Source organism: Gambusia affinis, linkage group LG04 (genome assembly GCF_019740435.1).
Source record: "Gambusia affinis linkage group LG04, SWU_Gaff_1.0, whole genome shotgun sequence".
NCBI classification, from domain to species: Eukaryota; Metazoa; Chordata; class Actinopteri; order Cyprinodontiformes; family Poeciliidae; genus Gambusia; species Gambusia affinis.
In genome coordinates this window covers 15242866-15366702 of record NC_057871.1, presented here as the reverse complement: position 1 = coordinate 15366702, position 123837 = coordinate 15242866, and the positions used below count along the sequence as shown (strand labels likewise).

General features: G+C 38.3%; 8 protein-coding genes across 8 annotated transcripts; 4 read left to right on the top strand and 4 right to left on the bottom strand.

Annotated features, from left to right (window-relative positions):
• The first annotated feature begins 11088 nt into the window (after positions 1-11088).
• cdkn2a/b (cyclin-dependent kinase inhibitor 2A/B (p15, inhibits CDK4)) lies at positions 11089-13752 on the top strand. The gene is made up of 2 exons (XM_044115166.1): positions 11089-11507; positions 12878-13752. The coding sequence occupies exons 1-2, from the start codon at positions 11385-11387 to the stop codon at positions 13127-13129; spliced, it is 375 nt and encodes a 124-aa protein (XP_043971101.1). The 5' UTR covers positions 11089-11384; the 3' UTR covers positions 13130-13752.
• An 879-nt stretch (positions 13753-14631) lies between these two features.
• On the bottom strand, positions 14632-31424 carry LOC122829936 (methylthioadenosine phosphorylase). Its single transcript, XM_044114866.1, has 8 exons — positions 31298-31424; positions 29053-29139; positions 28891-28949; positions 28634-28801; positions 22364-22466; positions 21143-21382; positions 17047-17169; positions 14632-15485 (listed from the first exon to the last, which is right to left on the bottom strand). The coding sequence occupies exons 1-8, from the start codon at positions 31319-31321 to the stop codon at positions 15447-15449; spliced, it is 843 nt and encodes a 280-aa protein (XP_043970801.1). The 5' UTR covers positions 31322-31424; the 3' UTR covers positions 14632-15446.
• Positions 31425-32181: 757 nt separating this feature from the next.
• On the bottom strand, positions 32182-37137 carry toporsa (topoisomerase I binding, arginine/serine-rich a). The gene is made up of 2 exons (XM_044114082.1): positions 36944-37137; positions 32182-35518 (listed from the first exon to the last, which is right to left on the bottom strand). The coding sequence occupies exons 1-2, from the start codon at positions 36968-36970 to the stop codon at positions 33128-33130; spliced, it is 2418 nt and encodes an 805-aa protein (XP_043970017.1). The 5' UTR covers positions 36971-37137; the 3' UTR covers positions 32182-33127.
• Positions 37138-38552: 1415 nt separating this feature from the next.
• LOC122829491 lies at positions 38553-41578 on the top strand. The gene is made up of 3 exons (XM_044114083.1): positions 38553-39609; positions 39904-40220; positions 40590-41578. The coding sequence occupies exons 1-3, from the start codon at positions 38564-38566 to the stop codon at positions 40943-40945; spliced, it is 1719 nt and encodes a 572-aa protein (XP_043970018.1). The 5' UTR covers positions 38553-38563; the 3' UTR covers positions 40946-41578.
• A 1233-nt stretch (positions 41579-42811) lies between these two features.
• ndufb6 (NADH:ubiquinone oxidoreductase subunit B) lies at positions 42812-45692 on the bottom strand. Its single transcript, XM_044113990.1, has 4 exons — positions 45427-45692; positions 44094-44186; positions 43135-43179; positions 42812-42982 (listed from the first exon to the last, which is right to left on the bottom strand). The coding sequence occupies exons 1-4, from the start codon at positions 45604-45606 to the stop codon at positions 42917-42919; spliced, it is 384 nt and encodes a 127-aa protein (XP_043969925.1). The 5' UTR covers positions 45607-45692; the 3' UTR covers positions 42812-42916.
• Positions 45693-46782: 1090 nt separating this feature from the next.
• LOC122830423 (PRELI domain-containing protein 1, mitochondrial-like) lies at positions 46783-55172 on the top strand. Its single transcript, XM_044115764.1, has 6 exons — positions 46783-46938; positions 47832-48038; positions 49254-49479; positions 49618-49731; positions 50896-50974; positions 54473-55172. The coding sequence occupies exons 2-6, from the start codon at positions 47947-47949 to the stop codon at positions 54580-54582; spliced, it is 621 nt and encodes a 206-aa protein (XP_043971699.1). The 5' UTR covers positions 46783-46938; positions 47832-47946; the 3' UTR covers positions 54583-55172.
• A 3282-nt stretch (positions 55173-58454) lies between these two features.
• Positions 58455-87926, bottom strand: mxd4 (MAX dimerization protein 4). Its single transcript, XM_044115763.1, has 6 exons — positions 87680-87926; positions 87148-87247; positions 79986-80015; positions 64011-64125; positions 61861-62023; positions 58455-60478 (listed from the first exon to the last, which is right to left on the bottom strand). Exons 1-6 carry the CDS (start codon positions 87741-87743, stop codon positions 60288-60290), a joined length of 663 nt encoding a protein of 220 aa, XP_043971698.1. The 5' UTR covers positions 87744-87926; the 3' UTR covers positions 58455-60287.
• A 19820-nt stretch (positions 87927-107746) lies between these two features.
• LOC122829920 (WW domain binding protein 1-like) lies at positions 107747-120421 on the top strand. The gene is made up of 6 exons (XM_044114843.1): positions 107747-108493; positions 112751-112795; positions 113089-113127; positions 114401-114548; positions 115820-115981; positions 117652-120421. The coding sequence occupies exons 1-6, from the start codon at positions 108443-108445 to the stop codon at positions 118653-118655; spliced, it is 1449 nt and encodes a 482-aa protein (XP_043970778.1). The 5' UTR covers positions 107747-108442; the 3' UTR covers positions 118656-120421.
• The last annotated feature ends 3416 nt before the right edge of the window (positions 120422-123837 follow it).

Here is a 123837-nt window from a genome sequence, read left to right as displayed (position 1 = left end):
TCATTGAACCTTCACCTTTTGAGTATGCTGCTTAGAGAGACACGTTTCACTTTTCATTTAGCGAAAAAGAAATTAGAATATCATCAAAAACCTTAAAAAAAACCTTAAATAATTTCTTTTGAAAAGAGGACTCATTTCCCAAATGAATCAGTATGTACTGGATCTTTAAGCTCTACCTCTAACTTCTTTCACGCCTTCTGAGTGGGCTTTGTTTCACAATGTTCTCTTACCTCTTAGACTACTAGGCTAAAGCAAAAACACTTTGACTACATTGTTTCGTTTGCAATAAATTCATAAAATATATGAGTTTTGGTGAGAGTTGGTGAAATTTTAAGTCATTCAAACATACCTTTGTCTGTAAAATGTAGTCTAATCTATCAGTACTTAGTGCTTATTTAAAAACTCAACTAGCTGGTGCATATTTCTCAAGATACTGAAAACACAAACAGGACAAGACTAGAAGAATAGATTTTTTTTTTTAACGGTTGACTTTCTTTGTGTCCTTTTTGTTTAACGTTACGTAACATTTACAGATGGTAAATGTTACTTTTAACATGTTCAGAAGAGCAACTGAAATTTTTGCTTGCAAAGTAGAATCCATCATTGACTGATTTCTTTATGCAGACTGAATACGCACAGAGATAAAAGGAAACTTTAGTTACTTCACCTTTCCAGTTGACAAAAAATCAAAGTCACCATCTTGTCAAAAATGCAGATGGCTAAATAACGGCTCCTTATGCATTCTAAAACTGCTAAATGTTCTACAAATACCAAAAAAAAAAAAAAAGACACTGGGAATTGACAAAAATATTTTAAACATATTTCAATTAACAGAAGTTAGACCAATTTCTAAACTGTCTAAATTCTACTTTTGTCCCTGCTGCTTTTAATGTGATTTTTTTTCTATATGAAATGCCATTGCTGTACGTAATGAAACATTACCAAACAATACTTTTTCATATATAAGCCCAAAGGCCTTTCAGCAACCCACACAGCTGTGGAGCCGGATATTACCAGCTTTTTCAGGAACTCGTTGAGGAGAGGAGCTGATCTTGTGTGACAGCTTTCAAAATTAACCTCAGAGTAAAACGTCTGAACCAAAAAAAATACTGACTGTAAAATCCAGAAGTTAAGTGCAAACACTGATTTGCAAATGTATTTGATGTACTTGTTAAATTGTCTGGGTCTCCAACACTCTCATGTCTGTCCTGTTTTTAACCTCGGTGAAGCCATTTGTGTTACAACATGCTGCATGAGACGTGCTCTAGTAATAATGTTTGATCGTCCTCAGAACCAAATTACAATAGAAGATGTAGATGATGTTTTGTACAACACTGTGTCATGTACCTATTGTGGTGATAATAGCAAAGAGTTGAGTCATTATTTTTCTCTTTTTTACCCCAGTGCAGTCTCTTGCACTTCCTGCGCAGCACCATGACAATCCTATATCTACACAATTGCTCCAAAGCACAAGTGCAAACTAGCATACAATGTAAATAAAGGAGTGAGACTAACTATGGTTAAAGACAAACAGAAATGTAAAATACTTGTTAAAAATAGTTTATACTGCTGCACAATGTTACATCAGGTATATTGACCAGTGCTCATGGATTTCCCCAAAGCCACTTGTTTCGCTTTTTGTTAGCATATCTTATCATATTGATGGTAATCGCCGTCATTATAAGGAGCCATGATGTCAACCCTCCCTGTTAATTATTAGCGAGCTGAAATGCCTTCTTTATTGCAGGGAGCGTCCTGGAGAAACACATAAAGATACATTTACTTTAATGCTTTTCATACATCTTTACCAGTGGAGCAATAATTGTGGCTGGCCATGCAAAACTTCCTATTTTATACAGTTTATCCCACAGTGACACTCAATTGTATGTGGGTATTAGCTGGAACTCAGACACACATGTGACTGGCACACCAACAATGTGTCAGCGTCTCACAATTGCCTCATCTTCTTCAGCCAGATCCACACCCAAGTACTTAAACTCTGTGGCTGTGGTTGAGTGCGACTCAACTGATTTGTGCTGCTGTGTTTTTGAAGCTGTGATGAAATAAACTCGCCATGTCTTATTTGCTCATACACAGCCTAAACTTGTGAATTAGAGGCATTGAGTTTCTGATCACACACACACAACAGTCACAGCTTTCTTACTCAAAGTAAGAATGAATGTGGTTCAGAGTGGAGGAGCTAACTAAAATGCCAAACCTGTTGAACGACTGACTCAGCATTTCTAGTCATCATTTTAAACATGCCTGGTAGTTCTCAGATGAACAAAGAGAAAAAACTGCAGTGAGGAAGATTGTTTTACATCTGACCACACATGATAATCTCTTCACAGTTTATTATACATTTTGAATTGACAAAACTATAACAATTAAGCTAACCTGTAACCCACTGTGCATCGTTTATTGTAGAAACACTAAAACGGTCGAAACAACTAAGAGTCAGTCATGTCTCTTTTGTCTTCTGGCTAAACATTGAAGACATTTCAATTTAAACACGACTTGATGTTAAGTTGTGAACCTGCATCTGTGATAGGTGTTCATTTCTGGTACTTGGAAACCTAAACACACTTTTAATGTGTCGCCTCCCAGTTTGATGACAATTCTGAACATACAGCCAGAGCTACTAATGGATTAAATCAAAATACTTTAAAAAACAAAAACAACAAGAAGAAAAAAACAATCAAAGTGAATTAGGTATCTGTGGCTTGACTGAAAAAAATACTTTAGGTGCTCCACAACTGACCTTAGCTTTATGCTGCTTTGCAAAAATAATGGGCCAAACAATTTAAATCTGTACACGCATCAAACTGTGTCAAACATATTTGCAGCAATAAATAGTGTGAAAATTGATGTTCTTTTTAATCCACAGAGGGCTGAATGTACAGTAAATGCACACCAAAATTTGGGGAATTTTTAGATGTTATTAAAAATCTTGAAATCTATATATAATTTTCTTTTTGTAACATAAAAAGACAAGGATAATTTATGTATTTATCACATAAAATCCCATATAAGGTCATCAAAGTCATGCTATGGTTGCAACATAATAAACTGTCAAAGTTCAGGGGGTATTAATACTTTTTGTAAGCCATTGTTACATTGATTTATATCTGTGTGAAAAATCACACAGCGATGCTAATTGTCATGAGTGGATAAATAGATGAGTTCCACTCTGGTTAAAAAGTAGCCTGAAGACAAAAATACCCAAGATGCACTTCTGACTTCAAAGCAAATTCTGTATGCTGGGAAACAAAGATTTTATCAGCCAGACAGTGCACTACATTATGTTTGCCCAAGTCCAGCAGGTCTGTGATAATGAACACTGCAAATAGCAGAGGGAGCTCGGAATCAGTCAGTCCTCTCAAAGACAGCTATAACAATGATGACCATTGAAATATTGTTCAGCTAAAGCATGAAATGTGCAATTTTTCATAACTCTGAAAGCAGTTTTAGCATTTCATCAGTTGTCTGTGAAACACTGGAAAGATGTGACAGCTTTAAAACAACATGAGAGGTTTGTCGGGCTGAGTTTCCACTTAACACAGTACAGTGAAACGTCACACACTCTGTAGAAGTGCTTAGTGGCTATGAGAGCTTATCAGTAGATGCAATAAAAAATGTGAACCCAGGCAGTGTGTAAAAAAAAAAAAAAAAAAAAAAAACCAAAGCACATTTTCTGCACCTCCTCTCTGGATTCAGTCTTTCAGTGCTGTTCTTTTGAAAGAAGAGAATACCAGAACATCACAGATTGGGAACAATGGTTGGGAGGGAGCATAGTACTTACTCCATGAGCAGAGTTTAATATCCTACCCTTTTCTTTTGTTTATTCACTCACATAACCAGGGCTGGTACCACTTCTTTCTTGGTGTGTCTCCTTCTCCTGTTAAAGCTACTGCTTGTTCTTAATGTAGATGCTGTCGTTTCTCTTTTGATTTCCTAACCTTGTAGCCAATGCGAGGAAGACTCATCTCCTTTTGGTCCCCTTTGCTCTCTTAAATCCCTTTTCTTTTTCGCAGGTCATTGTTTTTTTCCTGACTGCCAACTCCCCTTGGTGACTCAAGTCACCAGGTCCTCATCAGTAGGTGTTTACTTGGGTGAAGTAAAAGTTAAATTAAAAGTACACGTAATACCTCAAGATTCAAAAATACAGTTAAGAACGCATAATTATTTTTTTCCTGAATTCACTAGTTTTCTCTCCTTTATGGAAAAGCTTGAGAAAAAAAAATCAGCTGAATTTGGCTGATATTTGATTTACTTGTGAGTTTGGTGGAGTCAAACATTTAGAAAAACAACAAAAGAGGGTATCCTGGATGTGACTTAATCCACTGGTACTTAGAAACAGGCATTTCCATTTTCAGCTGCTGGGTTGTGCAGCAGTGTTAGTGCAGAGTTTTTATTGTGTAGGAATCAAATTTCTAATGTATGTTGTTGTTTTTTTAGATAAATAAAACAACTACAGTAAGTGACTGTAAGCATTTTCAGGAGGATCACTGTAAAGCTGAAAAATGCAGACCAGACACTGAGGAAACTTCATCAAACCAACAGATTGCAGTGATGCTCGGGTCACTACTGACTACATTTCTCCAACCCAACTATTAAATTTAGCAATGAACAATGTACTTTCCGGATCAACCATTTTTATGACCAAAAGAACGTTCCCACATGGCGATGTCACAATGTCAAACCCTTCAAAGAAAACCCTTCTTTTATTGTTTGAGAGACGGATTGCTTTATTTTTCAACGCGACAGAACTAATTGAAACGATGGTGCTAGAAATCACGTCTGCAACGCTAACAGTAGCTCTTCTTTTCTCACAAACACATCCGTACACAAACGGAGGGGACTTCCAGGCCAACACACCTCCACCCACGCACTCAGCCTCAGAGGCTGGACTTCGAGACAAAATCACATTCCATGCACGTCTGCTCACATTTACACAGTCTGAGAATTACGTCTATTGACACAATCTACTGATGTGCACTGTCTCACATGAAATATGCCATATATAACATGCTGTTACTCTGATACAACCTCAATAGGGCGATTAATGCAACAGTACATATGTCAACATGCTGCTGATGAACTGCATTATTAGTCATCAACACTAATGACTGATGACTATAATTTTTCAGATGCCACAAAAGTGAGTTTCTTCAACCTTTGGCTGCTATTATGCTTTCAGTTTGTAATTAATTCATGTCCTTAAAAATTTTAATTTTGTAGGAAATATGAAATGTTTCTTATTAAGTAAGTATCTAACTGAGTTCCAATTTATTGAAAAGCTACAAAAAAATCAGTTAAAGTGTCAAACCCCACTTATCCATGGAAACTGAATTGTTTTAGACTCTAACAGTCGGCGCAGAAGAAAAGCAGAACATTCTTCTGAAGCCCGTCAACATCACTCACTTATCAGTAGAACAGAATTAAACTAATTACAGTAAATGTTTTAAAAATTACAAGGTATTTTGGCCTACGATTTTTATCGTGCAAATATTAGAAGACGGCATCTGGCCATTAAAGTAAAAATACAACGGGACAACAATGAAGCCTCTGAAACAGAATCTTCAAAGTTTCAAAGTCATAACCAAACAAACAAGTGAGGCAATGACCCACTAGTCTAAATGTTTAGACCAATCATTTAGACCGATTATTTGAATTCATTGCAGCAACATTGCCAAGTAAGGAAGAGTTTTAACTAATGGCCACTATTACAAAAGAAAGGCAAAAAGAGCTATGGCACACTACTAGTTATTTCTTGATCGCTCACACTGGAAAAAGCAAAGTTTTAATGTTTTTTCTCTGTTAATATATTTGTTTATTTATTTATTAGGATATTAGTTTTCACCGAAGTGGTTCCTAATTAAACATGTTTACTGCGAGTTATTTCATAGCTGCAGAACAATCTTATATAAATCTTAAGTAATGCAGCTTTAAGACATGTCCTGTATGAAAAATGTAGTCACGTGCATTGTGTGTTCTTACCTATTAAAAACAAATCATTTTCAGACCTCGAAGGTTCTGGAAGCATCTTCTGTGTAAGCTGATATTTAGTTATTTCCACATATTTTTTTTAGCTCAGTTTAGCAGATAATTTACTGGATTGTTTTTTGTTTGTTTTTTGTAACTTTATTTTTTCCTGTGAAAGTGAAATGTTTCTTTGCGGTGTGTTCATGGGATCATTGTCTTTCTTAAAAATCCAGCCATGTTTCATCATCAGGTTCCTTTCAAGAACATTTTTTTCAATGAATCCTTCCTTCACTTATTTGTATTTTGCTGCTACCATATACAGAAAACAAACCCACATTCTGGTTCTCCCAATACTAAATATCACTGTTGTATGGTGACATTCGCCAAAACACTTTGTCCATTGACTGTCTAAGAGTTTAATTTTGCTCTCATCTGACCAGACTGCTTTCCCATTAGTATTTTATTGGCTTGTCCAGATCCTCATCTGTAATCTCGATTTCAATCCGCAAGGCTCAGGCTTTTCCTTCTGCAGTGGAGACTTGTGCAGTGAGTGTGCAGTTTGCAAAACCGGCTAATTCAAGGTCTTTCTGAAACTCTCTCTGAGAGATCCTTGGTCCTTGGACAAGAATTCTGATTATTTTTTATGCCAATGTCAGAAATCTTGTGAGAATCACAAGAATGTGGCTTTGGTGTTATTTTCACTTCCTAATTCTTGTCCCATCTCTTGAACACTCAACAAAAATTCAAAGATCTTGAGCTTTTTCATTTTACCCATAAATATATGCTTATTTGAGATGCCTGGGTAATGAAAAACCTTGTAATAATTTTACTCTAACAGTGGCAGGATTACTCTCTAGTAGTAGTAGTAGATTTCTGATTATGAGTAGCAGTAAATTTCTAAACAGAAAACATTCTTCAAAAACTTAGATGTTTTAAAAATTTAATTATGCATTTTGCTTAATCTGTAATGTTTCACATTTTGAAAATGGTCTCAATTAAAAAAATGTTTTAATACATAATTATATATTTTTATTTCACCATAATTAAGTTCAATGACCTGACATGTTTGCATAACAGGAGGACAAATTGTAAGAACAACTTCTAGTTTTTATTTGACAGAAAATGAGGAACATCTCAACTACCCACACATGAGCTGAGTAATCAGAAATGCTGCCTTCATATGTCTTTAACAACATTTAACAAGAAATTCTGAGAATGAAATAAAAAAGGGGAACTATAAGACAATATGGAAGAAAATCCAACTCCCAAATGCATCACACTTCCTAAATATTGCAAAAATCCAAATTACATTTCACAAAGCATTCTGGGACACAGACCTTGCTTTTTGAATTTTAGTTCAGATCAAATATAGTATTTAAGTATTTTTTGTAGGTTTTCTCTGGCTTAAGTGACAGGAAAGTGGGTTATGATAGAGGGGGAAGATACGCTGTAACAATCAGCAGGCCAATATTCAGATCTATGAGATCAACGATGAGGAATAAAATCTCTGTATATCGGTCGCTGCTCTACCACCACGCCCAAATTGACGTATGGAAGTGGTGATGTCATGTTCTGCGATTGTTTTCTTGCAGGATGGATTAGTGCACTTGAATAGGTGGCACTTGGATTAAAGAACATGATGAAAGTACTGAAACCTTGAGACATCAACCAGGTTTTATGATTATTTGATCTTTTACATTATGACTTTTTTAGACAAATCCAGTCACATTTCATAGTTAGTTTTTTTGTGTGTGTTTTTTTAAATATGTAAACTGTAAGAACTAAAAAATATCGGATTCATTTTTTTTGTTTGTTTGATTTAATGTTTTTCGTCAAAGTAATCTTTTCCAAATGGGTATAAGCAAACATGACATTTATTTGCACTATAATTACTGACAGTCTAACTTTGTATGTTATAGTCATTGAGCCAAACTGGCCCAATGACTCATGATACAGGTCACCAGTTAGTGTATACAAATGCAGAAAACCTTTCCTGTCCTGTACTGTTCACTTGGTCCCAGGGATCTCTCCTTTGGCTGCTGCTCAGAAATGAGTTGGCAACCGCTTTAGTGTTGGAAAGCAAAAGGAAAATGCCCACAACTCCTTTTACCAACATATGTAAAGCAAGTCTCTGCATGCTGCTCAGACGGTAATCAACCCAAAACAGAGGGCTGCAGTGTGTTTCTTCATGCACATAGAGCTGTGTGTCTGAGTCACTATTGATTCAGGGAGGATCTGTCTGGTGTCATCTCTTTAAATGGCTTTTTAGGTTTTGTAAGTTTTAATTTGTGAAAACATTAGAAAAAGGGATTTAATCACTACGCACCCTAATTAACTTAAAACCCAGTCTCAAACATAAAGGTAACTTCTTTATGTTGTTTAAATGCTGTTAAAATCTTATTCTCTTTATTTAATTCCAAAAAAACAATCAGGAATATTGAGCTACTTTGTTGGAGAATCCACTGTGTTCCAGCATGATCTTCAATCTCTTTACCACATCAGATATTTTGTGCATGTCTGCAGTCGTGATTCACGTTCAGATTATGTCTTCCAAAAGAGATGCACAATAACAAAGGAGATCTTCTTCAGGAAATCTGATCTGATCTGTTTCTGTCACCACATTCAGCAGACAACCCTGAGAAAGCTGCATGAAAGGTTAACTGGTCCATGGTTGTGCAGGGCCACAAGCAGAATTTTATTTTGGGGCCAAACAAATTGTTCAAGGAGCAGTTGTCTTATGTAGCAATTTTGCACTAATGGTCAAATTATGTTTCTGTATGTACATTAATCAATAACATACAGTCAGTGAATGTAAGCTAAAGTATCACAAGAACATGGGACACGGTTTTTTGTAAGGTTAGTCAGGTTTCTTCAGTTATGTTTAAGGTTATGCGCCGAAGCAATCAGAAAGATCAACAGAAAACAGACGTGGTGATGATACTGTCACAAAAAGTACAGAAATGTTATTACTAACAATTGTGTGACATGTGGAAATCATTATAATAGAATCTGTATAACAACAAGAAGTAAATTAGAAGTAGTTCAAAATTCATCACATCATCCCCTGATCTAAAAGTATTCAAAAACAATTGAGAGAGAAAAAAAATTCCTGACATCTATATTGCAGGAAATGGTTACACTTCATACAAACAGATGAATCGCAGTGAGAGACATTACCCACAAATAAAGAAACAGTTTAACCACACATGGATGCGTGTGATACTCTAACCGTCCAAGGACTGATCAACGAGGTTATAAAAGAACCTAAATGAACAGCTAAGCAGTGCAGGCCTAAATTGTCTCCGTTATGATCAGTGTTTATGATTCACTAATACAAAAAGGGACTCACCAAAACCTCCAAATGGTCAAAGTAAATGCCAAAATCAGCTCAAATGCCTTTCTCACATTTGCCAAAAACATCTTAATGATACCAGAGACGTTTATTCATCACATATGCAGTCAAACATAAAGATGGTATTGTGATGGTGTGGAGCTACTTCAGTAATGTGGGACCTGTTTTACATAACTGCTGGAAACCGTAAATACTGCTTAGTAGCAAAAAAAAAAGCCTGAAGAAGAATGTCTGGCTTTGTGACCTGAAATTCAAGCCCACACGAGTTAAACACAAACAGGACAATGATCCAAAGTAAAACAAACAAGTCAGTAAGAAGGTTCTGTTGTGACTCAGTCAAACTCAGGGCGTAAACCTGATACAGAAGTTATTTAGCAGATGTTTGTGCTCAAAAATGTTGCAATGTGGCACAAACAAAACAACCCTGGTCAGTGGCAACAATGAAATTATCTGCAAATATTTTTGCAGATTATTTCAATCTCTTGAGGGCTCAAGAGATTGAAATAATCTGCAAAAATATTTGCTGATTATTTCACCATCGTCATTGTTGCCACTGACGATGGTGCTACCAGCAAAAATAGTTTAAAAAATAAATCTTGAATTTTCTTGAGTTATTTTTGTCTGATAAAAAATATAGCTTGATGGTCTGCAGTATTTAAAAAGGGCATAAAAGCAACCAGGGAGTAAATCTGCAAGGGGAGCAAATACTTCTCCAAAGCACTTTAAGTCCAATAGAAAAGTTGGAAGAGATGGAAAATTTAAATGGTAACAAATCTAATCAGTAACAACTCAGCAAATCTTTCTGATAAGGTAATGTTTTGCAGTATAACACTTTGACTAAAATTAATATGAATCAGTGCACATGCACATGAAAGCAGGCCGTGTTTATATATAATATTCTAATTCTAAGTTTATCAAGAGAAAAGAATATTTCATTTGTAAATTAGATTGGAGATTATAATAAATTGGCTACGGAATTCTAAAAATGTGCATTCTAACTTTTCTTCCACAACATGTCACCATACTGTGGTCAGTGATACCATAACAATCTACTGTATGTTAATGCAATCGCATTAAACCATAACAATTAAGTGGATGCTTTAGTCAGCACAAAATCTTACAAAAAACAACAATAAACCCATTTATGATTTTTTTTTCAACTTTGATAAAGATTTTCTGCATAAATATTATGCTTATAACACCACCAATATGTCGGAATGGACTTGGAATGTACCCTGGTAATGTATGATTACCATTGTGATTTGAAAGCTTGCGAAGCTTTAAAGCTACAGTTTAAAATAGTCCTCTACCTACTTAGTTTTTATTTTAAGAGAACGTGGGGATGTTAGTCCTTAGTGTGCATTCTTGTGCACTGAAACTTGCTTTCATTTCAACTATCTCTTGCCTTGTAGATCTCAATTTAACGAGTTCGGCTTATCACTTTTTCCTTTCTTAATTTTAATGATTTGGGGATTTTTTGTGATTAGTTTTTACCTGTACTTTTGTTTTAGTCTGTTGTTTATGTATTAATGTAGATTTGAAGAATTTTCTTCTTCATTATTAAGATTTATTTTTATTCTTATTCAACTCTACTTCTATTTTTGTGACTTTATTTTATTCTTCAGGCGACAACTACAACAGGTTTAAAATCTAACCATATAGGTGCAGGAATGAGTTTCGTATTCATGCGCATGCGCGTTACCGCAACAGCCCAGCAGAAGATGATGACGCCACCCAGCAGATGACGACGCTACCCATTCATTAAATATAAGACAAGCCCGGACAAACACCGTCCGACAGCCGGTGGACGAGCGCAGTTTGTTTTGACCGAACCCAGAGGTTCTTGGGGCGGAGTAAAGAAAAAGCAAACCGAAGATAGAGACGATCTTGGATTAAATCCTAGAACAGCTCGTTTTAAAAGCTGTGAGTAGTATATCGGCGCCAATAGAAAGAGCTCGGACGAGTTTGTGAGCTTGTTGTTCCTCAAATAAGCATCGCCGTCAGCGTACCTGTCAGAGGAGGACAGTGACGGATATTGTCGCTGACAATGACCTTGGGGGATGAACTGACGACAGCCGCAGCGAAGGGACGCACTGCAGAGGTGGAGGCTCTGCTGCATCAAGGGGCTCCTGTTAACGGGGTGAATAGTTTTGGACGAAGAGCAATACAGGTCAGTGCCTCCCTGAAGCATCTGCGAGAAAAAAAAAACAAAAACAAAAACAAAAAAAAACAAAACAAAAAACAAGCAGTGATGGCTATTTTATATGCGTCTACTGCATCTCGTATACTTTTAGCTGTTTCAGTCTGGTTTCTATTTACACCTCAAAAGCAGACGGGGTAATAACTGGCAGATAAGGCAGCGACAACGCTATTATCTACTTCAAAGTGGGCGGTTATTCAGGGGCGGTTATACGAATAAAACTGTACATATATAATTGGGCTTGATAATGTCAGCGGCGTTCTGAGCTGAAACGAACCCGCAGGAAACCTTTGACTTCATCATAACCTTTACCTTTTTAAAAGCTGCGACGGGCATTGGTTTCACTCTTAACATTGTGGTTGGACTGTAAAAAAGGGAGTATTTACCAGCCCCGTCAAGACAATCAATCAACCAATCAATGAATTGAATAGATATCTTATGGTTTTTATAATATGCATGCTGACTGCAAATAATTTCTAATATATCCAAGTCATATAAGACCCAGTCTAATATTAAGCGTCTTAGTAGACTCTGACAAAGACAGTACTTCATCCTGTTTGGCAAGTTTTAAACAGTTTAAAGTTCTAACTCCCTGAGTTTTGTACTATAGTGTTGACTGTCAAATTATTGTTAAGTGCTACACTGCCAACTAACTGTGGTAAAATAGTTGTTATAATATCAAACAACTGTTTTGATATTATACAGACGAGGTGAAACAGCATGTAACCTAGAAAACACGGTCGGTGCAAGATAACTCAGTTCCTAGTGCTTTTATGTAGAAAATGTGTTTTTCAAGCAAATTAAAGAGTACCAATAAATGGAAAAAAAAATTAAGAGCAATAGCTAATTTCGTGTGAGTATTCCATTTCTGTCATTTAAAGGGTTTTTTTTTTTGTTTGTTTGTTTGCTTTTTAGCGTTTTGGGCGCACTGTACCATTTTGGCAGATATGTGGCAAATTAAATTGTCCAGTGTATAATTGTTGAGAACATGGCGGTTTTCTTTCCACCATGGTTTTCGGTTTTGGACCGGTTTGGAATAGAAAAATGTTTGCACCGTATCACAAGTTATTGGTCAGTCGGTAGACTGACAGGCGCAAGTCCAACCGTAGGTCTCTCTTTTTGTTTGTGTATAAGCGAGAAATAAATGAAAACTAATAAAAGGGGGTTTATTTCGTTAGATAAATAAATGTACAGATCATTCTATTTTCCAGCACGTGTCTATTAAGCATTAAATAATTCGTGAGGGACCGGTTTTTGTGTTTAAGCATTTTATTCAATGTTATAGGCCTTTGTATCAAATAATACATTAATTAAAAACGCCTGGTTCGGTTTTCCTGAAGGTGATGATGATGGGCAGCTCGGAGGTGGCTCGGCTCTTACTGTCGCGCGGAGCGGATCCAAACGTTGCGGACAGAAGCACCGGGGCGACCCCGCTGCACGACGCGGCCCGAACGGGCTTCCTGGACACGGTGCAGCTTCTGGTGAAAGCCGGGGCCGACCCGCAGGCCCGGGACAAGGACAATTGTCTCCCGATTGATTTGGCCAGAGAGAACGGCCACACGGATGTTGTTGCTGTCCTGGAGGTTCTATAACTGTGTGCCTGTCTTCATACGAAACATTATTTAATTCACTTGGTTCTGATTGAGAACCGCGAATAAGGCCCGAAAGGGCCCTAATTTATATTTATTTGTTTGTTATTTAACGAGATGCTTATAATGTAGTGGGGTACAACAGGACTTTCAATGGTCTACTTTTAGAAATCGGCTTAGGATAAGAAATTTTATTAAATAACGTTTTGGAAATGTTCATGCAATGTATTTTTTATTTTTTTTTTTTTACTGTTCTTCTGAAATTTGAATATTTTGCTTAAACCTTTGTTTAATGACGGACAGTTGTTTAATGAAGAATTTCTTTCAAAGCTAATTTAGAAGCCACAACTTGTTGCACATATTTGTTTTATGCACTATTATGAAACTGATACACTGAGATATTATCTCTTTGTATAAGTGTTTGCACTTTAATTTAAAAAAAAAGTTATGGGGATAGCCTATGAGTTTGAAACACTGAAGCATGCTTCAGGTTGTCATAAAGGCAAATTATTGTCTTTACACCCAAATAAAATAAAGAAATAACTTAAGGATATTCATTACACTGAGGAGTTTTGAACATTGTAGCGCAATTAAAACATTTGGACCATATGGACTATGCCTCCTAATTATTTTTAAAACTACTTTTGTACTTGCAGGTGAATAACAGCTGAAATGTTTCCTCTGTGGACTAGAGCTAAGCCAAAAAAGTGGCTAGAGATTTGCATTTTCCATTTTGCCTTCAATATGCAGGTCAAATAAAATTGTTTCGTCCCCTTATTCAGCAAATGCAGAAAATATCAGCTGCCATCGTTTTCAGTCTAAATCGACCAGCAATGTGATTTGATGGACATTTTTAAACCACAGACTTATACTCGGCTGGATAAACGACGACAATCTCGCAATTTCTTAATTTCCAGTCATATTTAAAACGGCTGCCCGAACCAGCAGCATGTTTCCATTTTATGCGTTGTAGATGACAGGAACAAAATAGGCGAAATCAGAATCGGCAGGTCAGAATTAAGAGAAAGTCAGAAATCCGAATTGGCCTGGAAAAATCTAATCAGCGCAGTTGTGCTCATGATCATGTCTATCTGCAGTGTGATGACCTTATGTTTAAAACATGCTGAGTTATTTTGTATTTTGATCGTATTTACGTATATACCAGAATGAAACAATAGACTGGGTATCCTAATTGTGAATACAAAGGAAAATGAAAAGAAAATCTTATGAGATATCTTTCTTAAAAATACAAAAAGTGACTAAATTACATTTGCAGTTTTTCGATTTAAAGACAAATTATTAGTCTGATTTATTTATAGTTCTAAAATTAAATCACTCACCATTCATCTAAGTTTTACAGCACTAATCCGTTTTAGTTTAGCTCATATGCCGAAAGAGAAATGAATGGAAAATCCTGATTTACAGCATCAACTGGATCAAAGTAATGAAGTCTACTAAAAATCATTCAAATTTTCCTTTTTCTTAAGAAACTGAGCAAAGACCTCAAAGTTTTGATTTATACTTTATTCAGATATTTGCTCATGCATGATGAATTTATAGTTCAGCCTAAAAAAAAGGAGGAAATTAAGTGACTCAGGCAGACTGTGCAGCATGTAGTGCAATGAAAATTCAAGGCCAAAGATCACAAAGATAGAAAATAAATGATGCGGTTTACATCTACTGAAATATATGGTATAAACACACAAGTTCAATAAATGATTACAAATCTCTACATGAAAGGTTTGAGCCTGGTTACAAATATGGGTGCAAATTTTGCTGCCAATTATACGCAAAGTAAGAGCTGAGGAGAAGAGTAAAGATCATAAAATGTCATTTCTCGAAGCAGAAAAACATTCCAAATATTAAGAATTATGTGGGCATTTAGAATACTGTGGTAAGGACTTTGATAAGTATACGCTAGTCTTGCAGCTCATCCTTTGATCTATAGGAACTGAAACTAAGACGGACAGTTGAAAGTCAAGACATATAGAAAGTTTAAAGGTTTATAAAATACTAAAAATATAAGTCTGCAACATATCAAGTATAATTTCAAGACTTTTCAAATGGAGTTACCAAAAGGTGAAGAGAAGTGATCTGTGAATCAGTTTGAAGAAATGCTTCGGGACGCACATTGAAATTGAGATTCCAGCTAAACAAACAGAGGTGCATTATTCCTGTGAGGCACTTTTTTCTTGTGATTCATCGATAATGAATCCACAGACAGAGTCAGGGTCCGCCGTCTGTGCCGGGATACGTGCACGTGGTGTCTGGTATTTTTTTTGTTTTTTCCTCTTTTCTGCTTCATGCCTTCTACGCCCACTCAGTGCTTTGGTAGCATTACTGAAGACTGCGCCATAGACTGTAAGAAAAAGAAGAAGAAAGTGGTTATCCTTTCATTTCACACACGTTATTCTAGATTTGTCGATGTGGAAGATGTTGAGTGATAGCTCGGGAGCGTCGGAGTTCTTTCGTAAGTAGAAATGCGATGAATGAGGAAAATACTTTCGCGTTGAACATAATGGATTTCTAACGTCTCTCACTAGATTAATTTCTGGTGCTGTTAGAAATGATCATCTTATCTGACAAACAGTTTCTTAGTAGGTGTAGAAGACAATAAAATAGAAATGCAACATGTCCAACAATCATGACGTGGATGCTGCAGTTACACAAGACTAAAACACCTGCAACATGGAGTTCAATCCTCTAAAAATCTGTTCCAGGCACTGGTTGAAAAAGTTGAATGGAAAAGTAAAAGTATATGCAGGTGGCAAAAACTATAGGCTAACTAAAATGAGGTCAAGTGCCTCAAATTGGTAACAAGAAAGATGGGAAGAAAATGCAAAAATATCATCGGAATCAATCAAAGCATAACCGGAATGACAATCATCCTTCTGAGAATAAGCTCTGTGGTGACCAAAGCTCTAGTTACTTGTGAGCACTGTAACAATTAGAGGACGGCTATGTCTACTGTAGCCACAATAAAGAATGTTTCACATTAAAGCGTTGGGCGCTGGGTCACACACTATGAAATGTGAGTCAGTTTAACTTGATGCTGGTTTATGCAAAAGAGGGAATGTCCCAGGATAGATTGCTTCAGCAGGACGGGGAACCCAAACGCATCAGAAAGCGAGCAGCACCATGGTTCCAAGCAGCAGCCGAATTTTTAGCCCCCCCAGAATAACAGGTTCTAATCGGGAAGCTGACTAGGGCCACTGAAAACGTTGATATTACTTTTAGCAAGAGGAAGAAAAAAAAAATATTTGTGACATATTAAAGATGACACTTAACCTAAATTCAAAGTTCTTTAGTGACTCACATAACTACATAGTGAGGCCATTTTCAGTTTAATACAGGAATTGTTTCCTCACTTTCTGTAGAGTAGTAACATATTTGATGACTTTGTTCCTTGACGTTTTGAATACAGCATGCGGTTTTCTCGGTGCATTTGCATGTATGGAAATAAAGGTTATTGGAGGAATTTAAAAATTTTCCCACCTTCTATAAACATCCTGTTATTTTAAATGCAACTGTAATATGTTAAAGTAAAAAAAAAAGACAAAAATATATGTTGCCATTTAAATTCTATCCATGTTTTGAATTACTCTTTTAGAAAACTTGCTCAAAATGCATGTAAAGAATGTTTCCATTGTTGTCTTTTAAGATACACCTTTTTGTTGCTATACTTTAATTACTTCTACAAAATGTAACTAACGTATAACATCATAAAGTCTTTCTTTATTTTAAGCTGAAACAAAGGTCGGTCTTACAGACAGAGATTTAAGGGGATTGTGCACTGACATCTTTGGTGGTTTGGTTGGTTAAAACAAACAGCAGCAGCGGGAGACAATTTTAAGAATGACTTTATAAATCAAAAGCAGACGCTGTCACCAGATGTTAATAAAATTTTGCTGGAATCTTACTTTTAAGTTCTTGGTGGTTTGAGTCCAGTCCATCTGGCTGATCTGCGGTATTGCAGTCAGCAGGATGCTGCTGGCTTTGTTTGCGTTCTCCTTCATCGTCTTCAGGACATTGTCAACACAGACCTGAAAAACAGGAAGAACGGCAGCAGCGTTACAGCAATGACAATTTCTCTTCCTCTAAATGTCACCGATCTTCTGCATTCCAAACAAAAAGATCAATGTTTTTTGTTTTTTTTTACTTTTGGTTTATGGGTTACTTGTTTGAATGCCTGAGTCATAACTCCAAATAAGGTCCAGAGGAAGTGCTGAGTCCGTTCTCCATTTTATTTTTCTCTCCAGTCTCAATTTTAAAGAAAAGGTAAAAGAATAGTCTAATCATTAAAATTTCAGCAAAAAAAAAAAAAAAAAAATTTGTAAATCATTTTGTTATTTACTTACCTAAATGAGCCTTAGTAATCTGAGGTTATATAACCAGAAAATATAATAAAACTTTAGCAAAAAAAAAAAAAATTTAACATCATCAAATATATATATATATATATATATATATATATATATATATATATATATATATATATATATATATATATATATATATATATATATATATATATATATATTTATATATATATATATAATTAGGTCTTATAAATATGAATATATAAACTTTGCATCTTAAGCTCAGTTTAACTTAGGTCTGGATTTTGATTGTGCCATTTTAACACATTCTAGGACTCATTTTGAACTAAACCATCCCCACTGGAGGCTGCATCTTTAGAGTCACTGTCCTTTGGTTCCATCCACCTTCTGTTCAACTCTGACCAGCTTCCCTGTTCCTACTGAAGAAAGTCCTCCCTTAAGCATGATACTGCCACTACCATGTTTCACTGTTTGGACAGTGTGGTCAAGGCAAAGTGCAGCGTCTGCTATTCGCCAGACAGAGTTTTGCATATCAGGCAAAATGCTCTATTTGGTTTTATCTGATAAAAGCACATTCTTTCACAACTCTGTTTTACTTCCTGCCTTGTGGCATGACTTAATATGGCTTTCCTCTTTTATAAATGACATTTGATCACCATTCATTTAGCCTTGACAGTGTTATGAAAACAATTCATAATTCTGTCTTGTGGAAATAAAATTCTAGCTGTTGCTCAATATTACAAGCTACAGAGATATATTTATGATGGGATGTTTCCAAATTCTGGTACATTGATAAATGTATTCTAAATGTGTTTGGAAAGAATCATACAACTAAAACACTTGATGTAAACACCTTCCTGCCTGTCATTTACAAATAATTTTGAGAAAGAGAGACAGACAGGTCAGATATTCTTTCCACTTTTTCAGATACAAATAATTTTAACTCCTTGATTTTCCTTCTTTTAAGTTTTAGTCAATATTTTAAGCAAAATTGTAAAATTTCACATTTTGAAATCTGGCCTAATGGACAAGTTACTTACTGCCTATGCATCATGTGGTAAATAGTTTGACTTCGGTACATTTTCTAATTTGACGAGGTATAAAAAAAAAAAATGGTTCACGCCGTTTTCTTTCATTTACACAGCTGCTTTGTGTAAATTGTAGATTGTATCAGCGTAAGGATGTTCAGGCTGCCATCTATGCAAGTAGCTAATTTTCTTAGGACCGTCACGCTGTGCAAGTTTTCATGTAGCTGCAGGGTTTAGTTTTTGTAAACAGAGTATGCTGTAAATTATTTACTTTTATTCTATCTGTAAAGATATATCTAACCCAGATCCTGGAGGAGACACATCTGTGTGACAGTGGACAGTTTTTAAGAAATAAAAGTTGCTCTCTTGGTTGTTGGGTTTTTGCTGTTATTGTTGCTATGATCATTTACCTTTAAGAAAGTAGAAGGGAAAATGTTTTTTGTTAACTTTCGTGAAGAAAAATTGCACGTGTTAAAACTGAAGCCAGCAATTCTGAGCTGTACAAAGCCACAGTTTGTCTAATTTATGCATCTCTGTTAAATATAATTTTGCATGCATCTTAGAAAATATCAAATCACAAAAAATGCTCTGGTTGATGAAATTAGCCATTTCATTAACCAGACTTGTAAATATATATAAAAAAATTAAAATTATACAATATAAACATGTTTGCTGTATATTAAAAGCAAACATATTTTGCTTTTAACACAAAACATGTTTTGTATTATCAAAAACAAAATACTAATAACTAGATGTTATTAGTATTTTGTATACTAATAAAATACTTTTGTTATTAGTATTTTTCTTTTACATTTTAAATGTCTACAATACTTCTCCATACTGTTCGAGACTGAACAAAAACCCTGTTTTTATTTCACACACATTTTAAGTAAAATATATTTCACATATCTACAAGTCATATCAGACCTAGTCTGAAAATGCCATGAAGTATAAATTACAGTCAGACATTCTGGGACATCCGTCCTGTTTTTACCTCCTGTAGCCTTCCTCTGTTTCCATGTCATGCTTCATGAATACATTTGCGTTTGTGGTTTTTGATAGCATGAAGTCATGACTCACTGTGACTCAACCTCCTCTGGCAGGGCTTCCACCGGAGGCTGGCAGGCCAGGCTGAGTGGGGGTGTGTGGTGTGAGGGGAGTAAACAGGGAGAGGCCAAGAGGTAGCAGCAGGCCAGGCCGGAGTTAATGGGGGGGAAAAGGGGAGCGGAAGGATGTGGCGAGTGTTTTGCAACAGGAGGGGGAAGAGGTCAGCTGCAAGAACTCGGAAGTGAAGCTGGATCACTGACAAATAAGCCAAAATTCGCCCACACATAAACACATGCGCGCGCACACGCACACACACAGCCACCATCAACTGGTTTATTTAGAGTGGCTGCCACAGGAGACGCCACTCGGAAGCTATAGGAAGCCGCAGGCAATAACTGAGGATCACTTGGGGGTGCAGGGGGAGAGACTTGAGAGCTCAATATGATAATAAAAAATTGAAAACGTGATCCAAACTGTGCAAGACCGCAACGTTTTGGCAACACGTTGCACAAGGAAACACTTTGAGCAATATAAACTTTCTCTGATAACAAAAAGAACTGTAAACAGATCAGACGTGGACATCCAGTAAATGATTATCATTTTCACTTGCGGTAAAGCTATATCCCAGCCTTAAATGCGACAGCTATCATGGGACACAGGGATATAATTGTAGAATAATTGCTTTATTACACAACATGGCAGAGTAGATCTGTAAATCTCAATGGCTGATTTTTTACAGGACTCTGACTAGGACTCACACTGTACAAGTTTTCATGTAGCTGCAGGGTTTAAGTCAGTAAGTCAAAAACCAGTTATATGGTTGGGTAAATATGTAACTCAGAGAAGACTCATAGGTAGAAGACTACCACGATGTTGCCTTGCTTACAAGACAGAAGGATTCAGCAGTCTGGAAACAATTCTAGCAGATATAGTGTGGAAGCTAACAGAGCAAGTCTTTTCAAATTTATGTGTATTTTTGACCTTTGAAGCTGAAAGCAAGAGTCCACCTCCCTGTTTCTGTCAGCCTACAGGTGTTGTCTCAGTCCTTCATGGACATTAAAAAAGGTGTGACAACCACAACCACTAATGCTTAATATCTTAATGGGCCAGTAACACTAAATTTTTAAAGATCGCCCTGCAGACACTGCATATTTGAAAAGATGTGCGAGTGAAATTTTGAAGGGAAAGAGAAGTGAAAATCTCTCTGTGCATCACTGAGAAAATTCAAGACTTCACAAATAGGTCAAAATGATATCATCTTCATCTGCAAGTTATAAATTTCCGTTCTTACCGATAGCTGCTTAGATGTTTACAGTAAAGTTGGTTGTTACAGCACGACAAAAATGAAAAAAATCAAATGAAATCTGATCCTTGTTATATTTTTGGTTTCCATGAGTTTGTCGTCACCAACACAACTGTTCAGCAATACTGAATGATCAACATCTTCCTCTTATTTAATTTAGCAATGAAACAGTACTCAGCTGTTTCAGGTCTGACTCAACTAGTTTTTCCAGCAGGACATGTCAGCAGCACGTTGGAGCCTGAGTCACGACTAGAAAACACCAAATTAGTAAGGAACAATGGTTTGTGTTGCCACTCACTGCCTCTTCGTGTTCCTTCCAACAGTCGTAGTCTGTTGCCATTGCGATGCTGGCGTAGCACAGGCCAGCCTCTTTGGCGAGGACTACCTCCGGCACGGTGGTCATGTTGATGACGTCAGCGCCCCACTGTCTGAACATCAGGCTCTCTGCCCGCGAGGAGAAGCGGGGTCCTTCGATGGTCAGCATGGTCCCTCGTACGTGACACTTGACACCCAAACCACGCGCCACCTCCACCAGAACCTGTTACAGATAACAGAGCACCTAAGAAAACTGGCTGTTCATGAAGCATTATTGACTTCTGGAAAGGAGAACAGCTCATAGGTACCAGCCGTACCTCTATGATATTGCCACCTGCTGGTGTGGCAAATATTCTTTGACGGTAATCCCAAACTTACATCTACGGTTATGTCAAAAATATCCACACACACACGACAGATTTAGACTTCCACTTATCTTTTTACCAACCAAGGTGGTTTTACCAACATGTCTCTGATGTTACCAAGTGGCCTAGTCAGAGTCCTGACTTGACTCTGACAGAAAATCTGTGAAGGGAGCTAAACATTGGAGGTCTACCAGTCTTCTGGTCCTGAAGCACGTCATCAGAAATAATTAAAAATACCAGTGGAAACATGCAAAAAAGATAGCATTCAATAACTAGAAAGGTTTGATTGATTATTAAGAAAGGTATGAGTAATTTTTGTCACTCCTATATAATTCCATTGTCTTTTTTTGAGATGCCTTATTATCATAGAAAGGTTTTGGTTGAAGGAACATTTTTAATTAAATCTGCCAGGGATATGAATAATTTTGGTCTTAATTCTAGATGCCCATTATTTCAGAATTAAGCAGTAATGCAGCTGGAGTACAAGTCTTCAGCAAAGAGGTTAATGATGATATTTAATATTATATTTATGATATTAATGATAATAACAGTATCCAGCAATCCTTCAGATATACCTGCTTATCCTTCTAGGGAGAGGAAGACTACATCCTGGAAAAGTCAATAGTCCATCACACACACACACACACACACACGCACGCACGCACGCACACGCACACACACGTCCGCACACACAAACACTCACAATTCTAATTCTATTTTGAAAAAGTGTATTTTTCTGCTTCAGTCAAGATGTTAGCCTGGCCCCAGAATCACACTGCAGTATAAGGTCACCAGCACATTGTACCTTTTTTTATTATTTATTTGTTAAACCAACTCACCTCTCTGGTTTTGTTGCAAAAAGGCTCAGCCATGGGGACGTGACAGACCCCCGGTGGGCTGGTGGGCTGCCCATCATACAGCGTCTGAGCCCTCTTGGTTGTCCTAGAGAGGAGAGACTCAAACCATTTTACAAATGCTGTTGAAAATTCATGCCAAAATCAAGATCAACCATATTAAAGTGGAACATCTTACATTAGAACAAAAGGTCTCTTAAAAATCAATTGTCAATTTGAATATTAATCTGAATAGCATATCAGGAATGCATGTGATAATGTTGGGGAAGGTTACTGTGATAATATTCTGATAATGTTACAAATAACCAGGTGCTTAATTATATAAAGTTAATGTTGCTTTTTGGGGGGTTTAGTGCAGAGAGCAAACAGCATGGTGTCTATTTAAGAAGCTAATATTTAATCCAGTACAATCAGCTTTTTGCAATATGTATTTTTGCACAAATTAATACTCCAAAGTTGATAAATGCATTAAGAACCACAAATCAACCACAATGTGCATTGAGTGCTTTCTATACTGTTTACTTGTACAGTCTGTTATAACACTGATGCACTGCTTTTCTCATCTATCCAGGACAATAAAAGTGTAGTGGCAGAATAGCAGCAGTTAAAAAAAAAACCCAAAACAAAACAAGTGTCCTCTGTGCCAGTGAGCTGAGTCAGCCGTAGCTCCAATGAGCTCGAAATGCAGACAAGCGGTGGCAAGCGCACAAATAACCTATTGACTTCTCCCAGCGAGCCGAGAACATCAGGCCTTCTGTGGTTCCCTGAAGCCTTCCAGCTTGGTTCTTTGTCATGAATCCCATGAGCGTTGGGGTCAGTGAAGGTGAAGGAAGAATACATTTTGTTCTCTTCACGTCTTACACAATGAGCATGAAAAGATGTTCAGATTTTTACATGGCCTTCTTTTTCATGGGTTTGATACCTCTAGAAAGGAATAGTAAATGAAAGGTCTACAGCAGGGCTGACTGAAAGGGCCTTCTTCTTGCTTTCTTGTTTTTTTTTTCATAGATCATCAGCGATCATCAGTCGTAGCACAGTTATCTTAGACATCCAAAGTATGAACGCCTCTGATGCCCTGCCCTCGTCTGTTACTCATAACCGTGGCACTGGATGATTAATGTCAGCCTTTAAATACTTTGTGCAAGCTTTGCAAAGCTTACTGTCAAAAGCAACGATTTAAGTGGGACAACGCATGAGCCAAGAACAATGTCTGACTGTATTAAGAAAAACCAGTTATCCTTGGCCTTGCAGTTCGTTTGTATTTAAAGTGTATTTTCCACATTGCATATTTACTAAATATTTCACATATTCCCGATACAACCACAAGGAATTAGCAATACAAGACAAACATTACTAAAAGGTAGTCAGAAATTTACATTTACGTGTTAGAATGTTAAGAATATTATTTAGGGGTTGTGATGACTTGTTCGAACCACTCTTTTTGCAGAATAGAATGGTTACACAAGATATAAATGAAGGAGACAAAAATAAGAATTGGTTACATATATTTGAATTCATTGTGGGTTCTAATTAATCCACACCGGGTCAAAATTAAAACGTATCATGTTGAGGGGCATGTATGTTTATACTGACTTTGACTCAGCGTGGATTAAAGAAAGATCAAACTTCTGCGCCTATTTCCTATTTTCACTCAAACTTGTTTATTGAATGATCGTCCCACCTGGGAAATAAACACTTCAAAACAAATAAACACAACCTCAAATTTAAAAAGTTGTGCCAATTTATGTATGTAAACTTATATCACTGGAACTACAATCACTTTTCAACTTGTCTGATTAAGATGGTGCCAAATCTGAGGTATATTCAGGAAAAAACACCGACACAGGCTGGCTTCAAAACAAAATTGTGAGAAGGCATTTACCAAATGTTCCATAACAGTAAGCGTAGGGTACTTTGAAATGAAGGAATGAAGACATGTTGAGCATATCTGAAACTTGTCATTGTTCCTGTGAGACAGCAGCCGTTAAACATGAACAACGAGTACACTTGATTTTCTAAAAATGCAGCCCGGCCAGTTTGGAGCTGAACGTTAGCTATTTAATCAACCGCAAAGATCTGTGGCTGTCACCTGCAGAGAGAATGGAAGCAAAGACCAAGTTGAGATTTATTTTTAAAGGAACACAAGACAACAGACAAAGGCGTCTGTATATTAAATGTTCAGCTTCTGCATGATGAGTTAACGAGCTGGGCTGAGCTGAAGCGATGCAATCACATGCGGTCGAACAAGTCTGAACAAATCCCAATGTTCAACTTCCTCATTTCGGTTGAATAAGTCATATTGAGGATAGTTCATCTGGTTCCTCAAAACACACAACAAAACCACAGGCTGAAATGTTGGAGAGCAGGTAATTAAGATCAGCTTATTATTATTAAAAGTCATTAAGACTCGCCCTGTGCCAACTCGCGGGTCATAATGTTCGTGATTCAAACAGAAACTCGGAAAATGCACAGCCATGTCTTGGAGATGGCATGCTCTGATCTAAACTGTCTGTCTTTTCAATGTATGAAAAAAAAAAAAGAATAGCGGAGCGTTTGCCTCAAGGGGAGAAACATCTGAGGAAGAAATTCTTACCTACAAGACAAAGATCTTTATGTTTACCATCAGTCGCAGCAATCTGAACATGTGAGACAAAACACCTGAAGAAGACAAGCAATAAATGCCTGGGAATTCCATCACTGTTTTTCTTTTATTCATGTTTTGTTATTAATGTTTTCTAAGAAACCTCAAAAATCCTTCCTAAAAGCAAAAATGTTAATACCAGGACTGCATGAAATTAGAAAAACCCACATCTAGATTATTTTTCTTAATCACAATGTCCCATCACTCTCAGCCAAAAATATTAGCATCTATGCGATAATTTGCTGTGCTGCTGTAATGTATCTCAAGATTAAATTACAAACAGACAGACTTCACTTACTAGTCATAGGACTTCTGAAGGGAACTGTTTCCTCTAAGTCACATGTGTCAAACTCAAGGCCCTATGGGCACTCAGTTAAAAACACTGAGTAACAAAAAGTCACATTTAACATCATACATTAGCGCAAACATCGTAAAAATTCCTAACAAACATTTCTAAATTGGCACCACAGAACGTGCAATTTTGATTTTAAAAAATCATTAAAACGGTCACAAAATCCTGAAGGAACAGCTATTTATTGATATTTTAACAATTTAATAGGTTTTATTAATGTATTGTGGCACTACCGGCCCTTTAAGAACACTCAGATTTTTGATACGGCCCAAAATGAAAATGAGTTTGACACCCCTGCCCTAAATGAACTGGAGTTGATGTAGGGTAATCACAGTAATATGGGCCCAATAAAGATCTGCACCACACTTTTCAGATATTATTTTTTGATAAGAACCATAAAATAGACAACCATTCATTGTTTTCCTTCCACTTAAAAAAGTCTGTGCTCAAATCTGAGTAAAACACAGACATTTGTGATGTGACGTGACAACATGTTCAAAGGTTCCAGAGGTATGAATACTTTTGCACTGAACTGATTGTCCAATATAATTTCCTCTCACTTCAGTAAGTATTATATTTCAAAACACTGAACACTGCAGTACCACAAAAACTCTTCTCAGGTTAGAGATTAGAAGTTCACCTGTTTACCTCCTGAAACTACCTTTAATTTGACCCACAGTCAGTTATGTTACCATGCCAACTAAATGCCGATTCAGTTTGACCTAATCCTGACCTTGGGCAGAAGAATCCTCCCGCATCAGTAAAGTTTAGTTTCTTCAATGTCAGCTCAAGTCTTGAGATTTGTAAATCGTCTTGAAAAAAACTTATTCTGGTCAACAAATATCAGGATTAGACAAAGTCGACCAACAGGCGATGCTGTGATTTTAGTGGCAGTTATTTAATATAAAAAGCCCACATGAAGACTGCAAATGTCCACACCAAGCATTGAAAAAAAAACCAAACATCTGATCGCAGACGTTCAACAAACACGGACATTTCACCCTCCTTTCAACTAACTGCCAAACCAAACACACAGACCAAGCAGACGTTAAACAGGTTTGGCAAATTACTAATCAACTTATTGTGTATAAACACCCAATGTGAACCGACAGCAGAAATTCTCATGGAAGAATAAAATCTCACTGAACGAATGTAGAGACTCGTGGAAAAAAAAATATATATGTATATATCTGTCCCAAAAGTTAAGACAATTATTTTAGTAGTGTTTTTAGTGAAATATCACGCTTTCAATTTCTTTAACTTTTCACTTTCACTTCAGCAAACTGCTACAAAAATTACCCTGGAAAAGTCTTCAGTTTTTTTCCCCCCCCACAATACAGGGAAGAAGGCAAACACTGCTTTTCTCATATCACACCATACATTATGAAAATAATCCTTCTTCCTTCCTCACACGGATATCCGAACACTTTGAAAGTTAACACAGATTCTGTTCCAACATGATCCTGGTCTCTAAACAAAATATCAGCTGATGTCAAGTCAAAGGGGGTTCATTCATAAACGAGTACACCCGGTTAGCTAGTCACACTTTATTTGTTCTACTTCATATCATAATTGTGTGTAAAAACAGTGCTTGAAAAGAATGAGAGTTGGTTTAGAAAAAAATATTTATATATATATATATATAACCCAATTATCCCAAATTTGGCTTAGATCATTTAACATATTAACTATTAAATTTGATGCCCAGAACTTTTTTATTGTTGTTTTATATTATAAATAAGCTGATGTTCTTATTGCACAGAATATTGTACAGGTATGCTGTTCTTCTCTTTATAAAGTGACTTGTGGAACAAGCTCATCTCACCTAGTTGCTTGGTCAGGTCATCTGCTGAGGTAGCCAGCCTGTGGACAATGTGAAGTTTGCAGCTCTGTGAACGTTTCATATCAGCATTACTGGGACAGCTGTCCCCTCTGCCACACAATAAACTGAGCTTTAAATGGAAACCCTTGTGTATTATTTTTTTTATTGTTTAATTTCTTGGAATGGATCACAGTGTTAAAAGTAACAGCATTGTTTAATCTTTCTTTACATTACATTTATAGCAGCAGCTTTGAATATTTAAGATGATTTAACGCATTTTAGTGACTTTATTTACCGTAAAAGCACACTAAGTTGATGTTATATGGTTGATAATTGCAGTTTTTTTTTTTTGACTTACTTTAGTAGCTCCTGGATGTTTGTGTTCTTCAGAATGGTCTGGTTTGACTGGTTAGCAGCTGGTCAGATTCCGAGGGTCTGATACAAACTCGGCACAACAGCCAAAACCAAAACCACCATGGCTTATGTCTGCATCTACAGGGTCAAACCAACTCTGGTGCTCTGAACATCAAATTGCATAAACCTTATTAAAACAGCTTACAGTATCCTCTCTGCTCATAAAAACGGTATAAATGCTGGTACATTGTAGGTTCAGGTTGTACCTAGTTATTATTTATCATCATTATTTACAGAAGACATTCTTAGTGACTTCAGCTTCTGGTGCCAACAATGATAATGGTAACGTTAAATGCTGACGTTAAACTGCTTATTGTGTGCATTTTATGTGCACACAATAAAAATGAGACACAACTTTCATAGGTATAAGATGACAAGAATGAACATGAACAAGTGTTGATATTTTGTGGAAGTTTGAAGTTCATTGAACTTAATGGCTTAAGAATAATTCTAAAATGCAAACTGGACTTGAAACAAGTTGGAATTGGGCAAAACTCATTAAAATATAATTAGAAATGCTCTTTACTCCAAGTGCTTCTGTTTTTTTTTTTATGTAAAAGCTATGCTTCTTGGAAGAAATCTTGATAAAAATCATCATTTTAATGTATAAAAGTTTGTGGATTTTGTTTTTACAGGTGTAATAACAAGTGTGTTGCAATATGTTTTTATTGTGACAATGCCTGAAGCATTTTCCCAACATTTACAATAGTGACATGAATTTCCACATCTTGTGACAACAGAATGCAAGAGAGAAAGTCTTGAAGCGTTCTTTTACCCAGCTGTAAGAAGCAACAGGTGGGCGAGTCGATGAGTCAGTCTATGGCCCATTCACCCATAGAACCCTACGGGCACTGAAATTTTCCCCGAGAAGGATTTTAAAATGAACATTAACCTCCAGGAAATTTTAGTTGTTTCGAAACCAAAACTTTTCCCAATCTTGGCATCACTTCATACTGGTAAGCAGCTACTGTCTCGAGGAGTCAGGAATCAGCTGATCAAAGCACATACATGGCAGACATCACTGACCTGTCAATGAACTGATCTATGATGACGATGTCACCAGGCTGAATCTCTTCCCTCAGGGAGCCACAAGCCGTGGTTACCACCAGATGAGTGCAGCCCTCTTTTCTAAGAGCCCAGATATTGGCCTGGTAGTTCACATTCGACGGCATTATGGTGTGTTGTCTCCCATGTCTACGTTTGGCAAAAATCGCAATTTCATTTTATACATATCCAACACTAGCCCTTTTCCCAAGGCATACTGTCAGCACAGGAGAGCTTACCTTGCAAGGAGCACACATTCCACATTTTTAATCTTTCCCAGTATCAAAGCATCTGAGGGCTGTTCAAGCAAAACAGAGAAATGTTTCAGAATACACCACAAAGTCAAAACTGGACACATGACAAAGAGTAACAAAGAGTACACTTTGGAAAAAACAACTTGCCTTTCCATATGGTGTGTCAACATAACGCTCTGTTCTTCCTTCCAGAATATCTGGATCATCAAGACCTGACCCGCCAATGATTCCTATCTAAAAAGAAAACAAAGTAAAAAGTCACAAAGATATGAGCTGCATTTTGAGTTCATTTTGGTGGTTGTAATGGTTTGCCTTTGTTTGCACTTTAATACACTTTGCATAAAGAAACAAAGAACTCCACCTGCCAATACAAATTTGTGGTGTACATTAAAAAAGATAACACACCTCAGAGGCAGCAATGCAACCACCAGTATGATTGACAGAGTAATACAAGCTTAGTTTGACAGCAACTACTCTGTCTTGCAAATTTCTGTTTGTGATCCTTTCTCTTTTTCCCATATTGCTTGAAACCTGTGGCCTGCTTAATAATGTGGAACATCCTTATTAAGTAGATTTCCTCACCAGACAAACTAATCAACCCAATTCTCTGAAATTACTTATAGTGATTCAAAGAACCCTGACACACAATGCCATTTATAAATTTAATAGCTCAACAAAAAAATGGAATCTTTTTGACACTTAAATCCAATTTGCATAATAATTTGGAACACGGTGTAACATATCATCTACTGTACATCTTTGGGTATCTCCTTGCTGAAACTAAGACATTTGACAGTATATTTTGACTCTGAAACTACATTATCTTTTCTTGAACTAATAAAAGCAACTAAAGAAATTATTGAAATATATGCGGTTGAAATTGGAGTACAGAAAAAACATGTCGTTCTAAGCTTCTATGTGAGCTCAAATGAGTCTTATAGAAACAAAACCAGGTTGGACACCCTATATCAGACTATATATATCATACAATAAAGGTCACACTTTAAATTCAATGTTAAACTGTAATAAACCCTATATATGCAAATTAACATCATCTAAGTTGCTGACATTTCCATCAAGTACCACCTTTCAGCAAATTCTATTTAATGCTCTGGGCCCCTTACCTGAATGCTGACTGGATAGTAACAAAGAGTTAAACATCAACCCCATATGGATTATGCTCAGGCTGAATAGATACTTAAGCAGGTCTGATTTCTGTATGAGATCCATATGGGTTGACCAAATAGATCCCAAAGTCTATCCTGATGCCCCTTGCGTGGGCAAAAAATGACTTGGACCATTATTTTAGGAAGGTGGCAATATATGTACAGTGACAATTATGACACAGAGAGGTAATGAAGTACTGATTTCCACAGCACATTGTCAAAATATTTTATTTTTAAAAAGCAAACAGACAGAAAAAGCCTTGCTCGTTCTCTGTTAAGATAAACAGAGACAATGTTTGATGTTATCAGGTTCCAATAGTAGTACAAATGGCTTTAGATGACTGAGATAGACATCTAAAGCCACAAAACAAACGTTTGGCTCGAAGGACCCCAGCGTTATGGAGGATGCTGCTGTTGATGCTAAAGTGGAAGCAAACAGTGACAATGACTGGAAACATATTCAGAACTTTTACTGGTACAAATCAGTTTATGTTCCTGTTTAGTAGATAAATACAGAAACCAGAAATCCAAAAGTTCTGTTTTGATTGAATCACAGTTTAGGAGTAGTTTACCAGGAAAGTGGAATGTCATGTAGCCTGAGTTAATATTTCTTTATCCAAAATAAACTTCTGACTGCTATGTGACATTAATGTCAGCAGAGGAAGCTTGGTTTTGGAAGGATTTCTCTTGAGTTTACAACCAAAAGGTAAATCACAGCATTTTGAAATAAAAGTGCTGCAGTTGAAATCATGAGTTTTAAACAGTTTACAGAATGGTTTGAAAAGGAGCTTTAAAAATGTTAATTGTGAAATGCTGCAATTTAGGCACTAAAAAAACTATTAAGGAGGGCCGTCGGCATGAAGTTAAAGGAGGGTTGATCCATTGTTCGTTGCAGTGTTTGACTAGGACACAAATCCCCCTCAGTCAGTATGCGTGGCGACAAAACAGCAGGGTGTGCTCAGGCAGCCACGTGTTTAGGTATGGTTAAAATTCTGATGAAAATCACACATTTTATTGCCAGAATAAAAGCCTACGAGTTAAAGTCAAGTTACTCTGTGTGGTAGCTTAGTTACGATGCTAACGTCAAGACAATGTTTGTTCCTTCACTTCCAGGTTTGATATTATAATTAAGATTATATGGCTTAGTCCCCCTCCTTCCAGCGAGCTCAGCCACGTAACCTTCAGCTAACAATGCTCGCAATGTAGCATGAAACAATAGTTAATACCTTTACGGGCACGGAGGACGCCATTACAGTTATCTTCTTTCAAGTAAAAGTGGTCAAATAGAGGAAGAAGCTTCTTCACCATGAACATCCGTCCGGATTATGAAGCGCCAGTATTTCTCTTCCTGCTCGGTGATTTGAAAAATAAAAGCACTGCGAAAAAAAAATACCACATCCGACTTTTAGAATCTCAATTATTTCCTTTACAAGCCCAACTTTGGTTATTTATCGCTTAAAAAAGGTAAGAGGTGAAGAAGAGTCTGAAAAATGATTGAACGCAGAAACTCAGCACACGTCTGCAACTTAAATCTAACAATCCGTAATATAAATAGATATGCGAAATTTGTTTTAATATATTTATAGTTTTTTGTATGTATTTATTATGAGATTAGATCGTTGAATATCAAATGAGGAACTGCCGGATGCACCAGAATAAATTAAAGGCACCATAAAAATATTTTACAAATGGTTTATGATTCTGTTGAACGACATCCAACCTATAAAAGCAGAGGACTGGAGCTCACTGATAAATTTTAGGTTTATTGTGTCAACTTCATGTAGACTGGTTTCAACACCATTTTCTTAAGACCTCTAAAAGGTCATGTCGTTTGTACGTAAAACAAGCGAATGTCTTAAAAAATCATAGTAATTTAAGTAAAAGCCAAAAATATGTTTTCCTACTTTTTATACCATTATCCCATCCACTAGATGTCGCCCTAATCTCAGTGCCTGCGTAATTTGAATAGGTCTTGTCAGTTTTTGAGAGAAATCATTACTAGATTGCCCCCTTCTGGATGGGAGATCAAGTGAAATAAGAGTACTTCGTGTAATATTTATTGTTTTCCCTTAAAAAACTGTCTTGTTTAATACATTTCTGACCGCAGAAGCATGTAAAGACACAAACACCCACTGTTTCACTATTTTAAAAATACTTGATTTGAAATTTCAAACTTATGCAGGAATAGATAAATATCTCCACCAAAGTTATTCCTACCTCTGGCAGATTCAAATTCAAAATATTCATTTAAACTGACTTGACAAATTTATAAGAAGGGTAGAAAAAAGTTTTGACATGCAGCTTTTTCAGAATAGAAATGTAAACAACTTTTATTTATTTACTCTTCTTAAATCAAGTGCCAGTAGGTGTGACAGATGTATATTTATCCAGTTTTTGACAGCTGTATAATGATTTAAATATGTTAATCTTTTGGGAAAATCTCCCGAGATTACTATTTGTTGCAACATAGTACAAAAAATAGTAAGTGCATAATGAATCTACAAATAACTTGCTAATTATAAACATCACCAGTCAAACATCATCCACAGTAACCCATTTGAATTAATTCTTAAATTAAACTAGATACAAAAAAAGTCCTTTTTGAAATCAAAGTGGCATTTTAATGGTAACAACTGAATTGCTGGCAGTTAAAAGTAGATCTGTGCCATAATTATAACAGAAAGGCTTAAAATCCCTGAATATACAGACACCTCTGCACATTGCAATATTTCAATACTTTGACAAAATAACAGCTCACGCTTGTAAAATATAAAAAAATAAAAAAAATATTTACCCCTCTACCTTGTCTACACCATCATGTAAAAGAGCCTTTAATAACGCTTTACATGGTGGGTATACCAGACAGTTTTGATACAAAATGTCATTAAAGATAATCTGTTTTGAACTGTAGAACGTACATTGTAGACGTACATCAGTCATACATGGAATTTACTGTGAAAAACATAGTAACAATAAAAACAATAACTGGACACCTGATAGTTTAAAGACTGTTCTAATGCAAAATACTTGTGGCAAGCTCTAGAATATCTAATCCATCAATGTGATTGTGAAGCTTGGTCCACTGTGTCAGGGTTTTCTCTGTCATCGGCAGCATAATCGATGAAAGTATTTTCAGTAGTTCTGCGACTGACGGGGCTGATGCTGTGATTGGCAAAAGACTCATTGTCGCTTTCAATTGTGATGACATTCGGTGAGGACTTCGCTTTGCGCTCGGAACTCTTGCTTTTTTTACTTTTCTTCCTGTGCTTCTTCTTCTTCTTCTTCTGGTGGTGCTTGTGTCGCTCATCGATGACCTCCGTGCTCCCACTTCTGCTTCTCTTCCTTGACCTCTCTTTGGATCTTTTATGGCGCTTCTCTTTGCTTTTCTTCTTGTGCTTTGTCAACGACATGGAGTCACTTTGGCCACTTTGGGTGTCCTTGGATGGTTCTGCCAAATGTTTAGCTTTATATTTCCTTTTGCCGCCAGGCTTGTCATGATGAGATTTCCTTTCCGGCGAAGAGGAGCAGTTGCTGGAAAACGCTCTGGATCGAGACCGCCTCCTGTCTCGTCGGTGAGGTGAGTCCCAGCTGCGGCTCCTGGATTTAGAGCGCGAGTACTTGTGGCTGCTGTAATAGTAGGACCGTCTCTGTGTATAGCGAGTTACGCTTCCATTCCTCTCTCGTCTGTATTGAGTGTATGACTGGTAGCTGTGGTCGCTGTCCCTCCTTGCATGCATTCCATCACTTTTTGAGAAGTTTCCACGACGAGCGTGAGAACTGAAAGTGCTTTGAGAAATTACTGGACTTTTGCTAGAGTACTTGCGCCCTCTGCTCTTTGAGTGTCTCTTCTTTCTCTTGTGGTCTCTCTCCTTTGATTTATGTCTCTCAATAGATCTTTCCCTACTGTCAAACCTTTTATCTGTTCTTCTACCAGTTGAAGTATTGCATGGGTTTGAGCTGATTCTTTCTTTAGAGGAGGACTGATGACGATGGTCCGTTTGGCCATTTTTAGTCTCTCCAGCCTTACTGGAATCACTACTGTGTGAATTTGCAGGGCTACAGCTGGTGAAACGGATGTGTTGCGACTGAAGAGGAGCCTCTTGGTTCTCCTCAACAGAAGAGCTATCAGAAGAGTCAGAAGACAGATGAACCAGCTCTGGAGTCCTTTCTGTTGTAGGCTTAACATATCCCACAATAAAACAGTCATCACCGTCAGAAGATGCACAGTCTTCATTGGTGCCGTCAGCATGAGCAACATCTGTTTGGCTATAAGATCTAATTTGTGGTGGAGAAGCACCAAACATTTGCTGTTCATCTTCTGAGCTGCTTTCTGAATCCAAGTCCAGGACTGTCTGAAGGTCTTGCCTGCTGGGCTCTGCTGTTGTTGAATACGAAGGCCCTGGAGTCTCATCGTCCCACAAAGACTGACTCAGAGTGGATGCTGAGTTCCCAGGAGGTTCCATCTCTGCAGAGGTTTCCTCATCCTCTGAAATGGCGATGACAGAAGAGTTGGAGCTGCTGTGCTCATTGGAAGAGGGTGCAGGGCAATCATAAACGGCGTGTTGGTCGTAGGCCTCCATATTGAAGGGGGACTTTGCAAAATTGATGAACTCGTGCATAAAGTGCTCTGTCCGACCCTGCAGGAAAGGTCTGAGCTCTTCCTGGATGGCCCCGTCCTCCATATCGTAGCGTGTAATGCGTGACATGATGATATGCTGAACTATGTTGACCAAAGAGCCGTGGGCCCCGTACAGCACCATCAGTTCTCTTTTTAGCCACGGGACGAGTCTGTGTAGGCAGGCAGGATTTCTTCTATAAAATTCAGCGGCTGTGTCTCTGGAGCGCCCGCTGTCTCTCACATTCCTCACCCTCACCCCCCTTCTGTACAGCTCCCTTCTGAAGTTGATCATCTCCTGCTCCCTGACATTGTTCACGGCCCTGCCCTCACTTGCAGCTCTCCTCTTAGCCGCCAGCCTCATCATCATGCGGTGAATGTATCGATCCCGTCTCTGCTGGGGTAAATTTGAGGAAGCTTCAAACATTACGCCGTTATCCGGAGGCGGAGAGGTTCTTCTCATCTGTCGATGAACTCCAGTGAGAGTCGTTCGGTATCGAAACCGAACTCCTTCGAAATAACCAAATGAGGAATTTTCCACCTGCTGTTTCAGTTCATATTTTTGAAAGTCCTCATCTGATTTTATGCTGTGATAGATTGAACTAAATGGCTGTTTGCACAGTGGGCACTCGGGTTTGTTCTTCGACCACTCCAGAATACAGCGGAAGCAGAATTTATGGAGGCAGCGGTCCAAGTAGGACATATTATGAAATACGTCCAAACAGATGGGGCACTTGGAGTCTGGAGACACCTCTCCAGACATCGCCTTAGAGGTTTTACGTCTCCCACTCTTTGGGCTGTGCTGCAGGGCAACCTTGATTGCAGACATGATCTGATGAGGAAAAAGGAAAGTTAACCATTTTGAAAAATTAATAAATTAAAAATAAAAACTGTCATGAAACAATTTCACAAAATCACTACAGCCCTATTTTACTTTTAAAGTTTTTTGAAGATTTGAATGACAAAATGAAGACAACTTAGTTGGTGTTTCTCAGAGACTTTTTACTTTAACATCTTAATGGCCTTTGAACAAACATTCAAAACTATTTTTAGCAGCAGAGAGCGAATGAGAGGATGATCAATTTCAGTACAGTATTTCACATACAAGCAGTTACATTTACATTAGCATGATATTGTGTTGCCATAACAAAAAATCTTAAATTTGATGTTTTATTCTAGTATGCTTCATTTACTACTACTTCCTTTTGTTGAATGTTTTGATGCCAAATCGGGCATCTTAGAAGAGGTGAAAAGTAATGATCCATTCTCCAACTAACATATTGCTGGTTGGAGAAACGTCCGGTAGGTAGATAGTGTTTTTGGAGCCTCATCACCAACACCCAACCATATACTTAGAGTAGATTTTTTAAAGTTACTTTACATGCATTGTCTGACGATCAACAACAGAATGACAATAATGTTATGGTGCATGGAATATTCCCTGAATATGAAACATTCCAATTAAGATATTCTCTGTTTATAAAAGGTTATTTTTCTTTATTTTGACACCTAATAATACAAATAAAGTTGCAGTTCTCTGATTTTATATATTTATTTAAATAGTGGGCATTTATGAAAAAGAGAACATTCTTTTTTTTAAGAGGGTCGTGTAGCTTTAGAGACTAAAACTTTAGGAAATCGGCCAACATCCTTTAAAATATCCACAATAAATTGCGAATATCAAAACTTTTTAAAGCTGTAGCAAGCCCTTCAAATGTGGAATACTGTAGATATATTTTGATCTAAAGCATTGGGTTCACACACGATCAAGTGCCGTATTATAGTGTTTACATGAAATCCTAAATAATGATACTGCACTGTTAAAGAAAGACGTATGTCACTGGAACTGGATTTATAAGAGAGAAGAAAAAAAACTAACTAACTGAAAACTTTAGTAGCTCAAAATTAAGTTATTCCGTTTAATACCTAAACAATTTTAAAACCACTTTACCTTAACAAGGTGTGGTAAGGACTACAATCATGATTCATTCGAAGTGTAAGAAACCATAAAGAATTACGGGCACTAAAATTGCTAACCCCGGAGCAAGTGTGTACTCTTCTCTTGAAAACACATTTATATTACTGGTGGGGGAAACTGTTATTTATGGATCACCTCGGTTAAAGTTAGCAGACTAGCTAAATCTAGCTACGAAGGCTAGCAGCACTACAGCTGGTTAGTTAGTGGGCTTTAGGAAAAGTTGTTTAGCATGTACCTATTACTTTATTGAACACGTATATGGTAAAAAACCAACTATACCTTCTCTCCTTGAAGAAACCCGCTCATTCAAAGACAAATTTATCGTTAAACATTTCCTTCCTCACATTTCATAAGGCAGGCTTGACAACGGGAAGACCTGTGCACAACTTCCGCCTTTCAAAATAAAACATAGTCCGTTCGCAATGTTTTTTTTAAGTTTTGTTAAGCAGAGCATAGAATTTTGAATATAGCCTTTTTTTCAAAACCATAGATCTATTTGTGGACACTTAAACTATTTTTTTTACTTACACAGAAATGAATGTCTATAACCAAAACAACACTAAACCTACAGTCAGTGGTGGGAAGTAACGAAGTACAAGTACTTCGTTACTGTACTTAAGTACAATTTCCGTGTATCTGTACTTTACTTAAGTAGATTTAATAATGGATACTTTCTACTTTTACTCCACTACATTTAACAGTAAGTATCTGTACTTTCTACTTCACTACATTTCTATACAGCGTTTCGTTACTCGTTACATCCAAGACGCATTTCGGTTTTTTGATTTGTTCGTTAGTTTGAAAGTATCCAATGGCGAGAGCAGAATCAGTCCGCTGAACCAATCCGAAGCGGGAAATAACCATTAGGCCCTCCCTCAAGAAGAGCAGCACAGTACGCAGGACCTGCAGAATCATTAACTCCCAGAATGGAGTCCAAGGATAGTCATCCTCCAGAAGACCTGCCCCACCCATGGCCTTATTTAAAAGATTTCTTTGAAATAACTGGGTCAAAAACGCTTCCTGGAGATTCCAATGCCGCTTTTGCCTTCCCGAAGCACGAAATTCTATCTTTCAAAAATTCACCATCAAATTTGAAAAACATATTGAGGTAAGTTAAGTTGCTAAACGCTATCGATGTTAAATTAATTTGTGTTAGTGAAGTTTTATGTAATCTTAGCAAGCTTTTTGTTGAACTCGACTGCAGTAAATAAATACGATTACTGTATATTGTTATAAGCTAGCATGAACTTGCAAGTAACAGTGATTACTGCGGTCGTGATCACGTCTCCCGCCATGAATGTTACATATTGACGCTAAACTCCTTCACGTCCTGGTTATTAAATAAATGTTAGCGCCATTAAAATAATCTCCATGTAACAGTTACAGTCATATTCAATAAATTAGAATATGGGTTCCAATGAGACGCAATTGTCACAAGTCCGGCGATATTGGCGGACATTCCCGCCCACAGAGTCAGCCGTAGCCCCCCTACCTGGAAGGTGTTTATTGTTTTTACCTTAGAATGGCCAACTCTCCGTTATTGCTATATCAATTTGATACAGTAGAGGCTTCCGCACTTCCCATATCTGTGCTTTTTGTCACTATTTTCAGGAGTTGAAACTGTTTAAGCCGTTGTTAACATGTCGTAACCTGCTTTTCCAAGCCGCCTCTAAATGGCAGCAAAACGCAAAGAACTTAGCACATTCAGAGGGATCAGTTTAAGATCACTGCTTTAAAGAGCCCATCCTTTCAGGATTTTTTGTTTGATAGTGTTGTGTGTTAACAGTTGATGTTTTTTATTATTCTTATCTAATTTGTATAAATTAGGATTAAGATTTATAAAGAGCATATGTTTATTTTCAGAGAAAGCATGGCAGTCATCTCCAGCAATACCTTGCAATGACTGCAGTGGTCGTCAAAAGGAAAGGATCTGACTCCAATGAAGGTGCTTCAACCAGCAAGCAGAGAAAACTTGAGGAAAGCACTAAAGTTTCTCAGAAGAGTGTTGACCATGCAGTGATAAACTTCATTGTCCAGGGTTTGCACCCTTTTGGAATAGTAGAACAGGCAGGATTTCGAAGCCTGGTGCAGCAGCTTCAGCCTAATTCTACTGTGATATCTCGTTCAACAGTTCGAACCATGATTGAAAAAAATACAGCAGAAATGAAGGCAAATGTGAGAAAAGCAATGCAAAATATCAAATACATTGCTACAACAACGGATTCCTGGACTTCACACCGGCAGAGCTTTGTTGGAGTGACTGCTCACTGGATAGATCCTGAAAGTCTTGAGAGATCATCGGTAGCTCTTGCTTGCAGGCGACTTAAAGGTCCCCACACATTTGACGCATTGGCTGGTCTCCTCAACGATATTCATACTGAGTTCAACATCCGGGAGAAAATTGTGAGAACCACCACTGACAATGGCTCCAATTTTGTTAAGGCCTTTAGGGTTTATGGCCCTGATGAAAACAACAGTCTGGACACATCTAGTTTAGGAAGTTTAGCTGAAGGGCACCAAGTAGTGGAAGCAAATGAAAATGAGGAAGACGATGCTCTGGGAGTGGAGGTAGAGGCTGTTGAGATTGGATCTCTCTTGGATGAAGAAGATGATAGTTCAGAATATCAGCTACCGAAGCATCATCGCTGTGCCTGTCATGTGCTTAATCTGATCTCAACAGTGGATGCCACCAAAGCAAACTCAAATGAGACTTACAAAAAGCTTTCACGTGCATCATTTGCCAAGTGTGGGGGTCTGTGGAACAAGAGTGCTCGATCTACAATAGCTGCTGAGGTAATTGAAAGAGAGTGTAAGCTCCAACTCATCCGCCCCAATGACACCAGGTGGAACTCCCTGTTTCTGGCAGTGGAACGTATACTGAGGATCATCAAAGACAATGGAGAAGGGGCCATCAGAGCAGTTTGCATTGCACTTAAAGTTCCCATGTAAGTGACACTTAATAGCACTTTTTTGTCAGTGAGTCTGAAATAAGTATTACTGATAGTAGTACTGCTGAAAATTTACCCTACACAAACTATTTGGGAATAAAATCAAATTACAGAAACATTCTGATGGCAATATAACTTTTTAAGATTTATGCAAATGTTTTTGTTTTTTATCAGGCACAATTGCTAGTGAATTGTAAAAAGACATGTTATTAGTATATATAACTTATGAAATAGTTAATACTAACATGTAATATAAATATACATTAAATTGTATAAATGTTTGTTTAACAGGTTAAATCCTGCTGAGCTTGCTTTCCTGACTGAATATGTTTCAACCATGAGACCAGTCGTCAAGGCCCTCAACATAATGCAGGCAGAAGCAGACGTCCATATGGGATGGCTGGTGCCCACCATAAGCCTTCTGAGTGTGAAACTTGACCGCCTACGGATCTCTGCTAAGTTCTGCCAGCCACTGATTGATGCACTTCAAGGAGGAATACAGCAGCGCTTTGGACCCATGCTTGCTGACCCTGAACTCATTGCAGCAGCGATTCTTCTTCCAAAGTTCCGAACATCCTGGACAAGCAATGATGACATGCTGAAAATGGGTAAATCATATAAATTGTTCCTCAATGGCCATTAAAATTTTTTTTTTAAATACTCTATTGTTGTCAAATTCAAAGAACAGTTCCTGGTCATCAGAAAATATTACCTATAAATCAAAAATTTTATACATTACATAGTGTATAGTAGTTTATGATTTGAATAAATTATATCCAGTCTTCACCTTCCTTATTTGTTCCTCTCATACCACCGAGGAGCAAAATTGTAGGTGCTACCCATTATGGTCATATATATGTAGTTGTTAAGACCTACTTTGTGGTTTTAAAAGTATATTGGTGACATTTATGTGTCATTTATAAAATTTTGATGAATTATGTTTCCTATGTGGTATTAATTTTGATTGTTCTGTATAGGACTGGACTACATCAAGACAAACCTGGATCAAGAGCCAGTGCAACTCGTTCGGAACAACTCAAGCTCATCAGATGAGGAGGACTACTTCAGAGTCATTAAGAGCAACATTCAAGAGACTACCAGACAGCTAGATGCATATTTGGCCAGCACAAGTGATACCATGGATATTCTCAAGTCAGTTCCGGCAGTGTTTAATTTGTCTTTAAAAGTAAACACACCTTTGCCCGCCTCAGCAGCCTGCGAAAGACTCTTCAGTATAGCAGGACAAATTTTCTCGCCCAAAAGAGCCAGGCTGGACTCTAAAAACTTTGAGAACCAACTTCTGCTTAAGCTGAACAAGAAATTCTTGCCGTGATGTTAAAATGAGAAGTTAATGTGGTGCTATGATTAGAGTAGGCTGACTGAAGCTGACCCCCACACTTTCTTCAAATCAATGTCAAATGTTTTGTGCAGCAAAATTTGAGTTTCTCCTGTTTTATCTTTGAAAATATCAATGGACGTTTAAAGGTAATTTTGACTTTGTAAATGGGGTGGGGGACTGGTTGACCTTTGGACCTTTAGACGCTCATTAATATCTTCAAAGGTAAGCAATACAAACAAAAAAAAATTCTGCATAAACAGCACAAATGTTTGACACCAATTGTCTGATTTGAAGAATGTGGGGGGACCAATTTCATTCAGATCAGGCGCACCCATTTACAGAGGCTACAGAACTTTATGTGGCTGTTCCAAGTTGGACTCCTCTTCCTTGATTGAATGTCCTCAGCCCCTTTCTGTTAAGAGTTCTCTCAAAATAGCTGGCAAAAAAGTTAAGTTCATGTTTTGTTAGGACGAAAGACTAGATGTTTCCAAATCGCTTGATGTTTGTTAGGTCAGTTTAAAGTCCCTTTTTTCAGGGAAACAATTTTCTTTTGAACGTGTTTATTTTGAATTAAATAAAACATTTCAAAGGTATAATAATTTCTCTCATTTTGCCTAATTACATGTAACCCTGCAGGTCATCTCTGGAATTCTGATGCATAGAATAAAATATCTAAATCTAAACTGTCACAGGGGGTAAACACAATAAAAACATGCTTTATCTGCAGCATTGCTCATTAAAATGGTACATTACTGATTTATTAAAACTAAATACGCTAGGTACACTTAATGACATTATATAAGCCGTTAGGTATTATGGTTGGCAAGTACTTTTACTTTTAATACTTAAGTAGTTTTAAAAGCTTGTACTTTCTTACTTTTACTTAAGTAAAATAATAATGTGGTACTTTGACTTTTACTTGAGTAAATTTTTGTCTGTGTATTTGTACTTTTACTTAAGTACATTGTATGAGTACTTTCTCCACCACTGCCTACAGTAAAACATGCTGTGGTGATCCTTCAATGTAAGAAAATCCTGCATGTGAGGAATGGATCATAACCAAAGGTGAGGGTATGTTAAAAATTTGAGACAAAACCTTTAGATGTTTGTGACAAAATTGGACCTGGATTATCGCTTTGCCTCCCAACATGACATACATGTCATCTTGGACATTGCTGCTGGTAGAAAGCTAACTCCAGAATGCACATTATTGATAGATTTGCTCTAAACCCTGACTTGAATCTCATTGAAAACTAGCGAGGGTCAGCTGAAGATTAAGATCATTCCAAAAGATCATCAAATGTGAAGCAGCTTGATCTTACAGGTTGTTATCCAACAAAAATAAAAACACAAAATGACTAATAGCATCAAGGATTTTATTAAATTAATTTCTGTGTTCAAAGTAAAACACAACTCTCATTTAGAAATCTAGAATGCTTAAAAAAGGTGTTTGAATTTTTTTTGGGAGAAAAAATAAATATTTTAAAATAAAATTTTGTCCCCAACTATGTTCAAAGCATGACTTCAAATATGCCCTGATTTAGATTATATCTAATCAACAAAAGAAAAGCAGTCACAACTTTATCTATACACATTATTTCATGAGCATTTCCATCTGAAGTTCATAAACCAGTTTTGTTTTTCCTAGTTTGTGCTGCAGATATTCATGAGTCCGTATGGCTTCATCACTGAGAATAACATCCATTCTCCAAACACATGTTTTCAAAATTCACATCTCCAATTGTTTCCATACCTTATATTGGCGAGTTTTGAGTTAACACAACTGCTGTTTGACAGATGAGCAACCAGTAAATCAGAAATCAGCAAATGTTTCTGGTTAAAAGAATTTGTCTGCAAACATTAGAGCCATGTTCTTGTGCATAAAGTACACAGTTTATTTTTGGAATATAGAAGGGTTTTTTTTTTACAACAGAAACTCAAGAAAACTAATGAAATATTTCAGGTTCAGTGATGGCCATGTGTTTCAGGGAGACCAGGAAGAACTTCACCCGTCTCAACAATGGTGTCACCCTGAGAACAAACAAAAAAACAACTTAGAGAGCAGGTCTATGACATTAAAGTTGACTAAAGAAAGGTACAAACCTTTATCATTACATAAAATAAAAGTAAGAGAGTCAGAATTTATTAAAAAAATAATAGTAATAATAATAAAAATCACTCACGGGGAAAAGCCTGGGTTTTAGGTCCACAATGCCATAAGGTCTGGTCTGTGAAAAAAAAAAAAAAAGACACCATTGTTTAGTCCCTCCTCATCAAATAAGCTTTAATTCAGTTAGTGGCAAGAATTATTTTCTAAATATTAAGGGCAATAAATACAGCCAGACAGTTCCTTTGTTACAATTACATTTAATTATCTGTTTGTCTCTTTTTGTGTCTCTGGCCTGTACACTACCATTACTGTTCCAAAGCATCTGCTTTTTGACATAAGGTTTTGATCCTAGTCTGTCCCTGCACTTTTATTTACATCACTAATATGAGATTTGCACCACTCTTGATTATTTTTGTTAGTAATTTTTGGTATTTGTAGATTTCCAGTGATGCAAAAAGAGAAAGCTCTGTAACTTTGGACTGCCTCAGACAAATAATTACTTTACTTCCCTCAAGTTTTATTACTAAAGCAATTACATTTAATTGATGTAAAAAGTGTGGTGTTTTTTTGAATTATTCTTACATACCTAAGTTGGTAAAAAAAAAAAAAATTGTACAACAGGTCAGACCCTAAATATTAATTGGAAATTGGGCAAAAATCTCACACTTGTACATAACACAACTGTTTTAACACATTTGGAAAAAAAATAAAAAACCTGTTAACTCCATTTTTTAAATTAATTTCCTTGCTTCTTGTAGTAATCAATTCTCCTGATAATCCTTCACATGTGATGCTTTTGTGGTTCCAGTGAAAAAGAAGAATGTGTAATTCTTCCAATGAAAACTTACATTAAAAAAAAGAAATCAGAAAAGTTTAACTTTGAAGCTATATTTTCTTTCTTTGTCTGACTGCAACAAAATAGTTTTGTTTCAATATACTGATATGAGTATTTTTCTTCCCTTACTGCATGTCCAATTAAAAAAAACAAACAACAAAAATAAACACAAAATGTCACCATTTCTGTAAACTTACAGCAACGTGGTATTTCACAAAGTAGTGGGCAAGCCAGGCAGGTATCAGCAGCCGTGTTAATGTGAAAACACCACCTCTGTACACTTTGTGGGTCTGCAAATACAAAAATGAATGAGCATTACATGAATAAATAAAAAACAGATTTAAAAACGGTAAGACGCCGTATTGCTGTCATGACCTGCTGCAAATATGCTTCATGATCAGACACCAGTTCCTGCCAGCCTTTCTGAGGAATCTTGTCCCACTTCTCAAGAGCAGATGCTTCTGATTCATGAATTACTGTTAGGTTTGAATGCTGCATCCAAATTCTTCAAATCCCACCTCAAATTTTCTATTGTGTCAGCTGACCACAATTGCCACTCAAAAACTTTGAGATTTGGTTACGGTCACTGTCCTCCTGCCGGGGGGCCCAATCAATCAGTCAATCAATGAAATTTTATTTGTATAGCACATTTCAGCAGCAAGGCATTTCAAAGTGCTTTACATCATATCAGACACAAAAACACAATGCAACATAGAATCAACAATCAAAACATTACAATAAGTCAAGTGCCATCATTAAATTTGTAACTGATTACGTTTCAAATACAACTCTAAACTAGTGGGTTTTTAGTCGAGATTTAAAGGAAGTCAGTTTTTCAGCTTTTTTACAGTTTTCTGGAAGTTTGTTCCAGATTTGTGGTGCATAGAAGCTGAATGCTACTTCTCCCCGTTCCAGAACCACAAAATTCGGGTTGTTTTCGGCTTATGCTTAATTCTTCTTCTACAACGGATTCTCCAATGTTTAACAGGTTGAAAATGTTTTAAGACTGCACTTATCATTAAAAGTATGATGTGTGGATAAACTTATTGTAGCATTGTTTTTTATTTAATCATTCAAAATGATCCTGTGTCATTCTGAGTTACGATTTTATCAGAGAAGTTAGATTTACAAAATTAGCAGAGAAGATTAATCATTTTAACCGTCAGAGTATCTACACAGGTGTTATGATTTACTTCTACATACATTTTACTTTGCTTGCTGAACTTCAATGAAACAATTAATTTTCTGGGTACTGCAAATGCAGCAATTACAATTGCTCAAACTGTGATCTGAAATTTAATTAAACTAATAAACTACAGAAGATGCAGCAGTTGGTATTGCATTGTAAAATACGTAAACAATGGCCAATACACAGACCACTCTTTTAATTTGATACTTTAAGCCTAACTAAATAATTTTCGCACCATAATATCATTGTAAGTTTAATGAAGCGCACATTTATCTTAATACGATTGTATTTCCGATCAGATCACATTTAATATAACGTGTTGTTGTGTTTTCATGACTCACATAAAGCCTCCACAGGCTCTTCGGCTCCAGAAACCCGGCCCAGAACTTAGCGACAGGACCGAGAGGTTTGGGCTGCAGCACTGGCTCCCTGTGACTGAGCTCCTGGTCCTTTAGCCACTGCCTGCGGAGCTTCACTAGCTGCTGGAAGCGCAGCTTCTCGTCTGGTGTGTAGCCAGACATTACTATTCTTGAACGTTCAACCTCGACAGACCTACAATGACACCATGGAGGACACTTCCCTTTGCAGACAAGAGTAGCCGGAAATGCTACAAGAAGAGAACGACACAATTTAAGAGTCTGACTAATCTGAGAGCGACATCTACTGGACAACAATAGGAAGGCTGAGGGATACAGGATGGGAAAAGGGAGAGAAAAGCTTTTGCGAGGATGGGGTCTATATGCCCCTGGTTTTCTCCTAAGCACACCAAATTTTATACAAAAATACAATCTTAGCAGTACTTTACTAGTAAATGCCGTATGAATTATTCGTCTTTAGGTCTTCGGAACTGCTGTGCTGTTTTTCTATTATTCATTTTCGCAAGATCGCGCCAGAAGCAAAATTCTGACAAAAACAAAGAATAACATTCCATATTTTAACGGAACTCTCGCCCGAGACGCAGCTGGAGATGGGCACCAGCAACCCTCCCGACCCCATTAGGGACGAAGGGTGTTCAGAAAATGGATGGATGGATGGATTTTAACGGAACCTACCTAAAACTCGGGATTTATTTCAAATAATATGTAGAACATTTTATTAGGAAGTTAATTTTCAAGAGACATACGTGACTTTAAATGGTTCTCTACATCACACATTAATTTCTATGCGTGTGAAGGACACCTCACTTGTTTTTTTGTTGTTGTTTTTTTCATTTTGTTGTTATTGTTTGTGTGTGTGGGTGTGTGTGTGTGTTTGTGTGTGTGTGTGTTTTATTTGCCTGTCACTTGCTGCATAAACGGGATTATTCTATTCTATTCGATTCAATTCAAATTGACATGCTAGCTGAAATAGTGAACAGTTCCCCTTTTCGATCAGTTAAGATTATTAAAATTCTTTATATTTGCTAAGACAATAACGTGACAGAGAATTGCCAGGAGAAGTATTTTCTTCATTTTCTCCATATCCAGAAATGTACACGTTTTCAGGATTTGGCAGATCTTCCATTTGAACTGTATGATTTCGTTTTATTTAGGCATCGTTTCATAAGCTTCTCCAAGAGGTTTACTACAATATTCTGTTCGTAATTTTACAAATAGTTAGGTTAAAATGGAACCATAGTTTCCCACCATCCATAATTGATTGACAAATAAAATAAAAATAAACATACATAAACAGGGGTTGTTTTACTTTGAAAATAGTCGGAAATAGTCATATGACGTCTGGCCTCGTCGTTACTTTTAGCATCATGTCTTTAATTAGCTAACGGTTCCTTATTTTTGGGATTGAAGCTCAATAAAAAAAGCACTACACAGTTTGCAAATGTTTCTCGACTTAGATTTTAAGACTTTGTAGAGGTAAGTGTCGTTTAAAACCCATGTTTTGTCGGGTCGATGTTAAGGATAGCCATGCTGTGTAATTAACCTTGGTCGGGTTTTGTTAGGATGGTTTAATTACCATTAAACGGGTTTTGTTAGGATGGTTTAATTACCATTAAACAGCTACAATTAAAACGTTAGATGACAATAGACCTTTCAAATTACTGTGAATGTTAGTCAAAGGTCTACGCTCATTTTCTGGTCAATAAAATAATTTTGTTTTTAGAAGTAGCTAGCGCCATCATGTGAGCTAAGCGATAACAGTGAAAACCTGTCTTGACCTGTATTGTATAAGCTTGAATTTCGACTTACATGTGGTAACAATGAGGGGGAAAAAAATCCCGTTAATACCATTAAAACTGTTCTCATAGTTTTCTTAGAATAGATAAAGAAGTCAAATAGGTTTATTAAAACTAATAGTCACAGTGTGGTGACTGTGTGGCACCTGTATGCCACAGATGATGGCATACAGGTGGATCTTAATAAATCAGTCTATTATTTAAATAAATATTTCTAACTATGATGATTTTCTGCGTACACCCAATGAAAACATACCATTTATGACGATTACATCAGACCAATGAACATCATTTATTAGACTTGAATATGGGCTTCATCAGTATTATGTCCAATGCTTACTTAAAGGTTTTTATTTTCAAAAGCTAATTTTACAAACAAGCCGCATTGCAACGCATATTCTAATTTCCTCAGATGCTGCTGTATCTGCTTGGAGAGTGATGTTTACATGTGTTATTTAGGATGCATTTTGTTTCACTTTAATTGTTTTTAATTCTATGGACAAATTAGTTTGAGATAAAGTGAATCTAATGTGTCTTTATTTCTCTCATGATTTTTATTTTTTTTTTTTTCAGGACAATCCCAGTCTTTGGATGGAGTCATTTTCCACCTTCTCGCTATTTTCTATAATCATACAAAGGGTCATCAGGTTTCAGGATTCAGGTCATAGTGCAACAAAGTTGCAGAAGAATGGTCAAATATTTTTGTAGCTCCACAGACATAAAGAGCACATGGGACCATGTTGTCTCTGCCTTTTGGCAGAGATACCCTAATCCTTTCAGGTAGTGAAACTCTTTTCATTGTCTGTATTATATTGAAACATATTTGGAGGATATGAAAAGTGAAAAAGGAATTTTGTGATGAGTGGTAATGTGGCCCAAATATTATTTTTTACATAAAAATAAAGCTTTGTTGCTTGCCAACTTGTTAGAATGCATTTAAGTCGGACTAAAATATCCACTCTGGCTGTTTTTATTATAACAATCAGCCTTTAGAGAATTTGCAACAGATGGCGCCTTTGTGTTTAAAATAAACACACAGCATTTTTAAAATATCATTAAAATGTGCAAAAGATGTCTGGCGTTTATGATAAGTGATGAGGCAAATTCTAAATGAATCAATAACAACATCTTCCAAAGTCCATTTTTAAAATGCAACACATGACACTGAATGTGCTTTGCTCTGAAAGAGAAAGTCATGATTAGAATAGAGAACTGAAAAAAGTCACCAGAGAACTGATCTGCAATCTTGAGACTAGAAATGAAATCAATATAAGAACAGTGAAATGAGCTCAGTGATGGCTGTAAAAAATAAATAAATAAATAAATAAAAAATTCAAACTCTAGACAAAAAATTTTCAACCTGAATTAACAAAGTTATTTGATGGAACATTTATTAAAAGTCTAGTTGTTGAATTGGTTAAATGAAGACCAAACATAGACAAATAAATTATTGTAAATATGAGGTCAAAATGACAATGTCATAGCCACTCTCTTGACTCATTTAGATCTCAGCCAAAATCTCAAAAGTTAATTTCAATCAATAAGATAAAATACATTTGTGTCATTTGTTGTGCCCATTTGGGAACTTTGTATGCATCTTTAAAAGAAACATTGGTCCTATCACTGAGCCTTAGGAGCAACATCCTATATTTTAGCATATTGAAATTTATTTTCTCCACAGCAATGTCAGATGTTTTTTTTTTTAGATCCCCCCCAAAAAACACACATGGATCATGTTGTTTAGTATCTCGAAAATCACAAAGATGATTCTGTCAAGGATATTTTTTTCTTTTATGTCTTAGTAAAATGTTTTGACAAAGAAACAGAACTGTAGTCTCTGTTTTCTGACTTCGTTTTATCATTGAAAGAGATTAGCTTAAAGTGATAACAAAGCCTTCATAAAATCCTTCGCCACCACTATTTATACACAATGCAAAGTCTCAAAGGTGTAAAAATACTGAGCACCCGCTGCTAACTTGACTCTATGTTTCCCAGCACCCATGTTCTCACTGAGGACGTTGTGTACCGGGAGGTGACCACGGACCGCCGGCTCCTCTCCAGACGCCTGCTGATGAAGACCAACCGGCTGCCCCGCTGGGCAGAGCGCTTCTTCCCTGCCGGCATGTCTCGCTACGTCTACATCCTGGAGGACTCCATTCTGGACCCGGTCAACAGAAGCTTGACCACCTATACGTGGAACCTAAATCACACAACTCTCTTGGTGAGGCCTCATTGTCTGTGAAAAGCAAAAGGAAAACAGAAAAATATCCTGTTGCATGTGAAACATTTGAGCTTGGAATCTAGTATTAGCGAATTATTGTTCCATTGAGTGGGCACACTTTTCTCTCTCCCGGTTCAGTCCGTGGAGGAGCGTTGTGTTTTCCTAGATTCAGCGGAGCAGCCAGCAACCACACAGCTAAAACGGGAAGCGTGGATATCTTCAAGCATTTTTGGCTTCTCCAAACCCATTCAGGTACATTTACCTGCAGTTTACCTCAATTAGCTCACCTGTGCAAACCTTTGGATTGCTTTATAGACATCTCTATTAGCGCTTGTTTCTTGTGACATGTGCAGACAGGCCTTTTTGAGTTCTGCCAACGTGTTTAGAAGTCGCCAAGAGGCCGATTGTATGTTTTGGAGAAGCTGCAGAACTCCACAACTTAGGGGGGAGAATCAGTAGGCAGGACAGCTGTGACGCAAATAGCATTTTATGAAGAGAAGCCATTGTTGAATGGAAGTCTGGAAATCTCATTTGCAGTTTGAGTTTGTAACATGAGAAAGTATTAAAAGGTCTAAGGATGAATACCATTCCTAGCCACTGTTTGTAATTTAGTTCACCTGTCAAGGGGAGTTTAATAATTATCAAATGTTTCATCATCTGATCTATTACTTTAAGGGTGCTGTAGAGAAGTTTTTAATTCAAAGTGCTTTGCACGATGAAAACATAAATATACTGCATTGACATGAAGGAAAGTGATGAAAAATCTTGAGACTGAAATTAATGATGTTTGTGTTGGTCGAATAAGTGGAACAGTCAAAGGCAACTCTAATAAGCAAATGGGGTTTTAGCTTCGATCTAAAGAAAGTCAGCGTTCCGGACGTTTTTCAGTTTGCTGGACGTTTTTTCCAGATTAGTGCAGCATAAAAACTGAATGCTGCTTCTCCATATTACAGAGTATTTTAAAGTCATAGATCTGGAATGTTGATGTGAGAACAGCAGGGCTTTAATGTGTTTTGGTGCTAAGCCATTCAGTGATTCCTAAACCAAGTATCTTAAAGTCTGTTCTCTGGGTCACAGGGAGCCAGTGAAAGAACGTTAGGACTGGGTGATGTGCTTTATCTTCCTGGTTTTAGTGAGAACGTGAGCAGCAGCAGCAGCAGCGTTCTGGATCAGCTTGCAGCAGGATGACATTTCAGATAGACCTTTGAAGACACTGTTGCAGTAATCCAACTAAAGATAAATGCAAGATCTTGTTGGGATATTAGACCTTCAGTCTAAGCAGTACTAAAACCATTAGCTGTAATTAAAATCATAACATTCCGGACTTTTATTAAACATCTCCAGTCAGACAGAGACACATAGGAGTGTACTTCTGTTGTCATTAAATTACCATTTCCTGTTGTGTAACTTTCCCAGGAGTTTGGATTGGCCCGCTTCAAGAGCAACCAGGTGAAGGCCATGAAGGGGCTGGAATACGCTCTGTCCAATCTGCAGGGTAGGTACGCTGCGTTTGAGCTTGAGATGAGGGCAAGGTGAACTGTGACGTCTTATTAATATGTAATATGTTGAAATAACAAAAGATTAGAGAAACGTCTCCTGTTGTTCCTGCTCCGACAAAAGTATAAAGTTTGGAGGTCTGACATAAAAGAAGACAAAGTCACTCTTGAGAAAGACAAGCATAAACCGTTCAGGTAGAAACGAATGTAATCTGCTATTAACAGTTAGCTGCTTGTTTTGATCTGTCACAGTGCAGCTTCTTGCGCGGTCTGGTAGTCCTGTGCTCCAAACGGCGTTGTGCTGATGCAGCAGCGTACTGTTGTCTAAAAGGGAGTTCTCCCATTGTTGTGATTTTGTTTTATTGCCCCATTGTTGATGGCTCTGCAGGACTGGGCATCAGGCTGAGCGTTGGGGTGAGTATGTTGGGTGGGCGGTGGGGTGGCATCAATTTGACACTCTTGGCCTCTGCCCATGGTTGTCACATGAGCCTGCAACAATAGATAGAGTAGTGGAGGTACTGACACCCTCATTCTTCTGGGAAAATACTACCAGTTAGAGCAACAATGTCTTTATGTGGTCCTCAGAACAGCAATAAAATGTCTGTTTGGACGCAGCATGGATAACCTAGCATTACTTCCAGCAGTTGCAATTTGTGAAAAGTTGCCTGCATGCATTATTGTTTCTAATTCATTTTTGTTTGTCGCAATCGAAAACTCTAGCGGCATGTAAATATTAAAATGAGCTGAAAATGCATGATCAGAGCATGCGCATTGCTTCCATATCTCAGATGGAAAGGCCCAAATAAAGTCATTGTTATTTAGTACATTTTGATTTGAAGCTTGTGATTTGTCTTTGTAGTTTTTCTGTTACTGTAGATTGTCAGTAAGTCACATAGCCTAGAAACACACCGAGTTTTGGTCCTTCTTATATATTGTAGTCATTTGGTTGTTTGTAGGGATTTTGATTCAGAGCCAAATTTGAGGGAAAGTGGTGAAGTGTTATGTGTGCGAAGGATTTCAGAAAAATTCGCATGCGGTTTTCCTAGGTCTGTTTTTCTGCTGTCATTAGCTCCACATAAAAACAGACCGTAAACATGTAGCTGCACGTCACGTTTCTGTCTTGCTGTCGACAAACTGTCACTGCTGCCAGCACCAGTTGCTCGAGAAGCCTGGAGGAATTTACTTCCATATGCAGAGGTTTTAACCCTTGAACTTTTTCACATTTTGTCCAAGTTGTAAAGAAGGTTGGAGCAAAGTTAGGTTATAAAAATATCTCAGAGTTTTGATTGTTGTAGGTCTGGAGGAGCTTCAGAGTCCCACAGCTCCTGTTTCTGCAGGGACAGGGAATCTGCTCAGAGTTAATAGGATGGAAGATGGCAGGCAGAGACTTGCCTGCAAAAATACTTGCAGGTTTAATCGGTGTGACATTTGGTTCAAGATTAAAATGCACACCACACTTTTCAGATTTTATTTTAATTTTTTACTGCGAACACAAGAAAAATTTCATTTTCCTTCCATCTCATAAATATGCACAAATTTGTGTTGGTGTGTTACAAAACACGTTGTCGTCTGTGGTTGTGGTGTGACTAAATGTGAAAAGGGTCAAGAAGACGACGATTTCCTGAGGCGCCTTAGAAAACCAAACTTATATTCTGTTCCACTCCCACTTTGCTTTCCGCCTCTTAGCAAGTCATCAAACTGCACGTCCTCAGGTGCTCTGATGATTTGAGCTTTCCAAAAATCAGGTGAAAGCTGGGATATTGTATTAAATGTTTACCACATTTGAGTTTTTAACTTTGAAGAAGGAAAAAAAACCCAAAACAAAACAGAATTGGTGAAAGATTTGAATCGGCAAGTCAAACCTCAAAGCAAACCAAATCTCTGTCAGCCTCCAGAAGCCTCATTGGTACATCTCTTTTTCTTTGTTCTTTTACAAAATAAGCAAAATCCTTCTTGGCATAAGTACTTTTAAGAATATTGGAGTAAACCTTTCACAGTAGCTATGATACACTGAGGCGACCTCAGAACTTTTCCACCTGCTTTTTCAGTTTGTTGAAATCTGCTGCGAGGTTTGAAGAGACCGGTTCATCCCTGCTGTCCATTCTGTCCTTATTGTGCTTGTTGATCTCCCTTGAGGTTCGAAGGTTCACCGTCGGGACACACACACACACGCACACACACACATTCACGCACTCCCACGCCGTAGCCCACGGCAGTGAATCCAATGTGAGCCAGTTGAAACCAGCATAAAAATGAGGGTGTTCTGTTTACTTGTAGGATCTCCAAGGTCCTCTGTGCTTGTTGTTATGTCACCTATTCATCTGACATCCTTGAGTTCATAATATGGAAAACAGATGACTGGCTGTCTGGAACTCAGACAGCTCTCAGATGAACTCAGATTAAATTAAAGCCTTTGAGATATTGCCTGTTTATAGTAAGGACACAGAGACTCATTCTCGTTTTAAACTCTTATTTTTTTTGGAAATGATCTCAGGTAAGCCAATAAGTGAGAGTTAAAGCCATGGTAATAATTGCTGTTGAGCCTTTGCACTTTCATCCTAACTTGACGCCTGCAGCGTTGGTAAATCTGTCGACATGCTTAGACAACGGTGTCTTTGATGCCTCTTCAGATTTTCTTAAAAAACACAAAATAATATTTCAAGAAAGTCACCCGAAGCACCCGCCTTGCAAAAGCAATTCTGTCCCTTCAACGTGTTAAAGGGACAGAATGTTGTTGTCGAATTTTTTATGTTGTTGGGTGGTTGTGTGAAATGCCTTAGGACACATAAAGCTCCTTCTATTCTCGTGGTAATTAGTCATGACACACAGCAGACAGATCAGAGATAAACATGTTGCACAAATCAAAGCCACTCAGCTGCCCACCTGAACGGACAGACTGGGTAAAGAACGCCATCACTGAAGAAAATCCTGCCTTGGTGTTGGAGTGGACATGTGGGAGAAGACAAATCTGGTCAGATGAGACCAAACTGAACCTTCTGGCCTGCATGCAGAATGTGGCAGCATCATGCTGTGGGGATGTTTTTCAGGGATGCAGGAAAAGGGAAGCCGGTCATTTGATGGGAAGGTTAGTGGCGCTAAATATCGGACAAAGATTTCAGGCTTCCAGCAGCGTGGTCATCCAGTCCGTAGATAAAGCGTATTCTGTCCTGAACAGACAATCTTTGCTAAGATTTGAAAATTGATATCCAAGCTTATTCTTTGTGGCTGAGCTTGCACTATTTTTCAGAGAATAATGTTCAAAGCCACGTAGGCAGAATCCTAAAGACTTCACAATTACACACCACTGTTGGTCTGCGACTTTAAATCCCAATTAATTATACTCAGGTTTGCAGTTGCAACATGGCAAAATGGAAAAAAGATCAAGATGTATGAATACTTTTGCAACGAGCCGTGCAGATGCTGAATATTCATGCCTTGGTTATTGATTTAAGGAAAGCTGATCTTCTTTCTGTCTTATCCCGCTCTGGTTCTGGCAGGAGAGGCGCCGCAACGGCTGCTCCGGGACTCAGTGAGACTCCCGCCAGAGAAGGCCAAGACTCTGGCTTCCGCTGCCGCCGCTCCGCAGAAACCCCAGCAGTACGTCTGACGGCCGGGAGCGGGAGGCTCAGGGCCGACGTCTGAGATGAGAGCAAACTGTGACTGACTTGGTTCTCTTCATCATGTCTGTTTTTTTTTGTTTTTTTTGTTTGTTTGTTTTCCCTTTCTGTTCGTTTTGTTAAATCTCAGGTGTTTGTATGAAAGCCGTCTGCCTTTCAGTGCTAGAAAGTGTCAGCCAGGTGTAAATACTGAGTCCAGATAACTTCACATTTTAAGTTCTGCCAGTAGAGAGAGACAGTGTTGATTTTATTTTTACTTTTTAGAGCTAATATATAGAGCTAATATATGCATCAGTTATTTGTGACATGATCATTAGAAAGCATAAAATGCCTATGCTGACACTGGCAATCACAACAGACTGGCTTCTATCAGAATGAGCAACATTTTCACTGATTTACTGTAACGCGATCAAGCTGTAACTGAATGACTGTTTCTGAGGTGCAATAATGAAACCGAATCAACTTTAATTTAAAGCTCGTGCTAAGATCATTCTGATTTCAGCGACTGCATTCCTTTCAAGTTTGAATTTGACTGGATTTTTATTTGTCGTCTAAACCTTGGATTAAAGATACAATATGACGGATGTATTCCTGATTTTTTTTTTTTTTTTTCCTCTGGTCATTTTGAACAGACAAGTTCTTATAAAATAGAAAAATCTTCAGCACATCCAATTTCAGAAAGCTCTTTTGTTCAATTTCAAAAAGGCTCTTTTGTTAAACGAGCTTCAATAGAACTTAAAGGTTACATGATTGACAGATGCTTATTGTTTATGGGATCAACTAACGTCTTTCTGCTGCTGCAGCAAGAAGCTCCACTCTGACCTTTAAAAGTTAATATTCCAGACTTCAGCTTCACAGTTGCACAAACCAAACAGGAAGCCCCCCTAACATTTCGGCTCTTTTATCTGCCTTTTCCTGCTGCTTCGCTCAGCTGCGTGCATGAATAAGTCACAGCAACGTGTTTATGTATAAAACATTTTAATTATATTACAATGAGACAACACACAATACCTTCAAGTGTTTGCTAAAATGTAGCCAGCACCAGGTACTCGTGTAGACGCGCCCGTACGCACAAAACAAAACCAAAAAAAAAAAAAAAAAAAAGGAACTTAATAACATCTTCTGTATGCAATTACACATCCTCTATAAAGGAACATATTTCACAGGTCTCTGGCACAGAACTCTCCCTCCCCAGCTCAGCACGCCGGTCCCCAACTGTTTCTCCATCATCCTCTGTACTAAAACCCCCAGCCAGTGTGAAGATGCGATGAAGGCTGAAAAAGGGCGGAAAGCTGACCTAAAGCCTGAAGGGTTGTTAAAGCTATCCACGTTGTATTACAAGACACAAATTCTTAACTAATCATGGAAGGAATAAAAGTGACCATTTTTTTGGCAGGAATAATATTTCTATTGGAAGTCATTGTGTGGATTTTAAAAAGCAGCAGTAGATTCTGATCTCCGATCAAGGTGTGCTGATGGTATTTTCTCTGAGCCTGTTGATGTTTCCAAACCTACACGCTTTGCAGAAAGTGCACTATACCGACGCTAATCTCTGAGCAACAGTAACGCGAAAGCAGGCATGGGCCGGTGAAGATATTCTCAGGATAAAATGTTAAGAGAAAAAAAAAATTACCATGGTGATGAAAAAAATAAAAATAAAACATCTAATTGTGTCCGTCTCATGAGAAAAGCAGCACAGAAAGTCTGTCTTCAACCACCTGGCTAGCAGGTGGAGCAGCTAGCATCGTGCTGCTGTGGCTCCATCTAGCTGAAGAAAAACCCTCTTGTCACTCCAGAGCCTTATTTTGGCATTTCATTTAAAGTGCCTTTCAATTACAGATGCACTAATAAATCATTAAGATATTGGACTCGACCAATTTCCACCCAATATCAATATTGTTAAAAGGACTTTTAAAAAATCCATCATCCAGAGCCTCGGAACTGGCCGTTCAGGACAGCATTAGGATAACATTTCCTCATGTTCTTTTGGATACAGAACTACAACATCCACCACTCACAGATTTTTGTCCTTGATGTTGCAGTCTTAAAATTTATTTATTTATTATTATTATTTTTTTTTATTAAATTGGCAGGGAATTCCTGATACCTGGTCAAAAAAAAGCCTAATTGATGCATTTCTACTTTAATCCTACTTTCAGTTTTTTGTTTTTTTTTTTTGTGGTTTTGAAATCTGAACCTTTTAAAACCTCAATACCAGCAACTGGTCCATGCCTACGCAGAAGCTGACATCAAAACTCATCTTTGCTTGCATGTGTGTCCATATGTGTACATTTATACATATATATATATATATAAATTTATTTAACTGATACAATCTCTGCTTAGAAAAGGCACATCTTTACAGAAACCTCCATACACACCATCCCCCTTTTAAAACTTAGCCAGAATGTTGACTAACGTCCGGTCGCCTGCTCAGTAACCACTCAGCATGACTGTGTGTGCTATTTTTTTTTCTTTTCCCCCAATTACAGGACTGAAACATCATAATCTCACATCCGACTCTCAATTCGCCCCAATCCCTGCTGCGTCTCATACAGGAGGTTCTGTGCGAGAGAATCATCCCATGCCTTCAATAATAATATACTCAGTTGTTCATTTTGACCAACATGGATGCCTTTTTTTTTTTTTCATTTGTTTGTTTAGTTTTTGCAACAAACAGTCATGTACAAATGCTCTGACATAAATGTAAACTGTTTATGACCAAAAAAGAAAAAAAAACAACTTTAACCTGGGGTTGGGTTTCTTCTCTTTTTTTTTTTGCCCTCCTGCAGTGTATGGAGAGTGCAGATAGGAGGTAAAAAAAAAAATAATAATAAAAAAAAAAAGTGTTGGTCACCATAAATGCACCACAGAGTAAGAGCAAAATACACCACCTGCTTGTCTTTAAAAATCCCTGCCCTGCCCACCACCCCCCCTTGTTTGAAAGCACAAGATGGTCATATTGCTGTTAGTCAAGAAGTCCTCCTGATCGATGGGTAACACTAGTTTTTCTTTTTTCAGTTTGGGACGGACCACCTGGGAGCTCGGAGGATAACACCTTAAGCTGCCATTGATTGGATTATTCTTTTATCGCTCCTCTCCCGGGTGGCTCCCGCAGAACAAACATTTAGTCAAAATACAATAATTGTAAAAAAAAAGAAAGAAAAAAAAAATGAAAGAAGATGAAGAAGCTTCAAGCCCAGACGTTTAGAGCCCCCCCGCTGGTGTCCGTTCGGTGGGGCTGTGGAGCGAATAGAAGCTGCCATGGGAGTTCACCAGTGTGTGTGAGAGTGTGTGTGTGGTGTTTTTTTGTTGTTGTTGTTTATTTCCATGACAGAGGTGGCTGGGGGAGCAGGGGCTCCTGGACAGAGTGCGGCGGAGGCTCCAAGCAGAAGCCAAGGGGTTGCAGGGTTGGGGGGGAGGGTTTGGGGAGGGGGGACACTGATGTCGTCACATTACCCCTCTGCTTGTGGAAGTGTAGAGAAAACAAGGAGGAGGAGGGGGGAGTGTGACCTGAGTTGGGGAGGTAACAAGGAGGAGGAAGAGGAGAAGGAGGAGGAAGGCTCACCAAGGCACAGAATGACAGCAGGAGAGTCACCCAAGAGAGAGGGGGCCAGTGTATGAGCTCCCCTGCCCCCACTCTCCCTTCAACAAGCCTGGCCTCCTGTCTGTCTGTCTCTTTTATATAGATATATATTTATAGATATAGATATACTCACTCTTTTTTTGACTTTTTTTTCCATCTTTAAAGAACATTTAGGAAAATATAATACAAAACTCAGTACAAGAAATATAGACTACACTAGCTGGTTTCACTTTAAGTGACGAGTAGCTTCTTTTCTTTCCAGGGTTTTTTTTTGTTTTGTTGTTGTTCTTTTTTTTCTTCTATTTTTAGCAGTTTTGTATTTTTTTGGTCAGACCCACCCGCCGTAGAGGACGAGCTGCTTTTCTGTTTTGTTTTGTTTTTGCTTTTTTTTTTTTTTTAAAGTGCCAAGCTCTACAGACTGCAAAAAGACTGGGGGTGGGTTGGGTGGGTGGCTGGCTGGGTGGGTGGGGTTGAGTGAGGTGGAGGTCGGAGGAACTTGTTGATTACTAACACTGTCAGAGAGCAACAGGAGCGCCTTGTCCGTCCATAACCACTATTGTGCATTAGTTACAGTCAAAGCCTGGGGTAAATTCACCCAGAAAAGCCAAGAGGGGTAATAATAATAATTATAATAATAATAATAATAATAATAACAATAATAATAATAATTAAAAAAAAGGTAGGAGAAAGCAAAGAGAAGATTATTACTTGTGCTGGAAAAACTGAAGGATTAGTTTGCTAGGTTCTCTATCTCTTAACAGAACAAGAACAGTTTCCCACTGATTTGCCAGCTTTGACCTGCCAATCGGACGCTGCAAGTTCAGGCGAAGCGACAGAGCTGCGGAGAATTTTCCAATTCTTATCGCTAGGTGGCGCTGTGCAGACGGGCAGAGGTCAGTTAGTGAATCCGACGCAAAGGTCAGCTTACCATCTACAGGTTGAAGAAACAAAACAACAACATAAACATCTCCCAATAACAATAGCTCGTGGTCCGCCAGGACCACTTCAAAACTTAAGAGGAAGCCTCTTATTTGCTACATCAATTAGCTACTGAGAAGGAAAAAAAAAAAAACAAACAAAACAAAACACAATGTTTGGGTTTTTATAGTTGTAGGGCAACTCATTCCTTCCTGTTTTTCTCTCTGAATTAGTAGTCCATCCACACCATCTGGTGGTATAGTGTAGTGGTCAGTAGTGTGGAGTTAGTGGTTAGGCGACCCAACCAGAGGGAGACCTGGACAGTAACTGGATTATCTATTTACACTGTTTCTGCTCCTGCAGCTCTGCTGTTTCTCCTGCCGTCTTCACTGAAAAATGAACTGACCATAAAAAGAGGTTGTGGGTAAAAAAATAAAAATAAAAAAATGTCACAATGTGTGTTGCCTGCTTACGGCAACCTGGCTGTGCATTCAGGATGTGATGAAGATGAACAATAAAGGGTCGATGCATTTGGACTGGTAAGTCCAGGGTGTGATCGTGCTCTTAATGTGACCTTTTAAGGGCCTCGGAAAAGTATTCACACCCCAGGAAGTTTTTTCACATTTCTCGCACTACAATCATAATCTTCAATGTAGTTTGTTAGAAATTTCGTAGCATTTGTCAGCAGAAAGCTTCAAGATGGCTATAAATCTTTAGCAACAGTCATTTCTCTATATAATGGATGACAAACAGAAGTGCTTTTCTTTTTTTCTTTTTTTTAGTGCAAAGCCTTGTCTGAATACTTTTGCCTCAGGAAGATAAATGAAACTTGCTTTTGCATTAAGCGATTAACAGGTCAAAGCTGTTCTTCTTTATTGCCTGACTCGGTAATTATCTTTCTAATTATCAGAAAGAAAAGCCACAAACTCTCCTCTGCGCTGTCTGAGCCTGCAGCAACACTAGGTTTGAAGGGGTTGTGGTGGGCAGGATGCGCTGGGGGGTCAAGGGGTGCCAGGAAGGGCTCGGCTAGCATGTCAGCCTGCAGAGGCGTGGCCTGGAACAGGTGGAAGCCGTACCGCCGTCGTGGACCGGTCTGACGCAGGTAACAGGCGGCATCGGGGGGCCGGGGGGGAATCAGGAAGGAAAAGCAAGACGCTGGGAGGAACTGGTTGGTGGAGCGACGGAAGGTGCCTAACAGTGGTGCGGTTGCAGTCTGTGGGAATGTGCGGCTGTGTAGCTGGTATCGCTGGAGCTGCTCTGGACGCCGTAGTGGTCCTCCTCTTCCTCTTCCTCTTCCTCCTCCTCCTCCTCCTCGCCGTCGCTGATGCTGTCTACGCTGTCCACCTCGCCCGGGGTGAACTCCATGCCCTCGATGTCCACCTCTGTTTGGTGCAAACACAAGGAGACAACAAGCAAAAAATGTTGATTCCCACCCGACGGTGACATATGGAGCACCTGTGAGGGAGCGGGCTGCGCCTGCTGATTAAACCTGGATTTGGGCTGCCTTTAATTCAGAGCAAACAGGGAGATCTTTGTGCTCCAGCAGGTAATCCCCCAAGCATGGATAAACAGCTGCAAACGTGTTTATCTTAACGCAGGATTAGTAAACATGCTAAAACCGCCCAAAGCCAAGACATTCAGGAAACTCTGTGACACCACACTCTTGTTAGCAGACATCTTGTAGCTTCCCGTTCTGGAATGACGCTATAATGCGGCGTGAAGATCCAACACTGACAACCTTCTTATCTCTGAACACCAGTCCACCGATGCAACTGGTTCTTCTGACTTCTCTTGAGATTTGAAATGGTTTTCACATATAAAAAACATCTGTCATTTCTGCAGCGGACACCACAATTTGCTCCAACACGTAGCGGGCCGCATGACCCAGTAGCTAAAATGCCTCTCTATCTGTAATCTGAGGTGTTAACCTTTAACCCCTGGGGGACTAACCTGCTGACATGGTTGGGGATAATTGCCTGATCAGGCTAGACATTTTAGCGCGCGGCTGGGTGTAGCTATGAGGCCGCTTCACTCCATCACATGTGGAGGACAAAAGTATTCATCCCCCCTGGACTGTTTCACGTGTTGTCATGTTACAGCCACAAACCTCAGTCTGTTTTATACAGATTATACATGATTAACCAACAAAAAGGGGATACAATGCATGGTGTTTAAGCTTTTCCACAGATAAACCTGGAAACTAATTCTCTTTTCTTCAGAAGTGTCTTGTCCTTAGCAGCCCTGCAGGATGGTGCTGCTACCACCAAGTATCATCGATGTGCTGATGGTGAATTCAGGTTAGTTTTCTTCCGTGTGTCGAGTCTTACATGAACATAAACAACCTAAAAATGGGACTTCTGGTCTCTAAACAATTTTCATGGAAAGTAATGTTAATAGATGAATATTATCACATCACCTCTGCAATGTTTGTAAAAGTTTGATTAGATTTGATTAACCTAGCTTCCATAGTTCAGACAGACTGTTTAGATGTAAAGTCTAATTAGATCTGCAGAGGGATCATAGGCATTTACACAAAAAAAATATACCGGTATTCATTTAAAATGAATAAATCCCATGTTTTCTTAGCACACATTTACACACTAAAAACTACTTTGGGTTAGTCACCTAAAATCCAAATGAAACGGATAGTGGTTGAAAATGAAAATAAAAACAAAATGAAATGTCCTCTGGCTCGCAGAATCTGCTGTTTAAATGCTCGAACTTTGCTTTAGTTCCTCTGATTTCCACTGAGGTGTCAGCGTACCTTGCTCTGAGTCAGTGGAGATGGTGGAGCCCATGCTGTCAGTGCGAATGCGCTCCACGGACCCCGACACGGAGAGCTGCTCGAGGCGGCGTTTGAGGTAGCGGTGCTCTCTCTGAAGCTGCTCCTTCACATTTAAAGCCTTCCTGTCCTGTTCCTCCAGCTTCTGCAGACAAAACATGAAAAGAAAAAAAACAGCAAAGAGTGAGCAGAGAATTTCATCTTGACCCAAACACCCCACCTCCTCCCCGTCAGATCCTCTTTTAATTGGATGCATGATCACCAATAAAATTGTTTTGTGAAAGTGAATTAATGGAAGCAAAAATGCAAATATAGCACAGAAAAGGTACGTGAAATCAGTGCGAGGTCCTGCTGTGGATATGAACGTTTCTTTTCATGCTTTTGGTTTTTCACTGTGGCTCAAAATTATTAGTGCTGCTGCACTGTGAACAAAAACCTCCATGTAAACAGTTTTTGGAGAGCTCTGCCTCATATTTATGCCAAAGGACAAACAGGAAGCCATGAATTAGGATCAACAATTTTGCAAAAAATTTATATTATCCGACTGCAAAAATATACGTTAATTTCACATTTTAACATTTTCAGATAGGAACTATTCATCTGCAACAGAAGATGAATTTCTTTTACTACTTTTATCACATCTTTGCCAAAGCTACCGTTAAGTGAGGTGGCTGCAATCATTTAGTCATCGCTGTAGCTGCAGAAGGCTTTTGAAGAGCAGGTTTTGCTTCATACCTGCAAACATGCACACCTCGATCAAACTACTAAAGCTCCACACAAGCAACTTTAATGAGCGTAGCTACTAAAGCAGAGAGATTTCCAGGTCAAAAAGGCAAAAAAATAAACATGAGCTTCACAGTCATATTCAGACTCTGAGTAAGGTTATATTTTGCACTTGTTTGCATCTGAAAGCTTTCGGTGGTGAATCAAAGCCACCCGGAGCCCCGAGGCCTCCTATGAGACGAGAAGACTCAACGCAGTGACGAGAATCAGCGTGCATCGTCTGAGCTTGAAAAACAGGAAATAAGGGGTTAAAACTCTTGACGTTTGAATTTTCCACCCAACCACAGTGTTGCTGCCTGTAAACAGCACGATCAGTGCAGCATGACCTAAACTGTACCCACAGGTCGCCTTCTGCAGCCTCACAGTCCATGCACCAGCAACAATTCTTAAGTGTTTCTGTATTTCTGCTCGCTGTGCACCGAGCGCATCCTCGGTATCGATGAGCTAATCTCGCCATGAACCAGAGAGGAGCTGCTTCCAAACATTATATCATCTTCTTATCTACAGATCAGCCACCCAGTTTTCTGCAAAGTCCACTTTGTTGACTCATTTGTTGAACTTGTTTTTCTTCCTTTCACTGTTGAATTGTGTTTTTTTTTCTGAATCTGATTGGAAGATTATGAAAACAATAGAAAAAAAAACCCAAAACAAAACCTCCAACAAACAAACAAGCAAAAAGCAAGCAGAGCAAAGATTTTCTTGATTTTCTAAGGGTATATTTGTTTGAATCAAATGTGCTTGTACAAAATACCTGCACCATTTTGTGATAGCCAACAGTGTCTTGCAAAAGTATGTAGCGTATACTGCTAGAACTTGGGATTTTATGTAATGGATCAGCACAAAACAGGGAATAAATGTGAGCTGAAGTGAAATAGACACATGGTTTTTACATGATTTTAAGAAAAAAATATCTAAAAAAAAAAAAAAGTGTCCGTTCAGAAACTAACTGCATCCTGAGCAGAGTTAATAAACACAAGAACAGTTTGTTGTTTAGCTGGATTTCATTTAGGGTTACCAGAGTATAAATGGAGCTGAATACCCATCAATGTTTTTCATTTTTAAATGTAATTTTTTTTTTTTTTATGTAAAGCATTTTATTTTCCTACCATAACACAATTAAGTTCTGCTTCTTTGATGGTCAATCATATAAAGAGCAAGGCGCAACGTTTAACTGGTAAAACCCACAAGTGCTGATTTTATCAATATACCTGTCCAAAAAAGCACATTTGACAATTTTGTGAGCTAAAAATAAACTGCACAAGCTGTGGTTCGGTACAGTGGCAACCAGCCTACAACCACAGACATTTTATATATTTCTATTCTTTTCTCTGTGGTGGCTCTTTAAGTACCTTAATGTGCATTTTGGCCCTTTTCAGCAGGCTCAGGGTGGTGTGTCTCGTGCTGTCTGGACCCAAAGGCACCAGCTTCTTCAACTGCTCCAAGTAGAGTCGTAGCTTGGCACGTCTGCAAGCACACAGGAACAAAATGAGTCAGCACCTGCCAAGAACCATGAGCGCACCCACGCACAAACACGCAAACCCACGCAGACACACGCAGGTAGAGAGGATCGTCCTCAAAGCTGCAGAAGCAAACGTTGCTCCATGTGTGCTCTGACCGTCACGGCCCGATCTTGTGCTGGAAAACGCGAGCAGTGATGGAGAACAATTTGAGTTGGAAGGCGAGATCTTTTCAGTGCCTCAGCTGGACTGGAGTCTCAGTGGTAGCACTGGTTTTAAAGCTCAAAAAGTTTGCTTAAGAACAGCAATCAGCAGTTTTAGATTCTTTTTGTCCAGTTAGTTAAATATACTATATTTACATAATATCTTTTTTATTTTTTTTTATTTCCAGTGTCTTGCATTTTAGCTTGAGATGGTTTCCAGAATTAACTTATCCTGAAATAAAATAAATGACTCGATAAATATATTGAATAGCAATTGTCACTGCAATATTAACGTGCGCTGTATCGCAAACACAAAACACTGCTTGGACACAACATGTGATGTGACGGGCCGTTATACGTGACTGATAAAGCGCCGCACAGCAAAACTGATCCAGTCAGTCCGATGGACTTTGGCTGCACTTGATGCTCATGCCTGATGGAAAACGTAGATGCTAAAGCTAACAGAGAGGTGTGGACACTGTGATGACATGGAAGCAGTGAAGACAGAGAAAGAAGTGGGTTCAGTCATGATTAGCATTGAAAACTGATATTGAACAATAATATTGCAACTGTGCGTTTTCCTATTGCTGAACACATCAACGGAGTTGAATTTACCACATGTTTATTTGATATTTTTGCCAATAATGATAAAGAAAATCAGGGTTACAAACAACCTTTAGTCATGCTAATATTTTTAGCCACATCATAAGAATATCGTACAACTACTTGCATGATTTTCTTTGGCTTTTTTCATGTAAACTATCGAGGTACTTTTTTTTTTTTTTTTTTTTAAGAAAACATTTGTATTTACTTTGTTTTCCTAAAACAGACAGCAATTAATTCCTCCTCCCTTAATCTAAATAAGAGTAAATCTTCCAGTCTGCTAGTTAAACATAACCACTGAGGGCAAAGTCACTACAGATAGAAGAGGCAGTGATGGGGAATGCGACTAATGTACGCTGGCGATCCTTAAATGTCTCATAAACAGACAAACCAGCAAAACCTCAAAACCACCTACAGTCAAAACTATGAGCAGCACTCACCCCACCCACCTACTCTCAGAAAAACGATCAGTTAACGTTTAAACAACAGTGCGAGTATGACAAAACTGACAGATAAAACGAATTTATTGTTTCTTGTGGCTGATCGTATCAACGAGGAACAGGTGGACCAGGATGCAAGACTCTCGTCAACACCCACACAGTCTCAGTATGACAGCTTTTATTTTCTGTTTCATTCAACTTGGTACAGAGTCTTTCGGTTTTCCTCACGGTGGTGTCACCCGTCTTCAAAACACACCGAAATGTCAAACCTGCTCGAATAACAGCTAGCAAAGTCGCAGGGAAAATGTGGGAAAGCACTGTTGACCAAAATGGCGTCAATGATATGATGAACATCTGTTCTAGTGAGTTTAATGCTGATCCAAGATGTAGATTGTGACCCTAGAAATCTCAGCATCCAGTCCAAAGCCCTGCAGGCCAACAACCCAGTACCCCTGGGTAAACGGCTCTCTGGATGCACCGTCGGGATGTTTATTTAGGTGATAGCGAGGACAAATCAGAGTTAATCTGTGTGTGCAAGAGGAGCTCTTTTTTCTCTTGACACTGTATATGATTTACAACGTCGACTGAGGCGGCGTGCCCCCTCTCTCTGTTCTGGGTTCATTCAGATTTCTTCATGAAAGCCTTTCAACCCTCCGTTAGTCAAGAAGGTCCGTGTACAGTTTCTTTGTTCTGGGCTCTCCGTCCCCTTCTGTCTCTCCAGCTCCTTTGGCTGAACGGTAAACAAACTCCTAGCAATGCGAGATCTGCTCTGGCCATCACAATAAACCTAATCAGAGCAAAAAAGCGCACTGGGGCGAGTTGAAGCACGAAGCCTCAGCAATTACAGCCACGTCGCCAGTGCAGAACGTCTTCTCTTCCTTTCAGGAAGGGCGTCACCTGCATTTTCCACAGGACCCGCAACATAATAAACTTCCTGAATGAGAGGGACGTGTTTATTTCTGAGGGATCTGGTTAGAGCTTTAATGTGTCGGAAATATGAACGAGTCCTTTCTGTCTGCAGGTGTATGGAGGTGTTCCACGAAAGAGGGCATGTGAAAGTGCTCCAGCTCTTTTAATCCCCACAAACCCTTGCTCCTGGGGAAAAAAAAAAAAAAAAAAAAACTCGGACCGAACCCCTTCAACTCCCTGCTCCACCCTGCCAATACCAACACGCCCTTAATCCCACTGGAAAACAAGTGTCCTCTGAGGTCAGGGGCGGGGGGCCATCCCCGACCCGCTCCAGTCCAGCCACATGAAGCGCTTGGTCTGCAGCCAGGGGAAGCAGGCAGGAAGGAGCAGGGGGTCTGCAGCAGAAGGGTGTTTTTTTTTTTTTTGGGAACAGGAGCTGGGTCTGAGTTGGTGGACGACTTTTTCTGGGGTTGAAAAGAAGGGCTCTTTCAGCGCAGTGTGCTCAGCTGCACCAGGCATCCTCCAAAGGGTAATTTGAGCCAACCATCATGGACCCCTACCTCAGTCTCAGCTTCTCTTGTGATAAAATAATAAAAACAAGGCGGTTCCCCCCCAAATAGCGTGCCTGGCGATCCAACTCCCCGTGTAGAAAACTTTGGTTTTCATTCCTGCGCCAATGATTTGCTCTCCGTACTTGAAAAAGCATCAAAACCTCGGAAATGTTGTCAGATTTCGTCACGTGACAACAAACTTTAGTGGATTTAATTGTGGCCAACAAACGTAGTGCAGAGTTGTGAAGTGAAAGAAAAATCGTACCTTCTCAAAAGTTTTCGCAAATAAAAATCTGAAAAGTGTGGTGTGCTGCAGCTCGAAGGTCCTGGCCTGGAGACTTTCTGTATTGAGTTAGCATGTATGTGTCCCACTTGTGGGGCTTCTCCCCACAATCCACCTTTGGGGGTTCGTCTCTAGCAGCTTTACACATCTACAGACTGGAATTTATCCCCCAAAATAACTAACGCTCCACTCAATTTGATAGGCAGCAATTTGTAGCACAGGACCGAGAACTGGGCTTTGGTTAGGCCATCCTAACTCATTAATGTGCTTTTATGCAATTTTATAATAGAACAGTACTCTAAGGAGCTAAGGTATAATAGATCTGACACTTATTTCTGTCTTTCACTGAACACCATGCTGAGACATGATAATTATTGTTTCCTCTTTGGCAAACAATCACCTTGTTAAAGCAAATTTCATTTCTGCCTTTTTAACTGCAATATTTTGTGATCAGATTTTTATTTTTTATTTTCTTGCAACAGGATGTTCATTCCATAGCTGCTTCGCATAAATATTCAAATCTGATCTTTCCTGATTTTGTCTGATACGCACATTTGACATGACGCTCACTAGAGACAACCTGACGCTAAATATCACAAAACATAGAAGCCGATCATGTTCATGTTTTTCTACTCTCCTTACAATCAAGTGTTGGGAAGAAGCACAAATATACAGAAGTTGAGGTGTAAGGCTGACTCAATCTAAATGTCCTCGGCATGACCAGCTTCCTTCTCCCGGATGACCAACAGACCCGCCCACCAGGTCACGTCTGCACGTACACAGTTAACAACAATCACACCGCTCTTGCTAAATTAGCAAATTTGTCAATATTTTTAGCGATTTTTTCAAACCCTTAGGAAAAAAGAAGTAACTATTGCTGCAAATACAGTCACGTTCTCTGTTATTGGAAGAGTTTGGCGACAAGCAGCAACCGTACTGCAGTTACAGCGAGCAGCGAGTGCTTCCATGAGTCTGAAAGACTGGGACACTGTAGGCGTAGAGTGACCTTATAATTCCCGACAGAGGTAGTCAATAAAAATAATTGGCGGCCAAAATCAAAACCTGCAATCGGTGCACCCCTAGTGGAAATGTTAGGGAAGTAAAAGTATTTCTGCAAAGGTCTGTATCACTGTTACAACATGTGTAATCCTCTCTTTTAAACCCTCTACATAATAAAGTTTGCATCCTAAACCCCTTGTATTCTCTGATTTATTGCCTTACAGGCTTATTAAAAGCTAAATTTAAGGAAGATGTAAAGTAACTATGGACTGGCATGTGCTATTTTTATATGTCTGCATGCGAGAAGCAAAAAAAAAAAAAAAAAAAAAAAAAGGTTTAAGATAAATTCCCCAATTTATTATGAAACAGCAAATGAGGTATCTGTTATAATTCATTCACCCTGATGAGTTGAGAAGATTGCTGTAATCTTTGACTTCACAAAAAGGTTGGGAATTATAGAAAATAGCTTTAGACTTCCACAATGTTTCCAGCTTTACACGCTGACAAATGCACTCCAGTCTGTGTTGGGAACATCTTTGTTTAAGGAGAGCGTTGTGTTCCTGATGCATATCAACAGGACAGGATCTCGCTCAGCCCAGCATTGTGTCTCTGTCAGCTCCCTTCGAAGCAGCATGTGCTCCCCGTCACGAGACGCGCCGTGTTTTTCCTCAAGAGAGCAACAGTGATTTGCGGCGGGGACCGGGACCCTCGCTCACTCGTTGTTTGTTATTCCTGAGCCGAAGTCACGCGATGTTTATCAGATCGTCAGAAACAGCATCTGATGAACGTGATCGCCGTGTCCCTGAGAGTTTTCACCATCTGAGCTGTGTCGTTTTGTGTCACAACAAATTTTCCAATTTGGGTTCAGATCAGGATGCTTTTTGATAAAAAAAAATAAAAAAACACAGCATGAGGCAGTTAGTTAGGGCCAGTTACGAGTTCAGAGAAGTGAAAACTCAAAGAGTTTTATTGTGTGACAGAGACAATACACAAAACTCACCCTGTTTTCAATCTGACTCTCCTGGGAAATGTTGTGTTTACTGTGTTTGAGCAAAGCTAAAGCTGTGCCGATGCAAAAGGAATTACATTTTCTTTAAGTTGTTCAAATGTGCGTTAAACTAAATCAAGTAACCTGCATCTTTCTGGCATTATTTGAGCTATTGACTGATTCACTAGAATTTGATTTCCATGTTTACTTATCTGCTGGGAATCAATACAATCATTAAACAACCAAATAATCCTATTTTCACAAGTACAACTCCTTTGTTTAGAATATACCGTAGACTTATTTCATAATTTTTTACCCTGGTTTAAATAAGGTGTATTTCACAAAGTGAAATTGAAGTCAAATCCTCTGATTATGTGCACAAACTTGGAAAATAACGATTATTCTGAACACAATGTCATGGACATTGCAAAGTTAAAATTTAACAATTTATTCTGTCCAAATGGTGCTGATATTTTTTTATGTATTTTTTATGTACTTACTAATTAGCATGTACGGGCTTGAGCAAAAAAAAAAAAAAAAAAAAACTTTTACTGAAGAAAACTAAATACAACAAACTGAGTAGAATTATCTGGCTCGATCAATTGGCAAATACAGGAAAATATTTATACTAGTATTTTTTATGTCTAAGGGAGCCAAGTGGAGAACAGACTGAAGGGGCCCCAAAGGGTTAACAGAAAAGAAGTGTAACAGCAGCATGGTAACAGTGAGAAGTCGTGGCGCTTGCAGAGAAATCACCACCTGACTGTTTTCACGAGCTGAGTACCACGGGAGGATTTGTGTTTAACCTCTGGTCTTCACTCCCCCTCCCCATCAGGGACTGGGTGCCAAAACAAAGCCAAGACTTCAGGGAGGAAAAAAGCAACTCAAAAATGACACACTGCTTAAAGTGAAAAAAGTTATTTAAACTGCTGATGCACACTTCAGTTTTGCTGAGTTCAGATCTTGTTTTTTTGTTGTTGTTTTTTTTTTTTTTATCTAAGACCTGCTCGCGCAAACAACTGGCTTTGTTGCTAAAGAGAACTTTCAGCAACATGCCAATTTATATAGATGCACTTATAGAGCTAGTTAGAAAAGAGGTAGCTGCTGCTCACACACACACACACACACACACACGCAAACGCACGTCCTCCTGGATGTAGAGTGTCCCAGGACGCCTTTGTGTCCCCCCACAAAGAGCTATAGGGCCTGAGAAGGCAAACTAGTGCAAACAGCAAGTCTTCACCCGTCACTCACTGAGCTGTTTAATGAACTTAAAGCCATGCATTCCTTTTCCCATGCATGCACGACAGAGTGGCACATCTGGCACAGAGCCAAGCCTGCAGAACGGAGGTCAGATGTCGTCAGAATCTCCACTGCGGTTTTTCTTGCAACTGCTAGAGTTGGCACGCTCTGATCTCCGCTAAAGTTAAAGAGGACGATACATTAGAACGTCCAGCTCAGGGGTTGTTTTTGCCAGAGCCTGTAAGACATCAGCATACGAAATGATGCTTTGACTGGGTCTCAAAAGGACCCAGCAGCAAAACTTCAAGTGTAGTGGGAAGGAATGGTCGGTATGAGATGGTGAAACTCCCCGTAAAATGATCAGCATTTAAACAACAGGCACAACGTGATGTAACGTCTTCTAACTGCATATAGATTATTACGATTTTAATTAGGTTCTCTGTGACGTTTAGGAGCAACAAGATGAAAAATTTAAATAGTTGTGAAACCGTAGTAGCTGTAAGCAGTGTGTGCTTGCATCTGACAGGACAATTTTAAAATAAGTATCCAAGTCCTGTTTTTGAAAGGTCACAACGAAACACTGTTTATCTTTGTCACACAGGTAGAAAATGAAACGTTCCCTCTTTGAGCTCCTAATGACATTACTTAGCTGACCCCGGGAGTTATGTTATAATTCTAGGAGAGAATTTTCTGCTTTCTAAAACAGCAGTTTTACTCACTTTAATGCAACGAAAAGAGCAAAATTAAACGTAAAGAGGAACAACCCTCGGTAAATATTTTGTGCCTGCTCCCTTTACAGCGTGTCTCCCCAGCGAGAGGCGTTGCGTGAGTTTGGATCGCCACAGTGAAACACCCTGGAATGTAAAGCTGCCAGCAGAGCGCCTCTACATCTGGCTGGCAGGTTCCTGAGGAGAACGAGGCAGATGGGAGGGAAGGTTGGAGGGTCAGCAAGGGACCCTGCCCAGGGGCCCTGCCGAGGAAACGACACACGCAATCCTTCAGCAGCCCTTCATTAGTCTGCCTGTCACCCTCCGGGCCCGCCAAAGACATGTTTACATTCAACACAAAGCCGGAGTGCCGTCTCGGGAAGGCGAGACCTAACAGAAGTTACTGCAGCAGTTCATATGAAACCGGAGGGTTGGTTCACCACGTCAGCGATACGGAAGGCGCACACACCCCGAGACACGAGAGGCTTTTATCACCACAATATGAAATGTCAGTCGTCTGGGACGAGCCGTGTTTGTTTTCTGTCATCGAAGACGCCACGCCCATTGAGAGCGGTGACAGCTACCAAGGTGAGGCAGACAGATCCAGGTTCCCCCTCGACCCAGTTCGTGGCTGCTGGAACGTGGCTCTCACTCACCCTCACATGACCCGACTCTCACACACGCATATTCTGTGAACAGAAACCTGAACATTGTCTCCGTTTTTATAGCAAAACTCTTCAGAAAGGCTTCAGCACGCGTTAAGTGCGATTAAAGTTCACAAAATAGTAGCATTTGTGTGTGGCTGATGCATCGTAGTAAAACTACCACGCAACAAACAGGAATTTCCACAGGGCGTGCTCGGGAATGCCGAGTAATTGGATTCATTTGATTGTTGTAGTGTACTGAAACGATCCCCTCGTGTGTGTGTACGGATCATTGCAAAATCCCTTCCACAGAGCAGCCAGCTTACAGTGGTGTTAACAGAAAAACACATGTGAACTGGATTTTAAAGAGGTGAGCGCGTGAGAGCGCGAACGTGGAGGCGCGGTTTACCCTTTGTGCATCTCGGAGCCCTTTCAGGGCGATGCCAAATGACAGACCTGAACGTTACCCGTCTTCTGCTGCGTGTGCCGAAAAGCACATCTGCGCAGTTTGCATGGACCAGCAGAAACAAGTTCCCGGAGCGCAATAAACACATCAAACCCTTATTATAGCGAGCTTTTATAGTGATCTCAGTCAATATTTAACAAACAAGATAGTGGTGGCATGACATCAGATTTCTGGCTCCTTGCTGACTGAGAAAGTTAGATAGTTAACCGGAGTCAGGCCAATTTAGTGCTTCAGGAGTCAATTTTTTTTTTCTATAAAGTTTTTTGAATGCTTTGTGGTTTATGCAGAACTGAAACCTTGAAACAAGATCATTGCATGAACTTAAAAAGTCATTAAAGTATTTGTTGTAGTTCTGGCTGAGGAGATTGGATGATATTTTAAGCTCGGACAAAATTACAAAGCACAGGCCTTCACCTCCTGAACCTGCTCTACTTTAGGTCTGCTTGGCAGATTTCAATGCAAATACTCTTTTAACATTCTCTAATGCTCCATTTTAGATATTAATGAGTTAGGTTAGCTAGGGACATTGTTTTGTGTAGCTTTTAAGTTTAAATCATGAGGCTCATTAAAAGGTGTTTTTAAAAAGTCTCACATTGGCTCACTAAAACGTAGCAGAAATTATTTTTAAAATAATAATAATAATAATAATAATAATAATAATAATAATAAAAAAACCCTCCATGTAGGTAGTGTAGCATGTAGTCACGTGTGACTGCTTTCTTGCTAGAAGAATTGAAACGAGCTGCAGTGAATGCAGCTGCAGAACTCTGTGGAGTTTTGAGCTCCCCAAGCCATCCGCCGAGTCTCCCCCATAAATTCAGCCTCTGTTACTTAACTCCACATTCCAGCATATGTGTTGCATGCTCCGCTGACCTAAATTTCAGGTTGCCTGCTTGACAACACACATACTGTAGAAGTCAACCAGTGTGTGTGTGTGTGCGCGCGCGTGTGTGTGTGTGTGCTTCTCATTCCACTCCTTCTGCCGTACTCGAGAACGTCTCGACAAACAGTTTCCTTTTCAGGTGCATGTGGTTTGGATCAAAGTATGAAAGGTTGGAGCAGCAAACATTTCTCATCTTACCCTTTTTAAAGCATCCAAACAAAATCTTGCTTTGTTTAAGAAACATCTAAACATAGCGCTTAATTAGGGAAACCGTCTTAAAGCTGCGTCATTCAAATTTGTAAGCTTCCTCCTTGGAGTATGTTTAGACTCCAACATAGACCCGAGCACCAGTGCACCTAACTGTACGGACATTAAGACTGCGTCCAGCATGGCTTCTCTTGTAAGCATCAGATGTTGTGAGCTAATAATTAGAGGTTTTGCTAGAGGACACCCTGCAGCACCAGATGAAAAGCAAAGGAGGAACATTCTTCGCTAAATGTAGGTCTGAAGCACTCGTATTCTCCTATTCTAGGTGTTTCTATGCGAGTGTCTGCATAAACAAAACAACAAAAAAAAGTGTGATAAATTTAAAAAACATCTAAAGATTTGTAGCACTCTGGATCAATTATGTGGCACAAATTCACAAATTTGTTTCTACATGTTACCAATTTGTCCTAATTTACTTTTATTTCATACCCGTAAAAAATAAAAATACTTTCTACCTGAGCGCTGTGTAACAGTTTATTGATGTCTTTATGGAGAAAAATTGCATTGTCAAAAGTTATGCATAATTAAGAATTTAAAATTTCTACACATGTAAGGTGAGATCCTCCAGTCTAAAACGAGTAATTTGTTTTTTTCATTTTGAGATTAGAAAACAGAATTTGTCTTTATGCAATTGGTCCGGTCATATTTCTGCTTTTATGCGTGACAGGCTTGATGCACTGCAGTACAACAGCAGCATTCAGTCTTGTTATTGCAGCTCAAGCTTTGAGCACTGTGACTGTAATGAATGTGACTGTGTCCATGGTCATCATTCATTATATTAGCGGCTTGTGTAAGATCTAGGACTCTAGACCGGCATGCACAGGAGGAATTTAACTGACACTGTGGCAGAGGGGGAAGTAAATTAAACATGCTATCACGTGAGTGTGCACACATCACATTTTATCAAACCTGGAGGGAGGAAAGAAACTTTCCTCGCTGTTGAAACTGCTAATCAACAACACAGAAGACAGTTTTTAAAGTGATTTTTGCACCTTATGGTGTAAAATAAAACAAAAGAACTAGCAGGTCAGAATAGAGAGACTCATCAAGGGGTTCTGTGAGCGGCAGGTCGTCCTACAACTTTGCCCTGCCTCGGGTTCTGCTGACTCAAACACTTTCAGCAAGCAGAATCGGAGAGCCAGAACAAGGAGGTGGAGAGGGGAAGGGAAGTCAAGATAACAGAAAAACCAGATGTGGTCTCTGGGGTAAAGATGGAGAAAGCAAAGGGGTGAAGAAACAAGAGGGGATTGCATGGGATGGCTTTTCTTTCGAACATGGGTATAATTCAAATGGCTCAGCGGGGAGCAGCTGACTGCCCTATAGGCACACAGAGGAGCTTTTCGAGGGGAAAAAGTCATTCATCTCAGCCAGGAGTAGAGGATAGTGGAGGAGTAAATTTAATTAGCGAGAAGATTAGGCTGACAAATGGCCTGCTTGCTCCTGAAGTGTGCGTGAATTTAAAACAGGATTCAATCTGCGCTCCAGCATATTGCCTGCACTGCAGCACGGAGAAGTAAGAAAACAATATTTAGGGAAAACTAAATCTGGTGATCTCAATTATGTCAAAAACCAGAGCACCTGATAAAGAAAAAGGAGCAGTGGCGGTAAAAATAGGAGAGAAAATCCCTCCCTTGTTTAAGAGAAGTGGAAGCTCAAATGCGCAGCAATATTTTACTGAGTTTAGAGTTCCCGTGAACAGGTGGCATGTGAGAAAGGGAAGGCTGAGTAACTTCTCGGCGTTGCTCGAAAGGGAAACGTGTGGCATGACAAAGCCGTCACAGACGTCATCGAGAGCAGTTGAAGACAGAAAGAGGAAGGAAGCAATGCCAGAGGATACCAACCACACAGGACCAATCGGTTTCTCGATAAACTCAAGCTGAAGTTCTGCAGCTCTGGTAGAGGGGCAGAAAGCATAAGGAAAGGCAGAACCCCAACAGAGGCCGTCTAAATGGAGCTACCGTGGCTAAAGTCGGGCTGCTGCAGATAAGCAGGCTACGTCGGGGACAGATGACCCAGTGGGACTCCAGCCCCCGCCCAGCAGACAACTCTGTCTGATAACGAGACACAAATATATGCAGGGTGCCTCCTGAATGCCTGCCAAGGCAGCAGCGATAGACACCCAAAAGCAGAAGATCAAAGCAGAGCAGTGAGAGAAACTGATGCCGGAGCGAAATGTAGAATCGAGCACTTTTATTTAGTTTGTAAACTATTGCAATAAAATCTGCGACGTGACTTTTTTTCCCCCACATCTATTGGGAGTATGGCTATAAGCTTGTCTATTTTTGGGAAGAAGCTCTTTCATTTACGATATAAATGATAAATTGCCACTGTACCTTATATTAGCCATCACTCATAATTATTGTTAACTGCGCAATTAGGACGGATTAAGATTTAATACACTTTAATAAATTCTTTTGTATTAAATAAATTTGAATAATTCACTTAAGTTGTTCATACCTCTGTAAGATTTAGATCTAAAGACTCTTAATTTTACCAACATTTATCTTTTAACTGGAAATAATGTTAACATTTTGAAGTGGTATGACTTGAATCTGTGTAGGAACTACAGATTAGGGTGATGGCAAGGAGGCATTCCAACCAGATTAACGAAGCTTTTCTACAGTGAAACGCCTTTTACACTGTTTGATTCCTAGAGCTCCGTGTCTCATTTCAAAACCAAACTTCTTGGTTGAAAACATAATACATTTAAATCTACCAGGAGATTTTTTTTTTTTTTTTTTTTTTGAAGGACAGAGTTAAACTTGGAATGCATTGTGGATTTTGCATAAATACTTTCATGGAAACAGAACTGTAAAACATTTTTTTTCCTTCCAATCAGGCATAATAAATTCCAGTAGCATGTCCAATCAGACCTCACCTATAAAATATGCCTCGCGGCATCTAAGCTGCACATTTATTTGCCAATTAGACCGTCTTGTGAACATTAACGGATGGCTCCATGGTCTTGGAGGGTGAACCAAAACATCCCAACCTTTGACCACAGAACGACACTGAGTCAGGGCTCAAACAGCAGCCCCTCCCTAAAGAGGCATCTGATGGCATGATGGAAGAGAAAGGTGACTATGACACTGGGATTAATGAGGATTTAACATGACTGCATGTCTAAAAAGATGTTTCAAACTGGTTGAACAAGACAATCAGAAGAGTTTTGGTTTCAAAATTAATCAGCAGACCAAGAATTTTCATTTTACTTCATTTAAGTTGTTGGAAGTGAGAATAAAAAGGAAAGGACCTAGGCAACCACTGACTAGAAAATTGCTCTTATTTTAACACAACAGTCTGACTACTAGAACAAACCCATATCATGAAATGACACTGAAACCCTAAACTAAAGAGAAAATATGCTCTAGTGTTAATCAGTTTTAAGTATTACTTAGCCATATTCTAGAGTGTTAATTATCCACAGACATTTGCCATACTTGTTATAACACAAACATTGTTGAATATTTATGCTAACGTTAGGTGTGATATTTTAAATATTACGTCATAACTCGTAACTGCAGACCAGCTGAACTGAAATAGAAATGTTTTGCTACTGTAGCTAATATGTCTGCTGTTGGCAGTTTAACAGTATAAATAAGTTGATTTGTGGATACTAGGTAAGGGTTCAATTCACGTTCAGAGCCACAACAACATATAAACAGAGGTTAAATGGTAGGTTCCTACACTAAACGAGTGGACCAAATAATAACCCTCTCAAAAACAAACAGATGTTGCTAACAAGGACACTCTAACTGAGAGAACAAATTATAGCAGAGTTCAATTATTCACACTATTTGCAGACATTTTCAGGCACAGCAAAGTGTGAGATTATATATATATATATACACTGCTTGCCAGTGTATATATCCACCACTAGTCCCCCACTGATAGAGCAGTATCACTAGAGGGATGACATTTTTGTTCAATGCAGATAAAAAACAAGAGGAGGAGTCTTCCAGCTCATGTGTGCAATCGCTACCAATTATTCCAGCCTTACATTGAGTTTGAAGGGTTTTAAATAGTTACCCTACCTAATATTTTATTGTTGTGGATTTTAATACAATATGTGTGGATGTCGTCATGGGCTGGGATGAGAGTTGCACAGTTGTGTACTTTCAAGCCATCACGAATCACATTAATATTTAAAACAAAACAATTAAAGTAACTAATCATTAATTAGAATTAAAAAAATTATTCCTACCACTGACAAATCATTTTTACATATTAAATAATATAAATAGTAAGCAGTATGAATTAAAATATAATGTAACCAACAGTGTTAATTTAGTCTTTTTATTTTAAGGTAAAAAATATAGAATGAAAACCTGGTAAATATTCAACTGATTCTTAATTTTTCACAAGGGTCTAGCTTGTGTGCCGGAAAGATTTGCCAGAAAAAGAAACAACATTACATCAATCTTTACCATTATTTTCACGGATACCCTGATGTGACTGGTAAAGTATGTAGTGCAGGACCTGCACCGTCTCAAGGTCCTGACGTGCGCAACGGACCTTGTAATTTGAGGGCACATGTTCAGACAAAGACTCGCCTCATAGCTTTGCAAATAATAAAAATTACATTGATGAGTGTATGGGGCCCTATTATTACAAACAGAGACCGAAAATTTCCATGCAAACAGTCACAAGTCACAAAAAAAAACAACCACATGACGACATATTGACGGGGTAATTTGTCAGTGTTATAGAACTGAAGAATATTGTACCCAATAAAGGTCATGATGTTGATAAACTGTAAGAGAACTCAGGTGTTTACTAAATATAGTTACGGCTATCTACCTTTTGTAGAGGGAAAAACAAGCTTATGATAAGGGAAGTGAAGTCTTTGCTGGCATGTGCATTTGTCAATTTGGCTGGTCATCACTTTGTTGGTAACAACCAACCACACCCGTCATTGGACATGAGGAAACTTCTGTGTCTCAACCCCTGCGGCCTAATCATCCAGGTCCTACGTCTATGTCTCGCAGGTCACGGCAGAATATGTCCTTACTTGTTTCACTTCATGCAACACACGTACAGTATTACTCACTGCCAGACATGTGACTGGCAAACCCCAACCCTTGACAGTGCGTGTCAGCACTTAAACACGCCCATTTCAGCCACTGCTCACATGCTGCCAGTCACATCAGCTGTTTCTTGAAAGCCACAAGAAAAGGCCAGCTGCATTTACAGGAAATCAAAGAGCCCAAAGAATTTACATCTTCTTATCATGCCTTGAAAAAGTATTCATACGTGCTGAACTTCTGCTGATAGGGCAACTATGAGTTCACAAATGGGAGTGTAGTGTAAGGAGAAAGCCGTTGTTGGAATTAAAAGCACAAATAGTCGATTTTAAAGTTTGCCAAGAGACTTGTGACACAGCAAAAATGTGGAAGGAGGCCTGAGGAGACCAAAATGTAACTTTTTGACCTACATGCAGAGATCTATCTGTGTCTGAAAAACAACACAACACATCATCCTAAACACACACTTGTCATGGTCAAACATGGTGGTGGCTGCATCATGATGTGGGATTATTTTTATTTTATTTTTTCCCTCCGGTGGGGTCAGAGTGATTGGAAGGTGGATGGAACTAAATAGAGTGATATCAGAAAAAAAAAACTGTTAGAGGCTTCAAAAGACTCTAACAGTCGTTTAACAGCAGAAAATCAACCCCAGACATTCAGTATATAGTCAGAGCTGCTATGGAGCAGGTGATAGAATGGCCCAGTCAAAGTCAAGAACTACATTCTACTAAGAATCACTGGCAAGACTTGGACAAAATCGATGTTCAAAGATTCTCCCCAACCAATCTGACTGAGTTTGAGCTATTTTGCAGAAAAGTAATGTGCAAAGCTTGTGTGAAGATCTAAGTATTTATTAAAGGAAGTTGAATAAAAATAGATGCCACAAAACCAGTTTGTATTGCTTAAAAATATTGACAACCATTTATCCTTTCCCTTTCGCTTAATAATTATACAGTACTCATTGTTAGTCTATCAAATTAAATCCCACCAATATACTTTCAAGTTTGCTGTTGTAAAATGAAAAATAATGTTTTTAATGTGTATGTATGAACATTTTTGCAAGGCGGTCTATAATGCTGGGAAAACACTATTTTGTTTTTCTAACTCAAAGGAGTTTGCTTCCTAGCAAGATGGAAGTCTAAACAGAGCAAAAACAGTCATCTGTGTCTCTCGTGCCCACACCATGAATCGTGAGAGCCGTTCCCAAAAATAAGCCGAAGAAAAACAATTTTGTGCTTGAGAGTGTTGCATGCTGGGAAAAAGCCAGATCAGAGAGTGTGCGTGCCATCTGTGGACGTCTGAGTCTGGAGAAATGACAAAAAAAAAGGGTCCAGATCCTCCCCGCCTCCATTCACAGCATTAATTTGGCAGGATTATCTCATTTCTGACAGGATTCCCCCCCGTCTGCCTGCGGATTTCTGCTGTGAAATGGAGAAAGATCTAATGCGCGTCGAGCTGCACTTTGAAATCATCTCATTATCTAATTTCAGACACAATGGACTCTTGGAGGAAGACTCTACATCTGAGTTGCATTGCCGGTTGATTATCACTAAGAGGAATAAATCTGATTTCTACCTCAGAGCTCGGAAACAAAATCGCCAATCAAACAGACTTAAAGAAAATGCACAGGGTTGCAGAGTCAGATATCAACTTACCTGTGTTTTTCAAGCTCATTGTGTGATGATCTGAAAGAAGAAAAGACGAGCGTCAGGGCCAGGATCATAACACCCCAAGATCATCACATAGCATGAGATTCAGTGTAATAATAAAAGACTAAATGAGTCAAACAAACACATGCAAAAAGATCCGAAAGGTTACATTGCACAGTGATGTGATGCAACAAAAAAGGCTCTAAAGTGAACAAATCTGTAGTACAGTGTAAGAGATTTGACAAATAAGGAGCAGAAACATGCTCAGGCATGGCAACAGGTGTGTTTTAACAATCAGCAGCCTTTCTGCATGACCCTACAGCATCATCAGATTTTAAGTTACGGTAGTATTAATATTTAATAAGATGCTGAGAAAAATGTATACTTTATTCAGGTGAGGCAGCTAGTAAAGAGTCAACCAGATATTATTCCAAGAGCACATGTCGATCTAAGCCTGAGCTTTCCAGCGCTTGTTGATGATCATCAGGGCGGAAAGGTTAAAGGTTAATGAGGAGTTTGTATTACACAAATCCTCGGTGAGGAACATTCTGTACAGATGGTGGAAACTCAAGACCATTGTTAACCTGCCGGGGAGGGGGCAGCCAACAAAGATAACCCCCGGAGAAAGGTGTGTAATAAGCTGTTATGCTCAGGATCCTCACAAAGGAACTCATGTTTGTCTCTAAGCATCTTAATGCCTTTTTCACAGTGGCTAATGTTGATAATACCAAATCCGCTATTAGGGGAACACCACACAGAGCACTTTGAAAATATGTCTGTCTTTATTTGAGAAAAACAAAAAAAGGAAAACAAAACTTTCTGGTTTCATTTTGTGCTTTGAAAAGTACAATACAATGTTGTCTACGTGTCAATTTCCACTCCCCTTGAAAAAGTTTTATACTCCCCTTGACAAATGGCTTTTTATAGTGATTTTCTAAACTTACGGAAATATGTGACTCAAGTGAATATTACATGCACTCATTACGTCACTCACAGTTACTCTGCTTTTGTCTTTTGTAATGAATATTAGAACTGCTATCAGTAGAAATAGTCATTTGAAATTTTTTGAAAAGTCACAATTCAATTTAAATACAAGAGAAATCGGAGCACTTCAGAAAAATATTTGTCTCCATAAATTTTAAAACCTATTCCATATCATGCTATTGCTATTTTAGTCATTTTGTACCAACATTTTTCAGGAATGAAAAATAGCCTCATGCAGCGGCACAATGTGTTCTGCCAAATGTCCCGCCTTGAGTATGTTTCATATTCTCTTTGAAAACCATTGATTTAAAGTCATTTTCACTAATCTGCTCATTTTTCAATGGAATTAAATCACATTTTTCAACTGAATTAAATTAAATGTGAATTAAATTATATTTAATGGCTATATTAGTCCCATAAGCTACCATCTCCTGGTCCAAACTGGAAACAAAACCAAAAATCAATAGAAATAGTTTTGAATATAAGCATATGTAGAACAGCAGTACTTAATAAAAATGAAGAAGAACAATACAGTTTTTCTTAGGCTCAAACCACTGGAAATGTAGATGGCACAAAATATTAAACTATTTTTTTGTCCATAGTATACATGTCCCCCTATGAAGAACTAGGTATGAAATGGAAGGGGCAAAATGACCTGCACTACACCAGAACAAATAGAAACATTCACACAACATTTTTCACAAGGCAGCTGTAGTGTAATGGATTATTATTATTCATTTGAAAATCTATGTTTTCCATAAGAAAGATGCTTGCCATGGGAAAAATTATTATTCATTTGAAAATCTATGTTTTCCAGGAAAGAAAGGAGCTGCTTGCCATGGGAAATTTCCTGACAGACCATCAGCCAATTTGTATTTGCCTTGGGAAGATTTTGTACCTGCTTTGACAGCCAATAATTTTTGAACGTTCTATAATTTTCCCATAGTCAGATGTAAGGAAAAATAGTTATGAGTCCATTAAATAATATCTCCTAGTTTTAGGGGGATTTTTTTTTTTTGTTATTACCTATCTGATATCATAAGAGTACACTAACTTAAGCTGACATCACACCCACTGTCAATACAATTAAGGTGTAAAATAAAATCGAGTGGGTAAATATACTGAGATTAGGATTTAGATTTATACATTTTATGGCTGTTTATCGTTATCATGTTATCCAGAAAAATAAACTGATATGTGATTGTTAGGAAAATGGATATGGAATATTTTGTATAGAGATAACAAATGGGAAACACGTGAACTTATGAAATATGGGTACGAATTGGCAAAGCTGCAAATTGACCTGGAGTCATAAACACGTTCCACCACAGGAAAGGCTCTAAATTACAAACGTAGCAGCCAAAATGTGATGCTGTGGCTCTGATTTGCTACATCAAACGATGAGAACATACTGGGCAGGAAAAAAGCAGCACATCTGGCCCTGAACAGAATATCAACAGAAAGTGGGTCATATAACAGGAACATGAGCCTAAGCAAACAACATGGTTTTTGACAACAAATCTTAAATTGGATGAGGGAATTGTTGCTAAGTAAGTAATGAAGTAAGTAAAAAGTTTTCAGGACATGCAGTAAACGGCTACAACTGAAGCTGTTCTGCTTGCCTTGCAGCTGAAGTGGAAAACTGATTGGCATTTACAAGGAGAGACGTCCAGCTGCAGCAGAGGGTCACACCCCTGCTGACTGCAAATTCTCACCAATTTTTACTGCTACCGCTTTACGAAGCTGGAACAATTTAGTGTAGCCGGAGAGCTTTCTACCTAGCTTCATGACAGAAATATGCGAAGTTCAAAACTTTTAAGTACCATTCTAAAAGCAGAGCTTCAAATTTAAAATGTGTTTTTCAATTACGGCCAATAGCTGCAAAGATAAGATGCCGGGAGAGCTCAGCTGAGCTGTTCCTCACAGAGCGAGGGATCTGTGACACCCCATGCACGCTGCACGCACTGCTGCTGTTTCTGCATGATGGCTGATCAGCGCCGAAGGACCCGGAACAAAAAAAAAACAAAACGCTCTCAGACGTCTGGAGGCTTCAGACGCTGCAGAATTCCTCGGCGTATGGGCTATTCCGAGGAGAGACTCCCCCCGTTATGACACGCAGGCAGCCGGGAGGGCAACCGAAACAGGCCCTCCGTTCATGAGGGCGTCATGGATACCGTGGCAACAAAAACAAAAACAGCAACAACAAAAGGGGCCAGACTGACAACAAGGCCTTTTCAGACTTTCCACCACCCTAGAGCTCCCCCTCTCCCCCCACCGAGCTCACGAAAGCAGTGGTTTCCCACAGCTGTACCGCAACAACAAGACGTGCTGAAAGGGTTACGGCTGACCAGTCTGCACAACATCATCCCAGAAGGAGCACAGGATGTCACACCGCTGCAGATCTAAGAAGGCAGACAAAGAGCTTCGCTCCCAGCACGGAGGAAGTTGTGTTATTGAAAGATGTACAAAAGTGGAGGAGAATGTCCCAGTCAAAGCACGAGGCCCGAGCAGGAAATCGCGAGGAGGAAGGGAATGCTCCTACCCACAGGTTAAACCACACATTTTTGCATGTTATGTAAAAGCACGGTGTCTGGCATGCAAAACCAATGATGCCGTATATCAGTTTTTAGAAGGAAGTAACAAAGCAAAGGCCATCCCCTGAACATTTCCCTACTCACAGGAAGGAATTCAAGGCTGAAAATAAAGCTCTTTTTTATGTGACTATTCATATGTCAGCGCAATACAGAGGAGTCTCAGTGAAACAGCAACTAGTAAAAGCCAAAACACAGCGTTAATTTAAAAGATCATCAGTGGAGACTGCCTCTTGCTATATGTACATGTGAAATATTACACCCGTAACTCTGCCAAGTCGACCGTCTTTTTAAATTCTTTTAGACCTGATTAATGTTACATTTTCTTCAGGTCCACCCACCAACTTGAAGGTCCAGCCCATGCATCAAAACAACGCAGGAGAGTTTTAATTAAGGGCCGTCACATTAAGATGGAGTGAAAATTGGTCCTCAAACTCAGTGGGCGTGGGTTCGTTCCACAGGTATGCGTGTGGGCCACCACACCCAGCACACACATCCGCACTCCCTTTTCATCATTCACCCGTTTATTGAAAGGATGTATTTCCTAGTAAGATCAACAGAATGCGGTCGGAACTGGATGAACTTGAAGTATCGTTTTAATTTTACAAAACGTAAAACCAAATATTGGCTCTTAACCTCAACCAATCACCCATTGCATAGTTTGCTACTGTGAAGTTACTTCCTAACTATTCAACAAATCAACTTTTTTTTTTTTTTTATCTTAATCAGCATTTAATCGTACAAACAAAAACATCAATCATACAAATTCCTTTAGACAGTCACAACTTATCCAGACTAACAGGTATAGTTAAAGATCAATTAAATACACAATTACACACCAGGTTCAAATAAGTCTCAAAAAAATGCATATAGTTACAAAGAAAATCCAGATTAGTCTCCTATTGAGGGTGTGTATCCACATGATGCAATACACTATGCAGACATAAAGGAAGGGAAGCTCAACCTGGTGTGACTACTCTGTATTTAGCAACACGAGCTTAAAAGATTTATTACCCGATCAATGACTCAAGTTTCATTTCAAATAGGCTGTGGTTTGTCACATGTAAAAGTTTGTTTGTCAGCATGTAAAAAGAGGAATTTAAGATTTTTGCAGCATGCATCCAGCAGTAATGAACCTTTTTTTTTAAAATTATAAATCCAGATTTGATTAACCCGAGAACCAAAGCCGGGTCGTAGCAGGGCCAGGACTAAGGAGGCTTTTCGACAACTTGTATGTCAAAAATGTCATACGTTGATGCAAGCACTATTTTACGAACCTTTAAGTCATTCTTACATTTTCACTGGATGATTATTTAGTGAGAAACAAATTATTTATATTTAAAAATGGAGATGGGACGTTGGGCACCACTGATGACACTCCGGCATGTAAAGGATTTCCAACCCAGTTACGACAAAGCTGGAAAAAAAAAACTGGTCAAAAGAAACTTTTTTTTTTTTTTATTAAAACCTACACTGCCTCACTTTTTCTTTACTTTGACCAAAAAGGTTTAACATGTTCTGCTATCAGTATGAGTCTCACACTGGGTGACCATCAGCAGCACACTGCTTTCGTCCTTCATTTCCTGTATAAATGGTTATAACATTTATACTCTGTAAATAGCTATCTAGTACAAATGTGGTGATGTTCAGTGAAGTGTCCAGAGTGTTATATCCTGCCGGTAAAATATCACCTGCTTATAATTAGTCATAAGTATGTTTTCAGTGTCAAGCTAAACAAAGATTTTAAAAATGTTATGGTTGCAGGCACCTGCAGATGTACATGACCTATAATTTAAGGTGGATTCAGATCAATTTACATGTTGTACTTTTGCAGTCTTGTGTCAATTCGAACCCATATCAGGGATGTTGTGTACACACACAGATCATTTAAAGACACTAGATTACTTGAAGTCATCTGGACTTCACTCAGAGTTGCAAAACGTAAGAGATTCTGTGACAGGACGGAATCTCCTACATTTCATAAGAGTCGAGTAATCCATGCGGCAATCAGACAATCAGTAATACTACCAAGAGAAATACATTTATCTAACTGGTAAATATTTGGGTCTGTAATGGTTGTTTACAGGAATAAATGTGGGAATGAAATGGGAGCATTTTGGTACAAAGTATTGGGAAAGAATTGGCAAATGTAAACTGAATCAGACCTCAGGGGTTGATTGTCACATTACACCATCACCATTTCAAAAACTTTGCAGATTTAAATATTTTCTAATAAGAGAAATTAACTTCCACAGGATCTTTTTGCCAATCATGATCCAATTCGCTTCCTCCTGGGGGAGATAACGAGTACCCACTCTGAGTACCCAAATGATTTAAAGTAGTTTTCTAAATTCTGCTACGGTCAGGAAATATTCTAAATAAAACATCATGGCAGGGTTATTTTGGGTGAGTGTTCATGATTTTGTCCTTTCAAATTTCTGTAGGTTAGGTCACTTGATACACAACTTTTTTATGCACTAAATAGTGCTGATCTCAGCAGGACATTTTGTGCCGACTATGAATTACTATTGGGAGATTTGTGCACACTGACAAACATCGGTTTAAAATAATCTTCTATAATCTACTCATGCTCAGCTATAAGGAAATGTGGCTGTATGACTCCAATAGGGTAATATTTACTAGCAGGAAGTCACTCAGAATTATTTTGGGGTGGTTAGGGGTCAGAATCTCCCTAATAATACAGCCCTTAGTGAATAATACAAAAATAAATTAAATTAAATTACACATGACATTTGAGCATTTCCATAATTGAAAATATCATATAATATATAATTAGAATAACCCTATAAAAAGTACTAAGATAGATAAAGTGATATGCAAACCCACATGGGAATAAATAGGAAGGCAATGCAAAGTTGGCACAAAATGGGGAACGCAGAGCTATTCTGAGAAAAGGATTCAGTATTAACCTTCAGTCATTTATCTAACAATTTAGAAATCATAAAGTAAAATTGAATCAAAACTGAAACCTGTATTTTTTTGTGTGTGCAGTTCAGTAGAATATGTTGAGGATGTGTTTTCTAAGCGGGAGAGGTCGTTCAGCGGAGACCTGACCAAAGAAAATAATTTAAATACTGACCGTTCAATCAAAAAACACGAGGACAACAACCTTCTTGTGCTCTGTGTGAGAGTGTGGGAAGAAAGTGCAGGACTGCAGTTCCTGAAATGCGACCCTCTGTCACTCTCTCTCTCTCTCTCTCTGTTTTTCTTTTGCAGGACTTTCATTTTGCAACCAGACACACCAAACAAAACACTCTCGCCGCATGAAAAACACATTTTAACCCAGGCGAAAGCATGGCCAAGCTGTGTGAGACACGCTGCAGAAACGAAAGGTTAAATGCATGTCGGGTGTGCGTGTGTTTTTCTCTCTCTCCGGTTCTCTCAGCATGGGGAGGGCAACACAGAAACAGACAGAGGCAGCAGAGTTGACAGTGTACGCGTGGCACTGTTGATTGGAGAGACCAAAACACACTGATCCCAACCCAGACATAGATACTAGAAGGGCTGCTTATGCAGCGCTAGAGTTTACAATGACATGGCATGGCAGGCAAGACATATTGCTACATATTTACCTATTGTTCTGAGCTTTTCTGGAAATTGGTGTGGCTTTCGTTTTCTTTCGGGAAAAGTCACTGCTGTAGGGTAAAACAGACGCATAACCATGTTCTGCCTCTGTGGACACACATAAAACAATAAAAACTGAAATGTTAGTTTACTGTTAGCCAGTCAATACAGGAAAACGTGAAATTGTTATTATGGCTAAAACCTTTCAAGAAATAATCCATTAGTACAAACATTTTTATATCAAGGTAGAGTGCATATTTTTAATGCAAGTGTTTTAAACCCTGTTTTCATATATTAAAACGACAAGACATACCAAGTCGTATTTCTATTAAATTAGATTATATCATTCTTTCTGTAGCACATCATGTTTCTGGGTCCACTTTGTACCCATCGCCTTGTCTGTGTCCCATTGAGAAACGAGTGACATCATACCTGCACTGAAGGCAGGGTATGTGTTAAAAACCAGAAGCATCGAAGCTAATATATTATGTCACAAAACAACTCCTTTAAATAAATGCCTGACACTTCAGCTTTAAATACCTCTGTCTCGTCTCTCCAAATATTCTGCAGCCTCCAGCAAAATTAAAAGAGAATTCAGTTCCATCTTCTCCGGGTCTTGGTGTTCTTTAAAAAAATAGAAAAAAATATATATCTATCTACACAAATGTACAATTCATAAAATAATGGAATGAGGTTTAAAAATAAAAGCTGTTCTTCAGCGGAGCCCAAACGCTGCTACGTTCACTTCTGAGTCCTGACGACTCCAAACTACAGTAACAGCAGCACCTAAACTCAGGAAACCAACTGATTACACCGCTATCCAATCAGAAAACCTCCCTGAGGTGCGTCTACGCCAATGAAAGTCCTCTGTGCGATGTCATTGGCTTGACTGAGTGAAGTCATTGGCGATGTGCCCTAGCAACAGCCGCTAGTGCCCGCCTTTTTCGATGCTCATTGGCTTTCTACTCTGTGTCGAAGCGTCTGATTGGCTAATGAGAAAGAGGGTGTTTTTCATAGAGTTGAACTTGGATGTTGTTTTGGTTTCCCAAACTAAGACAACTTCTCGAAGTACGGTTTCTGTGTTTTGGCCGTGGAATAAACGGCATTTGTTCAGTCAGCAAGCCTCATTTAGACTTCAGTCATATATCGTGTGGAATGACAAGTACTCAGTCACACGGATGATGTTTTGTCTTTATTTCCTGTACAAGTCATTCTGAAAGTTTTCAGCTGGGCCCATAACACCAAGTTGAGCCAGCTGTGAAGATAAAGCACCATTGCAACACACAGTTCCCTTTAAATATGTTTGTTCATGCCTCATCTTTTAATAAATGAGATAGCATGAATGTACTGTAAGAACATTTTTATGTTTTTTTGTCTTTTCTTTATTACAAAAGCCAATTGTACCCTGAAAAAATAAGACTCAACCTTCATTTAAGCATTTTTAAAAATTGGGTCATGGGGGGAGTAACAGTATTGGTAACCACCACCTTGTCATATTTTTCACAACCTCTTTGCCAACAGAGCAGGACTATTTTCTAAAACATTTCACAGGGTGTTGATATATATATATATATATATATATATATATATATATATATATATATATATATATATATATATATATATATATATATATATATATATATTCATTATCCAACTGAAAACTCACAGATAGTCAGAAGCCACTTGATATTAATTTAAAATTGATTAGGGGGAGAAAATGACATGACAGCCATTTCTCTTTGCCACTAAAAGGCAAACAGTCTATAACTATATTCAAATTTCGTCATAATTTGATGCTTTAGTCACATTTTCCTTTTAATTGTTCACAAAAATGTAAAAAACAAAACAAAAAAAGAAACAAAACAAAAAAAAACTTTCATAAAAGTCAAATTTTTACTACTACGTTAGCTACTTTTTTATCCTCCAGTCAGGTCTGCAGTCATGATTCATGACCCATGTGTCAATCGAGATCATGTGACAGAGATCAGCTCTTGAAATTGAATTTGATAGTGGAAAATTCTACCTCATCCATCACCAGCTAAGATAGAAAGAAAAGTGTCAGAGGTTTTGCAGAAATAGAGGAGTTATGAATTTCAAGAGGTTTGCAAATGTCAGTTTTTCATACGCATGGCAGGCAGTTTCCAATGCTAGAAGCCAGATATTTGTTGGACTGCATTTTGAAGAAAACACTAACACATCAGAATGAGGAAGTGACTCTCAGCCTGAATTATGAAGACCCCAAGGACCACAAACACCGTTTATGTTGTGTACTCTTGGTAATATGCGACACATGAGATCCTCATGGGGCCCATACAGCAAGATAGAATATTGAGTTATGTTGTAAGTTAGTGTGTGGCTTTGGAGTTCTGCTGATGTCAGCAAGTTTAACAAGAGTGATGTGCAAACTGAAGAACCACCTAAAATATGTGAAGCTGTTCACAGTTGTTAGCTGCCACACCACGACAGATGATACTGTATGTCTAGATGATAAGTATGCAACACTTTCATTTGCATAAATGATCTCATGAAGAGCTCTTTTTTTCTCTACTCTGCTAGCACAAAGATCAATGGATTCATATTTATTTATTTTTAAAAGACCAGCAGAAAGTGGAATTACAAATTAGAAGGAAATGATGCATGATAGTAAGATAGCTGAATGTCTGAAAAGTGTGATGTGAGTTTGTATTGAACCCTCTTTTACTCTTTTACCCCTCATTAAAATCAGGTGTACTCAATTGCTAATCTAATCCACTTGTGTATAATTTAATCACAGCTGTTCTCTAGAGGCCTCTAAGGTTTGTTAGAGAACATTAGCGAACAAGCTTTTCTTCAAAAGGGTCAGGGGAGAGCTGTGCCGAAGATGAATTAACCTCTAAAATAGAATAGAAACAGCAATAGAACAATAGAAAACATGCCAAGACTGTGAAAGACTTGAGATGTTGGCAGAGTTTTGACTTCCTGCAGGACAAATATCTAGAGCTACAATGAAAAGGCTTAGCTAAAAGTTTTAAAATAACCTGAATCTAAATTAATTTAGAAATCTGTGGCAGAACTTAAAAATGATGTTCACAGAAAGTATTCATCCATTTTGCAAACAAGAATTGGTACACATTTCAGTTTCTCAACATGCAAAGCAGGTAGTGACAAACTACAAAGGATTACCTGTATTTTTAGTGAATGGGTACATAGAGCATTGAATCAGGAGGTCTCTGAATACAAATGCACCCTTTTCAGATCTTTAAGTGTAAAAATGTGTAGTATTTGTTATTTTATAATGTCTTAATCTGTGCTAATCTAGCACAATAAATTTTTTTAAGTACAATTCAAAATTTTTGCAGATAAAATGTAAAAATGTTCAAGAGCTATTAATACTTTTGCATGATGTTACGTAACACAGTTAATTTCTGCCACCACCGTGGTAAGAAATTAATGTTTTAATTTGTGGAGAATGTTTAACATTTTTTTGTTTAGAGAATTTTTGAAATGCAGCCTCTCTGCTGTGATGTCCAGGATGCAGGTGTTTTGAGTTTCTTGGCCTTTACCAAAACCAAACTAGTATTTGGTTCACCAAGCTCAGGCCATGCAGAAACCACATTCAACTGCTAATCAAGCAGTATTTAAGTTTCTGTCTCTCTGACTCTATTTGCATCGTGTCGAATATGGAGAGCCATTTCAGCCAAATTTAATTTTGGCTGAAATGGCTCTCCATAATTGAGGAATCATAGTAAGAATGAAATCACACACAATGTAAAAATCACTTGTTTCACAACAAATGAACTAATAAATTTTCTTCTGTTGAACCTCATGCTGTGTTTTTGCCTGTATATCACAACTGTCCTAAAGGGTAAAATATGAGAAAGTCATGACAGTTGAACCGCTCATATCATGTGCCCACATGCACAAGGACACTTGCAGGAAGCCACAGGTTCACCGAGGCACATGAAGCATGCACTTAACCAGTGTAACACTTGTTTGACCTTGTAAGAACCCATTGCCATCTCTATGCATACCCGTGCATGTGCATCAATCAGAACCTGGAGAGGATTTTTTCTGCTAGCGAGCATTTATCATCATGAGCACATAGTCACTTCTGTTTTGGAAGTTCTGTTTCCTTTGAAAAGTCACGGATGTGAATTTCAGAAGAAATATGTGGCTTTCTACTGCTGCGTTTACAGTAAATATTCTGTGACACAATACTTGAAAAGCAACAACGATGTAAAAATCAGCAAAAACCTTGTGACAAATGGCAGTTGCATGATTATCCAAATTTTGGATCCATTTCCTGGATTTTACTTACATGCTGGCATTTGCATGTTACTTTTGCATTGTTCTACCTGGACTGATGAAAAGATTGTAAGCCAATTTTATTGAAGGACTTTCATCTTCATAAGTCAGTATAGCCTAATTCACAAATAAAAAATCTCAAAAGTGTGGAGTGCAATTTTATCCACCCTGGTTTACTCCACTATAAAATCCATCTCAAATCAGTTGCCTTCACAGTAAACTAGTTACTAAGTAGAGTGTGTACTTCAGTGTTGATATAAATGAAGAACTCACAGAACTTTTTAGAACTTTTTAGAGCAAACAGCACCATGGAGACCAATGAAAATAGCAGACAGGCCAGGGAAACAGCTGTTGGGAAGAATTAGGCAACAGAAAGTATTACTCAGAGAAGCAACCAAGTGACCGATGGTAGCTTTAGAGGAGCTGCAAAGACCTACAACTCAGTTGGGAGAATCGGTCGGCAGGATGGGTATTACCTGTCAACTCCACATGTCTGACTTCTTTGGAAGACTTGAAAGATTGTCATGCTGATAAAAGAAAAGCATATTAAAAATATTGAAAGTTTGACACAGGCTGAGTACGACACGCAGCACACATGCAGAAGAAAGCGCTCTGCTCAGAGAAATCTACAATTAAATTTGCTGACCTACATGCAAAACTCTTAATCTGGCAGAAAACATCATCCTGAACACATCACCCTCACTGCGAAGCATGACGTGGCAGTCTGATGCCGTGGGGATGTAATTTTCAGCAGGGACAGAGTAGCTGTTCAGAGTTGATGGGACTGGATTGAGCTCTTGTCAACCCTGGCACTCATGAGGGGTTGGGAGAGTCGAGGGAGGTGGGAGGGTTTACCTTCCAACAGGACAACAACTCCAAACATTGAACAATGAAGCAATGGCGTAAATCAAAGGATATTCATGCATCAGAATGGTCCAGTTAAAGTCCAAACCTAAATCCTGCTGGGAATCGACAGTAGTGTTTCACAAAAAAGCCTGATGAAATGAAAAAGGGTTTAAAAGGTGAGGGAATACTTTTGCAATGCAGAGTGTTTTATGTCATTACAGTCACAACTCGTTCAAGTGGTCCTTGCTTATCCATTCCAGTACTAGCCATTCTTTTGCATTGCTTTACAAAGGAAATAGCTTTTGTCCCTCCTGCTTCCATTCTTTCTATTTATAGACTTATCATCTGCATGCTCTGTGATCACAGTGGCTCAGGCCCTGTACTGCACAAATGCCCCAGGCCTGTGCAGCCAAATGACTACTCTCTCCTCGCTGTCTCTTCCTTTTCCTTTGTCCAACATCCATCTTGGCCAAACATCTTGACACACTGGCAGCAGATTGCTTTTGACAAATGGCATTCATGTCACAGGTCAGCCATGGCCAAATCTGTTACAATGATAAGAGTATTACATTAATAATAATAATAAAAAAAAAAAAAATAGGTCATAGCAAAAGAGAAGCTATTAAGGTTATTAAATCAAATGCATTCACATTTTTTAGAAACCGATAAACAAGCAATTTATATTTTTAGATATATTTTATGTTTGATTTACATTAAACCTTTCATGTAGTAATATTGTGTGGCAAAAATAAATCAAAAAGTCAACAGTGAAGTAATAAGAAGTCCTGTTTGCAGTTTTCCATCACCATGTAGGGGACACAATAACCTTGGGGACAATGGTGATTTGGTCAGCGGAGAAGCTGGAAATGTTTAGACTATGTGCAAACTGTTTTTTCTATGAAAATTACCTCTGCAAAACATCCTGAAGATGCAACTGACATTCTGAAACACGGTGGTGGCAGTATCATGATTTGGGGGATTGATGTGAGGAAAATGTAGGACAACCTTGGAAGAAGACCTATAAGATGCTGCCAAAGATTTGATGATGTGATTGAGTTTCACCTTCCAGCAGGACAATGACCCTAAGGACACAGCCAGAGCCATGGTCTAATGTATTAGATCAAGGCTTGTTCATTTGTCAAAATTAACCAAAGTTCAGGCATAAATGCATCTCTGAATTTGTGGCAGGACCTAAAAATTATTCTATCTAGAGGCTCTCCATCAATCTGACTGAGCTTGGGTTATTTAGCAGAGAAGAATAGGCAAAGCTTGTAGACACATTAATAGTTGCAGCTACATTTGGGTTAAAGTAGCAAAAAAAACCCAAATGAAGTTTGACACTTTATTGGAATTTATTGGTGAAGAATGACACTAGTTATTGCCACTGAAGCTATTACTTCAACTGCAGACTAGAGAAGGTGTTTTTCCTGCTGACACTGATTGCTCACTGACAAGCTCACTGTCAAAAAGCACCCAACACCATGTCCCAGACGCCCTTTGGGCCAAAGTTCCTTGCTGCAGTTTCTCCACTGTTTTTATTCCACGTGTTATCAAGATTCATCCAGTTACTTCCAGTGTAACTCCACACACGGGTCAAAAGTCCATAAACAGCTTTTATATTTTCTGTCTACAGACTCAAGATCATGAAAACACTTTTCTTATTTACAGTTTATATGTCACAACCCAACTAAAGTGAGGCAAGAAGATTAAACGTCTACAAACCGATTGCAATAAAAAGATCAGAAATTAAAACATTTATGTGTGTGATCCAAACAAAAGAAATGATGATGAATGTGAAAAATGAAAGCAAGATCTCATATGCGTTTGAGCTGATGAGTGACAAACAGTTTTGACAGCAATAAACAGATCTGCATGATTCTTCTTATATGGCCACAATTACAGTTCAGACAGTCCAGTCATCTGCTACTTTATTAAATATAACTGTTTGTTTTGTTGCCAACACAAACAGGAAATCAGCACCTCACAAGGCGAGATGGGTTAAAGGGGATTTGGGTTATTTTTAACATGATTGTTTCTACAGGTGGCTGGTATAAGAGCTTCAGAACCGGTCGATCTATTGGCATTTTCACAAACAACTACCAGGTTTTCAGAGAATGGTCAAAAAATGTGCAACAGTTGTGTGGAGAAATTCTTTTTGTTGATTTCAGAATGCAGAGGAAAATGCGCTAAATGCTTAAAAATGATTAAAAAGTAATAGTACTTCAAAGTACGTGGAATAACATACCACACCTACACAGTACATGTGCTTTCAAAAAGAGAGGCGAAATCCCATCAGGTGTCACTCTTGTCAGCTAAGAACAGGAAACTGAAGCTACAGCTGCTGAAGCTGCAGGTTCACCAAAGAGACTGGAAAAATGTCACCTGGTTGCATGAGTTTAAACTGAGCTGTGACATTCAGATGGTTGGAACAGAATTTGGTGAAAGAATTTGCTGAAATCATCAAGAAAGCATGGATCCATCCTACCTTTAGTCGGTGGTTAAGACCGGTTATGGTTTAATAGCCTGGGTGATATTTTCTCGTCAATCCCGCTTCAGTACCAGCTAAATCATTGTTTAAACTCCACAGCCTGCCTAAGTATTGATCACATCACGTTATGATCACTTTATTCCCATTTTCTAATGGCAACATATCCCAGAATAGTGCATCCTATCATAAAACTCAAATAATCTGAAGATGGTTTCCGTACTGCAGTGGTCTCCCCATTCATCAGATCTCAATCCAATATATCAATTTTGAGATGTGGAGGAACTGGAGCTTCATATCATGGCTGTGCAGTCAGCAAATCTGCACCAAGTGTACAATGCCGTCATATCAGCGTGAACCAAAATCTCTGCGAAATGTTTCTGAAGCCTTATTGAATCTACACCACGAAGAATTAAGACAGTTCTGAAGGGACTAACAAGTTGTACCTATAAAAGTAATGGATGAGTAGAATCTAAAATTAGCTCAATGCAACATGCCACATTGCCACATCAGGAAGTCTCAGTCGCTTAAATCATGTGACATGTTCCACGATCCCTCCCTTGGAAGAGTCCTGTGAGTCAGAATTAGTGACGTACCAGAGAAGTACCAAGTACTGGCTTGAAACTGTAAGACTAAGTGTGTCCACGTGAGTCGAAGATCCAACTGTATCATAACTTGAGCAGACATTAACTTAACGCTACACTTGTTTAGCTTTTTTGTTGAGTCTTTGCTAAAATGTGAAATAATTTTAAGGATAAATTCTTGAATTTTTCAGGAACAGGAAATAATGAACAGGAAATTAAAGAAGTGAGATGTGAACAAAGGAAAGCAGGGAGCTTAAATATGGAGGACATGTTGTGAAATTGGGACCAGGTGAGACTAACCAGGGGAATGTCGAAGAGCTGTGGAAAAGCAGTGAGCGGGGAACACTGAGGGAAAGAAAGAAAATAAAGGACAAAAGACTGATAATAAAACAAACCAAAATGAACACATGGAAGATCAAAAGAAATGTGTGGAAGGAAAGACGTGATGAGATAAACACAAGGGGAATAATTGTACATGGTGAGAGCATAACAACAATAATGAACAACAGAAAGAAATTAACAAGGCAAAATCTTTACTGACTATAAAAACCCAGAAATATCAGGAAAAAAACACAAAATAAACAAGAACATAAACACCATAGGCAATCACATTGCAACAATAAACCTTTAACAGTGATTTTCCTCTAATCCCTCTCATGTTAAGTTGCAAACACACACAGATGTTTGTATTTGTAACTTAAACAAATGCAAACAAATCAAGAGATTTGAATACTCTACACACACAGAATCTTGCAAAAATATTTATCGTCTTTCTATTTATTGTAGTTACATTACAATGATAAGTGGAGTTTATTGTAAACTCCATTTACAATGAATGAACATGGTTTATTTCTATCCTTCACAACCTAAGCTTTGCAAAAGTTTTTATGTATGTGAATTCTTTTGCAAGAAATTGATGTAAGAGATGTGAAAAAACTGTGAACAACGGAGAAACAGGACATGGTTGACACTCCTTAAAGTTACCCAGACATTTATTTACTCCTGTATTGATGTCTCTCTCTAAAGGTTACCACTTAACTCAGGCAGTGTGAAATATCAAACTGCTTTTTGAGAAGAATACACATTTTATAGCAAAACCTTTTTTTTTCTCTTTCTGTTTTTGCTATTTTCCTCTATTTTAAATGAAACTATATCAGTATATTTTAAAATAGCATTTTATTTCTGATGTAATGGTTTTCCTCCTTTTCTTTTCTTACTAAGCAGTCTTACTAGCAGTCAAACAAAATATTTTTAAACAATTAAAAATAGACATAAACGTGTTAATTTTTTTCCAATACAGAATTTGTTTATTTTACATTTGTGACTGAAATTGACAGTGCAGCTTCTCATACTTTGTTTTCCACTGCACCCCTGTAAAGTCTCTTCTTGAAACCTTTCAAAGGCCATAATGATCCAACCATTGAAAATCCATTTACATTAAATGAACGTAGCCCATTTCTATCCCTTATAACTTTAGTATAAGAGCTAACAACAAGGCAAGGAGTGAAACTAAAACTGAAGTTCACCTCATAAAGTAGGTCATGTCTTTCTAACTCAAATACGGTTGTTTAATTTGCTTTTGGGATTAGAAAATAATTTTGTAATTAATTTGAAGTGAAATCAAATTAAGTCAGATTTATATTCACATATATGATGTGTTATTGGTTTGGGAGGTTTCAGTGACTCACAGAGCTAATTATAAAAGTTGTCCCAGAAAATTTGGTGACACTTTCTTTGAAGGGGTGTACATAAGACTGACATGACAGTGACATAAACATGAAGGAGTCCTTATGAATGCTTACAACTGTTGCCATGAAGTGTCATTTGGTGAATAATGACATTTTTAATGCGAAGTTGCACTAAAAGTTGAATAGAGAGTCCATTAATAGTGTCAAATTTGTATTATTCTGTCAATGATGGCCTTTTTAATGCAAAGTTCTATGAAAATGTGCGTACAAAGTCAAATAAAAATGTCAACTTTGCACTAAAAGTGTCATTATTTACTGAAGGACACTTCATGACAATTCATGAAGACTCCTTCATGTTCATAACTGGTGTTATATCATGTTTATGACACTGTCATGTCAGACTTATGCACTCCCCTTCAAATTAAGTGTTACCAAAAATTCTATATTACATGTTTTATGCAGTTTGGGGTGATATGTTTATGTGTTTCAAGATGCAAATTTCATATGCTATTAGACTACATTTTGGGAACATTTTAAGGGTCACGTTCTTTTGAGTTTTGTTGGATTGTTGGATTTTGTTGGTCTTCGCTAGCAGTGGTATTAAAAGATATAACAATCTCTTCCATCTCCTCTGCCCCTCTCATATGTCCATGTCCATCAGCCTGGACCTTCACATTGAGCTCATGGCTGCTTAAGCTATCCAAGTGTCCTTCAGTCTTTCAGCTTTGTATATTTGTGCATCAAAACCAGAACTATTTTCTGCACTTGAAACCCCCCTGGTTTCCAAGCCTTTCCCTGCATGTTGCCATCTGACAGAACGACTGTCACATGCTCCCTCACCTCAGAAGCTCAGAGCCGCATGACTGTGAGAATCATGTTGCTGCTGCATATGTCTCATGGAGTGCTGAAGCATGAGTGGTTCGGGCCGCTGCACACAAATCTGCTGGTATCTCAGGAAATGTGTAAGTGAAAACTGTGTTTTCATCGCTGTTTGATTTTGTTTTGTTTTGTTTATAGCTAAATATTGAGAAAAACAAATCCCACCAGGCTGAAATGGTGGGGTGGGGTGGGGCAGCTGGGTTGGTGTGAATGTGAGTTTGAATGGGTTCAAATAAAACAACCATATCCGTGACCATGGCAACTGGTGAACTCAAGCTAATTCATACACTCAAACAGCAGGTCTCCAACAACAAACATCCTGCCCTATAAATATGCAAACCAGTCAGATCATTTGGTTGGATGGTGACAGACCACCCACTAATGGATGTGATTCTGCTATTGGGGTGTATGGATATCCATCACAGTAGCAAAAGAACATAGTGAAGTCTGTGTTTTGTGGGTCTGGATTTGTCCGACATCCTGCTGAGAATCCCTGTCAGGATGTCTGAGTTTACAAATCCCTGTTGTGCCCCAGCCTCTAATCTTTGGAGTTGTGGTAACTTGGGACGGTGCATTTCCTTGTATTGAGTTTGCAGTAGCCCTCCACCCAAAATATATTCTTGAGGATCACCTTCTTTAAGTCGAAAAGGTTGCTTCAAATGTCTAGTTTTATCAGATGCCAAAAATGAAGTACGTCATGATATTGGAGTGACCTCCTGTGTTTGGAGGCTGGTGGGAACTTCACTCAAAACATTTGTTTGACATTCATCGTAAATTGTTAATTTCATGCCATGATAATATGGGACACATGACCAGCAGATCAAAAAGATACCTGCTGCAAGAGAGAACTAAAGGTTCATCTTAAAATGCTCCAATTACCGCAAATCCCATAAAACATTTGTACACCTTCATAAACTGTAATTAAACTAAATAAAAATGAAAAATCTCCACAGCATGATGGTGCCACTTCCGTAGTGATGGTCTGCATATACACTACTGATCGCGTGAGCAAAGGAAAGACAAACCAGGATATATTCTAACATGTGCACACAAGCCATTGCTATTTTTGGTTGTATAAGCATTCCATGTTGAAAAAGTCAAAAACAAAAACAAAACGTATGTCTATGTTTAGTGTATGTTAAGCAAAACATTAAAAAATGACAAATTGTTCAACAAACAATGCAAACAAACGCCGCCTTTCAGTCTTTTAGCTTTCTTTCATCCCTGTAAAAGATACACATGTGTGACTCCCCTAATCAGCCGTGCGCATGTTTGTGTGAGTAAATACCAGCAATGTTTAAATGCCAAGCTTAAGCTTTTCATCATCTCACTCACAAGTGGTCAAAGGGTGTGGCGGGGACAAATGGCAGAGACGAAACACCACTGCAATTATCACCATTCATCAGGGCCCTGCTCACACGCACCACTACCTGTCTGATTGACTCACTGTGTGTCAGCTATTGTCCTGTTCACGTCTGCACAGACTTGGTTTGGAATATATATAGTCTGTCTGTGAGTGGGGGTGTGTTTGTTGGCTGTCTGCGTATTGTTCTGCCCTTCAGGCACTCCTGCATTAATCTGCTCTAAGGGACTGATTTTGTATTATTCCATGCTGAGGTGCCAGCATAGCAGTCCAGTCAAAGAGTTGGAAAAAAAAAATCCAACTGAAACATTTCTTACAAGAGTTTCTTATAGACGTAATCATTTCATTCTCCTTCTGTCTTCTTTTCTCTGCTACAGTGGAATGAATGCCTCACAAAACAATCACTGTTAGAGTTAAAATAGCCCAACAATATAACTTTTTAAGCTAAATATCAGATATGGCGCTTTATAATCCATCTGGTATTTAATGCAATACTCAAGCCCAGAGCAATGTATCACAAAGAAGTGGAAGGAAGAGGATTCAACCTAATTTTAAATAGCAATGACAGAAAAACATGTCATGCTGCACATAGTTGGACTCCTCCAACTTCATGCCACGATTACCGTATATGTATTTGTTCAAAAAAACTTTTTTGAAGTTTTGCTATTCATTGTTCCAGATCAGGTTTTGTTAGCAACTTAAAGAAACATGGATGTGATCGACCGTGGAAAGGAACATTTTACGTCAAACAATATGCATGTGTTAGAATGGCCCAGTCAAAGTCAAGACCTAAATCCAATTGATAGTCTGTGGTAAGACTTTTAAATGTATTTGCACAGATAATTTTTATACAGTCTTCAGCTTTTTGGCAACAAAGAATGGGCAAGATTCTTTACCTATTCTTGCATAATTGAGAAATTTCTCAATATCTAGAGAAATTTGATCTCTAGATATCAAAGCTGGTTGAGACATACCCCAAAAGAGCTGCAGCTGCTGTTGCAGCAATAAGGGATTCTACAAAGTATCTACATTTTTACATACTTGAAATAAAAAAAAAATAAAAAAAGAAGCACATTCTTTCCACTTCAAGATCGTCCATTACTTTGTTTTGGTCTGTCATGTGAAATCCCAATTAAATACACTGAAGTTTGTGGTTTACCGTGACAAAATGTGAAAAGTTTTACAGTGTAAACAGAAGAGAAAACAGCTGAGTAATGTTCTTTCCAAGAACAATAGGCAAAACCACAGATATTCCAGACTGCCCTGAGAAACAGACCAAAAAGAAACTCAAGTAGAAGTTTTCGTCAGAGCACAAACAACCAAAAGAGGAGAAAAGCACAAACCATGCTCCCACGTGATGTTTCTGCAGAGATCAGTAATGTAGCATTGATGAGTATGGCCTTTTTACGTATTTATGCGATAGAACAATGTGTTCTTGTGATTCCCTTAGTTATCATTTGTTTTATGGGAATAAAGTGCAACTAGAAGCAAACTCTTGAGAGCTTGGGGCAACAGAGAGAATATGCTTCTCTGTATGGTCGTGCAGTGGTTGCTAGCTGTAACAGATAAATAGGGAGAGAGACACAGAGAGAGAGAGAGTGGCCCACAAACATACAGCTGTTTCTAATCGGTAACTCAGCACCGATGGCTGACCTACATTCTGGTGCGTGCATGTCTTTGAACCCGTGGCCCTGCCAGACTCAGCCATGGGGGAAGGTAGCGAGAGAGAGAGAAAAACAAGTTGGTGGAGAGGAGTGGCTGGAGTCAAAATTGGTGAAAAGAAATGGGGGGCGAAAGGAAACATGTGAAGAAGGACAGTTCTGTGTTGGTTTGTTTATAACAGATTGTGCAAGTCATATTTAGCATAAGTCGCAGAATGGCATAAAAGATTAAACCCGTGTGAATATTTCTTTAGCTCCAACATGCAGCTGTGCACCGTTAGAAGGGTGAAAATCAGTTTTTGGCTTCTTCTGATGGAAAAATCCTTGCTTTTGACTTTCTTTGTCTACACCCTGCTGTCGGTCAAACAATTAAAAAGTTCTGTTGTGTGCATCTGAATGAGTGTGGCTTTTCATGAAGTTTCTGGGGTGCATCTAGCTTGCATTCCTTGCATGCAGAGGAGGGCTTCGTCGTGCCAGGGGTCCCCTGAAAATGAGTCCTGGCAAAGTTCCCTATCTACAGATCTCAAACAGGACAAGTATTTGTCGGTTGATGCAGACCTTGAACTCACTGATAGGGATAAGCATGTTTTATAAGATCTGGGAATATGATCTGGAGCACAAAAAAAAAAAAACCTGCAACAAACAGAAAACCGTTAACTTTACCATTTACACACACTCTGCTTCAGGGAGAGGAAGGAACTGGAAGTAGGTCACTGTGTCTCAGGACTCCAAGTGAAAAAAAAATACAGAAAGAAAATAGAAACTAGGGGAGTGGTTAACTCCGGATAACTAAGAATTTAAAGGACTGCAACAACAAATGTGCACAAAATTGGAGCAAAATGAGCATAAAGGCAAGCAACAAATTCATTAAGCAAGCTGCAGGATCAGTTACAGAACAACAGACTTTGCAGACCGTTATTTCTTGCAGGGGATGAAACAGGTGTGGCACAGAAAATGCTAGCCTCAAACGCTGTTTGCAAAAAGCGCATGCTAAAATCAACAACTTTCAAACCAAAAAGGTTGCTTTAATCATCAAATGCCAGACAAAAAGAGGGTGAGGGGAATTATTTTATCTAGTGGACTGGCTGGAAAATGCAGCAGCAGCACCAGGAACTGAATTAGTCAACCTCTGTCAGCAAATTTTAAGAAGCCATTGCAGGCGTGCAGAAAGACGGTTTTCTCTTCCTCTGAAGGACTTTTAACAGGGTTATTGGTGTCAGTAGTGACACTGTCGCAATCCACAGATGTTTGTGTTTTGGTTTTTTTCATATTCTTCCACGATTACTTCTGGGTTTGTTATTGTTAGAAGAGGTCTCCTCTCTTGACATATTCAGTTGTTGTTGCCGTTAGAGTTTTGCCATTTGTTAAATGCCTTTTTTTTAAGTTTCTTGATTTAATTCTGTGTTCTGAATTAACACAGAACACAGATTATGCATTTGGATTTATTTCTCATAGATTGATGTTAGTCTTTTTCTCTTTAGTTTGCAATTTCTTTGCGAACTACTTCAGCTTTCTTTGTGTTAAATATTCATCTTGCCTCAGCCTGGCTTTCTTCCACAATTGTTCCTGGCCATCCAGTTTACTCATCTCCATTCAATGTCAATCTTCACTATTTCTTCAGTATATGTTTTCTGGTTGTCATTGTTCTTGGACAATTATTCTGTTCTACTCTGCTTGATTGATTTTGGATTTCTTTACTTTCTTTATGTTCAGCTTACATTTCTGGATTTTTGTACTATAGACTTTGTTTTTGTAATTGTTTGGTGTTATTGTCGATCTCTATTTTTGCTACACCTCTGCCTCCCTTTGCCTGCATTTAGGTCCTCTATAACCATCACTCCATCTGTGACAGACACTGAGTTTTGGTTGCATCTTGTCCTGTATGTTCTTCTCTACTCCTCTCTGGTCTTTTAGGGTCTTCTTATATTTGTGCTGGCCTCATTGAAAAATGTTTTGTTAGCAGTTGCAACTTCACAAAAAAGTTTTCCAAACCAGAATCTCATCCCTTTTTTTGTTTTTTAGAAACTCTGATATTTCATAAAAAAAAAAATAATAATTGGAAAGGAAAACATTTGGAATATGACCCCTTATAGTTTGGGAGTTTTTCCTCTCTTTTTTCACATGTTTTTTTATACTCAGCATTCACATACTGTATTAAAACGCTATAATAGGGAGCAAGGATACAGGATTCTGCAGACTTTGTAAATGAGACTATCTAAAACTCATGAAAATGTGTGTACCTTTTTTACACTTGTCATGCAAACTCCAGGTGTCTCTGTTGATGGTAAGTCATCTCATCTTTAACTCGCAGGCAAACCACACGTAAGGCATTCTGTTTGTGTTGTGTTCTTTTTCTAGTTGTAGTCAAGGTTGCGCAATGATGAAATCAAATAAAGTCGTCTCATGTGATGTTTTGGACGTCTCACTCAGCAGCGTGACAATAACACTTGATAATATGCACTTACAGACGTTGGGGTCCCAGTTAAATTTATCTAGCTTGCCAGGACTTGACACGGGCCTCTGTTTGGCCTGTGGCTGCGTGTGTGTGTGTGTATGTGTGTGTTTTGAGCGCTCTGAAGAAGGGTGGGGCCTGTCACTTTAAAAGAGACTGTCAAAGCGAGGACCAGCAGAAAAAAACAGCAAGACAACCAGAGTCACTATCAGTGAGAAGACAATTTTCACTAATATTCCAAAGAGCAACTATGAAAAGATTTTAAAAAAAACCCACAGAGATTAAAATGTTGCTTGTATCACTGAGTCACTTTTGCAACCAAAAAGCAATGTTTCTTTTGAGTTTTGATGTATTGTCATCTGTATCTATGAAACACTGACAGTCATGTTTGTTTTGGGATATTTTAGGTGAAGACCTGCAGCTTACAACATAAAGACAAATGTTTGCGCTCGAGCTAGAAGTCTGATCCTTCTGCAAACACGAGAGGAGTAACTTTTTTCAACACCGTGCGGTGTCCGTTTGCGCGCAGCACTGTTTGACAGCTGTGTCTTTGCTCAGGGACAGCTGATAGGTAGAGTTTATGTTAACATACTGCCAACATGCTTCATAGAGGCAAACGGATCCACAGCCTTTAAGTGTCTTAATCAGGGACAGGTGGTCACTGAGCGGTTTATGAGATGGATCTGGATGCCAGGTTTAACTGTCAGGGATCATATCCAGCAGATACTAACAAAATCTTGGGCTTTTCTTCGTGAAAATGATTCCTGCCCGCAAGTGCGGCCCACCATGAATGACAACCCGGTTAAAGACGTGCAATCCTTTCAAATTAATTCCCTTTTTACAGCAGCAGCATAATCTCATCCCTTAGAAAAATACATGTCATGTGCACTATGTGCAAGTTGTTTGTTGCTTTTGTACCTGTACCGCTGAGGTAAGGGGACAGAGAATTTATCCAAGTGAAACCACTGAAGTCTTATGTGGATCCTACAGCAACAGACACCAATTCTATTGAAAACCTCATGAGATGAAAAGGATGAAATAGAGTTTGATCTTATGATCTGAGGGGCGGAAAGTGTATTACATGTAATGAGTATTTTACTTTCAAACCTCCCCAGTTAAAAATTATTTCAGAAGTTTGCTAAAAAAAAAACCAAAAACCCACTGTGGTAAAATGTCTCTTTGCTGCTCTTCAGATACACTGAGCTGTCGATCTTATAGAACAAGTGTAGCAGCAGTTAACCTTGATTTTTGTACAGAAGTAAAGAAGCTGATTTTCACTATGGGACTTCAACCAGTCTTTTGTATGACATTTCAGGACATAGAGAACAAGTCGCTTTGCAGGTTTTTTAAAATTCAAAGTCAAAGCAGAGCTTCAATAGGCACCAAGAGAGATTGTAATCGGAAAATATACATTTTACGATGAAAACAAGCAAGTTAAATGATAAAAGCGTATTGTCTTTGGTTTTAATGAACATTTGCTGGTAACAACATGCTGATTTTTTTGCTTGTCGGGAATGCAGCAGGGGCCAGAGGCACTTCACGCTGTCATTTACAGTAGCATTTTTATCTTAAATGTCATTAGTCAATGAGGCACCGGATCTAAATTTCACACTGTGGTATCTGCAGACAGATGCATGCAGAACCAGAGCTCTTTCCATTTCCTGGAGTTGATATAATTCTTAATCAGCTTAGTTTGCTGCTAAGTGTGTTTTCTGTTGGAGGTTGAGGCACCAAAAGGGAAGTGAAAACTTGCATAAAATGTGCTTTTCTTTTTGCCGTCATTGTGACATCATGACCAAACTTACGATGGTTGCTCGGTGGGCCGAGGTAAAAATAACACAAATGCCATGCAACCACCCAAAGCATTCTTCAATGTCCTTTAAAAAAAATTTATCTTTTATTTTCAAACTACTATCAAAATCTCTACAATATAAATGCTGTAAGTATGGAATGAATGAGGACGAGACCATAAATTGTGTTGCAAAACATGAAGCATTTTGTCATTGTGGGATTTTCCACTTATTTGTATATTTCAACTAAACAAATGAGTGGAAATTTTTGTTCGGTGAAATCCAACTCTGCAGTGAATTATCACTTTCATTTAACCTCACTAAGAAAACAAAGTGCCGTATCGCTATGATTTCAAATTTGTATTACATCTGTCTGAACAGTGTGATGAACTCAGGTTCTGAAATACATCAGAAAGAAAAAAATAAGAGGTGCAGCTTTCTCACTTCTTAAAACCAATTACAGCATACACTGTCTTTGTGAAAGTATTCATTTGACAAGTTGCAAATTCAAACTTTCTTGTATTTTGTTATTATTTTTGTAATAAAATCAACACAAAGCAGTGCAAAATTACAAACAGGAAGGAAAATGATTCATGGCTTTCAAAATATTTAAAAAAATTAAAGCAGTAGCTTTATTTAGTAAAAAGCATAACCTGAATATGATTGATGTTCCAGATAGCTGTCCATCAAATTTGATTGAACATTGCATATTTTGTAAAGATAAATGAGCTAAAATGTCAGGCTGTGGATGTACAAAACAGGCAGAAATTTTTTACAAAATATTTACAATTGTAACTGCAACTGAACATAAATGCATGTAACATTTTTCAAAATTGTATTCGTAAAAATCTCTGAACCCACTGACCAATTTAGTTTAACTTCAGAATTATGCACCAGTTTTTATTGGTCTTTCAGTCAAAATTCCAATGAAATAAACTGTAATAGGCACTTAGGCAAGAGGATTAGTAACATATTACCACTGAAAGAAGAACAAGGCATAAAACAAGTTTCATTTTGACTTTAATAGGCAATGTTACAAATTGTGACGTGTGACGTCAGGCTTAATTTCATCAGTACTGACACGTATCCACTTATGCAATCATTTTGAACATAAGACTACAAATTTCCAAGTGTTTAATTTTGGAAGAATTCTTATCCTTACCAAAACAAAGTTTGTCATATTTGGGTTTGTACATGCGTGCGAATTTGCAAAAACATGTCAGAGGAAGTGTGTTATGTCATACTGTATCATTATAAGTCAGGAAACAACATGAACAGACATATTCTCGTCAATGCTTGAGAAGATTACTATTATTCATGTTGAGGTATGTAAATCATCGCATGCAACCCAAATTAATTTGCAGCGTTTTCCTAAATAATACAAATTTAAACCAAACATGCACAACTCATTACTGTCTAAATCAGGAAGATGATGCCTCTCTTTTGGTACAATTGTAGGAGAGATTTCCCATCATGAAGGGGAAACAATTATTATATAGCAATGACAATAAAAATACTTACATGAACATTCATAAGGTGTAATATAACTACGACAGTCATAACCGAACACGAAAATATTTCCTCAGTAGGTCAGTGAACCCTGGGTTATAAGCTCTGCGAGAAAGGAAGTTCAGAAAGTAGAACTCTGTTGCCTGCTGCCCTCTTGTGACAAATGACAGAACTGCATTAAAGATTATCAAAAAGCAATCATATTAATAACACTCCCAGTTTGGTCAAACGGTCAGCGTAAACTTTTATTAAATCAAGCAAACATGCTTGATATGAACTATGTTTGAATCTAAAAACTAATCTTTATTAAATTTAACTGAGATAGGGAAATACATGAGGTTCACAAGGCGCTTACTCCTCGCTCATTTTGGCAGAATGCTACTACGGAACCCGGTAGGGGACAGTGGAAAAGAAATGATACTTCGGTACCTCGCAAAAGGATTGCATTCCCTCGCAAGAAATTAGCAAATACACTCTGGTCTATTTTGCACACACCATAGTAAATGTTTTTTTTTTTTGTTTTTTTTTTATAATCAGACAGACAGACAGACAGACAGACAGACAGACAGACAGACAGACAGACAGACAGACATAGATAGATAGATAGATAGATAGATAGATAGATAGATAGATAGATAGATAGATAGATAGATAGATAGATAGATAGATAGATAGATAGATAGATAGACAGACAGACAGACAGACAGACAGACAGACAGACAGACAGACAGACAGACAGACAGACAGATAGATAGATAGATAGATAGATAGATAGATAGATAGATAGATAGATAGATAGATAGATAGATAGATAGATAGATAGATAGATGTCTTCTGTAGCTTATAATTACAATGTTACAGTTCCGCCGTCCAGCAACGACGAAATCACAAAAGAAGACATGAACTCACACTAAATGGGCTCAACTTAGCACATGCTTTAACAAAAGTAGGACTAATGAACCTGCACAGTTTTTCACAGACACCTGTTACACTATTTATGCATTCAGACAATGTTTTTTATTAATATTTTTTCTTTCTGTCATAAACACATCACACAGCGAAAATGAATGCAAAATGTGCTTGCTCAATTCCTGCGTGTAAAAATGTGAATGTTTTTAAAGTTTTTTTCTCTTTGTTTTTTTTGTTTGTTTGTTTTTGTTTGTTTGCTTTTTTTAATTTTTTATAAATTGAAGTTGAATTGTTTTCACTTGAAAACAAACCTTTTCCACTAATAATCATACAGATGACCGCATTTAAGAAATTATGATGTAGACACCCTATTTCAGGAATGTTTTCAACCGTGTTTTTTCCTGGTTTTTGACTGCAGTTCCTACAGGAAGTGTTGGAGCGGTGTGAGTGAAAGCCATGCAGCCCCGCTGAGGCAGCCTCGGTGCGGCTGTTGCTGGGAGCTCCGGCCAATCAAAGCCGCAGCTCTTCGGTGCAAGTAGTTCGGTGGCTGAGGTAGCATGACATCATGCTCATCTCCGTCCCTCTCCGCTACAAACTCCTGCTGAAACATGGACCCGTCCCCGCAGCAGCAGAAGGACATGTGTCCTCCAGCGTGCATGTGCAGTGAGATTTGACGCAGCTTTCAGTGTTTACTCCGAGACAGGTCCGGTGTGTGCGGCAGAAAAAGGGTGGGAGGACGTGGGGGAATGGCGGTGGACGGTGCCGTGTCTGTGGAGTGGGACAACGGTGATCGAGCCTTCACGGTGTAACTTGTGCATTCTGATGTGGACCCTGATGCTCGGCTGTCTTCATGGATCCAGAGAAGACGCTGACTTTCTGCCTTGGGCTGAAGGCTCAAGAGGTAAGGCACTGCGCAGGTTTGCTCTGATCCACACACGCTGCTGTCAACAGCTGGGCTGGAGTGACTCTGCACAGCAACATGCTTTCCTCTGGCCTACCTGGCTCCCGAAAAACAACCTTTGCATCTCCACACAATCACTGCATGTCATTAAGTCTTTTTAATGGTGCGCAGCGCAAAGGCATTTTTTTTAAGTTCATGCTTAAAATGTCTTCATTAAAGTCAGTCGAAATCTGCTATTTATCTTCTTGCATTCCACGTTTGTCCAAATTGTAGAAATGTATGATCTTGACGACATTTACAACAGACTCATTTATGACATTTACAGTGTTTTTGTTCTGCAGAATTTTCACCTTTTGATAGTTTTGTTTGTCGCAAAAGAAGTACACACTAATATTTGCTGCTTAATTAATCAGGCTATCAGAGCCTTAGAACAGCAACAGATGATGCCATGTTATTCTGTTCCATGCAGCCAGAAATGGGTTAAAATCTGGTTACTTCAGGGCTTTTGCTAGGATCTCATTAAATTAACTTCAGACTACAAGAAGTAAATGTTTTAGGGTTTTGAAACCGTCTCTTAAATGTCTGGTATAAGGTGAGACCCAATAACTGGTAACCAGACCACAATGACTCTGAAGATGCCTCACACATGTTTGAGGTTCCATTCTGTCAATTTTTTCCTGTTTGAGGTTGTGGTTGTCACATTATGTTGCAGCCAGCAGGATGCTCTTTTACCTGTATCTTCCTCCTCTCCAGCCCTGTCAGTGTAATGTGGGCAGGATGTGGTTTAACATTGTGCTGTTAAAGCTGTTTCTTTGTGATGTCTCAGTAGAGTTTTGTTTGAATGAGGACAACCTGTTAGGCCTGTCAGTGCATTGTTACTTTTATTGCAAATACATATGTGAAGATTTTTTCTATGCAACTTTGTTGATCTTATTTTCAGTAAAATGGCTGCAGCATGGGTTGAAAAGATACAACATCTTCCCAGATCGATACACTGGGTTTCTTAGTTAGTTTTTCTTGATCTTAGATCTTAAAAAAATCTTTAACCCAAATTTTCAACCCAGTCTCACTTCCAACTCGTCATATATTGACGCATGTTGAAATTTTTCATGCTCGGTCTAAAATTACATTCAGTTATGTGTTAAAATTGATCTTAATTTATTTTCTGTAATTTTTAAAATTCTGATAAGCCAGTCTTGCTGAAATTGGTTTTATTGCTTGATTTGGAAAATGTAATTAATGAGTTTTTGTTGTAGGTCATCAGAAAATGCATATATTTACTATGTTGTGCTTGAAAACAACTGGCTAAAATTTCCAGCACTCATTTGTCTTTAAATAAATAAATACTGTGACAGACTGGCGACCTGTCCATGGTGTACCCTGCCTCTCGGCACCTCTCCCGTCCCCACTAGGGACAAAGGTGTAAAGAAAATGGATGGATAAATAAATAACTAAATAAAGAAAGAGATTTTTTTTAAAGTCTTGGATTTATTTTTCTGAAACTGAAGCACTTAGTGCAAAAGGAGCAGAAATATTATTGACTAGTTAGCATCTTGTATAATTCTGGTGCTTCACTCTGGTTTTTATTTCTTTGTGATTTGATCATTCGAGGTTTCTCGGTGCTCTCAGAGTGACTACATTTCATACACACAGGAACTCTGCATGACAGGTGTTTTAACCGCGCATTTTCCATCCTGGCTTTGCATTTATTTTCACACTATACAGCAGAACATAATGTCTCTGACATTGCAGTATGTTATTGTCTATTTTATTTTAAATATTTAAATTTTTTCCAGGGAAGACAATAAAAAAAAAAAAACATATTCGACAAGCCATCATTTACTCGTCAAATATTACAAGCACCAGGGATATTTTTAGGTTGTTTTTCCACCTGTGTTTTACGGCATTATAAAATATTAAGCGGCCACTGAGTATTAATTGTTTATGGCACATTTGTGGCCTTATATTGGTTAGTAAACAAATGTCAAAGTAATACTATAAATTTAATGCTGCATATGCACAACTTCTGATGTTTGCGTGTTAGTGTGTGTGGGTGTGAGTGTGTTTGGCCGGATATGGAGCGCACAGTGCTGGGCCAACATTGTTCAGTTGTGCTGACCACAGGCAGCAGTCCGTTGTTAAGCAAGCATGTCTAATTTACATGGCTGCAGTCTTAGTGTGCATCAAGCCCAGCTCCGTTTCATTGTTTTGACTTCAATCCCTTATGCAGCACATGTGGATATTTTCTCCCTCTGGCCTGCTGTCAACCCACATCACCTTCACTGAGGTGGAGGTCATATCCACAGTGCTGAATCTTTAGATGTCAGACATGTGATTTCTTTTTTTTAATGATGTGATAATGGATGACTGAGAAAACATGAAGAGGTTCTAGGAGAAATGAAGTTCTGTGCATATTTCATATTTGCTTCCTTATGAATTGATTTTAGTTTTTGCTTTTTTTTCCACACTTTAAAGTTTCAGATCATCAAACACATTTTTTGGCCAGACAAAAATAACCAAAGTAAATTCTGAATGCTGATCTCATTGTTGAAGTAAAAATAGTTATTCAAACTAACCTGACTGTATGTGAAGAAGTAATTGTCATCTAAACCTAGGGACGGGTTCAAGTGTTTACAGTAATTGGTAATAAATCTTTTACCTTAATGTGGAAGACCTAACCTCACTCTTCTTTGCAGAACTGTATTAAATCTTTCATGTTGATCATAAAGAATTAATACAGATAATGCCATCAAAACATGATTTAAGTTCAGACTTTGGCTAGGCCAACCCAAAACCTACTCTTTTATTTCTTTGCATAACTCAAAGTGCCCTAAGCCTCAAGGTCACAAACTGATGGTCAGACATTATTTTGTGTTAGAATTCAAAATTTATGATAATACAAGTATGGCAAAGTCTTTAATTTTAGTTTCATCAGACCACAGTTCACGTCTCCAAAATCTAAGGTCTTTGACCCTGAGTGCATTTGTAAACTCATTTTCTAATCGTTTTGGAGTAATCTTTGTCCTTGCTTAGTGGCCTTTCAGCCCATGATGGTAAAGAACTAATTTCAAGACAGACGGTGGGACTGTCTACCAATTTCAAACAAGATCTTTTGCGGGTGCTCTGGAATTGAAACAACCCTTTCACATAAAAAGGACATTCATCTCTGGGGCACAGAATCTGCCTCCTTACTGAATAGTACAGCTGGACATTCCCATGCAATGTCTTATTGTCTGAACTAGTAAACCTGACACCTTCAGAAATCTTGAAATTCTACTTAAGCCTGAATTAGAGGCCCTCAATTTTCTTCCTGATATCTCTCTTGTTGTTTTTTGTTGATGTCAAACAACAAAACATCCACGAGTCTGTTTCAGTTCAACTCAAATGTTACCGTAATTTACAAAACTTTAAAAGCCATGGTGAAATCCTCTGGGCTTTCCGAACTTTCTGAAAAGCACAACAATCATATTTTATGTCAATTCAATTAGATCATTTTAGTAATCCCAACCTGTCCTAAACCAACAAATGTTTAATCAGTTTTATTATCTAACAGTAAGAAAAACAGGTCATGTTTGTTTTTATACAGTGTATGCAATCTGATTTTCTGCTGTATTTCTTCGGGTTGGGGAAAACGTTGTCATCCCTCTGAATGTGTCACTGGAAAGAAGCATGTCTGGATTTCCCATCTGGATCTCTTTTTTTTTTATTGGATAACATTAAGATGTTGAACTGTTGCATGGATGGATAACGAATTGACATTTGTGATTATGCTCTGAAAAATTTTTATCTTTAATTATTCAAACCTTCGCCTATTTGAATCTGGTTCCCTCATCTTTAGGAACATTTTTGTCTCTTGAACAGCTGACCAGTAAAACCTTCATAAAGTGTTCATAAAAAAATTTATATCGGAATATTGATGCTACTTAGTTGTCACTTATGTGTTTTCTTCGCCACTTTACATATTTCATGTGTTTAAGAAAGACTAGTAAGAAGAACGTTGGAGGCTACAGGAAGAAATTTTGTAAAAATGTCCAGAAATGGGTGATTTCTGAACCTACGTAATACCACAGAGAGAAATCAGTGTGTTTAAGAGCCTCTTTGTCACCTTGATAAGCCAGCAGACAAGCAGCTGACACTCTCTGGCTGGAAAAGTGTTCGCCACTTTTGGACTAATAACATTGTTTGCTTAGTCTTGCCATCACCGTCTTATCACGCTCGTGCTGTCCTCTGTCCTGATCATTGTGTCTCTTTTATCAGATGACAATGTCCCTGCAGGAGCTGGTTGCACCTGAAGCTGTAACGGTAAGGAGGTCAACTTTTAAACCATGAAAAAACCTTTTCCACATGTGGTTAATAAAAAATAAAAAATAAACTCACAGCCTGCCTCTTAGCTGTTGCTATGGCAATGCATTGTTGCTCGTTAGCACTTCTGAGTCTCGTGTGGTAACTATGTGCAGACCAGATTTAGATGCCTTTGCCTGTTCCAATGTTGTTCCCACATTTTTACAATGTGTTTAATATCTGCCTGCGTCTAGTTGCAGCGTGATGTTGTCCGATTCAAATACAACTTTTCTTTTATTTCTCATTCTCTGTAGGTGCCTGTGCTGAAGATTGACAGAAACACCGCTGACAAGGTGATGTTTGTTTTTTAGATTTAACCTGCAAATGATGAAAACTATCATGAATCTGCTAAAATGTTTAGTGCCTCACAAGAATATTGAGCTTTATCAGATTTTCTCACTTTACAATGACACGCTTCAATGTATATATTAGGAGGTAATGTGATTGTCCATAACAAAGTAGTGTTAGTTATTATGTGAAAGAAAAAGGATAATATATGGCTTACCATTTTTTGCAGATATTAATCAGAAATTGTAGCATGCTTTTGTATTAAACATTTTCAACTCAATACTCGGTAGAGCCACGTTTCGCTGCTTGTCTGTTTGTCCAGGTCTCTATTAGCTTTTGAAGGATCTGAAATTGGTGTACATTCATTTTTGCAAACCAGTTGAAATTCATTCAAATTGGACGGAGAGTGTCTGAGAACATTCCCTGCCGTGTCTTGCCACAGATTCCAAATTGGATTTAGGTCTGGACTTTGACTGAGACATTCTCATAGATTGATATATTTTAACCAAGATCATTCCAGTAAGAAACATACTGCAATGGTCTTGCTGAGGTTGTATACTTAGGGTTGTCGTCCTGTTAAATGTGGGCCTCTATCCCAGCTTCAATTCCATTCCAGCCTTTAGCAAGTTTTCTTTCTGGAATGCTCAGTATTTAGCTTCACCAGCCTTTCCATCAACTCTGGGCAGATTCTCTGTTCGTATGGAAGCAAAGTATCTGGGGTTTTGCGTTTAGGATGATGTCCAATGTTTCCCAACACACACAGCATTTTGTGGGCCAAAAAGTTAAGTTATCTGATTAATGCTCTCTTCGCCCAAAGTGTCAGTGTAGGTGGAAGGCTTAGGTCTTTATGGGTTTAAAATTGCGCTATTCAGTTTTTATTTTCAGATGACTTATTGGACAGATATTTTTCATATTTTCAAAGCTTTGGATACTGGATTATAACCTAATCCTACTTTAAACTTCTCCACAACTTTCTTCCTGATATGTCTGCTGGAAGACATGTCAGCAGACATATCAGTTTGTTCACTAATATTCCCCAGCAAGCCTCTGTGGATTTTATTTGCATGCATCAGAGAAGAAGATCCAAAATGTAAATGGACACCTCACTTCCAATTTATTTGCAAACATTTTGCTTTCACTTCCCTGTTGTGGAATGGTATGTGTTCATCATAAACCCCCAAAGACAGTATGCAATAGTATGAATTTATTAGTATGTCCGTATATCTGTTGACAGAAGCTGACTGTAGTTACATTGCAGTGTCTTGCTTTGTCCACCAGGTGGTGGAGCATCATGTCGGGTCTGGCAGGCAGCCTGTGGTGAGTCCCAAGTACTGTCCAGGAGCCAACAACAGTCCAGGTTACCGGTGTGAAACAGGACACTGCTGTGGGGAAACGGGCTGCTGTACCTATTACTATGAACTCTGGTGTAAGTCAATTGACTACTTTTAAATTATGATGAAATGTTCAGATAATGAAAAGGTATTATCAGGGACACTTTTGTAACTTTTTGTAACTTTTATTCAACACGTTCTATACATTTAATTTTACCTGAACACTACATTTTTAAAGCAGACTTGAGGGAATGTAGACTATTTTAGAAACATCACAAAGAGCAGGGATCATTTATTCAATATTTCAGGTCAGATATTTACAGTACAATAATAAAAAAAAAAGAACTATTTGACCCTTAAATGACAAATGACGCTTTTGCTTTTTTGTCACAATTTATGATCATAAGACATTTTTTTGCATCAGACAAAAATAACCCAAGAAAATACAAAGAGCCGTTTCCAATTTGAAAGACAGAGGAAAAATAATATCAAAATTTGCCTACCACCGTGTGAAAATATAACTGTTCCCTTGTAATTCATGAATTAACTGGGATTAATCGCAGCTTTTGGTTGAATTTCACACGCAACACCCAGGTCTGGCTGCTGCCAGGCACATAGAATCAATAAACCAATCCGACAACATGAAGTAGACTCAAAGAGCTCAAAAAGCAACACGCCTTCTGATTTAAAAAAAATAATAATAATAAATCACTGACATCAATCAGCCTGCAAATGGTAACAAAGAGTTTTCTAAAACCCAAAACCATATTTTGATAATACCCAAGAGTTACAGAAATACTCTGCGGACTGATGAGACAAAAGTAGAACATGTGGCTCTTATTACATTCAGTTTAAAACTTACACAGCATTCAGCATCATGTATACAGTCAAATCGCGTTGGGGTAGTGTGGTGGTTTTTGGCTACTGGGGTGTTTCTGCTTAAATCCGCTTTTAAGCAAATGTTTGGCCATCAGTAACCAGGACAATGATCTAGGTACGCCAGCAATTTCACCTCTAAATGCCTCAGTGAAGATTTTCTTGAGTAGCCTTTAAGTTTCCAATTCCAGAGAATACACTTAACCCTTTCACTCATAACAGTTCACCAAAATTCCTCCAGAGGGTTGTAAAAGACACATCATCAGGTCTCACAGAACTTATAGAAGTTATTGAGTTTATGGGAAAATAACTTTTTCAGAGTATTGTTGAACCTCAGGGGTTTTGTTTACGTTTTGTACTACGAACCACTGGTGATCATAGGGTCACGTGATGCCAAAACACGTTGATCTTGCCTTTTGGCCTCCTGTGATTGATTGACGAACAGGCTGAATGTTGTTGTTTATTTACAGAGCTGTCTTGCTTCCCACAGGGTTTTGGCTGCTGTGGACTGTCCTGATCCTCTTCAGCTGTTTCTGTGCTTACCGGCACCGTCGAGCCAAGCTGAGAATCCAGCAGCAGCAAAGGCAAAGGGAAATCAATCTAATCGCTTATAACGGAGCCTGTAACTACCCGTCTTCAATGTTGGACCTCAGTATGTTGAATTTATTCTGAAGTAATTCTGAGCAGCTTTAAATGTGATTCATTTGACTAAATCATCCACAGGCATTTGTTTGACTTGAGAAGCTCCAGATTAGATTGATTAGTAAAAAAAAAAAAAATTTTTAAATGTTCGCAGTGGCAAGAACAATAAAATGTTCCATTTGGCCACAACATTTTATACTTCAAAAAAAGCCAGATGGGAACCATTGAGAAATTCTCATTTGGTCCTCAGACTACATCATCCATCAGATTCGTTTTGGCTTCTGACTTATCTTACAAAATTTCTTGGACATCCAAAGAGCAAAATATTCTTCACCAAATCAGAACCAGCAGCAAGAACTGGACTGCAAGAAAAGAATTACGGTATGTCTTTTTATGTGCACAGCTCTGGGAGAGAGAACAAAGTTCCCTTTTCTTACAGAGTATGTGGTAAATTGCTATTTATTTTATCACAAATGTTAAGGTATCATACACTAGCACAAAGTAGTGCATACTTATTATTTATTTTTTATTCAAATGAAAATCTGAAAAGAGCAGAGCCAAACAGCCAGAGGATTGATGGTTTAAATCAAATTACTTTCATATGTTAGAATGGCTCAAAATCCAAATCTAAATCAAATTCTGAAAATTTGGAGAGACTTTAAAATTGATGTTCAAAGATGCTCTCCATTCAGTCTGACTGAGTTAGAGTCATTGTGAAGAACTATCATCAAAAAGCTTAGTTTCTAGAAATTCAACTCTAGTAGAAACTGACCCCAAAGGTTTTGCAGCTGTAATTGAAAGATTGTGAATAAAAGTATTGAACTCGGGGGTGCTGAATGCAGATGCACACCATTTTAGATTCATACTTATGACCGTGTTGAACTCCAATTAATGATGTTTGAAACTCCAACGCTAACTTGATTGTTGGAATTGTTACTATTTTATCCAATTTCGCTTCCCTGAGAGCACCAGTGTATACCATCCATCCATTTTCTATCACCCTTGTCCCTAGTAGGGTCGGGACAGTGTATACCAATAAATACAAAAATATTATCAAATGGTGTTGCTGTGTGGTCTCTCTAAATTCTTCCGAGGTGTAAGTGTCTGCATGGTTGTTTGTTCTGTCTGGCTCCGTGTTGCCCTGCGACAGACTGGCGACCTGTTCAGGGTGAACCCCGCTTCTCGCCCAGAACGTTATCTGGAGAGGCAGCAGCAACCCTCCTGACCCCATTAGGGACAAGGGTGAACAGAAAATGGATGGATGGATGGTGTTGCTATGTACAGTTTAGTGATCAAATGAAATCTATTTATGTACTTGGTTTTATCACAATAAAAAGTTAAAATTCAGAAGTTTTTTTTAAGTTGTAAATAGTTTATTTTCCCTTTTATTATTACCACAGTAAATACTCTAAAATATCATGACATTCAGCAAGGTCCATATGACCCAGCCCTCCTATTTGTGCTCGTCAATTGCAGAAAATTCTTAGAAAATATACTGAAGTTTTTATTTCAACATTACAAAGTGGTTAAACATTTAAGTAATGCTTTAGTCAGTTGTAATCATGACAGCAACTGAGTGGCTGCTGGATGTAATTCTTTGTAGTTTATGGCAGGATTCAGCCTTTTCCAGGCTGTATCATTTTAAAACAATCTTAAAATGATTGTAAAATTTTGCTGCAGGTTTCCTGACTTCCCTGAAGCTGCCCTCCTATGAGGAGGTGGCTGCCCAGCCCAGCACACCTCCTCCTCCTTACAGCTCCATCTTCGCCCTCCAGGGAGGGACCACAGCGGGGCCCAGCTCTTCTTACCCCCATCACCACCACCACCGGCACCCCTGTCCTCCGTACCTGGGCCCCGGCACCAGTGGGTTGACCTCCTCCCAGAGCTCCGACAACTACACCAGCTGCTCCTGCGAGTCCTGCTCCCTCACCTCCCCATCCAGCACCTCCTTCTCGGTCCAGGTGACCGACGAGACGTATGACAGCAGCCATATGTCCACACCCAGTGAAGCTGGGGGTGACTACGCTGTCGTGCCGAGGTCATCACCTTCCCCGCCTCAAGTTCCCCTGGATCTGATACCCGCCGCCACTCCTGACGTCATACCAGTGCAGCGACGCTCCTCTGCTGGCAGCGACAGACTCTCGCCTCCTTGTCCTCCTCTTTCCCTCCCTTTACACTCACAACTCTCACAACCCGCTCGCCTCCCTCTCTCCCCCCTCGTCCTGTTATCTTCTGCTCCTCCTGGTCAAGTTCATTTCCTCGTGCCCTCTGACCCACCGGCGGCTGTGGAGGCCTCACCCTCACCTTATGATGTAACGCCCTCTCCTTCCGTAAAGGATCTGCACTCACCGAACACAAATAATAAAGGGGAGCAAAAGCAAGATAGAGACGAAGACGAGGAGGACGAAGAAGACGAGGAGGATCACTTCAGTCACAGACGGCTCACAGGCGACTCTGGCATCGAGGTGTGTCGCTGTCATGTGAGGAGAGGGGAGGAGGAGCTGCAGAAGGGGCGCTTGGATGAGGGGAAGGGGGAAGGAGCGGTGCAGGAAGTCGGCGAAGATTGCCCCAGATCAAAGCTCAGTGTCCAATCATCCGTGTTGGATCCGTGCGAAGAGGTTCCCTCCTCTCCCACTGTCATCTACAAGGCCGAAGAGGCCGTCATCACTGTGGAGTCCTCTTAACCTGACAGCTCACATGAGGAGGCTCAGTAGGCAGGAGCTAGATGTTTATGCTTTACAGCATTTATGTAGATCAGGACGAGTAGGTGAAGAGTGGGCGAATCACTGAAGAAATGTCTTGCAGATCTTACTGTAGTAGTTGAGAGGAGTGTAGGTGTGACTGAGATTTCTGATCACTTTGCAAACAAGGCACTCCCAGAAAAACTTGAAACTGAATATTTATATTAGATGAGAGAAATGCCTGGGTTTATGACTTAAAAAATAAATAAAATAAAAGTGATTCAGTTATCGTTGCTGAAACCACTTGGCAGTAGCAATGGCTTTGCTGTTATCTGGCATGCATTGCATGCAAAACCCACAACAGAGGTATTCCTTCTGTCTTTCCTTTGTCTTTCAATCTATGATACAGTGTTGCCCTTAAAGGGACATTTTGACATGGAAACCCCATGTGTCTGGTTCTGGATAGCTTTAGAGGCCTTTTACGGAAGACGGAGAATTTAAGATGTGAATAGTGATTAAAAAACAGATTAAAACTGTAATAATAAAATGTTTTTTAAAAAGGATTTGACTAGAGGTTTGGACTTTTGTCTAGAGATCCACCAAATAAGTTTGACAGTCTTCCCTTGAGCTACTTTGATTAGTGAAATCAAATAAAGAATTTTTTTTATTTTTCCTATTCTATCAACTCGCACCCTTTTTGGCCTATAAACAACTTTTTGAATTGTCTTACATACAGATACAGCCACAGATTAGGGTATTATATTGTAATTCTTTCATTGTTTTCCTTACATTTTAAGCTTCTACCTCTATGAAGAACATGCAGATTGTTTTATTCTATGTTTTATCAGTCGTGGCTGATTCTGAAATCTAGATCTATGATGATATAGAATCAGTCAAAATTGAAATCAGTAGGTCAGACCTCAAAGAAAACTTTAATTGGGTACATATGTGCTAGAAAAAGCTGTATATTTAATGGGGTTTTTTTTACATTGCGGACAGCTGTGCGCAAAGTCAGACAGCTAAAATTCAGCTGGTTTTGGTTATTGAACAACTTTCGACTGTTTTAGATTTAATACAGCAAAAATATTAGGATCCACTGCCTTACATACCACTGCTCATTTCATGTATTAAAGTACAAAGCACATTGTTAAGCCTGTTTAGACACTAAGAAAAATATTAAGGTTCTCTAGGGTGAATCATAGAAGCCTGCTGCTTCAAAATAAACCTGGATAGTGAGTGCTATGTGTTCTTAACTTTCTTTCTACAAAGTTGGATTAACAAATACTGAACACAGACATGCTAAAAATAAAATGTTTCACCAGCATGCATCCAGTTGTTTGTACAAGAAGCCAGAAAGCAGCGGTGTTTTAAAGCTTTCACATCTTTAGAGTGGTATTATTGTGGTTCCACTTTGTTGTTCCAGACTGTTAGGTGTGCATACTATAATTACCAAGTGTTTAACTTTGGACTGAAAGTGTCTTGTGTTTCCAGTAAACCATTGCTCTTTTTGAAAGGCGACATGAGTCTATTTCCTCCATGAACTGACTGTTGAGTTTTTGTAACATTAACATTTTAAAATCAACCTTTGTCAACTGATGATGAATGTAGAAAGTTTATGCATTCTGACAAGCAAAATACAGCAAGCTGCATGGAGAACTGCATCACGACATTGCAGTCAGACATCTGGGACTGGTTCTATGTCTTTCAGTATTTTGTAATGTTGAATATCAGAACTGAACTGAAATGAAATGAGAATTTTTTTTTCTGACCTTTGCCTCATTTGATTGATGTTTGTAAAATAATGAGCTGAACACAGCGCATGATTTCCACCTGTTAAGTGTTTCCTTATCTGCCTCACTGTTGCTAGGTACATCAGTATGTGGCTACGGATTGGTCGTAATATTTGTCTATATAGAAGAAAATGAAACAGAATTTCAAGTTTGATCTTGACCTTTGAAAAATAACATTGAAAACCTGCATTTTGAAGGTTTTCTAGACTTTTTATGTGTGGAACTCTATACATAAAAAGTTAAAACTCACAAAATTAAAATAACCTACATTTAAACGCAAGGAAACTCCAATTTTGATTTAAAATAATTGTTTTGTTTTGACATCCAAGACTTTCTTCATTTCTGTGCTTTTCAAACAGTATCTTGAAACATACAAATAGTCTTGCCCTGATTTAACGTCAGTACAAATCGTTCAAGTTTGAGACAAAAAAATTGTTTCAAATCAATCTTTCTGTGTATTTGTTCTGCTAATGGAATAATTGTCTTTGTAGTTCACTGACTAAAGGCCTCTTGACTGTGTCTACATTGAAAAGCTGACTTGATTGTCAGTTAAAATTGGTCTTTTTCTTGTAAAGCTTCATGAGCTGAAAACGGATTTCTTTTCAAACTGTGTACAATGTGTGGTTTGTGACTGTTTGTCCTCTGGACTAAAGAAAATCTCCTTGTAGAAGTGATTTGATCTTAGTTGATCAAAGTATTTTGTGCCTATAGATGAATACAGATACTTAATGAGCCATTCTGTAATTTCTACATGCTTTCATTAGATTGTGATTAGCTCTACTTTTGCAGATGTTTTTAAAGTGCTGAAAGTTCCTTTATTTTGTGAGCCTTAGAAAGATAAACTGTATTTAGCAATAGTACTTGCACTTTTTCCTTTTTCTATTCCATGCTGATTGATAGGACATAAACTGTTATAAACATTTACCTCTTTAAAAAAAGATGTGTGAGCCATGCCAGTTGGAGACTATCTATTCTTTGGCTAAAGGTTCCTCCCGATTGCAAAGTGAGATTATGAGATCTTACCTTTGATTACCTTATACTTTTATTTACAGGTCTAAGCAGCATTAAGTTTGAGATTAAATAAAAACTATTTATTTGCAATATTATATGTGGTCTTCAAAAACAATGGTCATCTTATTAAAGATGTGTCAAAAGCCTTTGGAAGAGAAATACCCAACTGCATCACACTGTCTCTGCCATTAATAGTGGGAATGAAGACCTTTTTCACATATCCACCATTTTTCATGTCAAAGCACAAGTTTCCAGTTAAAATGCCAGCAGAGTGCACATATGGTGGTAGGACAGAAAACATTTGTCTCAAATTCTTCTTCTTCTACTTAAAAAACCCCCAAAACATTTAGGATGTCAATAGTTCTAATGGTTATGTAGAGGCTTTGTGTCTGGGCATTTAAACGAATTAGTTTCTCTTGTCGTTCCCATTTTAAAGAGAAATGTTTCCCAGCATCATGGGATATTTATATCCCGGGGAAATATGAAGTAATGAATTTCTGAATAAAGTGTCTTCAATACTGATCAAAAAGTGAAGAATAGCTTATTTCCAAAAATGCTTGATGCACATTAAATCATGACTTGTTTTTCTGTAATTAATCTTGTAACACACACGCACACACATGCATGTGTGTGTGTGTGATAAAGTAATATTACAACTTTTAAATTTAAAACACAGTTTAAAGGTTGTAATATCACTGATTACTTAGTGCGTAATTACCACTCCTGTAATAAAATATCACTTCTTTTTAAAGCTTTATACACATATTTACGAGTGGCACCCATGATATTGGAGGCTGCTTTAGGCTTGCATGTTTGCTGTTCAGTAACTAAAGGATTACATGAATGAACAAAAAATGCAAAGTATGATTGTGCATCCTTTTTTTTTTTGTCAGTAAAACATCTGTTATGGGTATTTCTTTTTCCTAAAGGCCTTTATTTTGTTTTTTATCTGTTTGACAGTTCTAGATTTGGTGATTTGTTTGTGTGTTTTCATTTCCTACAATATATAACAAAGCAAAAACAATTAATTTACAGAGTTAGTTTTTTATTTGTTTGTTTGAGGGGTTTTTTGTTGTTGTTTTTTTTTTTTTTTTGCAATACTTAAACAGATTTAAGAAAAAAATATTTTATTAATTTACCTGGACAATAAAATCAGAAGAAATCAGAAGAGGCCTTATAGAGTTCTGTAAAATACTAATAATTTGTAAACAAAAGGCACAACCTGGAGTCCCTAAGTCAAAGCCAAACTCCCTGAAGTTCACATCCTTTCTGCCTTTCCAGCAGCTACAAAAGCCCAAACTGTAAGCCAAGGTCTGATGCTAGACTGTTACCTTGCTCGAGTTTTGTGTGCATAAGAGTCTGCAAAAGACTGTTTGCTCCTTCATCTGAAGCCGTTTTCTTCTTCCTCTCAACTCACTTTGTTGCAGCTGGATTACACCTAAACATCAAACTGTTTTCCTTTAACTCGTGCAGAAGTGAAACAGCAGGAAGTCTAACAGTATCTAAATGTGACTGTTTGTGTAGTACTTCAGATTAATATTATTACTACATGTGATGTACTTTGAGGGTATCTTTGTGCAACTCTACCTGCAGCTCCTCAGCGTGTTGTACGCATGTGTGAGAAAGTTTTTGTGAGGCTGTGTTGTTAAAATTGTTGCTTATTGTAAGTATTTATGGTAGCTGTCATAATGTCCTTTGAGTAAAAATACTCAGTTTTATGTATACCAAGTTATTTTTTTATATCCTATTAGAAACTGTAGCTATTATGAATGGAGGTCATGTTTCTTATTTTTGTCTATTTGCTTTTCAGTGTCGGGTTTACTCCCATCAAATACATGTGATCAACAAAAATTGTTTTTGATAAAAAAAATAAATTAATTAATATGATATAAAAATCAATTCACATGTCTCTATTTTCTTTATTGTGTTGCATTGTTCCTTGTGGTGTAAATTCTGATGTATAACACAATGTGCTAAAAACTCCCACTCATAGGAATCTGTCACTCTGAGTACAGATTCCTATGAACCACTAACCCAGAAAGCTCTTCACACATTTCTAGTTTACCATCAGTGTTGCAATTTGACTTACATCCGACCTGCCATTCGTTACAACTCCTCAAACTTTTTCCACACACTTTTACATTGCAACCAAGATACTAAAAAAAAAAAAAAAAAGAGTAAAAACTGAAATCAACTTATGGCTTAGAAGTTGCTCATAGTATCTGACAAATAATAGGATCTTAGCACTGTCAATCATCCTAGTGCACATGCTGCTCAAACTCTCCCCTTGCTCTTTGCTACACTGCAGTTTTTCCCATAAGCTTAGCCTGCCATGAATGCTCAGGCTAATTAGCCTGAGCTAATTAGGCTAATTAGCTCAGGTC

Excerpts from the sequence above, each read along its gene's own strand:
- toporsa (XM_044114082.1), bottom strand. The coding sequence starts at position 36,970 with ATGAGCGGGTTTCTTCAAGGAGAGAAG. Across the intron at positions 35,519-36,943 it reads GGTTTCTTCAAGGAGAGAAG|ATCATGTCTGCAATCAAGGT; the intron begins GTATAGTTGGTT and ends TTTCCTCATCAG.
- LOC122829491 (XM_044114083.1), top strand. The coding sequence starts at position 38,564 with ATGACTGCAGTGGTCGTCAAAAGGAAAGGATCTGACTCCAATGAAGGT. Across the intron at positions 39,610-39,903 it reads ATTGCACTTAAAGTTCCCAT|GTTAAATCCTGCTGAGCTTG; the intron begins GTAAGTGACACT and ends TTTGTTTAACAG. Across the intron at positions 40,221-40,589 it reads TGATGACATGCTGAAAATGG|GACTGGACTACATCAAGACA; the intron begins GTAAATCATATA and ends TGTTCTGTATAG.
- ndufb6 (XM_044113990.1), bottom strand. The coding sequence starts at position 45,606 with ATGTCTGGCTACACACCAGACGAGAAGCTGCGCTTCCAGCAGCTAGTG. Across the intron at positions 44,187-45,426 it reads AGAGCCTGTGGAGGCTTTAT|ACCCACAAAGTGTACAGAGG; the intron begins GTGAGTCATGAA and ends TTGTATTTGCAG. Across the intron at positions 42,983-43,134 it reads TAAAACCCAGGCTTTTCCCC|GGTGACACCATTGTTGAGAC; the intron begins GTGAGTGATTTT and ends GTTTGTTCTCAG.
- LOC122829936 (XM_044114866.1), bottom strand. The coding sequence starts at position 31,321 with ATGGCGTCCTCCGTGCCCGTAAAG. Across the intron at positions 22,467-28,633 it reads ATAGATCAGTTCATTGACAG|GACAACCAAGAGGGCTCAGA; the intron begins GTCAGTGATGTC and ends TCTCCTCTCTAG. Across the intron at positions 17,170-21,142 it reads GGAAGGAACACGAAGAGGCA|GTCTGTGTTGACAATGTCCT; the intron begins GTGAGTGGCAAC and ends CCTGTTTTTCAG.
- mxd4 (XM_044115763.1), bottom strand. The coding sequence starts at position 87,743 with ATGGAACTGAATTCTCTTTTAATTTTGCTGGAGGCTGCAGAATATTTG. Across the intron at positions 64,126-79,985 it reads AATGAGCTTGAAAAACACAG|ACGTGCCAAGCTACGACTCT; the intron begins GTAAGTTGATAT and ends GTGTGCTTGCAG. Across the intron at positions 62,024-64,010 it reads GGGCCAAAATGCACATTAAG|AAGCTGGAGGAACAGGACAG; the intron begins GTACTTAAAGAG and ends TTTTGTCTGCAG.
- LOC122830423 (XM_044115764.1), top strand. The coding sequence starts at position 47,947 with ATGGTCAAATATTTTTGTAGCTCCACAGACATAAAGAGCACATGGGAC. Across the intron at positions 48,039-49,253 it reads AGATACCCTAATCCTTTCAG|CACCCATGTTCTCACTGAGG; the intron begins GTAGTGAAACTC and ends TATGTTTCCCAG. Across the intron at positions 49,732-50,895 it reads GCTTCTCCAAACCCATTCAG|GAGTTTGGATTGGCCCGCTT; the intron begins GTACATTTACCT and ends TAACTTTCCCAG.
- LOC122829920 (XM_044114843.1), top strand. The coding sequence starts at position 108,443 with ATGGATCCAGAGAAGACGCTGACTTTCTGCCTTGGGCTGAAGGCTCAA. Across the intron at positions 112,796-113,088 it reads TTGCACCTGAAGCTGTAACG|GTGCCTGTGCTGAAGATTGA; the intron begins GTAAGGAGGTCA and ends CATTCTCTGTAG. Across the intron at positions 115,982-117,651 it reads GTCTTCAATGTTGGACCTCA|GTTTCCTGACTTCCCTGAAG; the intron begins GTATGTTGAATT and ends ATTTTGCTGCAG.
- cdkn2a/b (XM_044115166.1), top strand. The coding sequence starts at position 11,385 with ATGACCTTGGGGGATGAACTGACGACAGCCGCAGCGAAGGGACGCACT. Across the intron at positions 11,508-12,877 it reads TTGGACGAAGAGCAATACAG|GTGATGATGATGGGCAGCTC; the intron begins GTCAGTGCCTCC and ends GTTTTCCTGAAG.